The sequence below is a fragment of the Pipra filicauda genome, unplaced genomic scaffold (genome assembly GCF_003945595.2).
Source record: "Pipra filicauda isolate LSUMZ 115617 unplaced genomic scaffold, ASM394559v2 scaffold183_size1465899_pilon, whole genome shotgun sequence".
Lineage (NCBI taxonomy): Eukaryota > Metazoa > Chordata > Aves > Passeriformes > Pipridae > Pipra > Pipra filicauda.
In genome coordinates, this window is record NW_024104291.1 from 978 (window position 1) to 142,372 (window position 141,395).

The following is a 141,395-nucleotide window of genomic DNA, read 5'->3' on the forward strand; positions in this document are numbered from 1 at the left end:
CCAAAGGACTGACTCTCCAGCTCAGTGTTTGCACAGCCAGACACAGAAATGATTGTTTCTAAAGGGAAAAAAGGCACTTAGAAGCTCTTGGAACGGCCTTACTTGGTCCTCTGTATTGACACCAGAGACGGGAGCAGTGACCTGTGTTCAGCTTGATGCAGATTATTTTATCAGGGTAATGATAGTAGAATAGCACTCTCCAGTCCCATCAGTTACAGAAGAAAACACTGAAAGGAATGGCAGACCATAGTCTGCCTGGGCTTTCATTTCCCCTGGCTCTAGGAAAAAGGTCATTCTCCCAGCCCAGGTACTCCCCAGTTCCTTAATCTGTTGCACTGCCCTTGTCCTAAGCCCCTTCTCCTGGTATGAGGACAGCCACCATACCATGCCCATTATCCATTCCAGCCCCATATTTCCCCCACCTCTTCCTTCTTCTACAGGAGGACAGAAAGGAAGGGTACATGGTTACCTGCAGTTCCAGGACTGACTCTCCCTTGGCAATTCATTCTCTCCACCACTGTATCACTCTTCTCCAAGAATCCACGTTACCAATGTGGCCAGAAACACAGCCTTCCTACTACATAGGGCAGCTCCCACACTGGTGAGGAGCCTTCACAGCCTCTAATCTGGTGTGCAGGAAAAAGCCATATCCTGGGTGTTCCCCATTGTACATGGAGATTGGGGAATTTTCATCATTTCCCTGCAAGGACATTTCACAAGATGCTCCTTGCAACACAGACACTCACAGAGGTAAAAGAAAACAGATGAAGAGTACCATCATTTTAGCTCAAACAATCTCCTTTTGCACATACTCGAGTTTCACAGGACATAGCACCGGCCTTCTCTCTTTGGTACTTGCTCTTTCCTGGTGAGGGAGTATGTGTGTGAAAATGGCAACTCTGCTGGTATTTGCCACTAAAGGGCTAAAGCCACTCACAACATCCTGCAAAAGGGAGTCCGAAAATGGGAAGAAAGCATATCTGTGACTCATCCTCAGCAGTGCCCATACGAAGCCCGAGCCCAGTAACCCAGAGCACAACAAAGAAGTTGCCAACATTATTTTTAACTAACTGCTCAAGAAAAGAGAATGGAGCTTTGAAATGAGAGGCTGCATATGACCTGTCATTGTGGAGCTGGAGGTTAGAAAGGATCACTAGACAATGCCAGAATCCCCGTGCTTCTGAGAAAGAGGAGAATCAGTCTGAAAACAAAGTTTAGAAGAAAGAAAAACATTTTTAACACAGAGGAGACAGAGAAATGGGAAGGAAGTGGTGGTTTGACTTGGTCATGACTACAAAATGCACAACCATACAGGGTGGTTCTAGCACTGCTCAAGGTGACTTGAATGAAAGTCCTGCATGACAGTGTCCCCAAAGATAACCTGGAGGATAAAGAATCACTACTGGATCTCATTGTACCCTGAACGGACTGAGATGGGTACCCAGCCTTTGCTCTTCCTTGTTCCATCATCTGTTTTCTCCCTGTGAAGGGGCATGCATGGGTGCAGTGAGGAAGGAATGGGGTAGCTAATAACAATAACAGAGGGATATCAGCTGAAGCATCAAAAGATTAGGGCACAGAACAGGTTACAAGTGAGGACAAACCTAAACTGTATGTAGAAGATATCCTCTGAACATGCTTTTTGTGCACACTAGGCTTCAGGCAGGGGCAGACCCTAAATTTCTGAACACATTTACATAACCAATGTCCAAAAGCTCTAACCCCTCTAGAAAAACACATTTGCACAACTGTTTTTGCAACCTCCAGTCTCCCACCACCACTACAGGAAGCACAGCTGCACATCCCCTTTTCTGGAAGCAGGGTTCCCCTAGTCTCACACACTTCCCTTTTGGAGATGCAGGGTTTGTGTGTATGCACACCACTTCCTAGAGCCCGTTGACCCACAGGCCGGTGGGACAGCACAGGGTCACGTACGCACACTGCAGTTGTGAGTCTGTACCTGCTGCAGCCCTGACTGCCACGAGTGCAGGATGCCCACGGCATCCACAGTGAGGGTGCTCTGTTACAGACAGATACTGCAAAGTTATAGAACAGCCTGGTGTCGACTGCCACTTCCTTCCCATTTCTCTGTCTCCTCTGTGTTAAAAATGTTTTTGTTTCTTCTAAACTTTGTTTTCAGACTGATTCTTCTCTTTCTCAGCAGCCTTTTGCTAATTCCCCAATTACTGTTAACCTGGTGGTCCTGTTCTACTTTAATTGCAGTGGTTTTGGGGCAAGTGCCCCTTCAATTAGTTTCAAGTATTCAATTCACACAGCTGTTTGCACTTACATACCTATTTTATGACCTGCTGCTATGCAGGCCATTTGACCAACATGAAGGTCTGTTCAAACACCCTCACAAGAATTCACTTGGGTGTGTGCAAAAGCTCTAAAGCAGAGGGACAGCAAAGGACTTTTTTTCAGCATCACAAACCAAACTGCTCTTCCCAGGAAATCAAACAGCTGTTCTCAGAGCATTCAGGTGACTAACTTGGAAATGAAGACTCTCAAAATGGTGATAGTAACCAAACTGTGCACTGGCCTGCAAAGAAATTCCTCAGTAGTCCTGGTGCCAGGTAGCTGGGACCAGGGATGGGAGAGATTACCTCCTCAGTGGAAGGCTCTGGAACCAGTGCAACATTTCCAAACTGCCAGCAATTTATTTCTCTTTCCTGTTCCATAAACACGAGCAGCATGCTTGGGGAGAACATGAACCAGTGACCTCAATCTTCCCGTACATCTTTCCTCAGTTGTCTAAGGAAAGATTCTCTGTGGTTTTCTATCTGTTCCGGTCAGGAAGAACTTCATGAGAGACCCTTGATATTTTCACTTCACAAGTCTATATGTCAGATCAGTGTGCTGGAACAACAGGGTGGCACCTGGCAGGACTGAATTGCCAGGAAGCCGTGAACCTGAAGCACTGAAGGCAGTGCTATTTGATCATAAGGAATGCCCTCCTAAAAGAGGCCCTGGAGAACTCTGAATCTACTTTCACTGACTCTGGAAGTATAGACAAAAGTCAACAAGCATGGCATGGATATATACACGGTCAGTGGGACATGACCTATGGAAAATGTTGCAGTCACTCAAGCTTCTAGGAAAAGACATAGAATGACACCTCCCTTGGAAATAGTCAGGATCTGAGAACTGGGAGCCACAAGCAGGAAGATAAAACTTCATTGGCTTTTTTGCCAAACTATACCACACAGTAAATCAGTTGGAACTCCTACTCAGGAGGCAGAAACAGAGCCAATTACCTGCTGGGAGCACTGAAGGTGCCTGGGTTTAGAAGCAACCAGTCACCTGAAGCAGGATGGAGAATACTTCAGAGGGTTCCAAGGACCAACAAACGGCAAGTATGCTCATGTTCAGAAATGAACTTGCTGAATCTATTTCTCTCTTTCTCAGGGGTTGATGGCAATTTTTCCATCCACTTGAATTCCCTAGGAAGTCCTGCTTTCCAGTTTTCTTGAATTCAGAATGATTTGAAGGGAAAGACTTTGCACTAGTCAAACAAAGGCAAGTAGCCCAGAAGGAAATACTAAAAAGAGAAAGGCAGAAAACCCAGAAGAAGTGCTACCACGGTGTGACAATACCGGAAGAGAGAAATAATCCCACAGGAAGAGGGATTCCAATGTGTCTGGTTGCTTTGCACTCACACAGAATGAAAACCAGCTCCACAGCCCTGAGCCCCAGCAGTGTGTATGTGAGGGCAGCTCACAGAGGCAGCTGTCAGGCTTAGCAGCTTGTGCTGCAGTTTCTGAGCTCTGTTTTCAGCTGTAAAGTACAAACAATGCAGGAGGATTCTGGAGCGTCCTTACCATAACTTCCTGACCCAGGTTATGGAGGATCCAATGACAAGGAGATGTGCTCTGCTGGATCTCATGCTTATCAATGAGGAAGAGCTGTTTGGGATGTAAAGGTTGGGGGCAAGCTTGTCTGTGGTGACTATGAGATGTCGGAATTCAAGATCCTATGAGGAGGTAGGAGGGTAAAATCCAGAATCACAACCAGAGTCTTCAGGAGAGCAAACACTGGACGATTTGAGGATTTGTTTATTAGACTCCCATGGGAAGATTCCCACTTACCTGATTTACTTCTGTATTGATCCCCACCATGTGTGAACCTGTGTCCTTGCTTTCATTCCAGGGCATCTGTTCAGCCAATATGTGGTAGCAACATTTTTGAAAGCATCCTTGGCCCACTGTGCAGCATATCCAGCCTTGCACTGGTAGCGATAGCATGACACAGAGTGACTGTGTCCAAGACAGAGTGGGAATATGGTCTGCTCTGTGGAGTTATCAAAGGCATGGGGATTGTTCTCTCCTGTTGGAAAGGTAAATGAAGCATCTTCTGGTTAGATCTTCATATGAGAAATGGCTCAGCATGTTAGAACTGTTCAGACCAGAGAAGAGAAGGTTGGTACTCACCCACTGCCTGACAGTATTGCTTCCACTCAAAATTCCCACTCAGCAGACTGAAGATGCAGGCTCCAGCATTCACACCCATTACAAAAATCCTCTGTGTTCTTGTCAGGTGACTCCTGGTCATCCAGTTTTACTCGGAATGAGGTTTCCCCCATCAGACGGTAGGTGCTGTAGATCTAGGAATTTGGAGACAATTCCCGTGGAATTTTGTTCCAGTTCTGTTGTACTTCTGCCTTCTGGTGGATGACAATATAACCTTCATCATTCACATTAGTCAGTTCCCCAGGCCTCCAGGACTGGAAACTAGAGAAATGAACTAAAACCAGAGAAGAGAAAATCCTTGGGAGGCAGATGCATGCCTTGGAGACACCATGGAGAAGAAAGCCAACATGGAAATAAACTTGGGGAGAAGTGACTAAAATGCTGCTTTGTGAGAATTAGCTTGGTCTCATAGAACTCCCTAAACAGAAGAGGAAAGTCCTTGTCCAGCAGCGGGTTTCCAGGGCAGGTATATTAACTCCTGGGCTACATGTATGACTTAGGGCTAAAGAGGTAACTTGTGCTGTCTTGCTCAAAGCCAGAGCACTGGGCTTGGGCAGAGCTAGAGGGGAATGGGAGGAGTCTGAGACAAAGTAAGAAAAACGGTGTAAAGAAGTATGTTCAGTAAGACCTGTGTGGAAAGATGAAGTTTCACTGGGAAAAAGCCAGTGGGAGAGAAGCATCTCAGCCCCAAAGAGGCTCTGAAGAGCACCGTGGCCATGTTCCCACCACAGGACACCAAAGAACATTAACTCCAAAGGCAGCAGGGAAGGATTTTGTTCTCCACAAGATACACGTCTGCACGGTGAAGCTGGAGAGCACCAGGACATCAGGAAGGGAAAGGGAGGCTCTCTGCAGAACTGTACTTCACCAGGTCCCTGATACCACCACAAGTCTCTGCTGACCACTGCTTTCTCACAGCTGTCTGTGACACTTCTTCACATCCGCTTGTATTACTGACTGTATCCCGTGGAATGAAGTCAAATCCTGCATGTATCAACCCTATAGAGTGGAAATACCCCTGTCAATCATTGGGAGTGGCTAGATTTAAAAAAGAATTCCAGTCTCTTCCCCGCTTCTCAGAAAAACAACATCATCAGGCATTTATGTACCCCAGGAAACACATCAATGAAAATGGAGCAGGAGCCCAGGTGTCCAAGCCAGCTCCCAGGCAGACCACGGAGTCTGAGAGGCACCTTCTAGGAAGTCCAAAAATCTTGGCCAGCTACCACAGCAATCTTTTTCTCCTCGTGCCTGTCATGAGACCAAGTACAGGAAAGACCAGGAGGTGCAGGAGCCAGCTATGGATAGACTGAATGACTAAGCCTTACTGCAGGAGAGGTCCATATTGTATACATGTAAACATACATTCTTCCTGCTGGCAGGCTTTTGTCCTGCTGGCAGCCAGGGAGGGGAACAGGATCAGGCTGCTCTTTGAGTTGGTATCAGTGCTTTCTGCCTACGTTGACCTGTGTGATTGCTTATATGTGTACATCCTTTTTCTCCCATATGTATCTCTCTGTGTACACATTGTAGAGACACGCTCAGTCTCACTACTGTCTGGAGGTGCAGATGTAGAGCTACCGCACACTGCTGTTCACAGAACTACTATTGATTGGCTTGGGAAGCCAAATCTCCTGGTCACCTTGTCTCCAGTGTGAGTTCTCTCTCTTTGGGACACAGAGAGAGCATTCACTGTCATAGTAAGGACAGAGTCACACAACCAGGTTGCACATCCAGTTGCACTCTATGTGAGGACCTTGCACTATTTGGTCAGGAAAACTTGGGCCGATGATGTTTCTGGGGGCAGACAAAAGTGAGGACACAGGAAAGGGGTGGAGAAAAAGTGAGATCCATGGTGGCATATGGTCTGCAGTGGGACATGAAGGCAATTCAATAGGCAATGAACCTTTGGAAGGGACTTCATGTGCAGCAGCAGCCCTGTCCTGCCCCTTGCAGCCTCTTCTGCAGCATGACCTGGCCTGGTCCTCTTACAGGGACCACGGAGGATTTGGCCTTGCAGGAATGCTGCTGCATCAGGTGAGCCTGGGATCAGCTCTGACTTAGGAAGAGGACTGCTTCCTCCACGTGGCACTCAAGGCCCAGAGTGGATTGCTTCTCCCATCGGAGCAAGTCCAGAGGGAGAGCCATGGAGATGAAGGCAAAGGGAACGGAGACAGAGGGCTGGAGCACCTCTCCTCTAAAGACAGGCTGCAGCATTTGTACAGCCTGGGGAAGAGAAGATTCCAAGGTGACCTTAGAGCAACCTTTCAGTACCTAAAGGAGGCTTACAGGAAGGCTGGAGAGGGACCTATCACAAGGCCATGTAGTGATGGCACAAGGGTTCATGGCTGTAAACTGAACGAGGGTAGGTTAGATTAGATTTCAGGAAGAAATCCTCTACTGTGACATTGGTGAAGCACTGGCCCAGGTTTCCCAGAGGAGCTGTGGATGTCCAATCCCTGCAAGTGTTCAAAGCCAGGCTGGATGCGGCTTTGAGCAACCTGCTCTAGTGGAAGGTGTCCCTGCTCAAGACCCAGGGCTGGTAACCCAATGATCTTTAAGGGTCCCTTCCAACACAAACCATTCCATGATTCAAGGATTATACCCCGGCAGATTAGAGATGGAAAGAGAGAAAGACAGATCTACACACACTGCACAGAGATTTTTTATTGGTCTAATACTGTATTTTCTCTTGTATAAATTTCAGAACTTGTTCAACAAAACCAGTGCAACTGGAGGACATTCTGCATGTGACTCAACAGAAAGCAGAGACTTCTGCTCAAGGAGAGAAAGAAAATGCAGCTCAGGACATCTGTCTTCCATTCCTGTGTCTTCTTCCTGGAGAACTCCATGTCTTTTCTGCCAGTGGCCTCTGAATCCACTCAGAGAGAAGAGGACACAAGAACACAGGACCTGCTTTGATGACCCTCAGCCTTCAAGTGTTCCCTCAGCCCCTCGATGCACTGGGGATGCTGGACAAAGGGTCGTATCACTTCCACTTCCATTATCCCACGTGGCACAGTGAAGATGCAGGCTTCAGGGCTCCCCACCCCTCCAGCACAGCCCTCTGCCGGTCTCAGCTCACTGCTCATCTCCCACTTTTACTAAGGATGGGGGTATTTCCATCACACAGTTACGGCAGCAGCTTCACAAATCCGATAAAACATCTGACATTGGATATTATTCCAGTTGTTGGGTATTTCTGAATCCCTATGCATTACAACACACTTCTCATACTTGTGATCACTTGGTTCATTTCTTCGCCAGAACCTGAGACAGAGACAGGCATGTTACTCCCCAGCTTTCATTGTAAAGCACTGCTGGAAAAGGCCACAGAGGGATGCAAGACTTGAAGGGGAGAGAGAAAAATTCCCAATGCTGATTCATGGACAGAAGATGTACCCTTCCTCCCTCTCTGATATCCCACTGGCACAAGTGTCATGTGGAAACCTGCCTTCTTTCTACAGCCTTCCAACACAGAAGGGCCCTGCTCCTTCCTTCTGGGGGGAACTGATCACCACCACTCACCCCATGAACTTCACACCCAGCAGAGACACGTGTCTGCCTTCAGGGCAAGTTTGTGATACCTCCCTCTCACACACCAATAGACACCCTCACATCTTCCCTACTTTCTTGCACTACCAGGTGCCACACCAATCCCCTCCATCCAGGGATACTCACGCTGCTGTTACATTATAGGGAGTCTTGTCCACCCACTGCCATTGATCCACAATCTCTGCTCTCAGACCGATGTAGAAATTCTCTGCTTTTAGAACTGGTTTTATCTGTTTAGAGAGGAAAACCTGGAAATGAGGGAGAGTGCAATGCCTGTGAGATGCAGGATTGATCAGAGGGAGGCATCAGGAGTCCATGTAGAGTAGGGATGGTGGCAAACAGAACCCATTGCAGGACAAGGAGGGGCTCTGAGTCCCCTCCAGGGCCCAGAATTGTGTCTGTAGCTGCTCTCCCCTCCCTCAGCCCTGTGCATGTACCTGCTCTTCCTCACTGTTGATCACCACCAGGTGGGAGCCCATCCCAGTGCAGTTCTGCTCACTCTCAGCCCAGGACATCATATCAAGGGACAGAAAATAGCAGCTGTTTTGAAACCTTCTCCAGCCCTTCGGGCAGCACATCCAGCCTCGGCCTGTGTGGGGAGAGAACACAGAATGAATGCAATGAATGCTAGCAACAAGAGAGAGATGGTGATTGCAAAGATCCAAGTTCTCCAGGGACGGTGCTCATGTTCTCCTTAGTCACTTTTCCTGACAGAAAGTGCTTGAAAAACAAGCAGAGTACAGATACTTTTCCCCCACTGCTTTGAGGATGACCAGTGAGGTTTGTGTACGCAACATCCTGGTAATCTCCTTGCAGGTCTTCACAAGATTATTTTGGTGGTCTGGTTTGACTTCTCCTTGTCAAGTCAGTCTCCTTTAGGCCTTTAGCCCCAGGAAACAGGGGATATTGCTTCTTTCCTTGACTGGAGCTGCCCTTTTATTATTGCTCCACTGTTAACCTCCCCTGTGCTACTCTGTGCTGTCCCCTTTGTCTGGTCGGAGTTCACATCCACGATGCCCTCCAAGACATCATTAACATGGCCCTCTCCTCCCCTTAAGCTCTTAGCTGGAAACCCTTTTTCTGCCTGCTTCCCTCCTCTGCAGTCTGCCTCTCTCCTCCTGATGCCACTTGCTGTCAGAGCAGACCTCAGCATTCATTGTCCCCATCCCAAAGACCTCCTGTACCCCTGCCAGCCCTACTGACCTTTGTTTTCTGACACCGCTGAGTCGCACTCCCACGCCGTGAATTTCTCCTGCAGGGCTGTGGGCTGGTCACTGCTGTGGGAGAAGGGAGCCACTGGAAAGGGAGAGGAAAGGTGGCAGGATTACTCCTTCCTCCTGACTCCTCACACAGCATCTCTGGGCTTCACTCCTGTTCCACCATTTCCCCACCAAGCATTGTCCCAGCCGTCACCTCTCCTGGCCCAAACAGGTGGCATGGCTGCCTTCCCAGCCACAAAGAGACAATCTTGCATCTCAGACAGCAGAAGGAACACTGGAAGGACACACCCTGAGGATGTGCCAGACAGGGCAGCATTGATTGCACCCAACCACAGCCACTCTACCATGAACATACCTACAGCCAAGCTGCCAGTCTAAACCTCTGTACAATCAGTGAATAAAAAGCCGCTTTTCAGTGTCACAGTTTATCACTCCCTAAACTAGATATCAGCAGTAATTTGGAAGAGCACATCAGATGGGTCTGTTTCTTCAGCAACGGACAGTGCAGGTGAAGGTAATCACATACAGCTGGAGCTGCTGAAATCAGGGTGGAGGGTAAACTTCTAGGATTTCATAGCCCCCAGTGTCTGGGGAATAATACAGTGCTGGTGAATGGTCACATCCACAACCCGAAGGACTTCTTCAGTACCTACCTCTTCGCGTCCCCTCATGAAGATGTTGAAGACCTCAGTGAGGTCTCCCCTCAGTCTCCTCCAGGATGAACAGACCAAGTGAACTCAGCCACTCCTCTTAGTGGAGTTTCCCCACCAGACCCTTCACCATCCTCATGGCCCTCCTTTGGATGCTGTCTAATAGCTGAATGTCTCTTTTATATTGTGGTGCCCAAAAGTGCACAAAGGACTCAAGGTGAGGCCTCATAGTGGCCTCAGTGCCTGATGAGGAATGAATTCCTGTAATGGAAGAAGGCTCAGAGAAGATGGGCAAGGGCAATGAGTGACTGACCACCTCTGATGCAAATAAAGGTGACCTTATCACTACACAAAGGGGGATGAGAAGATAGGTGGCCTTTGTTTTAGTGCAGCTGAGCGAATTTGCCAGCTGTGTAACTGTGCATCCCTCTAGAGATGAAGAAAAAGGCATTGTCTTCCTAAGTTAGCCAGACCAGCACGGGATGCGTGAATATGTGTATATGAATGTGAATTATATCTATGAATATGTGAATATCAGTGAATTACAAAACAGTATAAAAAATCAAATGACTAACAGAAACCTCCCAGAGGAAAGCACTGGGCTTGAGCTGGCTTTAACTCACATATTTTGTCTCGGTCACTGGCGACACTGGATGTCTTGGTGTTGAGCATATTGTAGAACTGTGTTCGGTTTTGGGCCCCTCAGAACAGGAAAGACATTGAGGTGCTGGAGTGTGTCCAGGGAAGGACACTGGAGCTTTTCTGGAGCACAAGTCCTGTGAGGAGCGGCTGTGGGAGCCAGAGGCTCATGGATACCCATGGGAACATGGGTGATTGACCATGATGTTTGTGTGAACAGGCAGGGAGCCAGCACAGGGAATGGAGCTGGATTGATCCAGGATGAAGCACTTTCAGCTAGATTAATGAACCAGACTAACAGTTGAGGGGTTGTGTGAGGAGAAGAGTAGAAAGGTTGGTCAAATGCAGGTATGGAACAACCCACCCTCTTCCACTGGCCCAGAACATGTTTTCATGGCATCCTAAATAAAATTGTGCAATACAGCATCTTCTTCCCTCAAATCCACATCTTCCTTCCTTAAAACAATTCAGTTCTAACTGACAATGACATTCCCAACCTCAAAGGCTGAGTTACACTAGAGTAAATGTTGGTGAAGTACTTTGTGCTTCTTAGGAGAGTCTCAACATCACTCACTATTGTCTGCAGAAATCTTGGGAATGCAGTGCCACTCTGTAGAGTTCTGGAGTAGATTCTTGTATTGGCCGTAGCCTCCATGAAGTAATACAACTGGGAAGAGAGGAACGAGAATGAAAAGTGCTACTGTCATCCTTTCCTCCTCATTCATAGGCAACCTGTCCCATCCTCCACCTTCTGGCTTAGAGCTCCCACAGAGACTCTGTTACATGACCAAGCTCTGAAATCTGTATTGAACAAAGAGGTGAAAAACAGCAGGCCATTTCTCCCACTACCAGTCAGCCCCTCCCTCAGATGAGCTTGTCTCACCTCCGCTGGCTGAGAGACTCATTTTCACAACTGACAAAACCAGCTTAGACATTCTTTGAGAATGGGGCCAGGAAAGGGAAAAGTAAGTTGTGGGATAGGCTTAATAAAGGTGGAAAGGGCTGTTTTGGTAAATGGCACTTGTCTGTTGGCAGAGAGATAGAGATATTGTTTTCCATTTGACAAAGGCCATGAAATGATCCCTTCATGCCAGGGGAAGTAAGAGACCCTGAAACCCACCAAGACAGATGGTCACAAAGGCAGTTTTGATGACAAGGACAGAAATAAGGAAAACCCAGGGGTTCAGCCAGGAGCAGCTTCTCTCTTCTGCTGAGGCTGAAAAACACAAAGCAAGAGTAAGAATCCCCCTGCCCAGAATCAGGGGCAGCATAACCCAGGTGGCTCTGTAACCCAGCACTCTGCTGGTACCCTTGTCCCCACCTGTGGGGAGCCTCACAGGTGCTGTAAGCAGGTCCTGCTGCCTGTCAGTAGCCGTGGGTCAGAGCCACAGAGCAGAGTAACACAGGGGCTGCCCTGAAGCTGCTTTCTTGTTTTGCTGTTTGTCACAAGACCTGCCTGTATTCTGCCCAAATTTCACTCCTTCTTTATGCTGTCAGACATCCTTTCTCCTCAACACATCTTCCTTGTTACCCTCATTACCCCTGTCTTTCACTAAAAGCTCTTTCTGTGTTTCTCTCCTCTTCATCTCACTTTCAACCTTCTTTTCCTCTGCTGCTTTTATTTTGGCTCTATACCACAAGCCCCTTTATGCAATACCATATATTCACCCAAAGGACTGACTCTCCAGCTCAGTGTTTGCACAGCCAGACACACAGAAATGATTGTTTCTAAAGGGAAAAAAGGCACTCAGAAACTCTTGGAACGGCCTTACTTGGTCCTCTGTATTGACACCAGAGACAGGAGCAGTGACCTGTGCTCAGCTTGATGCAGATTATTTTATCAGGGTAATGATAGTAGGATAGCACTCTTCAGTCCCATCAGTTACACAAAAAAACACTGAAAGGAATGGCAGACCATAGTCTACCTGGGCTTTCATTCCCCCTGGCTCTAGGATAAAGGTCATTCTCCCAGCCCAGGTACTCCCCAGTTCCCTCATCTGTTGCACTGCCCTTGTCCTAAGCTCCTTCTCCTGGTATGAGGACAGCCACCATACCATGCCCATTATCCATCCCAGCCCCATATTTCCCCCACCTCTTCCTTCTTCTACAAGAGGACAGAAAGGAAGGGTACGTGGTTACCTGCAGTTCCAGGACTGACTCTCCCTTGGCAATTCATTCTCTCCACCAGTGTGAAAACAGAGTTCACTCTTCTCCAAGGGTCCACAGTGCCCATGTGACCACAAACACAGCCTTCCTACTACCTAGGGCAACGCCCACACTGGTGAGGAACCTTCACAGCCTCTAATCCAGTGTGTAAAAACCGCATATCCTGGGTGTTCCCAACTGCACATGGAGATTGCGGCACTTTCATCATTTCCCTGCAAGGACACATCAGAAGATGTTCATAGCATCCACAGTGAGGGTGCTCTGTTACAGACAGATACTGCAAAGTTATAGAACAGCCTGGTGTTGACTGCCACTTCCTTCCCATTTCTCTGTTTTCTCTCTGTTAAAAATGTTCTACATTCTTCCAAATTTTGTTTTCAGACTGATTCTTCTCTTTCTCAGAAGCCTTTTGCTAATTCTGCAATTACTGTTAACCTGGTGGTCCTCTTCTTCTTTAACAGCAGTTCTGCTTCAACAGAAGAGAGATGGCCTTTATTTCAGTTCCTTAGAACTGTCACACAGCCAGGAGTTGCATATGCAGTTGCATTCCATGTGCACAGATGGCACTATTTGGTTGAAAGCTTGGGCAGATGATGTTTCTGGGGAAAGAAAAAAGAGAACAGAGGGGCCAGGATGGGGGAAGGGATGGAGAAGTGAGATCCATGGTGGCATATGGTCTGCAGCAGGACATGAAGGCAATTCAATAAGCAATGAACCTCTGGAAGGGACTTCATGTGCAGCAGCATCCCTGTCCTGCCCCTTGCAGCCTCTTCTGCAGCATGACCTGGCCTGGTCCTCTTACAGGGACCACGGAGGATTTGGCCTTGCAGGAATGCTGCTGCATCAGGTGAGCCTGGGATCAGCTCTGACTTAGGAAGAGGACTGCTTCCTCCACGTGGCACTCAAGGCCCAGAGTGGATTGCTTCTCCCATCGGAGCAAGTCCAGAGGGAGAGCCATGGAGATGAAGGCAAAGGGAACGGAGACAGAGGGCTGGAGCACCTCTCCTCTAAAGACAGGCTGCAGCATTTGTACAGCCTGGGGAAGAGAAGATTCCAAGGTGACCTTAGAGCAACCTTTCAGTACCTAAAGGAGGCTTACAGGAAGGCTGGAGAGGGATCTATCACAAGGCCATGTAGTGATGGCACAAGCGTTCATGGCTGTAAACTGAACGAGGGTAGGTTAGATTAGATTTCAGGAAGAAATCCTCTACTGTGACATTGGTGAAGCACTGGCCCAGGTTTCCCAGAGGAGCTGTGGATGCCCAATCCCTGCAAGTGTTCAAAGCCAGGCTGGATGTGGCTTTGAGCAACCTGCTCTAGTGGAAGGTGTCCCTGCTCAAGACCCAGGGCTGGTAACCCAATGATCTTTAAGGGTCCCTTCCAACACAAACCATTCCATGATTCAAGGATTATACCCCGGCAGATTAGAGATGGAAAGAGAGAAAGACAGATCTACACACACTGCACAGAGATTTTTTATTGGTCTAATACTGTATTTTCTCTTGTATAAATTTCAGAACTTGTTCAACAAAACCAGTGCAACTGGAGGACATTCTGCATGTGACTCAACAGAAAGCAGAGACTTCTGCTCAAGGAGAGAAAGAAAATGCAGCTCAGGACATCTGTCTTCCATTCCTGTGTCTTCTTCCTGGAGAACTCCATGTCTTTTCTGCCAGTGGCCTCTGAATCCACTCAGAGAGAAGAGGACACAAGAACACAGGACCTGCTTTGATGACCCTCAGCCTTCAAGTGTTCCCTCAGCCCCTCGATGCACTGGGGATGCTGGACAAAGGGTCGTATCACTTCCACTTCCATTATCCCACGTGGCACAGTGAAGATGCAGGCTTCAGGGCTCCCCACCCCTCCAGCACAGCCCTCTGCCGGTCTCAGCTCACTGCTCATCTCCCACTTTTACTAAGGATGGGGGTATTTCCATCACACAGTTACGGCAGCAGCTTCACAAATTCGATAAAACTTCTGACATCCGACATTATTCCAGTTGTTGGGTATTTCTGAATCCCTATGCATTACAACACACTTCTCATAATCACCTTCGCTTGGTTCATTTCTTCGCCAGAACCTGAGACAGAGACAGGCATGTTACTCCCCAGCTTTCATTGTAAAGCACTGCTGGAAAAGGCCACAGAGGGATGCAAGACTTGAAGAGGAGAGAGAAAAATTCCCAATGCTGATTCATGGACAGAAGATGTACCCTTCCTCCCTCTCTGATATCCCACTGGCACAAGTGTCATGTGGAAACCTGCCTTCTTTCTACAGCCTTCCAACACAGAAGGGCCCTGCTCCTTCCTTCTGGGGGGAACTGATCACCACCACTCACCCCATGAACTTCACACCCAGCAGTGACGTGTCTGCCTTCAGGGCAAGTTTGTGATACCTCCCTCTCACACACCAATAGACACCCTCACATCTCCCCTACTTTCTTTCACTACCAGGAGCCACACCAATCCCCTCCATCCAGGGATACTCACGCTGCTGTTACATTATAGGGAGTCTTGTCCACCCACTGCCACTGATCCACAATCTCTGCTCTCAGACCGATGTAGAAATTCTCTGCTTTTAGAACTGGTTTTATCTGTTTAGAGAGGAAAACCTGGAAATGAGGGAGAGTGCAATGCCTGTGAGATGCAGGATTGATCAGAGGGAGGCATCAGGAGTCCATGTGGAGTAGGGATGGTGGCAAACAGAACCCAGTGCAGGACAAGGAGGGGCTCTGAGTCCCCTCCAGGGCCCAGCATTGTGTCTGTGGCTGCTCTCCCCTCCCTCAGCCCTGTGCATGTACCTGCTCTTCCTCACTGTTGATCACCACCAGGTGGGAGCCCATCCCAGTGCAGTTCTGCTCACTCTCAGCCCAGGACATCTTATCAAGGGACAGAAAATAGCAGCTGTTTTGAAACCTTCTCCAGCCCTTCGGGCAGCACATCCAGCCTCGGCCTGTGCGGGGAGAGAACACAGAATGAATGCAATGAATGCTAGCAACAAGAGAGATGGTGATTGCAAAGATCCAAGTTCTCCAGGGACAGTGCTCATGTTCTCCTTAGTCACTTTTCCTGGCAGAAAGTGCTTGAAAAACAAGCAGAGTACAGATACTTTTCCCCCACTGCTTTGAGGATGACCAGTGAGGTTTGTGTACACAAAATCCTGGTAATCTCCTTGCAGGTCTTCACAAGATTATTTTGGTGGTCTGGTTTGACTTCTCCTTGTCAAGTCAGTCTCCTTTAGGCCTTTAGCCCCAGGAAACAGGGGATATTGCTTCTTTCCTTGACTGGAGCTGCCCTTTTATTACTGCTCCATTGTTAACCTCCCCTGTGCCACTCTGTCTGGTCCCTTTGTCTGTCCCCTTTGTCTGGTCGGAGTTCACATCCACGATGCCCTCCAGGACATCATTAACATGGCCCTCTCCTCCTGTAACAGTTTGTTTGGATACATGTCCGGAATAAAAACAAGTGCCAGAAACATTCAAACACACAAAATACCTTTTATTACAGTGAGAATAATAATGATGATAATAAACTTAGCAAAAAGAATTAAAAACTAAAAAGGATACAAAATAACTACCTTATTGCGTGGCCTTAAAAAAAAAAATATATGAACAGCATTTATAACACGATATTAACTAGTATAAAAGGGAGTATAAAAGGGAGTTTAAAGGGATATCAAAAAAGGATCTTAACATGATATTATGGATAGCTATTAACACGATATTGGTTAGTAAAAGGGAAATTAAAGGGAAATACTATGAACAACTTATTTATGTAACAATATTCAGTAATAAAAGGGGAATTAAAGGAACACTAAAAGGATATTAAAAAGTTTGCTTTCTCGGTTGCTTCCTGTCAATAAACTGTGCTTACCCACACAGACAGGCCAGGGCTGTCAGGATCTGCAGCAGCAGCTGGTCGGTGCCCGTGCTTAGCGGGCGTCCCCGCAGAGCAACACAGTCTCGGTGGTAGGATGAGTATCGCTTGAGCTCAGCAGTCCCGACAGCCCATTTTTATCCGTTCCACACTACACTACGTAGGGCCAATATGCAGTATAAGGTGATGCCTGAATGGCAGCCAAACCCCGCCTAATCATTACCTAATGGCAACAGTCTGCGCATGCCCTACTTGTGGGGCAAGAGGCGAGCGACCCCTGCCCACATAATCTTCCTCCCATCATCATCTTTTTCACCCCTATGTATGACCTCTACCACTGTGTTTCAAGAGTAGATGTATCTATCTTGCAATATGAAGCAAAACCAAGGAAGAACTCAGCTCTGTTAATGGGGGATATCAGGCTAACTTGCTAAAAAGCACAGTGGACCTTACAATTAGCTTGTGCCATGAAGTTACATTGTACCATACTCTAGCTGGTTTCACATCCTAATATGATTCCTTTCTCACTGTAATGGAGCCTCTATGCTCCATTGATCATCTAATTCAAAAGTACCCCCCTTACACCTCCCCCTAAGCTCTTAGCAGGAAACCCTTTTTCTGCCTGCTTCCCTCCTCTGCAGTCTGCCTCTCTCCTCCTGATGCCACTTGCTGTCAGAGCAGACCTCAGCATTCATTGTCCCCATCCCAAAGACCTCCTGTACCCCTGCCAGCCCTACTGACCTTTGTTTTCTGACACCGCTGAGTCGCACTCCCACGCCGTGAATTTCTCCTGCAGGGCTGTGGGCTGGTCACTGCTGTGGGAGAAGGGAGCCACTGGAAAGGGAGAGGAAAGGTGGCAGGATTACTCCTTCCTCCTGACTCCTCACACAGCATCTCTGGGCTTCACTCCTGTTCCACCATTTCCCCACCAAGCATTGTCCCAGCCGTCACCTCTCCTGGCCCAAACAGGTGGCATGGCTGCCTTCCCAGCCACAAAGAGACAATCTTGCATCTCAGACAGCAGAAGGAACACTGGAAGGACACACCCTGAGGATGTGCCAGACAGGGCAGCATTGATTGCACCCAACCACAGCCACTCTACCATGAACATACCTACAGCCAAGCTGCCAGTCTAAACCTCTGTACAATCAGTGAATAAAAAGCCGCTTTTCAGTGTCACAGTTTATCACTCCCTAAACTAGATATCAACAGTAATTTGGAGGAGTAGCACATCAGATGGGTCTGTTTCTTCAGCAACGGACAGTGCAGGTGAAGGTAATCACGTACAGCTGGAGCTGCTGAAATCAGGGTGGAGGGTAAACTTCTAGGATTTCATAGCCCCCAGTGTCTGGGGAATAATACAGTGCTGGTGAATGGTCACATCCACAACCCGAAGGACTTCTTCAGTACCTACCTCTTCGCTTCCCCTCATGAAGATGTTGAAGACCTCAGTGAGGTCTCCCCTCAGTCTCCTCCAGGATGAACAGACCAAGTGAACTCAGCCACTCCTCTTAGTGGAGTTTCCCCACCAGACCCTTCACCATCCTCATGGCCCTCCTTTGGATGCTGTCTAATAGCTGAATGTCTCTTTTATATTGTGGTGCCCAAAAGTGCACAAAGGACTCAAGGTGAGGCCTCATAGTGGCCTCAGTGCCTGATGAGGAATGAATTCCTGTAATGGAAGAAGGCTCAGAGAAGATGGGCAAGGGCAATGAGTGACTGACCACCTCTGATGCAAATAAAGGTGACCTTATCACTACACAAAGGGGGATGAGAAGACAGATGGCCTTTGTTTTAGTTCAGCTGAGCAAACTGACTAAGTGTGCATCCCTCTAAAGATCACAAAGAGAGTGGTGTCTTCCTAAGTTAGCCAGACCAGCATGGGATGAGTGTACATGTGGCTTAGTCCAAAAGAGAGTAAAAAAATGAATGACTAACAAAGACTTACCTGAGGAAAGCACTGGGCCTGAGCTGACCCCTCACTTTTTTTTTTCTTGGTCATCGGGGACGCTGGATGTCTTGATGCGGAATATATTGCAGAACTGTGTTCAGTTTTGGGCCTCTAACTACAAGAAAGAGGTGCTGGAGCTTGTCCAGAAAAGGGTAACAAAGCTGGGAAAGGGTCTGGAGCACAAGTCTTATGAGGATTGGCTGAGGGAGCTGGGGTTGTTTAGCCTGGAGAGAGAGGAGGAGGCTCAGGGGGGACTGTATTGCTCTTCACAACTACCCAAAGGGAGGCTGTAGCCAGGTTACAGTCAGCCTCTTCTCACAGGTGACAACTAACAGGACAAGAGGAAGTGGCCTCAAGTTGTACCAGGGGAGGTTTAGTTTGGATATGAGCAAAAACCTCCTCACGGAAAGGTGGGTCAAGGATTGGAACAGGCTGCCCAGGGAAGTGGTGGAATCCCCATTCCTGGAAGTGTCCAAAAAACATCTAGGTCTGGCACTTGGGGACATGGTTTAGTCTTGAGCTTGGCAGTGTTTGGTTAACGGTTTGACTGCATGACCTTAGCGGTCTTTTCCAACGTTAATGATTTTACTATTCTATGTTTGTATGACCACTAATGAAAATCATGTTTGTATTGTGATTCTTCTGTGCATTGCAATTGCCACTCTCTGCTATGTGAAATTTGTACTGGTGTTTTCATTTTAATACATTTGCTGTATCACTCTGCTAAACCAAAATCCTATGTAGCATCAATTAACTTGGATAAGTAAATTTGCCACTAAAAATTAAACCTTCCATGTGTATGAGAAAGTATCAGGCTCTAACATCCCACCTTTTAAAACTCCCCAACCTTTTAGCCTAGTACTGTGAAAAGTTATACATTTGGGAACAAAGCAGTACAGACTCCTGGGACTCAGGAACTAATGACAGCAAAAGGAAGGGCAGTGATTTATCATAATATATGCCTCTATCAGAATCCATCACAGTTATTGACAATTTGTGGAAACATGCCATGAATTGTCTTTCATAGAAAATAAGAATGAAACAGTAATCACAATCTCCACAAACTGCATGTGCAAGAATAACTTTTAATTATTTAATCTGCAATTAACCCTAAAAAGGTGTGAGAGTTAGCACTGTGCAGCTCATCCTAGAGATGCCAGGACTATGAGAAGCCATGTTTTCCGTTAGGACACAAAGTGTGTCCATGCACCTTAGAGAGCCTAAGTGCAGATTCAGCTGCCTGTGTAGGCCCTTGTGCTTCCATCTCCACTTTTTCCCCTCTGCTAAATGTAATTTAGTTCCTTTTTGTGTAGTATGAAGGTAGAGAGTTGTTCCTAAGTTCCAAAGAGGCCATTCAAGATGGGAATGTGCAATCTGGGCACACTGAAAAAACCCAGGTAAACAGTGGAAGATTTGGGGGATGTATGCAGACATATACAAGGTCAGGTCAGGAAAACCTGAGACCTTTACACAAAGCCCAAACAACCATGCAGTTTTGAAAATGGCCATACTTCAAGCAGGGCAATAGACTAGAGACCTCCAGAAGCCCTTTCCTGCCTAACTCTTTTCATAATTCTCAGGAAGAGGGTGGGTATAACAGAACCATCTGGCATAATGGTGGGGTAGTCCTGCCTCCCACACGCCAGTTGGCCAGAACCTCTGGTTTGGCTGGCCTACAAGAGAGAAGTTTGTGTCATGTTGCAACTGTGCCCTTAAATCCCCAATGCTTAATTAGTCAGGGAAGATTTTGCTCCTAAACATAACCATTCAAATGTTCAGCGTTTGGATGTTCTGAACCCAAATGCTAGTGCTTGCATCCTTTTCTCATGACAAAATTGTTCTTGAGTAAAAGCCCCCTCTGGTTGGAAGGTATTCCCCTCTGGGTACTGATTTCTCTTCCTTTCTCCCAGCACTTCTCCCAGACCTCTCTTCTGTAACCAGCCTGCACATACTCACCAAGGAGAACAACAACAAGGGCAATGCATGTCAAGAGGAGCAACAGTGAGATCAGCCATGGGAGCCATGGTGGGTATTTCTGGGGGTGGTGCTCACACTTCTTCGTCTCAGGAGGTGCTAAAAGTGAAGGAACACACCAAACAAAACACCACAGTCAACTATGCTTTGGTCAGTCCCCAGTCCAGATATCAAGGATGTACTACTCAAGAAAGAGCTCCTCAAAAATAAAAAGCAATTTAATTTCTGATGTGGAAGTTACATGGCTGCGGAGAAGAGCAGACTGGGACAAAGCAGGGGACCTCTGTGGTTTCTGGAGAAGGTCAAGTTCAGTGACAGTATTCCCAGTCCCAGCCCAACTGGTGAGCTAACAATGCTAACTGCTGTTATTAGGAGGTGAGGCCTTCATGTGGCCTCAAAACCTAAAGTGAAACAGTGTCTTTCTAGAATGAGCCCAAAGCTGCCAAATACAACATTGCTCTATCCATAATACTTGAGACATTCATATGAAGATTTCATGTTGACTTCTTCCCAGAAAACCTTCTATGCCTGATTCAGTTCCTTCTTAGCATTTTGGACTTCCTGTGCAGAAGGTTGATATAAGATGAATGAGTACAGGAGACAAAAAATGTACAACACTATGATGGCTCATAATCACTGGGAGATTAAAAGCTATATTCTTCCCTTCCATCTCTGCTTTCTGAGCCAGGGTTCAGAGATTTGCTCTAATAGGTTCCACTAGGATGGATACCTCGGGAGAACAAAGGGCTGTGTCCAGCAGCCTAAGTAAAGTATCACACTCAGATTAAGACTTGACAGGACTTAACTTTTGTCTAGGGAGATTTTGCCAGTACTGAGGAGGTTTGGAAGTAGACAGAGGAGCAGGTCACAGGGAAGGAGAAGCCATCACTTGTTAGGAGATTGTTCTAGTTTGTGGCAGGTACACAAGCCAGAGCAAATAGAAAGGTAAAGAGACTGCAGCACTCACTGCAGGACAGGAGTAAATAAGTTTTTGGAGAGACTGATATTAATGATAAGATTTAGAGAGACCTCATTTGTTGCTCAGCATGAAACTCCCAAGTCTCTCAGCAGCCATGTGTGCCTGCCAGCCATGTCTAGTAAGCAAGACTTCCAGAAACCTGCTCTTTGTGAAAGCCTTCTGACTACTTCCCAAAGGTTACAGAAGGGCAAAAGGCATAATGTTGTGTTATTTGTAAAGAAAACATTCATAGACAGACAAGATTCAGATTTCCTTGGTGAAATAACGTTTTTCTAGCCAAAGCTTTTGTCTGTAGTGAAAACAAGGAACCAGCTCATGATCTGGAGTCCAGCCAACTACTTCAGACCTAACCAGTCCAAATAACTTTTTTGATGTGCAGCACATCCAGAGTATGACTGTTCAACCTGTGCCCAGTCAGACCTGAGCATCCCACACTCACACCCAAGGGGCACAGGGAGCACTGTATGCCATCCCCCTCAGCAGCAGTAGTGCTGAGTGCAGTAATCTTGTGCACACTCAGTGGGTTGAGCTCCCTGCAAAATGCTTTCCACAGTTGGTCTGCTTGCTTGTAAAATTTCCAGCGTGACCCCAACACAACAGACCTGATGAGGATATGCTGGTTATTCAGCATGTAAATCCAACATCTCCTAGGCACAGGCAGCAAGTGTGGGGCAGCACAGATGCCTGTGTTTTTATCTGGGAAATCCTGGTTGGAAATGAGGAATTTCCTGCTAGAGTTCATGTATTGTTTGATTAGCCTTCTCCTCTCTAACTTCTTGACTGCCAGTTTTGGTATCCCTAGAACCCAACTGAAGAGGCTACAGAATGGGAAAAAGCAGGTGTACTTGGCCATTACCAACACGGGGTCTGCATGGCCAGAGCAATCATTCAGAAGAACAACAGAGCAGCAAGACTGTCTCAACCTTTCACTAATAATCATAACGCCCATCCTATGTGCATAGTGTGAGGCTGTGAGAGGCTGCAATGGTACTACCAGACACTCCTCTGCATTCCAAGTATAAACAACAGGCAGTGTGAGATCACTTCAACAGGCACACCCAAAATCAGACCCTAAGCACACACCCAAACCTATAGCATAAGCTTGGCATCCACAGCTCAAGCAGACATGGCTGGATCAGATGTCTTTGGAACATCATTTGGAACACGGTAGGGAACTTCCACCACCCCCACCTCACCACAATGGAAATGCTAGCTGTATCCAGAACAAGCTAATCTTGGTGCATTGAAAACAGTGAGCTTTCAAGACAGTCATTTATTTCCATGACTCATGCCTCAGAGCAGGCAAGGAATAACCTGATGCTGATGCCTGCTCTGTTTGGGATTGTAAAACCGAGTTAAAGCTGTTAATAGGCAAGTTAATATCCTTAGCAGCAGAAATTAATTTATGCACACATACTTTCACTCCCCTGAAACCTGTTGTATAGGGTTCTCTATGTCAGGGCAGAAGCAATGAGCCATACATAAAGCCTCTCTATGTGTTCCTGCTTGTGGCATAATGACTACAGAATACAAACTGATCAGAATATGCCTTACATTTGCATAAAGTCTGGTAAAAAAAAAAATTACCACTGTAATTTTTAACAGCAATAAAAATTTGTTTGTTTGGTGCATTAATTATTTTTCAGGAGTAGCAGAGTTGGATCTTCCTCCAGATCTTAAATAATTCTCCTTCTGTGTATTTTAGGGTGTTTTGTTCAAGTTTTGGGTCTCTTTTCTTCAATGACCGTATCTCAATCAACCATGGAAAATGGGGTTATAAGTTCCTGCAGCCAGTACCACTTCTCATGAAGCTGCAGAGTACAACTGACTGCTCTGCTATAGGGAGACTCCTGTCCTTTCCATAAGCAGGAATCTGTGGTCTCACTCTCTTAGAAGCAGGAGCAGTAGCAGCAAGGGCTTGGGCTTATTTGCTGCTTTGGGAGCCCCTTCACCTTTGTGACAGATCAGATTGTTTGTAATAAATTGTTGGTACTCAATACTGTCCAAAAACGACTCATTCAAGACTACATACCATGTAAGGATGCAGCCAGCATGGAAGCAGGGCTAAGCACTACTCCTGTACAGTGCCTATGCTGCACCTTATACCTATTGCCACTGTCGGTGTTGCAACCAGGGGACTGAGGGAGCCCAAATACATTCCTTAATGAATGTTCTCTTGAAACCTACTGTCTGTGCTCCCAGTAGTCATTCTTGATCATGTTGCAACTCCAACTCACCTTTACTCTTGCAGACATTCCTCCAGACTCTTACTTCAAAACTCCTCCAGTCTCCTGCTCATTTAGTGGTAGACAGCTCCTTTTTCTCACCAATCCACCAAGACCAGGTAGGAAAAGACTCTGTTCCCTGTTCTTCAGCCCCCCTTCATGCCAGCTCCATTTCCCCTGAGTAACCCATCCATTCCTTACCTTCAACCACTGCAGCCAGCGATGCATTCTTGAACTTCACCTCAGCATAGGTGACTTCTGATGCCATTTAATCACAGTGTGACCGCTGACCCTGTCCTTAGTTTTGCCACATAAAATGTGGTCCTTTTAGGTCCTTGTTTCCAGGGGGTGACACCAATAGGTTACTGAGGCTTTCCCATCAGCTCATTCACCCTCTGCCCATAAAAGAAGGCTGTGTTAAACACCGGAAACACTGGCAATAACCTCAGAATTCCTGGGAGCTCAGAAGTGCTCCATATGGGTCTTCAGTTTCTTAGCCCAGAAAATCAGCCCTGGCACTATGAAAACTTCTGAGACATAAAAAAAAAAAGAGAACCTAACAACTGAAAAGGAAGTTGCATCCTTCCTTCCCCTTAACCAATTCCCAGCTGATAGCCTTGCTTTTAAAGATATTTTACGGTTTTCTTTTTGTCTTTTTACCTTTCTTATTTAACTTTCTCCTATTCTCATATTTTCATGCCTTCCTTTGTCTGTATTCTACTATTGTCCCTAGGTTTGCAGCTATCACAGCTCCAAGCCCAGTTTAACCTGCAGTCCAATATAAAATGCATCCTGCCCTCACTAGTCCCTTGTGATTAAGCTGCATTTTCTACATCAAATGTTGTAGTTATGTGTCATTCTCGGAAGTCAGTCCCAGTTGGGAGCTAGCACTTATAACAAATCTCAAATAAGGAAATGTTCCTGTAGAAGTGAGACTAGGGATCTGCAGCCTTAGGCAAAGGAATAAAAATAATCAGAACTATGATATATCCAAGGAGAAACAAAAGGATGAGGTCAAGGTCAAGGAGGAGAGCAAGCAAAGTGGATTTAAAAAAAAAAACCTGTTGATGGTTTGAGAGGTTATTGGGAAGACCACACACAGTGACCTTTCTATCACAACCTGATTCACAGCCTGTGGAAGTTCAGAGCAGTGCTTGCTTCAGGCTCCATTTCAGAGGCTTTTGAAAAAGGGATGGTTTATATTTTTTTGCTCCAACACTGTAATTTATCTCCCTTATCTGCTTTCTGGTAAAGCAGATATTACCTTGGACATTACCTTGGATATTACCTTGGACAAAATGTCAGTCTGATCTTTAGCCTGACTTCAAGCTGGGGCAGATCTTGAAAGGAGACAATTAAGGGAAATGGCTGCTGAGATACATGCTAGATCAGAAAGACTGAGAAGAAATGCCAGTAAGTCAGGCAGGGTGAGAAGGGTTCAGTCAGCAGATAGGACTCAGGAATCACAGAATGGTTTGGGTCAGAATGGACCTTCACAGACTGTCTTGTCCAGCCCACTGCCATGGGCGAGGACATCTTTCACAACATCAGGCTGCTCAAAAACCCTTCCAATCTGGTCTGAAACATTTTCAATTAAGGGGAATCAGCAACTTCTCTGGGCAAACTGTGCCAGTGTTTCAACATCCTCATTGTAAAGATTTTGTTCCTTATATCTAATCCAGATCTGGCTTCTTCCACTTTAAAACCATTACCCCTTGTCCTATCACTACAGGTGCTGGTAGAAAGTCTCTCTCCATCCTTCTTTTAAGCCCCATCTAAGTATCGAAAAGCCACAACAAGGTCTCCAAAACAACCAGAAGGGAGAAGGAGAAAGCTTTGCTTGGTTAGTTTAGCTAGCTGGAATTTCCTTAAGGCAGAGCAGACTGAGATGCTCACAGGACATCCAGGGAGCTAGCACAGAGGGCACACAGGGCAGAGCTGGAGGTGAGATAGGGCAGTACCAGGAAGAACATGCATCAGACACCAGAGGACCATAATGTGGTAGAAGGTAAAGGGCACGTGAACACAGATTACAGAGAACTACCCCTAAACAGAGTGGGGCATATGTAGCTGGATTTCTTTACCAAGGAGCCTCCTCATGTCTTGTGTGCTCTAAACTGGCTTTATTTCTCCATTTTGTATTGTTTGCAAAGAGCGTGACTTTTATACAAGAATCAGAACATTTGCAGAACAGAAGCCTGGCCCCTTGAGAATATGCATGCTGCCTGCTTTTCTTTCCAACATCCTTCCAGCACTATGCTTTGTCTTCAGGCTTGGCCCTCTCACTGGAATTAAGTCTCCCCTGAGTGTCTGCTGAAATCTAGTAAGCCCTCAAATTTCATGTTGAGATTTCAGAGCAATCCTCTGCATGCTTCCCCCTGTCACCACCCAACCAAGCTCAACAGACCCAGTCTCGTGAGGAAAAGGCTTACTTCCTGTCAGGGTTTCAAGATTTCCACTGTGGAGAAACAGGAAATACAATCAGCAGACAAAGAAGGAAGTCACAGAGGTTTTTCCATTGAATCACATCTCCAAACAGAGCTGAGGCATTTCAAATGCGAATTCAGGCTGTAGCTGCTCTTTTTATTAGATTACACTAGACTGCACTCAAACATCAGTAGACAGCTCAATTCTTCTTTCTCAGCCATCAGAGTTGTTGTTGCTTGCTATCGAAATTCAACCTTGAATCATACTTCCATAGGATGGAATGCTGAGCTGCGCAACAACAGTGAGGCGATATTCCTGAGGGTAACATTTGTCCTTTGCATTTCATACGCACTGATGGCATGTAACTGGGTGGAAGACAGGAACAATTGGGCCCTGCAGTTAGTTGTGGTGCTAAAAAAAAAAACCAAAGAAAAATAACATCTTGCTTTATAAAAAACCCCAAACTCACGCTTTGTTTCCTTGCATTCCCACTGCTGCTCCTCAGTTCCTCTCTTTCCCCACTTCTGTGTTCTGCTCATCCCCTTGTCCTCCAACAATACCTGTGTTTCCCCACAGACATCTTTCAGCTGAACCCTACTCTGCAGTGCCACATACCTCCCACACTCCCAATTCCCACTTGCCTCACGACCCAGCTCCTTTCTAGGACTCATGTGTTTGCTCACCTCAACAGCCCTGTACTTCCATCTTACTTGTGCTCCCGTTGCTGGTTGCTCCGCAAAACTCCATGGGCACCATTTGGCTGCCTGACCCAAACAGAAAGCACCAGAGGAAAGCTCTTTCTCCCCTACCTGTCAATAAGGTTTGAATAATGTAGTATCAGCAAGCCCTTCACCTCACAGACAGTGTCACCCAATCGAGCAAGCAGGTCCACATCACAACAGAGGAGACAGCGCCATTGCACAGGCCTTACTTCTTTTGAAAATCCATCTGAACCAGAGAGCAGAGCAGCCAGGGGAAGAGTAAAAAAAAGACAGTGGAGCATGGAAAATGGGGAAAAGTTAATAAGGGAGGTGAGATACCTAATCAAAGGGATTCAGGCAGTGAAAGCTCCTTGAGAGCTCCTGAGGTATTTGGCTCGTTAGAGAGGATCTACCAACATTGTGTACCCTGCTGCAAGGAACTGGTTAAGGCAGGGAGGGGCAGTATGCTGCAGTTCTTACTGCAGGAGCTGAGTTCCCCCAGCTCCAGGGGACAGTGTGGGAGCACTGCAGCCCCCTGGGAACTGGGAGAAAGGCATTCCATGGCTGATAACACTGGCCAGAGCTGCAAGGATAAGAGACCTCTTGTGGAAGGCAGTCACAGAAGGTGAACCAGGGTTCCATACAAATTGCCAGGAGACCTAGGAAGAAATGGGCTATATGGAGCTATAAAAGCTCAGAGAAAAGGACATTCGAGCCAGCATCCAGGGGAGAAGAGAAAACAGGGAAGTACTGAACGGACAGTGAGAAAGGGAGGTGAGAGCAATGAGTGGGATGGGTTAAACAGAAGGCAGCACTGCGAAGCCACACTAGTTTCTGGCAGGTGGCAGCACTTCACCACAGGCAGGCCTGAGTCAGCAGCAACACACGGTGTCCTGAGCAAAACCACCTAGAGTAACACTAGTACACAGACAGAGATCAGCACCTCACCAAAATATATGGTTACAGTACCATGCAGAACACGGTGACAGGAAAGTAGAAGAGATGAGAAAGAAATTTTTCCCCCCAGAAAGGGTTTGTGCACTTTTCCCCTGCACACATTTCTACCAAGTTTTAGTGAGACTTGAGGTTTTCAAGCAGAAAAGCCCTGTCCCAAAGTTATGTGAGCTGAGGGAGTTCAAACTCAGTCAGACTCCGGAAGGGGAAGTCGAGTGCCCAGCTGTAATGACAGGCTATCAAAATCCCCCAGGTGCAAAGGAAAGAATAAGAGAAGTAAGAACACTATCCAGGGAATCTTCAAGGAGACAAGAAGCCCCAACCTGCCTCTTTACATAAAGCATTAACATAGGATTGTTTCTTCAGAAGAGAAGAGATATGTTTCATTTATTTCCCCTAATTAACAAATTACCCAGTCAAAGCTGACCGAGGACACATTCAGATGCATTTATCTCACAGCTTTGGTTTATGCCATTACTGCGAACATCGCACCTTTGCCCCCTTCCTCTTTTGGACCGGAGTCACAAGTCTCAAGGCCAGAAATAGTTGGAAATCAGGTCCAGATACTGCAGTTGCTTGCCACAGTGGCATATCTGACTTCAAACCTGGGCCAGATCCAAGTCCTGATCAGACCCCAGTGGCCTGTTTCAGAGGCAGGGCTGTGAAGTTTATCATCTTAGACAAACTGCATATGGGATTCGCATGAAAAAGTTGTGGCCACATAACACCTCCAATTCTTCATGTTTTATTTTCAGTTCTGTCTAAGGATCACACAGATCATCAACAGCCTTGAATTCAGTTTGGCTACTCTCTGCCCAGTGAGGTGAATGCACCTGATCTTCTTCTTTTGAAGGGGGAATGGGGGGAGTGGAAAGAAAAGCATAAAAATGGAAAACAACCACAGTCACCAAGTAACTATGAGGGTTATCAGGTAAGGTCACACAGATCCATGACGTAATCTTAGGGCCACTCTTATTTGATCTCAAGCTGTTTCCCTCCACATCCTCTCTACATAGTAAAATCTTCTCATAGGGAGGTTTTGGGGACAGCCCTACTGGTTAGGCTGTCCCAGCAGGTGGGTCTGGAATAGCAACACAAACTTCCCTGGTCCTGCAGAGCTCCCTCACCCCACTCATATCCTCAAGGGCAGATGTATCAGTGAGATTGTAAATGGCCTGTGCTGACCCTTACCCTTCACTCCGTAGCCAAGGCAGCCCTGCATGCCGTTTGCAGCCTCCGAGCCCACCTCGTGCTGGCCAGCAGCAGGGCAGGGGGACACCATCTGCCCCTAGAGGAGTGCAGACCTCCCATGTCTGCACTGTCCTGTCCAGTCAGGACATGACAAGGCAAAGGCCATTTGGAAACAGTGACAGAAAGCTGAATGAAACCCAGGGAGAATAGTCAACTCAGTCAGACACTCCTTGGCACCTCGTCACTGAAACATGCTAGGAAAGTTTTAATGCCAGGCAGGGAGTGCTTAAGCTTTGGGGTTCAACTGTATGCAAGAGCCTCCTCACGACACAGATGTCGACACAGTTGGATGAGGAAGGGCAATTTTTTTTGAAGAGCACACTCTCCAGGTGCCTGTGTCACCGACTTTTACCACGGCAGGACACTGAAGTCAGCACAGTAAAGTGAAGGGCAGGCAAATGGCACTTCAGGGTACCATGCTCCAGCATGGAGCCAGCATTGACTCAAAGGGCGAAGGGCCCCTGCTGCTGACTCCCTGCAGGTCCCGAAGCTGCCAGCTGGGATGACACAGAGAGCAAAGTGCTCCTTGATGACTCACACTGGCCTGCAGTACCATGGCCTGAGTCTCTTAGACCCTGCTTCCAGTTCACAGATATTCATGTATTTAGCATTTTAAGACTGGACCAGACAGGCTCAGCACACCATCCTGGTCCTCACCCAGCCTCTGCCCTTCCTGAGGTGAAGGATAGTTGTCAGACCTCAGCATTCCCCACCACTGACCACCCTCCCATGTCAGATGTCTCACCACACTGCTGGCCCACCATGGGCCCCACCCCACCACAGCCCAACACTAAAGCTGTGCTAGGAAATACTTCAAACCGGAGGTATCCTGTTAAAACCTTGCTCAAAGCAGGACTACTTCTGGAGCTAGACCAGGCTACACAGGGCAGGTTATCTGCTTACAGTAACCCTGCCCCTGTATGGAATGTATTGTTTAAGGGCTTTTTTGTTACCAAAAAATATGCAGTGGTCATTTCCAAGCACAGCACATACCCATGGTATTGACTTCAGCTTTAGGTATTGGTGACAGCAGCCCCTAACTCTGGGCCAGACATACAGCCTATCCTGCCATATCTACAGCCCCTCAGCACATATTACCCAAAAAAATGCTCTCCTACTCCTTACCACTTGGCACTGCTGCTCACTGGACTACAGTTCCTTGTCCCTGCTAGCTTACCAAAGTGCTGGTTTGCATAGCATTACTGACATAGCATCTCCACACATCTTTGAACAGTTTGCTTAACACCGTAAACATGCACTTACAGACAAATGTTTAGACATCACTTTAAAAAAGACTAGGAGGGGTGCTGCTCCTTTGGGCCAAACTTCAAATACAACAGAAATACATACCTGTAAATACACTGGACCCACAAGAGGAGATATGTGCCTGCCCTGGCACAGCTTGATTCCAAGCCCCACACAAGGCTCTCTGTGCAGCAGGGAAACACAGAGGGCATTAGGATTGCAGAACATGGGTACGTTTGAAAGCACCAGTTCCATTACTGCCAAATTATCAAAGTACAAATCGCCAGCTGCAGTTTCTTTTCAGAGAGCACCTCACCAGTGCTAGCCAGGTCTCAGGTGATGTCTGCCTGCATCCCACCTGCCACTCCCCCGATTCCTGGAGGCCCAGCCAGCCCCTGAAGATGGTGGCTGAGCCCAGGAATTGCAGGAAAGCCCGCAACAAAGGGTTTCGGCAGCAGATGGCAGCACTGTCATAGGTGAGACTGAACTTCCAATGCCCGATCGCGGATGAGGCTTGCAGACCAGGCTAGGAGGGCAGGGGAGCACCACACATCCCTAAAACACAAGGCTCAGCACAAAGGCGGCAAGTTACAGGTGGCTTCCTCCTTTACGGAATGTCTCTTCAGACTGCTTCAAGGACTAAAAAGTCAGTCTACTAAGCAAGCCAGATGCTTCTGTCCCAGGGCTGGGGAGTCGCTGTTCTACAATGCCTAGGAAAGAAAAGGGAAAGCAGGCTATTGCAAGTTACCTGGCTGGCCTGCCCCAAACACAAGTGATGGAATAAGATCCCAAAAGTGACAGCTGGAAAACATGGCTCTGCTCAGGAGCCACTATAACGACCAGCTATTGCTGACTGATGGATTTTTCCCATGCTCAGCTTCAAGGAATGTCTGTCAGAGTCCAAACTCTGGATGGGGCAAAATTAAGCTACCAAACTAGAAGGGCACTGCATCCTGCAATGTGCTTTTCCTTTTCCTGTGAGCATGGACAGAGATATTAACTTGGAAGAAAGAGACCAACCAATAACCACCTCTAGAGTGAGTCTATTGTTCATGGAATGCAATGAGCACTCAACAGATTGCCTAGACCTTGAGGCATTATGTGTGTTAACTACTTAGGCCCCAGGGCTCCGTTTCTGTGCGTTACCAGCCCAGCTGTTCTCCCTCCTAGAACTTCATAGATTTATGCTGATTTAACAGCTTGAGTTCAGATTCAGATCCTGTTTCCTCGTTACCAATGCTCAGGAAGACTTTGGGGTTTTTGGTTTCCTGTTTGGTTTTTATTTGGAAGAACAAGTCTTCCTCTCCATTTCTTCAGGAGTCCACACACAGCATCAAGGCTTTGTGAAGTCTAGAGTCTGAAATTCACATGGCTGTGGTAGGAACAGTTGCTGCATGACTGTGAGACATAAGTCATAGAATGTAGAACATAATTAATGGGAGAAAGGGGTGGGAAACACTCACATCCCACCTCAACTACAACTTTCACAAAAGAAACAACCAAAAACCAGATGAAACTGGGATCTTCCCTATGACATTTCTTTCCTGACTCTATTTGCTACAGTCTGCCTCTCAATTGGCACAAACTTTTCTGCCCCTTTGACTAGTCCCTCTCAGACTGATGGCAGGTCTTCCCAAAAGCCTAAGGAAATCAGTCGATCTACTATGTAAAACATAAATGTTCAGGGGATACTGCTCAGTTTGATCTGCTGATACATATTAAGGGCCTGACCTTGATCCTTTACCTAGAGAAGACTATTGTCTGCAGTATCAGAAACTGTAGTTCTCAAGCAGCCTGCTTATTGGCTTCTGCTACATTAGAAGAAACCACTGGTAATGGGAAGTACAGAAAGACGGAAGAATTCAGCCGGTCCAGCCACAGGCCAGGCCAAGTAATTTCACCAGTAACTTACCAGGGAGGAAAGATATGGGGACTGGGAAGATTTCCAGAGGGGACTAAACTCTCCTCAATGAACTGTTTCCCAATCCTCTATGCTTCTTTATGCATAAACAGGAGTATATTCCTGCACTTCCCTTAGGTGCACCTCACCTGAAAATCCTCCTGCTCTGGAGAAATACCCTTTTAAGCTTTTTAATCCTTTTTGCTGCAAGTACCTACTGAAAAGTCAGAGAAACTTCACCATAGCTTGTGGGCATGATGCTTCACCTTCCACCTGCCAGGACGCATACAACATCGCACCAAAACAGGGTCACAGCTCTGCTCCTAGATCTGAAAAAAATGTAGATTTTTTTTCAGCCACCACAGATGCTAGAATATTTGACAATTCAAACAACCAACTTCAAAGGTTAAGACCTCTCATCTTTACCCAGGCCATAAGACTTCTGTTGTACTTTCAACACAGCCATATGCACAGTTTTGCTGTCTGGTAGAGGAACACTGAGAAAGCATGGCTGCACAAGATAACAGCTGTAAGCAGGCTTGATAGAACATCAGGGCCCTGAGCATATTCCCCACCTTCTGGCAGATTGGCTGCCTGGACTCAGGTCCAGCTTAAGTAATAGAGGTGTCTGGCTTTGAGAAACCTTAGCAAAGTTGGCCTGCAGGCTTATCACAGCTAAGGGTCTCATGCTTGATCCCTGCCTGAGCTAGAGCAGCCATGCCCACATCTGGCCACACACCCTGCTGATCTAAACCCTCACCCTGACGGGCTCTGATCTTTGTGCTCAAGTACTGCAGGACTGCTCCTTTGTTGGTGAGCCCACTGCCCCTGCCTGCCCTGCTGTGACTCAGCTTCCAGTTTGCTCTCTCTTTCCAAGCAGCCTGCCCTTGCTGCTCCTGACAAAGCTCACCTTGCTCACCTCTGCAGTCAGCAGAGACTGCTTCCCATCTACCAGCATGGCAAGAATAATTTCTCAAAGTATCTGCAGGCTGTAAAAGCCTCTAATGTCTGAAATGCTAAATGTCAAGGCAACTAAGTTTTCTCACTTGTAGTTTTATCCACGCTCTTATCAAGCATCATATGCACCTACAGTCAGGCCTGTTTCTATGTTGTTGATTTGTGTTTGGTGTCGTGTGGTGTTTTACCCCATTTGGAACAGCCATGTCATTTCTGTGTCCTTCTTCCACACTCCTCCCTCTTTGTCCAGACAGAATGTCCTGAACCCATTCATTCCTGAGGTTGCTCTTGTCCAGTCTGCAGGTCATAACACATATTCAGATGGGTAAGTAGGCTACAAGGATCTTGCTGGAGACATGAAGACTTTCAATCTAGAGGCTTCCAAAGCAACAACAATTTGACAACTCAGAAGATTCATGACACTCTTTTCCCCAATATTACTTGTTTAATTACCATTTGCACCAGTACATCTTATGCTTTATATACATATATCTTTAATTTTTGCTTCTTCAGCTTTTCAATACATAATATATTATCTCCAGAATACTAACTAAGACAATACAGAAGAGGCTCCTAGTTAGTTGTTAATTGGTGCCATGAACTTCCTTGGTTGGGGAATTGATACATAGTTGAAATGACAGGACCTCACTAGGATTTGAGCAAACAAAAGACAACAAAACAAAAAGCCAACCAGCAGAGTCCATGACTTCACTGGCAGACTATAGCCATCCACAAGTTCAGGAGGCAGGAAGTTGAAGTGCAGTGAGACTGCAGGAGTGACTATGAAGGCAAGGGGAAACACCAAGAGAGCAAGAGAATCAGGATTAAACGACTACTTAAAATACATCCAACAGCAGTCTGGTCCCCACTTCCACACGTGGAACTGCAGCAGCTTTAGAGCTATTCCAATAATGTTGCTTCCCAGAGGGATGGTCTAAGTGAAACTTTGTCTCCAAAATGCCCTCAGTGTAATAAGAAGACAAAAATGACAAGAGACCCTTCGGCCAGTACAAGGTGCATACATCTAACTACTCTTTTAAAAGCCTCACCAGAAAATTTTTGCCCAAAGGCAAAAGTTTACTTGCGGAGGTGTGCTAGAGACACAAAAGTGTTGCTGTGTTGAGTGTTCAAAACAGGAAGAAGCCTTCCAATGAAGCACCAAAACCCTAGTGTTCCAGTAACTGGGTACAGCTCTCCAAGAGTCACTGAGATCACCTTCCCAGCTAGTGTTTTGGTTTATAAGCCAGCATGAAGGGTAGCCAGCATTGTGAGGTTTTCAGCCTGCCCTGCGAGCTTTGCCCAGAGTAATCACAGACTTACACCCCAGATCACATTCATACACTGAAGATGAAATAGCATCCACATCAAGGGGCCTCAGGGAGCTCTCCCAAAGAGAAAAGCAGAGAGTAAGGGCCCTTTATCTTCTTTCTAACCCCCTAAACCACACAGAAAATAGAGGGGGTTTGGAGCACATTAAAAATTTAAGAAAAAAAATCCAAGTTCCAATAACCAGCTCACATCTCTACAAAGTTAGCCCCAGAAGAAAAGCTATAAGAAGGAATACAAGCGGGAGAATTTTGCTGCCAGTTCTCAAGATTGGGCCTACTATACATTTCTTATCCAAATGGCAAGCGTGAGCTGAAAAGAGGAAGAAGACTGTCCTTCACCAGAAAATAATCCACTGTCCCACCATAATTCCTACTGTGGCATGGATATGCAATACTTGTAACACAGTGCCAAGTCATATACAAGGCCAGGGCTCAGGACAGTGATGCAGGAACATGAAATGCTAAATGGTGGGAATTATCTGGTTGTCATCTAGTGCAAGTAACTACCAAATTATAACAACCAGCCTTTTTTTTTTTTTTTTAAAGCTATTTCCAGTTAAAACAGCTCAGTGACAGTGAGGCCTTTGCACGGGGAGAAAGGAGTTAAAATGAGCTAAGTTGCTCCAGCGAACCTGCAAGCCAAATAAGGAGCCTGGAGACGGTGCCCACCAAGGAGCTACAGCGCAGTGGCAGCAGGTCTGCTCAAGGACTTGGGTGACTCCTCCCACAAGAGCACAAGATCAAGCACTACCAAGAACTGCACCAAAGACAGCAAGTAGTAGTGTGTGCAGGGGGAGGTTCACTCCTCACCGCAGATGTAATTAATCCAACAGGGTTTCGTGTTGAGACAAGAACTACCTCCTTACATGTTCCATTTACCAGTTGCAGCCAAATGCAGCTGTCCTCAGCACTGCAAGCTGCAAAGACTGGAGTCACTATTGAAAACAGCCACAAAAAGCAACAGCCTAACCAGAGAAAATTTAGAGGACAAGGAACTCGGGGGCACCTATCAGCCTACTCCTGTACCCACCTTCTTTAGGATTCTTGCTTTCCCTGTATGGAAAGACAGGGAAAAAGAGCTAGGATGTACCATTTAATGGCCAAGTAGGTGGAAGAGATAAGGCTACCTCTCTCCTCCTTGCCCATCTTGGGAGGAGTCCGTATGTTCTCTTTTGGTTCAGTGGGATCAAAAATAGTAAGTTTTTACTGAAGTGAAGGTCTGGTTTAAAAATGAAAGATTGTCCAAATTTGTTTTTGATTGAAGACTAGAGAGGTTTGTGCCCCCTCTGATCCCATTTGGTGCCTCTAGTGCCTCTTGGTCATCAGTTTGCCCCATTCCACTGCTTTGATCATTCAGAACTGGACCCAGTTGGACTGCTGAGGAGCCTGATTGGGAACAGCGCTGCAATAAAGAAAGGAGAGTCAAATGGGCAGATCTAATAAGACTTCTTAACTTATGGTTCTTCCAGTGCCCATTAGGACACTACCCTTCTTGTGTTCCCTTCATCAGTTTACCTGGATGCAGTGCTGAAGTCTCCCCAGAGGTCTGTGGTAGCTGGTACTGGTGCCTTGGATGCAGATGCAGGAGCATCTAAGTCTAAGAGAATATCTATGGGAGGAGAGAAGGAAAAAAAAATATCAAGCTAATCAAGAAGAAAACCCCACAGGCATTTAAAGTGTCACCTTTAACAAAGTCCTGGATGCAGGGGCAGAAATCTTAAAGGACTCCAGCTGTCCTTCCAGAAGAAGGAAGTTACTTTTCAAGGGTTTTGTTGTAACAGCATCACCTTTTACTGAGCGTGCAGAGAGCCTCCAGCTCACACTGCAAGGGTTCATCAAACTTTTCGGTCTCCACTTACCACACCAACTGGCAGATTTGTGACTTATTACCTCTCCCAGTAGACATAAGGCTCAGCAATCATAACAGTTGCCAAACAGACATCACCTTAACACTAAAAACCATGCTCTGGAACAACACAAGCCCTATTCAGAAGCTTGTGGTTTCTTCTCACTCAAACCTGTGTACAGCACTGCTAAAGTCTCTGCCTTCATGAGGCATCAGCTCTCCAGACACCTCTGCATGGTCACATTTTTAGTACAGCCTCCAGAAGACTGCAGCGACCTCTCCGTTACAGAATCAGAGGATGGCTTAGGTTGGAAGGGACCTTCAAAGCTCATCCAGTTCAACTGCCGTGCCATGAGCCAGTGACACCTTTCACTAAATCAGGTTGCTCAAAGCCCTCCCCGATCTGGCCTTTGAAATCTTCCAATGAAGGGCTACCCACAGCTTTTCTGGGCAACCTGTTACAGGGTCTCACTATCCTCACTGTAAAGAATTTATTTCTGATATCCAATCTAAATCTACCCTCCTTCAGTTTAAGCTTTTACCTCTTGTCCTGTCACTACAGGCCCTGGTAAAAAGTCTCCATCTTTCTTACAAGATTCCTTTATATATTGAAAGGCCACAATGAGGTCTCCCTAGAGTCTTGTCCTCTCCAAGCTGAACAACTCCAACCCTCTCAGCCTTTCTTCACAGGAAAGGTGTTCCAGCCTTCTGACCATTTCCACGACCATCCTCAGGACCCAGGTTAACAGGCCCATGTCTTTCTTGCACTGGGGCACCAGAGCTGCCGAAGAGAGCAGGGACACACCATGTCTCACAGGGCGCTGCTGGCAAGAGGCTGAACATGGGTTTGCTGCAGCAGATCTCAGCTCTCTCTAAGCACCTACCGATGCCTGATCATTTGCTCTGTGCTAATGTTTACCTGCACCGCTCACATTACTGGATTTCTGCACAGGGGGTGGTGTGACGTGGTTGGCAATGGCTGTGGAAGAAGGAGGAGGAATAGGAGGGACTGCAATTTTGCCTCCTGGTGGGGGTGGCAGCAGGCTTAGGCCACCTGATCCAGATGCACGGGGCTTGGCTGCTCCTCCTTTCTTTGTTGTCATGTTCTGTATAACAAAAAAAGGACATGTAAAGAACAGTCTCCACTGGCACATCCAGAGAAAGAAGCAGAGTAAACTGGTCTGCTTACCCCAATGTTTAGTTTGATAGTCTGCCCTTCCTTAAATCCTAAATCTAATTTGGGACGTGTGTCAGCTTCCTGGGACTCCTTGGAGATCTCAGTCTCCTGCTTCACCCACCTAAAAAGAAGAGAGGAAGACATGAAACCCTGTGGCAAAAGGGAGCAGGGTTTCAGAAAAATGTGTGGTTTCTCTCCCCATCCCACTAAACTACCGTGCCTTGTCAAACCTGCTGCCTCCCTACTCCCACTGTAGTACAGCAAAAAGTTGTGACCACCACAAACCCAAAAAACTATGTAACACTGCACCTGGAGCATCACAGGACCTAAGCTTAAGACTTACAGATCTGACCCTGCTGGCAGCACACTCAAGTGTCCCTTGCTAGAGCAGGGCTTCAGGACCATCCCAGGGAAGCCTGCACTGAATGACCATGCACCACCACCCGCCACGTTCTACAGGCCAGAGGAAAAACAGCATTCCAGAAAAGCACAACTCACTTGAAGTGATCCTGCAAAGAGACGTTGAAGTCAAAGGCATCACCACGATCCGTGAAGCCAATGCCTATAAAAGCACTTCGTCCTAGCAAGGAGATAGGAGGAGTCATTGGAGGTGCCCTGCAAATGGGCCCTTGTATTCAATCACTCCAAAATCCTTCTGCTTCTCCTAAATCACTCTGTGCTACCTCCCTCCAACACAGCTGCAGCTGGACACCAGCTGCTCACTGTTCCTAGCCTTCAGGATACACCCTTCTTCCCATGGGGCACACTCAGAAACCAAACATTCCTTCCCAGCCCCTGGGCTCTGTACAATGTAGAGAACCTCCTCTGTTTATCTCAGCTTCTGACTCCTCCAGGCACACTCCCCGGCCTTGCCAGCACTCCCAAAAGAGTTCCAATCCACCTGGCAAACACCCAGCTCCACCAGGCTAAGTCTCCTCCACCCCTAGCACTTGGCACATACATTGTCCCTCAACTTACCAGTCCCATCCTGAATTCGAATGACGAAGTAGCGGCTGGAATCTGCCACAGTCTCTACTGCAATGCCAGGGTACTGATCTATGGGAGCCTGGGCAAAGAGTTCTCCTGCAGACAAAGAATCAAGTGTTAAGGAGAGCAACCTCTTGCTAAATGTGGCCAGGGCTGCCACACAGCTCTGAGCAGGCTCACAAGCAGCAATCACGGTTGCAGTCTTGCCAAGGCATAGCCTTTGCCTTACCTGAAACCTTATCCTCCAGTTTTATGTAAGCAGTTTTGCCTTTGGAGGTGACACGAAGCCGTCCTGTCCAGTCTGGATGGTCCAGCTTCCAGTCAGATGCCCTGAAAGGACAAACAGCTGATCACTGACCATACAGCAACCCTTCTACTTCCGCCCAACCATCTCAGAAGAAGTCTCTGCTCCCAAACTCTCAACACCTGAAACTGCCTCACTCCACTTCCCTCCCCAAACAACACATTGGGTCTCAGTTCCTCTCTGTTGCTGCCAATCAACACATGACTCTGACTGGCCTCTCTGGGTAAAGGGAAATAGACACAGTCCAAAGAATATCAACTCTCTACATTTATAGGCCTACAGAAGAGGGGAGACGGAAGCCCAGAAACTCTCTTGAACAGGAAATCCACAAGTGACTAATAAGTGACTTGTGAGCATCAGGAAGAGCCCAAAAATTAATTATTAGCATGCTGAAAAGCCACACCGTTATTCTACCCTACTGTTGCAAACTAATACGAAGTACTTCTGAACCTGTAGGTACCTGGCTTACACCAGATAAAACATCATACGTTCTGACTAGCCCATCAAACTCTCAACCACAGTCTTGTGAAGGAAAAAAAAAAAGGAAAGAGAGAAAAAAACCTGCCGAGTGAATCATAGAATATTCTGAGTTGGAAGGGACCCACAAGGATCATAGAGTTCAACTCTCAGGACATCCCCAAGAATCACACCATGTGCCTGAAAGCATTGTCCAAACAATAACTGAACTCTGGCAGACTTGGTGCTGTAAAACCTACAGGATTTTACAACTGTAAACAAACATCCGTGGCCTGCTACAACATCCACAGCACCAACAGTCTGTCAAGTTCAGGGAGTACACAAATCCCCTTCTCCAGCAGGCCTGCCGTCACAGCTTTTAAAACCGCACGCCACTGCTTTCGGCTAATCAGAGACGGCATTTCTACCTGCTGGTCCTGCAGCCTCTTCTTAAAAATCACGCAGAACTCCTCCCGCCTTCCTCCCCGCTGCTGCCAGAGCGAACAGGCCAAAGCCAACGCGCCGTTACAGCACATCAGTCATATCCCCGCTGACCGAGCAAACCCGGAGCGACGGTCCGCTCTGCCTGGAACAGCAAGGTGCTCAGGCGCCCTCACCTCCTGCACCTGATTGACAGAGCAGCCCCTGCTCCTCCACAGCACGGAGCGCACGCGTCTGCTTTCAGGCGCAGACCACCTCCAAGAGGCAATCCGAGGCGGCGGGTCCCCCCGAGCTGCGGCCGGCGGGGGCTCAGGGAACGGGCCAGACCTGCTCGCGGCCGCGGGACACGGCTCCCCAGGGCCTCGCTCGGGGCCCTGGCTGCCCTGCGGCCAGGGGCTGGGCCGGGCCGCGCCGCGCCGAGCCGAGCCGGGGCGATCTCGGCTCGCTGCCTCACCTGTATCCGCGGTTGGAGGTGCGAGGCGGGATGCGGTAAACGTTGACATCGGGCTTCACGCAGAGAACGGACTCGTACTCCAACTCGGCCGCCGCCATCTCGGCCACGAACCCCGGCGAGAAGCAAGCCGCGGTAGCCTAATGACCAGCTGTACTGCCCACCGCCATCTTTGATGAGGGCAGACACCGCCTGGGGGCGCGGGGGCGGCAGGGCGGGACGCGAATAACGTCAGAGAAGCGGAGGGAGCCATCTTGGATCCTGGCATCGGGGCCCAGGGGCGGGAGGGCGCCATCTTGGAGCCGCCTCTGACACAGCAGCGGGGCCTGGCGCCATCTTGGAACCTGGCAGGTCCCGCGCCGGGGCTGGCGCGGCCATGTTTGCTTGGGGCGCCGTCCCCAGGGATGGCCGGGGGAGCGGGATTGTCTGGGGCGCTACACGGACATCGACCTGCTTGTGTGGGTTCCCCGGGGGCTGCTCCCCTGCAGCCGTGGGCCAGACTTGGGGCTCTGAGTGAACATGGACTTTCTGTGGTGCTGGGATCGGGTGGCTTTTTGGTAAAACGGGAAACCAAGAGAAAACGTGGCGCAAAACACTACAGGTTTTGCTGCTGGAATTGATGAAAATGCCACACAGGAGTGTGGCTTCCCCAAAAATGTGGCGAAAATAAGAGTGTAGATACTATTTTATTTATCGATTTAGTTAAGACTAGCAGTGATGCTGACATCTCAAGGGTCAGAAAAATTAACAATTTGCCCAGGAATTTCCAGGAAACGAGGAGGGGATTGTGAAGCGGAGTACTGCCAAATTGTCACAAAAATACGGAATATGTAAAAATTCTCTTAAGAAAGGATGTTCTTTGATGTTTGATCTTTGTATACGTTCAAGCCTAATCAACAAGAAGAGGGATTTAATCCGTGAAACCCAGAGCAGCTAACAAGCAACCTCTAAGTGATGTCCAGGTGCTAGAAAGACAAATAACTTGTGACTAGAAGTACCTTGTTAGGGCTCGACATGTTTCAATAACCTCAGACCTCAGGGGAAGTTAACAAAGCTTGGGGGAGAAGGATGTACCAATGACAGTGGACACAACGCAGAATTTATGGGCCACAAGGACATTTGGCAACACTCCCAAGATAAGGAAGAAACTAATAAAGACAACTCGGCGACTGTGCTGAATCAGCATGCGCAGGAGCCAGTAGGAATACATGGCACCCACACTCAATGCAGATACATGTGTAAGAGGCAGCTCAGCCTCCCTCCTTGCGCTGTGCCAGTGTTAAACTGCTTGTCAGACTGCAGAATTGAGGTGAAGACATCAATGAGAGGTAAACCTTGCAGAAGAACTTAAAGAAAGCCTGTAAAACAGCACAGAATTACACTTCCCTAGTATAGTAGCTTAGCAATCTGTGGTGTAAGGGCTTTGAGGGCCAGGGGTTTAGTGCATTTCTTATAAATATTTTTATAGTCTTCTATGGACTCATCTAATTTTTTTAAAACTTATTTATACTTCTAATTACCCGTATCATCCCTGGAGTTATGAATCTGATTGTGTAATATGAAAAAATGTAAATTTTTGTTTTCAAATAAGAATTCATGTCTCTCATACTGTCACCTGTCTCTTTTCCTAGGTGAACCATTCTCATGTATTTAGCTTGTCCACCAAAAGAAGCCATTCCCAGCAATGGCTGTCTAGTCATAATTTTCTTCATTTTTGATTCTATAATTCTTTTTAAGATCGGGGACTACTACAGCATTCATTGTTCAAGAAGCAATTACATTTACCTTTTGGACTGAGTTGTGTGTTGATAGGATTTTTCAGAGAACATCCTGCAGTGACTGCTAAGTTTTTTCTTTGAGTTCTAATAACTCATCTGGAGTACATCCCTCTGTGTGTATAGTTACAGTTGCTTTTCCAAGTTCAGTGATTCACAATTAGCAATACTAAATTTTACCTACCTCTTTACTGTGCTGTCATTCAGTGTGCTACAGTCCTCCTATGGTCCCTCTAGGATGAGAGAGTGGCAAAGGGCCAGCTGTTGTAAGACATGTGAGAAAAAATTCGCAAGCAGCACCAGGACTCCAGGAATACACCTCACATTCATTTCCATTGAGACTTAACCAGCAGAGAACATAACATTCTTTTGCCTGGTTCAAACAGGCATCTCCGGACCAAGAAATTATAAAGCCCTGCTGATAAAAGCTAAAGGTTTTAATTTTTTTTACCTTTTTTTTTTTTCTTTTTTTAAGAATTCAGCAGTGAGGTTGAAATCTTGAAGTAGAACATATTTAAAATCAGACTATGAAAGCAATGAAGAATCCATATTTTTCCCCCACAGAAATTTTCAATGAACAAAAAACAAGGAACAGCAGAAATCTTGGATGGAACTCCACAATGTGCAATCATGTGAGGTGTGCAAGTAGGGTAAAATGCACTGTTCATGCCAGTCTGCAGGTAGCCTCATAATAAACCATGCAAAAGAATCATTTGGGCTTTTGCTTTGCCTATTTAAGAAAAAATAAGGCATTGCCCAGGAACCTACTTCATTGTACTCAACATTTGGAATTTTCCTGTTCTGCGCAGAAGGTACAGGGGAAACCAGTCTCACAAAATTACTCTTTAGATAACTTAAGAATTATGAGCATTTTTACAAAACAGACCATATACTATTTCAAATGATGTTTCTTTCACTGAAAAAACTGACCCAAACACTCATCCAGTACTGAGACCCTGTTATTGTGAAGGGCTATTTTTTGATTATGTAGGTTTTATATTGGTACCAGTTTTGCCAGGCTTTGTTCCCTAGTTGGTGTCCAAAGCTTGTGCTTACCTGAGCTTACTCAACACTGTAAAGAAATGCCCTGGAGTCATACAGTGAATTTTTTAAAGAGGGAAATATGGGGAGTACCAGGGCAACCCCGTGGGTACTTCATGTTACTGGAGAGTCCCTAAATGCACAGTTGTGAGGAGGAAAGCAAGTACTTAGCAAGGCCTGGCCACCAGATGACTGCAGTGTGCCTTCTAGAGATACAGGTGACGGAACTTTGCTCTGTCGTGGTTTCTTTTCCAGACCAAAACCAAAATACTGAGGCTGATTCTTGAATGTCTGGGCTTTGTCATTTCTGCTAGCAGTCTTGATTTGCCAAATTGTGAGGGGCAATCTCTTGACCTAGAGATCTTTTGTTCTTATCGTCTTGCCACATTTTGTGCAATCAGCATTTCAGTTAACCACTTCTAACTTTCTGTCAGTCAAGTTCCTTCTTTAAAAATAGAGTTTAAATACCCTGAAATGTAAAAGTCAGATTAAAATCCCTTTGACATGACTAGTCATGGTTTGCTGAATACAATGTTCTAAGATGTCTCAAGATGGGACAGAAGCTGATCTGGATTGATAAGAATCCTAGAAAAATGGGATTAACTAGGTGAATGTGCTGATCTGATAAAACATGGAAGTGGCTACAAGACAACAGGTCAGACATTTGACAGTAACATGGCAGAGTTTGGAATTATGAATTATATCAAATGTCAGTACTATGCCAACAGGCAAGATGTCATTCAGTTGTCTTATGGAAACTCTAATAAAGTATAGGTCTGTGCACGTTATTCCTTTGCTTTCTATTACTGTTTTATTTAGGCTACTATTTTATTTTGACAGTATCAGGATAACTTCTTTTGGTTTGACTGTTTATTTAAAGAGCAGATGATATCTAAAACTTCAAATATGAATCATTCTAAGCCTTTCCATCAGGGCGAAAGAACACACTTGGCACACACATACAGGAAACAACAAGCGGTTCCTAAAATGTCATGTGAGTTTCTTTTTTCAGTAACTCCAGGGACAGGACTGATGGTACTTGCTCCCTGACACACTGAAATAACTTCACTCAGGTAAGTATCATAAGCTGCTTTCCTCTTCTACTTGCAATTTATTATTATTCACTCCTGAAAACCTCTCTCTCTCCTCCAGTTCCCTCTTCCATTTTTGAACAACATTTCAGCCCTTTTAGCACTCTTGAAAACACGGAGTGGGCAGTATCTTTGTATTGATACATCTCTCCATTTACTTTGGAATAGGACTTGCATTACTGTCTTTACAGCATTCCTTGATTCCCTATCCCCTTCGCACCATTTTCTGTAACTCTATGAGGAGGCAACAAGATTCAGCTGTTGCAGCACTGTTCTCCAGCTGTCCCTGTAAAAGTCATTTCTGCATGTATCAGCAAGACCACAGGAAATGGAACAAACTTTCTAGAATTTTAAGTTAAGACTCCAGCTTTAAGTTAAGTCTTCCAGAGACTTCTTTCATAGCTTTTCTTGCAGGTCACCCTCATCTAAAACTTCTTAGCAGTTATTACCAAAAACTGGTAAATTACAATCTAATTTTCTTCCTGGTGAAGCAGTTCTAACACTTATGCATCGCTCCACATTTAGACTATATGTTATGCAAGAAAGAGATGGATGATTTGAATTATTTTTTTTTAATAATATTGATATTTAGTCCTGCACAAAACAGTCCCTGACTGTCATTTAAGTACTGGCATAAGAGAGGTAAAAAGAGGGTCAGTTATGTTATTCATGTCTTCTCAGTTGCTTCTGCAGGCTGTATTCAGCTCTTAACTATGCAGCTTCCTTGCATTTTAGTACCATTTTAGGGACCTTTCAGCAACACAACTTTCATTGATTCAGCAAGGATTTAGTTAACAGGCATTTTATAGACAAATCTATTAATACCTAAAGGATGAAGATCGGGCACTTTTTCTCAGTTCTATCTTGGCTTTGCTAGTTTTCCTTTCCTTTCTAAATTCACTAATATCTAAGTCCAAGAATAATTGAGCAATTAACATTGTTCCTCTACTATTCTCATAGTTTTAACATGTCACTTAAGTATGTGGTAGCTCAGCTTCATTGTCTTGCAATAAGGCACCTCATATCTAAAATGGCTCAAGAACCTTACTGCTATTACTCTTTATTTTCATTTTTATTTCTACAAATAAATCTCTGTTCTTCTTAAGCCATTCATTTCTTGCCTTTCATAGAACCTTAACCATTAATTTCTTGCCTTTCTCCTCATCAAGACTAGCTTTCCAAGGAACCAGCAGACAGGTTAGAATACAAGCAAGGGAGAAGGAAGTGGTTACTGAGACTTCCCTAAAATACTCCTTAGCCCTAAAATACCCCTTAGCAACAGAGTTGCTGTCTTCTGTGTTCTATTTATGATGTCCAGAAAGCGGAGCAGGGTTATTTCATAAAGACAAGCACCGCTTTCTTAGCCTAGATGTATTTCACTGGTTATGCCTGAGGAAGTCACTCGTTTTAAAGGGAACAGGACTTAAAAACCCGGATTTCCCTTTCTGAGAAGTGTAATCAAAGCAGGAAGGCAATAGGAAACACCTGGGGACAGCATGGCCATATGAACAGAGTGCACCACTTTGGAGACTAAAAAGAGCCAGATATCAAAGGGGGTGACAGAGATAAGAGAATGTAAATGCATACAGCTGTTTGAATAGTGGGGCTTATGTAGCTTAGCCACTACGAGAATGATGAAGGTGTACAATGGTCACATTAGTAAGCCTTTAGCACAAACTTTTATAGACCAATGCCTTTGTATCCTCACAGCTCTGTACTGTAACCTGACTCAGGATGCTTCATGAAAGATTAAGAGAAGAATTTGGGGAGGAGAATGTGAATTGCTACTAATTTGCTCTCTGTTTTATAGCTGCAGAATGCCTCAGCTCCTGGGCAATAGCAGTTCAGAGGAACAGGCTGCTGTATATTATGCATCGGTATCAATTGTCTCCATTGCTATCTTCATCATCGTTTTCATCACAGGTATCCCAGGCAATGGATTGGTAATCTGGGTAGCTGGTCTGAAAATGAAAAGGTCTGTGAACACTGTGTGGTTCCTAAACCTTGCTGTGGCTGATATCATGTGCTGCTTGTCCTTGCCATTTTTCATTGTTCACCTGGCCCTCCATGAACACTGGCCGTATGGTTGGTTCCTCTGCAAAGTCATTCCATCAGTCATAATCTTCACCATGTTTGCTAGTGTCTTCCTACTCGTGGCCATCAGCATCGACCGGTGCCTCCTTGTCATGAAACCAGTCTGGTGTCAAAACCATCGAACAGTGAAATTTATATTGCTAATATGCAGTGGCATTTGGATCCTGGCCTTCATTTTCTGCTGTCCTGTCTTCTACTACCGTAAGACAAGCACTTACGATGGCAAAACTGAGTGTGGGTACAGTTTTGGAGACGATCAGGTGCTAGATTATATAAATGAGTCTGTAAATGAGTCATGGGAAGAATACTCACCTCTAGCCTACAATGGTAACGACTTGTTGGGAAATACCTATGAAGATGATTATTCTGTACCCCTTGCCTTAGTGGTAATAAACATCACTAGGGCTGTCTTTGGCTTTGTGCTCCCCTTTGGCATAATGGCAGTTTGCTACGTCCTTATCGTTTTCAGAACTCGCGCAAATCAGTTTAGCAAACCGCACAACAGGATGCTGCGAACAATTGTGCTCGTGGTAGCTGCGTTCTTCACCTGCTGGGCTCCATACCATGTAGTTGGGATTCTCTCCCTTGTACCTAGTCTTAGAACAGGACTGACGGAATCACTGATCCTGTGGGATCACCTTTCTACAGCACTTGCCTATGCCAACAGCTGCATCAACCCCCTGCTCTATGTTTTTGTGGGACGGGACTTCAGGGCAAAGGTACGTCAATCAGTGCAAGGAATCTTGGAAGGTGCCTTTAGTGATGAACTCACATGTTCAACCCTTCACAGAAGCCAGACTTCAGCAGAGAAGAATATTAGCAGCACAGTGTAATGCAGGACTTCCTCTCACCATTGCAGAAAGACCAAGCTATGGCCCTGCACATCAATCACTGTTTAACAGCTGTTTTTGCTCTAACACATTTCATTAGCCTGCAACTCCACACCCGTACACTGTAAAGGACACTGTATGGTTCAGATCATGACAAGTAACCCCTTTACATCCTACTCTAGAGATGGGAAGTTGGAAGTACCAGGAGTGAGGGAAGACTGGTGAAGCAGAAGAGAGAGAATTTTAACCCCTAAAAAAGAAAGCAGGGCTGCAGAATGTGGTGGGATCATGTAGCTGAACCTCTGAATTGAGATGTTATTTTATTTCCACATGTCTATGTTCTACATCTCCTGTCTCTGATAAACTGCAGATAAAACTCACTTTGATGTCTCTCCTCAAAATGTGATCACATCTTTCCTCTCCTTTGTCTCTACTTGGGGCCTGAGGTGTGTGGGGGAGTATCTGAAGATTCCCCCAGAGGGTAATGTTGCATTCCTTTACAGCCCTGTGTTAGAGCAGCATTTGCCCCAGGCAGCTGCATTGAACTGACTGGGAAATACATCTCTGTAACTCATCCAATGCACATGCAGTACCTATGTTCATTAACATGTGCACGCTCACTGCCTCCGCAACACTCTCTCCACCACCAGAGTCCCAAATATTCCTTTTAGGAAGTAGTTTGAGATTATCCAAATGTACCTCCTGCATTTCAAGATGGCACATGTGCAGAATTTAAATAGCTGTAGTCATGGATGATCCAGATCAGATGACTGCTAGACTATCAGCCATTTGGCAAAACTCTGGAATTGAGAAGTGATAACCTCAAGAAGATGGGGAATGAGCACATTGGGGCTCAGTCACATCAGGCTCTCTTTACAAGGGAGATGTGCTTCTTGTGTCCTTCTGGCAGAGGAAGATAAAAATTTCATCCAGTCAGGCTATTTGGGGTGTTCCAGAGCTTGAACGTTCCCTGCTCCTGAAAAATGGTAACACATTTACTAGGTACTCTATGGAAGCAGTTTAAAAATCTGCTTTTTGTGTTACTCCTTCCTTAAAAGAGAAAGGTCAACACATGGTATGACAGCCACCAAACACTGGTAGAGTTTTCACTCTGCCTTTCTGGTGAGCACGAGTTGAAAGACTCACAGATCTCAGTGCCTCAAAAACAGTTATCTGGGAGATCTTCCAACTCTTTCTCTCAACATCGTAAAAAAGTCTCTGTCTAAAGTACATATAGGTTCATTTAGCCATGTCAACACCGAAATTCCAAGGTAAGTAGGTGGGACTTGAGCCAACCTGATGAGCGCCGCTGGGAAAAAAATCAATACTGGCACCAAAAGAGTTAAACCATAAACATTCACTTTTTCTTTTTATTAAGAAAGCATGCACAAAAATAAACTCGTGAAACCACGCCCCTCTCTCCCTGACCACTGACACGAAGCACAGGGGGGGCCACACCGGGCTGGAAGGGCCTGCAGGACCTTCCTCCAGGCCAGGCTGGCCCCCCTCCCCTCCCTGCAGGCCAGTGCTTGCCCACCCCACCGATGTCTTCCACGCACTAACAACGCACATTTATTTCAGGGGCAGAGGAACGAGGCTAATTTGCACACTGACCGGCATGTATTTACATATGCAAATGAGGCACAACTTAATATGCAAATATGCAAATGAGGAGCACTTGGATACGCAGAAGGAGCCATCTTGGTTTGTTTTTCTTCCGGTGGTGTTTTCAGACTTCCATAGGGCCGGCTCTCAGTAATGTCCTTTGCAAAGCATTAACTGGCACCTGCTATGAGTTATCTCTGGTGCCACTTCCCACAGAAACCTATCACACATGCTTCCAAGATGTATTATTCCCATCCTGAATCAGCAGAGATAACAGCTGACTCCATGATGAAGCTGTCTGGGATTCCTCATTTCTCTTGGAAATACTCAATGACGAACTCCCCCCCAAACACACACTTAAAACAAAACAAAAAAAAGAAACCAAAAAAAAAAAAAAAAAAAAACAAAAAAAGAAAAAAGAAAAAAAAAAGTGTTGTTCCCCCCTCCTGATACAATAAGACTCTGTCCACTTCCCTGACAAAGATCCAATTTCCGATTGGTTTATCCCTACAGCAATTTGAAAAAGCAATGGCAGTTCCCCACCTTCCTGCAGTCATAGTAGAGGTTATTACTTTACTGCCCTGCCCCATGTCAAGTGGCCATGATGGTCTATCTCCATGTTTGTTCCCTTCACTGATAAACAGGGAATTAGGGATGGGGGGAGGCTTTACAAAATATTAAGAGAAAGCAAGAGGTTTGACAGAACAGAGCCATACCAGAAAAAAAGGGGAACACAGGACATAGCTTTGGGGAGGAGGCATCTCAACACTCACTCCTGCTCCTGCACCTTTTCCACCTTCCTGATTTGCAAGTGCTGACAAAACTCATCCTTAAGGATTTACACCAGATGCTGTCATCTCTCCAGCCGAACTGAAAGGGGTCTGACCCACCCACCTCCCTTTTATACTACACTCTTCAGCTGTTCGGTTTAAAAGCCTGCCCTGCTTCATCCTCTCTCTTCTAATGCCCGTCTTACAAAAACTGCTCGTGAGGGCCTCCCGGTACCTGACCAGAGGGTCCAGCCCTTGACCAGCAGTCCCTCAAGTTCCCCCCCAGTCTGTGCAGCAGCTTCATCTGCCCACCACGAGCCCGTTCACCAAGTGGGAACCCCTGACAGAGGACATGCACGTACGCAACAAGGCTCCTGCTGCTGGCACTCAAAACACAGGCAAAGACAGTCTCCAAAGAAATCTGAGGGGCAGAGGGCCAAATAACAATTGGACAAATACTGATGGGAGAAAATTTCCAAATTTGCATATGCAAGTAAGAGCCTCACTACATGTTTTGAAGAAGAGCTTGAAGGGATAGGGGGTGAAATTAAAAGCTCTGGGGAACAGAATTTTCTGAATCACATGTGAGACCCCTGACTGCTTCTTTTATCTGATGGGTATTTAAGCTTCACCTGGAGACTGCAAAAAGCAGTGTAGGAAATGGTCAGGATTCCCTTCAAAATCTCTCTGTCTTCACAGATGGCACCACATTGTGAAACCCAACTTCACTGCTGAAATACCATCTCTGCCCCGTTCTCCTTTCTCCAAACTCAGGTCTGCCCTCCCAGCTCAGCTTAGCTCTCCCTGCCTCAGGGATTACCTTCTCTTTGTACTTGGGAACACCACTTCTTTTCTTGCTGTTCCTGCTGGTGTGACAAAGTTCACAGAGCTAAGATCACCCCTCCAGTGCCCCTTCAGCCCCCTGACCTTTACAACATTTACGAAACAACATAACTACAGGCTCCCAGGGTCCACTAGGCTCTCTCACTCCAGTAGCCAATACAACAGATTCACCGGCCACCTTGAAGGGAAAGAGGGATTGTTAAACGCAAAATGACGGAGGCAGAGAAAGATGCACTCGAGGATTCAGCCTTCCAAGGTCTTTTCATGGCACCAAGGACCCATCTTTCTGCCCTCCATAGGGCACTACACAACATGAAAGCTGATCCGATGCGTCCGAGGCCACCAGAGGAGGGGGAGGGCTGTGCTCAATTATTGGTAATAATAATAATAACAATAATAATAATAAACAAAAGAAGAAAAGAAGATAAAACAGGACGCAAGGAAGGATTATCTTCGGCAGCATCTTGCGGTGGCTTCTCTGGCGGAGATAGAGAATATATATCTATATACAGGCAAGGCAGGGAGGCTGGGGAGGGCGGTGCTGACACCATTGACCCCATGTCTCCCTCCCCTCCCACGTCCCTCACAAAGGACGGCCTATCAAGTCTGTAACTCGCTAGGTGATCAAGTCCCAGTCGAAATCATCGGGGATTTCCTCATTGGCGCCTGGAGGAGGTCCTGGAGGCCGGGGGACCAGATGATGAGCTGAGGCAAAAACAAGAAAAAAAAAAAGGAAAGAGAACAGTTAGAATAAAGAACTACATGCTTTTTCACAGGGGGCTCTTGGGCAAAAGAAACCCAAAGTGGTTTGGGCCTTCTCCCTTCCCATAGTCTAACAAACAAGGACACTACTGGCATCAATTTCTCTGTCACACAGCACCTACCAATGTCTGTAGGTGGTCTACTGTGAAATTCTCCACAGCATCTTCTACAGAAGTTAAGTTTCAGCCTCCTTTACTTTTCTCACAGTTGACTGCTGACAGAGCACAAAGGACTTCATCAACAGAAGCTTCTCATATAAAGTTGCCTTCAAGCAACCAACTGAGGGTGAGGCTGAACTGGGAGACTGTCTATGTGAAGTGAAAGATATCAGGCCACTGACACCTTAAACCTTTCCAAAGCTATGGCAGAACCCTAAACAGAGGGGTTTTTTCAGTCCAGCCTCCCTCTCTACCTGCAGTGCTCCATTTGATTACTAAATGCTTTGGGAGAAACACACAAAGGGGTTGGAAACCAATTCTTTAATGCTCATTGCTATAATATGCCTTAATGTCACTCCTTACCTGGGCGATTATATCCTGGAGAGTCCTGGGTGGAAATCTGGTACATAGGAGATGGCCCGGAGAAGAGATGGGGAGGCTGGGGCTGACCATAGGAGTTCACTGTGAAAGGAAATGAGGTAAAAAACAAAACAAAACAAAACAAAAACAACTGTTAAGGTTCTGGTCAACAGTCTTGACCCTGACTGGGTGGCAGCTCAGCCACAGAGCAACTCACTCAGACCCACGGGATACTGAGGAGATGTTCAGCTGTTGGGTCCTAACTGCAAGCTATAGCTTGGTCTGGGATCTTGTTCTTGGAACCAGCAGGAGTTTCTCTATTATTGTAAAAGAAGAAAATTTTCATCCAGAAACACCACAAGCTGGCTCAATATTATCCACTTAGTTCAGTACTAGATGACACACACCATCACAGTTCTATCAAGACCACAGTATCTCCTGTGCTCTCCTCAGAGTGCATCCTCCTACTCCTTGTTCAGTCAGTATTTCTCCAACACGGGTGCAAGCACTTTCTCCTTTACAGCTCATGCCATCTGGAATAGCAATCTCTCTACTGGCCATTTCTTTCTGATGGTTACTTAAAAAAATACCACTCCCTTCTCCTTTTTATGGGTTTACCTTTTAAATATATTTCTGCCTGGATAGGTTGCCTGTCAACGGTATGCATCAAATAATAGCAGTCAGTCCAGGCCACAGGCATAGGACAACCCAATTCCTTAAAGCCAGAGAAAGCTGAGTTGCTATGAACACCTCTGACAGCCTAGCTCTGAGTTGCTCAGTGCTATATTGCCTGGCAAGACTGTAAGTAATTTAGGATATTCACAGAATTGGGCCTTCATTTACATATCATTTTAGTCTCTGCCTAATTACCTTGGTTCATGGATTGCTCCTGTTTGCCACTGTTCAGGGCACAAGAATCAGAGATTCGAGGGGGCTGCTGTGGGCCAACCAGATGAGGGAGCTGACCAGTCTGGGTAAGGAAGTGATTAAGGGAGTCACAGAGGTTGGCAATATGATGTTGATCCAGCGTCCAGTTCTTCCGCTCAGCCTGGCGCAGACTCTCCATCAGCTCTGTGGGGGATAGGGGACAATGTCAAAGACAGCAGTCACGCTGTCATCTTCCCTGCAAAGTGTTTCTGTCTTCTGTCCCTAAATCCTACCTCCTCCTCACAAACCCAACTTCAGTGCTTCAAATCTGTCACCGAACACCTGGAGAGCTCCATATCTAAGGATACTGTCTCACTGACTCAGGTGAGGGAGGGGAGAGTTGGAGGGAAAAATCTCAGCTTTCTGACATACTTTTATGAATTAATTCCCCTTGCCCCAAATTCCTGCAGTATTCATTCAAATGCTTCAGGATCTTAAACAGAACCCATGAAGTAGGACACCTCATTTTAGAAATAAGGTGAGTCTGAGAAACCAATGGACTTGACACAGATACATTGAAAAAAGATCTTGACACAGCACTCACATGTTCTAGACTACAGCCCTAATCACTGAGTCACTAACTCTAGTCACTAGGCCAACACTGACCTGAGAATTGGGAGTGCTCAATGCTAGACCAGTTCAGCCGGTTTACCATCTTGAAGCTTTCCTTCAGGGAATCAATGTTGGAGCACCAATCAGGGGGAAACGCTGGAATGAAACAGGGACAACATTAATCCAATGCAGATTGCCCTTTCCCTCCACCCTTTAATAGGAAAAGATTGGTCCCTCTTCACCAAAGAGCCTGATGCCACAGTAGCTAGAAATCCTTTCTCCGATGGAAGACTAGGGATGGTGCCTCCTTTCCCACTGAGGCCCTGACTTTATCTTGCATCTCTAAACAGAATCCCAAATCCAGGGTGGATCTAGCCTCCTTTCCCCTTCAGTAGGGAGGTAATTTCCCTCTCAGATTTCAACCTTAACTGGCTTTCACCCATTTTCTACACACAATCTAGGCACTACCTAGGGAAAGCTCACTTCTGGAATTTCTGTCTGGGGGCTCCTCACTGCTCCCATTTTCCCTGCTGTGTTTTCCATTGCCCCTGACTCACCAAAGCCAGCACTGTTGATTGAAGCCTGTGACTGCTGCTGCTGCTGGTGCTGGTGTGGCTGCTGCTGTGGGTGGGAGTGCGGGTGATGTTGTTGATGCTGGTGGTAGCCTCCATGCTGCATTGGGGGCGGGTGCATGGACATCACTGGTGGAGGGCCATAACCCTCACCACCCTGCTGCTTTCCGCCTTGGGATGGGCAACCCTCTGGGGTTGGAGTGTGGAGTGGGGGAGCAGCACCCACTGAGGAGGGGCCTTGCTGCTGCTGCTGCTGGTACATGTAATAATTGTGGTTGGAGGGCTGCATGTCACCAAGGAGTGAAGAGAAACCTGCCAAGTAAACGAAAGAGGAGGGAGCTTTAAGAGCAGCCTGAATCAGACCTCTGCTTACATTATCCAACTTCACACTGCTCATCCCGCTATTTATGACGCTTTTGGAGTTCCCTCTACTGGCTGCCAACAACCACGACCTGTGCAATTACGCACTTGCTGCACTCCAGACTCTGTTCAAAACAAAAGGCTCTACAACAAAGACCCAGCAGGATTTTAGTACAGAGTTAGGTAATTAAATTCCTCCCTGGATTTTTCCTACATTTGCCAAAGTAACTCATGCTCTCCTGAAATGTCATGCACATGTTGTTTTCCCATAAATGACCACTAAGCAAACTTAAACAACAAAACATTTAGAAAACAGATAACTTGATACATCTGACTTGCTGTTTCCCAGGGCTCCATTCAGGCCCCTTCTACAAGCAGCTTGGCCAGGAATCTTCCCAATTTTTCTCACACACATAAAAGGCTCTGCTTTTGTACACAGATCACATTGTACACATCAGGGCTCCTTCATGACTTTCATTCCTCCTGACTCATTGGGTGTGTAATTTCTATCTTCCTGCATTTCAGGCATCCCCTGATGCAGGAGCATCAGTTGTTCTCCACTATTCCCCAATACCAGGAGCTCAGCATATCTCTTATGTCTGCTTCCCTGGTTCATTCTCCCCACACATTGTGGAACCTCTGTGAAAAAAAATCACAGGGACAACCTGAGCTACTCACTTTGAGTACCCTTACCTGACCATCTGCAACCAAGCCTCAGGTTTTCACTACATTCAAGATCAAACCTTGATTCAAGATCAGAGCTTCCTACTACTGCAATGTGGCAAAAGGATGAATACTGCCATCCTGACTCCAAAGTTGCCTACAAAATTTCCTCAAAAACTGCATGTTTTCCTAGAGTGCCTTACAGCCTAAGACTTGGAGAGGGGAAAAAACAGACTACTGCTAAGTTTGCAAAAACAGAGGAACACACCAACTCAAATTCTTCTCTACATTTTTGTAGCTTGCTCATCCTGCAACACCTCACACATTCCTACTAGGAATCTCAAGTGCCAGCAGAATGGAAGCAGTAGAAGTATATAAATTTTTATTTCACGTAAGATACAAGCTCAGGAGGCTCCTCCTAGAGTGGCAAACTTTGCCTGCACGGTGTGATGGCTAGCAGCACAGGTGAAAGGCTCATGTAATAACATATTCCTTTTTATTCCAGATTAGTATTTAGAAGTATTTAAAGGCGGGAAGAACTGTAGGCTTTTCTGAAGTGTTTTCCGTGGACATCTCATCCCTGCAGCGATTCTGCCCTCTGGTGGCTGCTTCCTCAATCCCAGAAATGCAAGCTATGAATAGAGTTGGGGGCTCTCTCTTCCGTGCTCTCAAACTAAGAAGCACAGTTCTCCACGGCATTGTACAAACCTAGTTTTAACAGATCTGAGCAATGAAGACTTTCCACTCTCCTGGAGAAACTCCACATGCAACAATCTCCTCCCTCTTATGGTTTCTAGCCTGACAGACTGTGAATATTTCTCCGACGTGCTTTTCTTCAGGACTTAATTTCTTTCAGTTTCTGCCATTTCAGTACTTGCATTTGTATCAACAGAAGGTATTTTTAAATCACGATCCTCTTTATTCTAAGAGAACTAGGGGGAGCAATAGATAAAGGACGTGCAAATTTCTTATCTGCTCCTGGCAGAAGTAATTACAGCATGCCAAAGAAGGAACGTCTGTTTGCACAGGCTCCAAAGTGAGGAAAGATCTGAGAGACGCCAAATGGACAAGACTGTGTGGGCAGATACCTGCCCACCCCACATGACGCATGCAGTTACTCACCGTGCTGAGAGGAAGATGATTTCTCCAGCATGGATTTGTAGAGATTTCGGAAGGACCAGCTAAGATCCTGGAAGTTGATCTCAGAGTAGGAGAACTTGAAGTCATGGTTGGCACTGTACAGTGGGGGTGGCACATCAGCCCCTTCACGGCCCTGCCCCCCGGCTACTGTAGAGGCAACATCCACAGGCCCTGCACCCTGCTAAGGGAGCAAGAAATAAGGCCTTTAGCTTGTACTAGTTTTTGTAACTTGAGACAGAGATCCAGAGACTAGATACACATAGAACATGCACTGATGTCCCATATCACTTAGCTCATCCCCCAGCAAATCTTCCCTAATGCCATTTTCCTTGCAGAATACCAACCACTTCCCTCCCTCTGCAGCCCAGTGGCTCCAGCATTTTCTTCAGCTATCTAATATCATTATGCCTTTATCCTTATCCCCATCCAGCCCTTTGCTAAAATTCACTTCCTCCTTATTTTCTATCTCTGCAATTTCAGCTCTTTCCCTTCTTTTTATTTTTGCCTCCATATCACAATTTTCACAATTCCCTCTCCTCACCACTTTTCCATTCATGCATCCTCCCCCGTGCTGTTCCTCCCACTTTATCTTTTCCCCTGCTGCTCACCTGACTGTAGTTGGCAATGGGGGTGGTGCTCTGGATCGACATCTGAGGGGTGGCCTCAGGTGGTAAAGAGGCTTCTGTGCTGACTGGAACAGCCCCTCGGGGGCTTTTACTTGCCTCTTGTTCCGGGGAGTCTTGCGGTATCTGTGGATGGGGAAGAAAGAGAAAAGGAAAGGATCAGAAATCAAAAACAGATGGAGAAGTGAAACTGCAGATGGGAAGCCAGCTCCCCCGCTGTAGAAGTCCATGGCTTAAAAAAGAGGAGGACTGGGCCTTAGTCACTGAGAAGTCAGGATAAGGGACTTTACACGAGATTAATTTTGCTACTGAATAGCAGCACCAACAGCCAATCAGCAGGACAAACACACTAGTTCATTCTTTCCTAGCCTTTGTCTCCCCATCTGTACACCCTGCCCCCAAAACACTACCATGGTCTGGTGCTGGAAGGACTCCTTGAAACCAGAAGGGAATTCCCACCCCGCTCCATGCTGTCTGGAAAGGAAAACACTCACGTCATCATCTGGAGGATGCCGCCTCTTGCGAGATATATCTGGACATGTATCTATTGTCCAATAAGAGCCCTGGAAGAAGATCCATTGGTGAATGCATGATTAAATCACAGAGCTTCCTGAAGCAGGGGACTACTGACTCACAGAATGTAGCACCAACTAAACATTAAGACCACATGGACCACCCTCTAAAACATCAGACAGAGACTTGGGTGTTGTACAGAGATTCCTCTCTTGCACTGAGTTGCACAGAACAATGAGATACAATGCTACTGGTGGAAGGCAGAATACTCCACTTTTCCATCACTCTGTGACAGGACACCAAAAGGATGGTTTGATCCAAGCTAGGTGAACTCTTTGGGCCTGCACACTCCCTTCAGTAGCTTCCTCCCAACTTGAATTTGTTATTGACTGGTGAGATCCAACTCAATATTCTGATTTGGCAGACAGCTAGAAGGATCGTTCTTTTTCCATGGTTCTGAAATTCCAGTTTGAGTGCTCTGCCCATTTGGGGGGTTCCCATGCAAGACAGATACTGACATACTAGAATGCACCCACAAAAGGGTCACCACAACGATTAGGAACTAAAACATATAATGTACAAGCAGTTCACAGAAGAGATCTGTTTAGCTGGGACAAGAGAAAGCTAAGGGGATCTAACCACTGTCTTCAACTGTGTAGGGAAATAAAATATGACAGAATCAAATTCTTCTTAAAAATGTACAGCACAAGAATAAGAGGCAACAAATACAACTTACAGCAAGGGAAAGTACAGTCAGATATGAAGAAAAAATTCTTCACAATGTTGGTGGTACAGCACTGGAACAAGTGGCCAGTTTTGCTATATCTATCCTTGGAGATACTCAAAATCCAACAAAACCCTCAAGAACCTAATCTAATTGTTCCTGCCTGGGAGTGGGGGTGGGGGTGCATGTTGACCTCCAGAGGTCCCTTTCAACACAAAATAGTCTATAATAATGTGTGTTCTTTTCTGAATAAGTATAAAGAGAATTCCAGAGTGTAATTTAGCTCATTTTAACCTCTAATTGAAATCTGAATAATCTGAATAAGTATAAAGCACAGAACATGTTTTCATTATAAACCCAGCCCAATGTGCCAATGGACACCTGCAAACATATACCCTTAAGTCAGTTAGGATTTCCTGGAGTAAGGCATATAATCAATTATATTTTTGAGCAGTGATCTTCAAAGATCTACTACTTCAATTTATAAACACCAATTGAGACCACGTAGTCCTTTAAATATAACCTGAAATAAAAGGCCTAAGCAAGTGGTCCTTTCTGATAACTTCAGGATGAGGGGGAAGAGACAATCTTTCTGTCTAGATACATAACTTCTTGCCCCCACCATCTCCTTCAGCTTGTTTAATTGTGAGTTTTTTTAAACAATAATATCTGCCAAGTTTTGGTTTTGCTAGCAATCCCCTTTACAATCTATATGTACTATCAGAGCTTTATTAGCCTTTACTTGGCCAACAAATTCCTAAATTCTTGAGTTTTACTTGTAAATGATTTCTACAGATTTAAACGATGTGATGATGATATTTTTTTCCCAGCACTAAATATTTTGCAGTCTAGGTTCTGCTCTCACTTTCATAGATCTTGCCTCCAGGAAATTCATGATTGTCACATCATAATCCTGCTGTTCACCAATAGTCACTATGATCTTTCATAACAGAACAGGTTGTACTAGACCCACATTTTACAGAGAGATCAAGAAGAAAAAGAAACAAAACTAGTAAGGTAGATTCAACCCCATTTTTGACTTCTTACAGTATCTTTAAAGTCAACTGAAGATCACAGATAGGAAAAATAATTACTAAAACCACCAGGGCCCCTTTAGAGGTTCCCTTTAAGTAAATGTGTCTGTAGCCAAAGGACTGCAGTAAATCTTACTACTGCTTCCATTTTTGCCTACACTTTAGGTTTCAAATTCCAACCATGAGTTAGAAAGGGCAACCCCAGGTTATCCCCTGCAGTTTTAAATTGCTTGTCCAGGAGCATGCTGATTTCTTACCTTCCCTGGATCATCTCTCGGTCGAGGCACCTTTCGAAAACATTTATTCAGAGAGAGGTTATGACGAATAGAGTTCTGATGAGAGAGTAGGAGATATGGGTAAGTGCTACAACAAAAACATACAGTCTTCTGAGTATGCCCTGGAACAGGTAGAGAAAATAGAATGGTGCATACTCAAAAGCCAAAGCTCACTACATATACCTGGAATGGAGCAGAACAGAAGCTGTGGAAAGAGAGATGGATTAGATGATAATATGGGGCTGAACCACCCCTACATCTACAGAAGGTGCAGTGAAAATAGAAAAATGATGCAGAGCTTGGTAGGAACGTGGGTTTTGTGGGGTTTTTTTGTTTTGTTTTTCTTCATAGTTGTTAGTGGAATTCCTTTGCACACTCCTTCTTAAGGAAGCACCACATACAACAAAATTCTCAGAGAAAATGGGACTCCTATCTCTGCATTTTCTCCAGTCGCTCAACTTAGTTTTACAGCTGTCTTGTTTTTCTCAGTGGGGGTATTTTGCACAGAATTAAGAAAATAAGTCTTGTAATTAGGCAAAAAGAGTATTTTAGTGCAAGCCCTCACCTTCCAACCAATACCAGCATTTTTGTAGTAGGGAAAGTTGTCACAGATCCAACGGTAGATCTCACTAAGCGTCATCTTCTTGGCAGGCGATGAGTTGATAGCATATGTGATCAAAGTGGCATAGCTGTAACGTGGCTTCCCATCTTGGTGCACTGCAGCCTCATCCTTACTCAGTGTGGCATTAGGATCTGTTGGTGAGCCTGGTGGACACTTTCGGGCAGACCCTGGAGGTCCTGCTTGTGAGGAACCCCCTAATTTTTCAATAGTAGCCCTTAAAGTAAGCTGTGGGAGCCAGTCTATGGAAGTGAGGCTGCTTTCCAGGTCAGAGGCCATGGTGCTGGAAGCAGGAGTATCTGTGAGGAGAAAGGAGCAGAAAGGAAACTCCTGAGACACAAACAAGGTGAACTCTTGAGAACAAAACCACTCATTTGCATTCCTCCTCTGCTTCTCCCCCTATCACAAATACCTGTGTGAAGACCATCCTAGTTCATATCCCTTATTCACAGCCAGACAGAAGCACCCAAAAGGGCCTATGACTGTGTCTCTGGGAGGACCATCCTTACTGACAGAAGCTGGGACAGTGCTGATGGTAGCATTATTAGGGCAGTCTTACCCAGAGCACTGCCCCCAGGTAAAGAACCAAGATCTGTTCAAAGGAAGTAGAGTCCTTTCAGCAGCTGTATCACATTCACTCCCTTACCACCCAATCCATATAACCTTGATACCCTTCACCAAGATTACCTCTAATCCAGTAGGTTTACTGTGTCAGGTAAGAGGAAAATCATAGCTAAAAGGGAATACTCATTCACGCCATATACAAACAACAGTTTAATTACATAATCTTCAAAGTCAAGACTATCTTAGTTCAGGGGCAAATTAATTTCTCTCTAAGGCCTAGCCTCTTTTTTTGCATTAGGTGACATTATAATGAATCCTATTCCTTAGAGCTAGGATTACATATCTCATTTTAAAACACCAAGATCATGCATAATACTATATATAGATAATTACATCTACCATGTCGAGTTGGAACAGACTATATTAAGCTCTTAATAGTTAAAGCTTTGCCTACCATAACCAATTTTTCCTAAATATATATACATAATTTTACTGAATTAAATCTTGCTTAATTCACAACATAGCAGGCAAGTATTTTCTCCAGTTCTAAGACACAGGAAGAACTTACTCATCCGAAGTCACACAAGTTTGCCACGGGGTAGGAAGAGACTCCGGATCTTTTCTCATAAATATTACATACTTCCCCTCATAAAAACAAAACACACCTGGATTGCAGTAGTATCCAGGGATCTCTACTTAGCATTTATTTCATATTAAGAAAATAGTTAGCAGCACGAGCTTGTAGGAACTTGTGCACTTAGCACACAAACTTTTATGTCGTCTTTTGTTGTAGACAAGGCAGCAGAAAGTTCATCATTCCTACTCACAACTGGCTGTATCACTATACTAGGAGCGATCCCTTGAAGTCTGGAATGAGGTAGGTAAGTTTCCATGGCCACAACCTGCAGTGCTTTGTGCTTATTCTTTGCATAAAGAGAAGAATCATGTCTTGAAGGGATGCAAGTTCTGCATCGTTTATTTCTGAGGTTTAGATGGTACTATCTTTGAGCATGCTAGTGCATAGAAAAGGGAAACACAAACACGTGCACATACTTATGTAGACATTTGTGACAAATTAAACACATGCATACATGTAAGAGAACAGACTGACACGAACACACTTCGCTTAGGAAAGATTCGTCAGCAGACACCTCCCACCGAGTGCATCACTCAGATGAGTGGATCAGATGAGACAGGGAGACACCCATCTGCATGAATACCAATTAGATACTCATTCTAAAAATAGGTATTTGACAATAACAGTGTGGATGCACAGATCCAGAGACAGATGCACCCAGCATTTCGACACAGAAGCTACCGGTTCTTCTCCCACAGCCATATGCATTATACCTTTCACTTCTGCACTGAAGTGTTCTCACAGCACCAAAGCACTTAAGTCCATATTCCAATGCATTCGTAAGCACTAAGCCTTTCATTTCCATGCATGTGCTCACCACACCTCTTAGGGCTCAAACACCCACACAATTCCCCAACAAAATCCATCCCTCAACCCCCACAGACCGTGGCTCCAAAGCCCTGGCCTCAAAAAACACCTCCTAATTGAACAGCTAACATTGTCACTCACAGCACTCACTGACTGAAAAGTACAATTGCAGCTCTACAGTATCTATGGCGAGTGGAAACATTTTTCTCTCTGTAGAGGAAAGGAAAAGCCCAACTGCAACTAATTTACCCATGTATTTATTTGCCACACTATCACGCGTGATAGGGACAACCACTTGCTAAACAGCTAACTAGAGAGCTGCAAAAGGCCTTACATTATCCACCCTCCTCAAGATGTAGATTACTGAATAACATTTTGATTGATTTGATCTAGTATCAAACATTTGAAATTTACAGACACACACAAAAAAGAAGAAAAAAAAAAAAAAACCCAAACCAGCAGGACTATTCCTTCCTGAATAATACAAGGGAAAAGAAACGATATATTTTTATCCAGTAGGGATGGACAGACCACCATGTACGCAAAACACAGCAGAGTAAGTTCACAGGTACAGCCCTCACTAAAAGCAGTATTCCACTTGGGAAAAACCAAACACGAACTAAATATACGTTGAATGCTTAATTTTGTAAGTGTGCCTCATAAAATTTTTAATTTCCATGGTGCAACTGGACAACAGATTACTGCTTCTTGTTAAATCATTACGAAATATCAGTTGTGTTAACAACTCCAAAGTAAAATAAATACAAACTTTTCAGTTCCATTCCTCCCCTACCCCTTTTTTTTAAGGCAAGCATAGAAATCAAGAAAATTAGGTTATAAAAGCCTATGGCAGAATAAGACACCAATCTGAAACACCAGAAATTCAAGAGGCAGAAGAGAACCCTGCAGTTTTCACAGAGCTTCGGATTTGCCCAGGTTATGTCAGTAGAGCATCTGGGATGATTTGCTATGCAGTAAAATGTAAGGCTGATATGCAATACGCCCATCATCAAACACACAAGCTTTCATGCATTTGTGTAAAATATACTTGTCAGGGAGACAGCAAGGTTAGAATTGGGTCAGATTACACCCACACTAAGAATTTTAATACTTCCATTCCTTGGTTTATAAAAATCTTTGACAACAAAACAAAATCCCAAAATCTTAAATAAAAAATTCTGTCTATACAAATGCACTAGTCACCCAGTATTGAAACAACCACTTTTCAGTAAAACACATCAGCTCTTTAAGGACATATACACTAGACAGTAATTTAGGACAGAAAGTGAAGACTCAGATGCAACAGCAATTCCATGGGAAATTTCAAAGCAGTGGAATAAGAGGGTTTTTTCCAAGTTTGAACTTGATCGTGTTACTGGATTTAAAAGCCTGTGTGCTGGCAATACTGGATCTGCAATAATCAGGCATAGTCAAACCTAAGGTAAGGTGGCAATTCCAGAACACTTTCAGGGCAAAAATAACGCTGTGTAATTGGTTACTAAATTATTTAAAAGAATACTTGCTATGCAGTTAATATTATTGTTAATTTGTGTTGTATATCTCATTCACCTTATCCAAGTGGTTGGTGCACCAGCTTGACACTACTTAAGGGTATAATAAAACAAGACTACAGCCAAACCAGAGAGGCTGATGATTCTTCCAACTTTCCCTTCCCAGCTTATTGCCTGGCAAATCTTCTTTTGAACTCTTCTCTTATGATCCCATTCAAACAAAGAAAAAAATAGTAGTAACTAATAAACACATTGAATTGAAATCAAGGATATTTTAAAATATCCTACCACATTAGCAAGCCAGAATTAACTTTGAAGAAGTAAAAAGAAAGATGAAGACCAGAATTCTCCCACTTTACAAGGTAAATTCTATCTGTTTATGTATTTGGCTGACTTTAAAAAGCAAGGGTAAGGTAGCCAAGTCATAATCACCATCAACAGCTGGAAACTGTCTGCAGTCTTCACTTCCCAAGCACTAACTAGTTACAGCACAACCTCAAGTCAGACAGGTCAGAGAGATGCAAAAATGCCAGCCAAGCACTGATCCCAAACTACAGACAAAAATCTGTTAAACAGACAAGAATCTGTCCGGTTCATAAGAAAAATGGTTTAAAAAAAAATCCTTGCATTGAATACTTCTTAATAACCACTAATTCGCTTGGGACTAGTAATACTTCACTACAGCTTTCCAGGAAAACTACTGCCTTACTCTGAATACTTGTAACTAGCAGCAAATCAAAGATCATGCAAGCCAGCCTTCTGTCTGTTGGATGGTAAGGACTATCCCTACTGCCACAGGGAAGAAATCTGTACTTTGCCTGCCCTGCTACTTTGCAAATGCTTGCTCCAACCCAATCAGATGTTATCCAAGATCACTGCTACTTATATATCAGGACTGAAAAATGTACGAAATGTGGGGAACAACACTCTGAGGGTCACACTGAACGCAGTTAATAAACATTTACAGCCTGAAACATTCTCCAAGGCTGAACTCAAAAGCTGGCCAGTCAGAATCAGTTACGACTGAAGCAGGGAGCCATACAATGAATGAAACCATGCTGTGCTCTGCCTACAGAAGATGCATATTCTAGAATAAATCTCTACATTTCTGTGTTTACTTTCACTGTTGCTTTATTTGCTGCTACTCTGATCCAGTGAAACACTATGGCAAAACATTCAAAGAAGACTCAACGTAGATTTCTCAACATAAACTTTGAGAGAGAAGAAATGCACAACAAACTACCAAGCAATGACTGACAATGACCCATAAATATATGACCACTTCTATTTAGGTGCCTGAAACACAGATCCAGTGATCTAACTAACAATATCCCTCTAATATACTCAGTGATGCACCTATTTTCTAAGGTATTTAGCAAACAGAAAAGCTCAAACCCAAGCTGACAAAAAAAAGACTGCAACCTTTCTGAAACAGAAAGGTGAGCACCATGTCAACTAAAGGAAACTGCATCAAAGTGTAAGAAGAAAAAGTAAAACATAAGAATACCACATGCATGAAGAAACAGACAGCCTCTACTTTGATGACAAAAAGGCAATTTTGACATACTTGTGTAAATTACACATGCAAAAACACTGTGTTCTTATCCAATAAGAAAGGGGGAAATAATCAATTTTGCTAATTCTGGCAGGAGAAATTTGCCATTTTAAGACATGTGTCTTCCCTCAAAAATAAGAAGGTGTGAACTAAGACAGCAGGAACAAAACACTTAAAAATCTGATCTTCTCTAAGCAAATGTTCTCACAGAGATACTTGTTTCATGTAAGCAATTGGAAAAAAGGAACCTGATTATCTGCACAGTCTGAAATTTCTACCCATCATTTTGGTAACTAATTGTGAGAAGTCTTCAGAAGATGTTTATGTTTATGGAATCAAATGAAGAAGGAAGAGAGAGAGGCTGCTGGGTATTGTTTATAAAATAAAACTTAACCTGGAAGGAGCGGCAGGTGTCACATTAGTGACAAGAGAAAAGCATTGCAGTTTGAAAGTACACTTCTGCCTGCAGTGTCACATGAAAGAAGGAAAAACAGGCCCTGGGGCAAGGAGGTAAGAGAAATTGTCATACCCTAGAGCCACGCTTCCCTACTTTGCGACCAGTAGAACAAGCCAGAAAACATTTTCCCAGTTAACTATAGGCTTGCAGGTGTGGTGACAGGGGGCACACAGTTCTCACTAGCCATGAGCCACAAAGGGAAAAATAATCCAAGAGGAGGAAGTTCCTGTCACCGAAGAGCACACGGCGTGGTACTGCCTGTATGAGCAGGAACTGTCACAACCTGCAACTTGCCCCTGTCACAGTGGTCTGGCTCTGTACCCCCTCCTCAGAACCACTCAGTGTGCAAGACAGAATGGCTTTCAAAGTTCAGTGCTATTTTGTGTAAAAGAACACAGGTGATTCCGTGATTATGGCATCCTGAATGGAAATTTGCTAAAAGTTACAGTACACACTAAGATGTACTAAAAATCAGAGTTAGAGGAAGATGAAAACTTTTAGACAACACATAGCTTAATATATAAAAATCACTGGACTAATTGTTCTGTCATAATTAAATTGTTATACAGATACTATTTGCCTTTAACAAATAGAAATCTCAGTAACATAAGGTTCATATTAAATCTCAAGGAAAAATAAAAAGAAAACAAATTTATTTTCATAATATTTACTGATTACATAAATACCATGATAGCACATTTTAATACAGGACCTTTCGATTCCATCCATTTTGTGAACGGTGCACAAGCAGGATATAATTTTGTACTCTGAATTGAGTAAATGAACAGCACTGACTGCACAGACATTTTTGGTACTAATGGAGCATGAAGTCTTGTGGGGACTATAAAGTCACCAAAACCCTCATGTTGGAAGTGTGTCAGGATTCAATTCCAAAGGCAATTATGTCCTAGCTTTGTATGGAACTGACAAATGGTCTCGTTTACAAAACATGACCTGCTTATTTAAACTTATCAACAGATGGCATTACAGCCAAAGTCTGAAATATGCTCATGTCAAGGGAGACAGGATCTTTACGGGCATAGCAGGCTAGGATGGAGCACAGCTAATGACTTGCCAGATTTTAATAAGATCAACTAATCAAATATTTTTGTTGTCTGCTATATAAACATGCAGGAAAAAAATGCACTGAGAAATACTACACGGACACTGCAGACACCCCTTAGACAGTCTGAAAATACGTGTTCAAAGTTAGGACTAGTTTGTTTATTTATGGTGCTGCATAAGGGAAAGTGGGGAATATGTAACACCTGTCAAAAGAAACAGCAAATTACATTGAGAATAGTGGTATGCCTAAAATACTTTTGAGCTGGAAGTTATTTCCTTTGTAATAAGACTACTAGAAAAGATTTATTCTAATAATAAGCCAAATGTCCTATGACAACCCTTCCAATAACAGATTTTAAGTAAAAAGTAAACCAAGCACTTTGAAGAAGCTCAATGAAAATACATCACCACAGCAGAAATGGCTCTACAGCATCTCTCCACCCTCAGAATCACTACACAATATTTTACCATTGGAAGTAGGAGCTGTAATTCGAAACATATGCCAAGGCAGGAGAGAAATCTTTGACATTTGCTTTAAGAATATTAACAGAACAATTACTCTTACACTGACAAAGGTATCGGGTACTGGTTTTGAAATAATTCAAATTTATGAGCACATATCTGGAATGAAATTTTCCCTTGGAAACCAGGAAGTCTGTGGTAGAGAAACAGTATCTAAGAGCAGGTATTTCCCCCAGCCTTTCGGGAGCACACAAGTTGAAGAGAAAGATTTCAATTCTATCTGCTTATCAGAATCACATCCAGTCATAAACCTTCAGTACAAGATATGCAAACACTGATACAATATCCAGATTGTCTCTGAAATTGGAGACAACATCAGAAGTAGATCAGCATTCAGAATATCTTGCTCAGAAGATCTGCACAGCATTGCAAAGATACATTCTTTTAACTTGGGTTTCTGTGTGTAACATGCTTATAAAAAGAAAACTGTATTCTTACATTAAAAAACGGGTCTCAGTGAAAAATTACTGTTAACCTTGCAGTTTAATGACAGTAATAGTGAAAAGCTTCTATATAAGAGAAAGGAATGGCAGCCAGGTATAGGGAAAACGACAAACTGACTGCAAGTGGTCAGAACTTGTTCACGAAAGGCTGAACCACTGAAAATAGATTAGTCAATACGAACTCTGCAATAGTTGCTAAAACAAGCCACAACCCACTTGTGGAAATGGGTATCAAGCACTAGCAAGAACTATGTACTGAATTCATAGGAAATCAGGAAATTGCTATCCAGCACAGATTAGTTGTATACCACGTGCCCAAAATGTACATACAGCACACGCTCCCAGAGTTGAGGTTACCAAACCACTGCAGAAAAGCCTGCTAAAGAGGAGTTTGAGAGCAAAGCACAGCTGAAATTGAAGTTGGAGAATGATCAGAAGAATCAAGTAATACTGTGTGAAGCTCATAAATCAGCTCTCAACCACTGCTTTAACATAATTCCTTTTTACTATTCTGTTAGCTGTTATTCTCAACTAAACTGGCTGAACTGTCTTCCAGCAAACAAAACACCTGACAATCCCTCGCCAGGCTCACAACTTGTAAAGATTTGTACCAAGCTTGAAGGTCAAGAGGATTCAGAACCACACTGCCACATAACACACCCTCATTAATGGTTTCTCCTTGCTTCAAATGCTTGTGTTGCTACTTGGTTTTATGCATCCTACTCATAAAATGCTCCGTTTTGTGTATCATCCTGAAACTAAATCTTCTGTTCATCTCCTTACAGACACTGAAAGAAGTCCCTTTCTTCCACACTGTTTGCCACAGTTGTCACCTTGCAGCTGCAAGTAAATATTATTCTGCTCTAACCCTGACCGTCCCACTCTTTGAGATGTTGTGTCTTTGCTTATGACAATCTTTATTTACTTCACGAAAGAAGTCAGGGAGAGGGGGGTACATGCAGTAAGACAACTACCTCTGACTATCAGTTAGACATCTTGAATAATTTTCAAATGTGCTAGTAACAGTTATTTGTATATTTGAAAACAGTTAATTGCAAACACACAATTAACAGTTGGACGTGATGATCTCAGAGGTCCTTTCCAACCTTAATGATTCTACAGTTCTACGAAATAAGTAGTTTCCAGTGTGTCTGGCCTCTACCGGCTGGCAATATTCCTCTGTGCATCAAGATATGAGTCAGCTGAGGAAGAAAATGAAGAGATGCTCATGCAAAAAATGGAAAAGCACAATGTCGTGCTTGTGTTGCTGGCAGAGCAAAGGACAATGCAGTAAGAGACGGCAACAGATAGAGGAGAAACATAAATGTGAAGCCCCTTAGAGTAAGTACAAGAAGCTGGAACCTTATGTGGTGGATGGTAGCCAAAGCACAGGCTTGTCAAGGAGGAGATGGCAACGTGTTGAGAAAACATGCCAGGAGGACAGCTTCAGAAATTGTGTTTTTAAAAAGACAAGAAGGTAACACAGTTGTCAGAGGCCAGCAGGAACAGGGAGCAGTAACAGAGATGGTAAATGAAGGAGCAAGGGTTACCCAAAGAGACTGAGAAAGCAGCAGCAAAAGATTCATGCCATGAACTGGAAGATGAGTCTCCATCCTATATGTTCAGAGCAAGGACATGTTATAGGCCCAGCTGTGGTGGTTTGCAACAGAGGAAAGCAGGAAACAAAGGGAAATCTCAAAGGAGTTGTCTAGAATTCCGTACTGGCCACAGCAATTGCAGCAATTAATTTTAAAGAATATGTTAAGGTAGTATGCAAAGTTGCATAATTTAATATCCCTGGAATGAAGGAGGTAAAGAAAAGCAAAGAGAGGACACCAGAAGTGGGTCATTGTGTCTAACTTGTGGGGAAAAAAAAAAAGGAAGAAGGTAAATAGCTTACTGCAGAAGCTACTGAATGAATGACTAGAACAGTAGGAGGGAAACCAGGAAAATACTGACACAAAAGTCAAGGGAGGACAAGATTTCAAGACTGGGCATGATCAAGTGTCAAAAACAGCAGTGAAGCCAAGAAGGATGAAGATGGAATAGAGACCCTGAGACCTGGCCAAGAAAAGGTCATTAGAGATCTCAGGAGAAGCTTCAGGGGAGTGAGAATATCTGTAGTGAAATCAACTCACTAAACAGTTCTAGACTGCAGATATGGTACAGGATCTTTTAATTTTGAAGTCACTGGTCCTCCCAGGAAACAATAATTAATCAGGGCATTGTGCTTTCGCTGTTTCTTAATGTCACAAAAAACAGCATATAGAGTTTTTGAGTTCAATATCACATTGTAATTAAGGCAATCAAAAGCAAGAAGAACAGCCACCATTAAAAAGTGGTTTTCATCCTTATACTTTGGAACCCTTACAATAACCTATTCCAGGATAAATGGGAAGCCATGCATGGAGAAGCGTGCAGCCCAAGGTCAGCCAGCAAAGGAGTAGCAGAACCATGCAGATAACATGGGTCTCCCAAATCCCAGACCATTTCTCTACATTCAAAGCTTGTCTGCTTTGTTCAGATAAAGGGAATTTCAGACGTAACTATTTTAGTAGCTTGCTTACTTTTCTGTGCAAGTTCCTGATGAGGAGGGAGAATTTGTCTTGGTTTTATTTAACCACAGTTTTCTAGGGGGAAACTGAGAATTCAGAAACTTTGCTCCTTTAATTTGTGACCACAAAGAGTTCAGATTCCTTCCCAATTATTCAGATTTGAACTTTTAACAGTAATTACATATTTCTGCTATAATCAGCCACAGTCTTTATACAGCAGAGAGCATAAACAAAATTTGAATTGCTAATTGTAAAAAACAAAAAAGCAAATATTTTTTCCTCGAGGTATAAAAGCTCTCACTCATCATCTCACCCTGTCCCTCATTACTCGGTCTCTCTTATACATAAAAAAGGCCAAAAAAAGAACATACATTCCCTTAGTTCCTGACTTCACATCAAATAAACTGACCAGCTCAGAAAGATAAGGAATGAGGTACTGGGCCTTGAACAAACTGTTCACCTCAGTTCTGAAGACCAAGATCCTCAAGTGCTAGAGGGAACCAGAAAATGTAATGCAAGGGGTTTTCATTCTAATCAACCAAAATCTAGCAATTCCTGAGGAACAAAGGGGGCCAGAGGAAAAGGAAGGGTAAGAGAATGTGGAGACAAAGTGACACTTCACAGACAAGCAGAACTGGATATTTTCACTGATTAAAAAAAAAGTTTCTTGAGATAACCTCAGACAAAAAATCAGGCATATAATCTAATGAAAGCCAAACTAGGAACAGGTCAAAATACAGGTAAGACCAGAACCTGCGAGACATAGTAAGAAAGGATTCCTGCCAGTGAAGAATCCTAGAGAGGAGACGAGGGATGCTTACTTGACGAAAAGCAGCATTTTAGGCTTGTAGGACCAGAGGACAGAATGCCAAAGGGACTGCAAGGGAAACGAGATGCAAAGAGCAGGGACAGCTGAGAGGAGGAGTGGGGTGTAGGAGGAAATGCAAGTCAAGAAGTAGGCAGGGTGGAAACATGCTGGGCCTTAAAGATGCAGGAGAGGAACTCGAGTGTCATGCGATGCTACAGAACCCAGGAGTTCAGGAAAGGGTTCACAAAGGTCAGGCACTAGCAATATCTGTGCTGTCTGCCTCCAAGACAATTCTAAGGTCCTTAATAGGATGGGGTAAAAGATTGGGCAGGTCAAAACTAGAAGGATAAAACAACAGTCTAGTCCAAATCTTGGCAAAGCACCACGGGATACAACATTAAATTGGTCCTAAACTTGGTTGTGAGATCTCTGAATTTTGAAACATTCCCAGTATTATGCATTTTCATTTCAAACTTAAAATGAAAATTCACAATTAATTAATTGTGAAAGCATATTGCAGCATGGTTGCTTTCTCTCAGTAATACATAGACGGACTTAAAAGTGAAAAACATAACATGAGTACAGGAAGAAACATATTATAGATTTTTAGGTTCATCTTATATCCCGTAGAAGGAAGAAGGAAACAAAACCAGCAGAACAGATAGCAAGTACCAATACTGCCTCCTACCAAGATGATAAGCATTTGGAGGTGGAACACATCAACTGGATATTCTTGCTAAAATAAAATGTACAACTGCCAGCAATACAGTGAGTTAAAGGCTTTTCTTCAGGCTTCAGAGTTAACACAACTGGAGAGTCAAAACACGTTAGAGATACCATATTAGGCTGTCCATTAATCTATGGACTACTCATCTTTTCTAAATTGTCTTCCAGGCTGCAAATGCTAGAAACAATGTTTTTTTGAAGTTTCAATTCTGAAGCATCAATCAGAAACATATTCTGCAAATGGAGTACTACATAACATAGAGGGTTCTGTGTGAAAGTCACTGGTTACAGTTCTACCCAAGGTTGGGAGAAGCAAATGGAAAAATTAGTCCAAAAGCATTTTTCATCATCTGGTTGCTAACGACCAAGATCTAATTCCTCTCTGACAGCTGTGTAAAATGAGATAATCAGCCCAGTCCTGCTCTTGAGGGACAGCTGTCCATATCACAGTTGCCATTAACCGTACCTCCTTTCTGACACTTGAAGTAAAAGGCCAAAGATCCTAACTGGGATGCAGACAGAATCTCCCACTACATGAAGGTCAGTTGAAGTTTAGGGGAGGAGGTAGTAAGCTGTAACCTGTGCCTCTGTGGTAAGAATAAACTTCTCTGAAGACACCAGCTGTATTTTCAGGGGGGGGGACCAACCCAAAACAACAAAAAACCAAACCAGAAGTAAAATAGTCACAACCCTGTCTTGGACTGGGAAATTACATCCAAACTCCTCAAACTGTTTATTGTATTTCATTCTTTCATTCCAACTTTTCAGACTCCTTATTCTATCTTAGAAACTTGCCTACAAAAGCAGATTTCAAGATAAAACCCAAGAACTTATAGAACACATACTTAAACACTATTATAACCTCCTGATCATAACATAATCCTTTTCCCATAACTCTCTATACCATCTCATTTCATTTTACTCAAGGACTTGACCTGAGAAATGCCACACACTCAGTTCTTAGACGGGAGTTGAGTGCCCATAGGACAGGATCAGACTGCTTCAATCTAAAAAGTCAAGTTTTGTAAGCATGAATGTCCAGATTTAAATTTACAAACCCATACACACATAGCTAAGTGTCTCTTTACTCAAATGTTGAAGACTTCATTCCTTCTGTTGAAGCCAACTCTATGTTCCTGGGGATTTACAAGAATTAGGCTATTTACTTAGGTACGTTAATGTGGTTTTTAAAATCTAATTTTAGGTATTCAGATTTAATATTCTTAATGTAAACTCTTATAGACATAGCACTTTCATTTAAATGTGTCTATAAAGTACCTTGCACTTTCATGAAGACAAATAATACTCTTCCTTTTTCTTTTACGAATACTTTTGTATAAAATAAATGGTGCAGAACAGCTGCAGTATTCCATCTCAGAGGAAGCTGCATTTTCACCTGTGACAAACACTTGATGTGAACACATGATCACACTGAAGAGCTATGCTCTCTAAAAATTATTCCCTTTTCCCTTAAATTTATGAGTACGTCCTAGCTTTTGCATAGCTGCGTTTTAGACTACAAGATCTTCAGAGCAGAGATTGTCTTAATTTTGTGTCCAAGTCACTACTTCATGCTCTGTCAGCAATTAACAAATATATAACAATTAGTCTACAGCACACCACTTTCAGCCTTGTATGTCTGTCATGAATATTTAATACTCAGGCAGCAAGTACAAAAATCTTAATCTTTATCATTAATAGAAGGAAAAAAAATGTTTCATATGCAGAAAGATAATTATTGTGGAAGAGCAGAATTTTATTAAGACTGGCATATATATTCCGTAAAGTGCTCTGCAATCCATCAGAGCCAAAAGCACTTGAAAAATGTCAAGTCATTACTGTGAGGAAGGGGGCAGCATGAGGTAAATTAACCTCAGGAGCATGAAAAGTCAGTTACCCCCTTGAATGTACAAAGGCCAAAATGCCTCAGTTATCTCTTTCCTCGTGCTAGATAACACAGCTGTACTCAAAACAGGCTGATTGCATAACTACAGGGCAACAGGTAGGAGGGCATCTAACAGTACCCCCAGAACATATGTATGCTAGGTGGTTCAGCCTTCCCTTAGAAAGAGGCGCCTTCTGAAGCTATGGATAACTGACAGAATCCTCTGCCAAAATGGGGAATCACTCTGGCATCTTTTGTCTGATCTGGCTAGCACATTACACCAAGGAGTTCCTTCTTTAGGGACTCCCTGTTTAACCATTGCTCTCCCAAAAGGCTTCTAAAAGGGTTCCTGCCCTGGCCCTTTTGATCTTGGATTTCCTCGCTGATATCTCACTGGAGAACAGAAACAAGAATACTTCAGGTGAGATATCCTTAGGCATGATTCTTCTACTACTGGAATCTGCTTTGGCTTCATTTGAGATGAAATCTCCCTCAGACTTGATTTCTCAGGAAATCACTACAGTGGTGTCAGAATACTCATTTGTGACTGGGAATTAACTGCCTCATTTACAAAAAGCAACAGCTCAGCTCACATAGCACCAGCATTAGGATTCATGTTCCTAGCCTCTGAACACAGCATAAAGCACAAACGAAGACTGGTGGCAACCGCATGGCTTCTCTCGGCTTTCAGAGCAGGTCCACCAGCACTGTCACGGTTTTCATTCCCAGGCCCCTGCGCACCATAGAACCCACTCTCAAGGGCACTCTTTCCAGAATTCATCCCACAGTCCCTCAGGTACATTAGGACACACGTCTCAGAGCACTTGCATGGGGATCTGTACCTCTGGATCCCAAGCACAGTGAGGTATGCATCGCACAATGATTTTATTCTCAGTTACAAGCACAGTAGAACCCACACGGAGAACTCCACCCCATGAGTGCATCCTTGGACACTGGCACTAGAAATCACTGCTCCTGTCTCCTCAAAGCTTTTTTTGGCCAGTATTACCCTTCTCAATGACCCCTAAATGACAGAAACTAATTCACACCGATGATGAAACAGGCTGAGCCCAGGATGAATAAACCAGGAAAAAAAAGTAGAAGGGAAAGGGCAGAGAGGTTTCTTACAATTAAATAGGGATAAGGTCTCCCATAAGCTAAATAGTGAGGGAAAGAATCAGGTCAATTCCATACAGCATATAAGGGAGCTAAATGAGGGAAACAGAGAAAGACACACAGAGAAAGAAGCCTGGGGAAAGGTTCAGAAAGAGAAGGAGAGAAAAGATTAAAAGGAAAGCAGATACAGTGAGAGAAAAGACATGGAAAACAAGGACAGAAGGTGAGAGAGAAGGACAGCTAGGAATAAAGAAGTGATATAATGTGGTCACTCACTCTGTCTGGAAGATTTTCTGGAGGGAGGCGGATTATCTTCAGTGCTGGTTGCTGGGGTGCTGCCCTTCACACTCCTTCTCTGAGACCCATACTCAGAGTGTTGCTGTCAGCTATTCCAAGAGCTTCTTCAAGAAATATTTTGAGGGTGAAAGGATTGTGGATGAAATCAGGATCTTGAGTATTAAAACAATCTGCTTGGGATAGTCAGTTCCCTAAAACAGCTGGTTTTATCCTGGGATGGAGATCCTCTCTTCCTTTTGGCAGCTAAGTACCAAAGGGGTGTTCCCCCGGGAGACAGCCTTTTTACTGACAGTCAGATTATTTCAGAAATCAATTTCCCCAATTTCCCTACCTGGAAATCTCTCTTTTCTTTTGTCTAGGTACACCTTGTCCTTAAAGGTGGGCAAATATCTTTCTCTGAAAAAATTCTTGCTATCTCTGTGGATATTATCGGCGAAATTTGTCTTTTCCTTTCCCTGTAACTAGGAGGTGTGTCTTCTCTCCTTGCACAGGGTATTTGAAGAAAACCCTCTTAGAATTAAGGGATGAGGGATATTCCTTGGGATGAAGGAGGATGGGATCAGTATTGGAAATTACCTTTATCTCCAGTTACCAGCAACTGGAAAAGGAAAGAAAAGCTAAATCTGCCTCTGCTTTCTCTCCCTTGTTTCGCTTTGCCGCCTGCTGAGTAGATGTAAATAATTAAAATTACTAGGTAAGTATCTGGAGCTCCTGCTTATTTCTGTCTTGGGGACTGCCTCTCTTGGGCATACAGGATTCCTTCTGTGAAGACTCCCCTGTTACTATCTGGTCTGGGGAAGGGCTGTCCGCTCTGCCTGAGGGAGGAATTTCCTCAGTAGCAGGGGGGAGTAGGTGCTAAGGGTTATTCTCACAATCCTTAGAAACTGGGATCTGAGGACACCTCTCCCTTCGTATCGAGGGAGCTCCAGAAGACTGTCCCACAGCGAGGAAGAGCAGACCTCCTTCTAGACAGTTGCCTAGGCTGTGTGCCGGGGGCCTCTGCGCAGCCTTGGCTCGTTAGTGGGGAAGGGGGCGAGTGTTAAGCTCCTCACCAGCTGCGGGGAAGGGGCCTGGCAGGGGGGGCCGCCGGGGTGTCCCCGCACCGGGAGCGGGGCTGCCCGGCGGGGTTGCGGGCGGGGCGGGGGGCGGCGGGCAGGGTCTCTCCCCCACCCCGGCAGGCTACGGGGGTGTCCCCCCACCGCGGCCGCTGTCCCTGACTTCCCCCCAGGCCCCAGCTCCTCCTGCCCGGGCTCGGCTACCACGGGAGGCCGCGGCGGCTCACGGGCCTGCGCGGGGCTGCGCGGCGCCTTCGCCGCCTTCCGCCGGGCCGCGGCTTCGTCCGCGAGGCGCTCCCCGGGCTCCGGTGCGGGGGCCCGGCCCGGGCGGCGCTGAGTCTCTCCAGGCCCCGCCGCTCCCGCGGTTGCTGCTCCGGGCTGCGGCTCCACTGCAGGCCCCGGCTCCTCCCCAGCCGCCGCTCCGCCTCCCCCGGCTCCCCCTGGCCGCGGCCGCCCCCGCCTCCCCGGGTTAAGGAGGCGCCGGGCCGGGGGAGGTGCGGTTGCCTACCTGCTCTGCCGGCCGGAGGGGGGGAGCCGGCTGCCCGCGGGGACCGGCCAGGGCCCCGACCATCCCCGGCACCGGGGCTCGAGTCACCCTGGCGGTGGCCGCGGGGCCCTCGCCCCCGAGGGCGCTGCCAGCAGCCGCCTCTTGCCGCCCCTCAGCTGGCGGGATCACCCCGGCGACAGCCGGTCATCGCCCCCCGCCCGGGGGCTCCTCCACCCTCCCGGCTCCCAGACGGCTGCCCGGGCCCTGGGTCGGGGTCTCCGTCGTGGGTGACCCGCGCTGCTCCCACCGCCCACGCAGTGCTTGTGCCCAGCTCCAGTCCGGGATGCTCGGGGTCAACTTCCACCGCAAAACAACTCTTCTCTCCGTCTCTGGTAATCTTCCCTCACGCCTCGTGTTTGTCAATAACCTATTGCAGGGACATCACCAGATCGCCACAACCCTATTAAAAGTCTCATCGCTATCTCTCCTATTTGTTACAACCAGCTAGAACCATATAGGAAACCCCATTAATTCACCTCATTAATGTATATAAATATCTAAAGCGGAGGTGCCAAGAAGATAGAGCCAGGCGTTTCTCGGTGATACCAACCACTAGAACAAACAGGCAATGGGCAGAAAATGGTGCATGGGAAGTTCCACCTGAATATGAGGAAGAACTTCTTTGCTGTGCAGGTGACTACACACTGGAACAGATTGCCCAGAGAGGTAGAATCTGCCTCACTGGAAATGAATAAGAACTGACTGGACACAGTCCTGTGCCACGTGCTCTAGGATGACCTGCTTGAATAGTGACATTGGACCAGATGACTGACTGTGGTCCTTTCCAACCCTACCTATTTTGTGATTCTGCAAATTACATACAGCATTGTCCCACTTTAACCCAGTTGCCTGAAAACTGGGAGTCTCATATTGGGGTGTCTCAGGGCTGCAGACCAAGGCCATTATTTTATAGCATTATAGCATTTATAGCATTAAAGAGGACTGTGCAGCGAAGCACACTAAGTAGACCAAATACTCCAAAATGTGGATGTAGGAAGGAGCAGGTGCTGCCTGGCGTCCCCCTGCACCTGATGCCAGTGTCATAGGCAGGTCGCTTTGACATGTCAATCTGAAATGCACGACCGTGAAACAGCCTCCCTCAGGGTCCCTACCCCAGTTCTCTGAAAGACACCTTGCATTTGATAATCTTTTCTTTTTGTAGATAGTTTTGCATCTGCATCCTAAATGGTAGCACTTCTGTAAGGTTTGGAGCAGAGGACAGCACACATGCTGGGAGGAAATGGCATTTTCTGAGTAATTTTTTTTCCTTCTGGAAATTGTTCTGATGGTAGAAGGTGTGTTGTAATATTTGCTGCTTCTGCAGGGCTTAGTTTACCATTGCACCTGCAATGACTCCTTGCATTCCTTCAACCTGTCAAAACCTGTGCCAAAGTTCAATGCCTTCTCATTTCAGGAAGTCAGTCACCATCCTCTCAAGATGCTATATGTCCTCCTTTTTCCACACCAAACCATTCTTCTGCTCCAATGCCAGCAGCTCTAGTCATAGCTCTTCTCCCTATGCTACTTACGTGTTCTTCCCTCTTTCAAGGAGGGTTCCCTGCCCCTTTTCCCATATTCATATTATCTCATTACAGACCCCGTTATGGTGTTCCTGATCATTACCAAGGGCCAACAACCACCTCTTTCCCTCCCACCACTACAGCAGAACTCTGTCCTTTCTCCTAGCCTTACTTCAGTCCTGGGTGAACATCATAGCTTCAGTTCCCTTGTTCTTCTGCCCCTCCTTGGACTTCTGTTTAGGCTATGTGGTCTTTGGGTCTCTGCTATTTCCATACGAAGTCACCCAGTCCCCCTCTAGCTGGGATTTGTGTCCATACAGTGCTCGGGCTCCTCTTTGCCGGGAGACAAGGCAGGAGCACCACTGTGCTGGGAGGCACTGATGGGTGGTATCTCTGAGTTGTTTGATCTGTAGCCAGCTGCAGAGGTGTTAAAAAGCTGCGGTTGGACTCGACGTGTGCCAGGCATCCAGTGTGTCTTCCCTACTTATTTTTCATTTTGATTTCAGGATCCTCTCTCCCAAATGAATACCTGAAATACTGCCTGCTTTTTATAGACAATAAAAATACATGATGTAACTTAACTTGTTCCGCCACTTGAAAGAATGTAAATATAAAAATTTGCATCCAACATAAAAAGTGCCCTAGGGAGGCAGGGCAAAGGATAGTGTGGCAGAGACACACAGAGGTGAATGGATCATGATCCATCATAATATTTAGCATTCAGAGAACAAAGACACATCCCAAAGACTTTCCAAGCTAAGTAGAAGATAGAGCAGATGGAGACATGGGGGAAAAAAGTAAACTAGTCACCATGTAACTTATTTTTACATTACATTCCGTGTATTTTATGCTTCTTCCAATTTTTTCAAGATGCCACTGGTTTTGTGCATGACTGAATTGTTAATATTTGTCTAAGGAGAGCTGTAAATTTTGACAGATGGGTAGCGGGCAGTTGGGGCTTCTGGCATCCAGGAAGGTGTAGGAGGTGGCTTTGTTTTTTGGCAGTTAGGACATTGAAACTCTCAGTATTTGGGAAGGAATTTTCTTCCACATCCTGACTGGAGGACTGTTCCTTCCATTTGCAACTAGTAGTAAACAGGCATCTCAGCAATGCCGTGTAACATGCAGGTACCCTAAGGTGTCTTTCTCCCTGCCTAGGGTTTGGCATTTGGCTTGTGGCTTTTTTTCAAAACCTCTTTTTATCTAGGAAATCCTTTATTTTATGTACTTGTGTGTAAGTATGAGAATGGCTGAGGGAGCTGGGGGTGTTGAGGAGGCTGAGAGGTGACCTTATTGTCTGCAACTACCTGAAAGGAGGCTGTAGCCAGGTGGGGGTCAGCCTCTCCTCCCAGCTAGTGACAGGATGAGAGGACATAGTCTCAAGCTGCTCCAGGGGAGGTTCAGGTTGGACATTAGGAAGAATTTCTTCACTGAAAGGTTGATTACACATTGGAACGGGCTGCCCAAGGAGATGGTGGAGTCACTGTCCGTGGAAGTGTTTAAGACTGCATGGCATTTAGTGTCATGGTCTAGTTGACATGGTGGTGCAGAGTCACAGGTTGGACAAGATGATCTCAGTGGCCTTTTCCAACCTAATTGATTCTGTGACTCTGTAAACGTATATGTAAAAATTTACTTTAGTTACGTTACGAGCTCTGAATGACTCCTCAGAGTACTCTATGGAAGCGACATACCTACCTGGGTAAGGATGCATCTTACACAATCAAGAAGCCAAAACTGGTGGTTTAAAACTCGGCACTTTAAACACGTTTAGGATCCAAACTACAAGAAAGCCCGTGATACCTGGTATCCCCACCAGTGCCTGGTATACCCACCAGTGGGTAACCCCACTGGACTTTCCGGGAGCTCAGGAGTCTCAAAGGTCGGAAAAGCGTCAAGGGACGTGTTTGCTGGCCCAGATCGGGACATGCGGGAGTGCAGACACTTCGTCTCCAGCCACCGCTCCCCGTCTCAGCAACAGGAATCCCTCATGTGACAAGCGCTTATGTCCCGATACCAACCTCCACCCGGCTCCCCAACCCCGATGGCGAAGCGAGAATTCTCCCGCAGACGCCCCCGCACGCCGCCCTCACACAGGCAGCCCCCGCTGCCGCCACCGCGCGTCTCCGGGGACACGCCCACCGGTCCTGCTCCCGCCGGACTCTGGGGCCACCTTAAGAGTGCGCGGAGCCCCCGGGCCGGGCGGCTCCTCCCCGCCCCGTGTCGCATCCAGACAGGGAACGTGTGGCGGGCGGCGAGGCTGCCCCGGCGCGGGAGCGGTGGGAGCCCCCCCAGGGCGGCAGCGAGGCGGGGGCGGCTCCCCCGGCGAGGAGCGCGGGCGGCGGCGGGGCCGGGGCGGGGGCGCGCGCGCCCGGCCGGGCCCACCCTCCCGGCTCCCAGACCGCGAGAGCCGCATCGCGCGGCGCGCATTGGCGGGCGGCGGGGGCGGGGCCGTCGGCCTGATTGGCTCCCGCATCCATCCGTCAAGGAGGAGATGGAGACGGAGGGACAACCCGCATTTCCGATTGGCCGCGGGGCCCACGGGAGGCGGGGCGAGGCGGGCAGGGCGGAGCCGCCCCGTCAGTCACAGAAGTCACCGAGGGCCGCGCGGGCGGGCGGATCCGGGGCCCGCTGGTCGCGGCGCGCGCGCGGGGGTCACTTCCTGCCTGGGGCCCGGCGGCTTCCGGGTGAGTGACCCCTCAGCCCCCGGCGGTGCCGCCCCCGCCTCCCTCCGTGCAGCGCATGCGCGGCGGGGGCGGTGCCGTGAGCGTACCCCGAGCTCTCCCGCGGCGCGCGCTGTGCGTGACGTCACGTGGCGGGCGGGGCCGGCGCGGGGCCGCCCCGCCCCCGGGACATGGGGCGCGCGGGGAGCGGCGCCCGCGAAATGGCAGCGGAGGCTCCATGTTGTGTGCGAGGGCGGCGGCGGCCGCGCTGCCGGGCTCTGCATGGGCTCTGCATGGGCTCTGCATGGGCTCTGCATGGGCTCTGCATGGGCTTTGGGGTCGGCTCAGACCAAACAGCGCAATCACAGAATGTGCTGAGTTGAAAAGGACCCATCAGGATCATCGAGGCCAGTTCCTGGCCCTGCACAGGACTCCCCAGGAGTCACACCATGTGCCTCAGCGTATCGTCCAAATGCTTCTTGAATAGGCAGGCTTGATGCTGTGACCACTTCCCTGGGGAGCCTGTTCCAGTGCCCAACCACCCTCTGGGTGAAGAACTTTTTCCTGATATCCAACTTAAACCTCCCCTGGCTCAGCTTCTCGCCGTGTTCTCGAGTTCCTGAGAGTGAAGAGATCAGTGCCTGCCCCTCCTCTTCCCCTCAGGAGGATGTTGAAAACCTCAGTGAGGTCTCCTCTCAGTCTTCTCCAGGCTGAACAGACCAAGTGCCCTCAGCCACTCCTCATACTGCTTCCCCTCAAGGCCCTTCACCATCTTCATTGCTCTCCTTTGGATGCTGTCCAGTAGCTTAATATCTTCCTTATATTACAGTGCTCAAAACTGCACACAATATTCAGGGTGAGGCCGCACCAGTGCGGAACAGAGCGGGACAATCCCCTCCCGTGACCAGCTGGTGATGCTTTGCCTGATGCCCCCCGGAACAGTGTTGGCCCTCCTGGCTGCCAGGGCACTGCTGACTCATATTCAACTTGCCATCAACCAGGACCCCCAAATCCCTTTCCACTGCTCTCCAGCCTCTTGTTCCTTAGTCTATACACATATCCAGGGTTGCCCTGTCTCAGGTGCAGAATCTGGCATTTGCCCTTTTTAAACTTCATGAGGTTGGTGGTTGCCTGTCTCTAGTTTGTCGAGGTCTCTCTGCAGTGCAGTGCTTGGATGGATTGGTGATGGTGGTGGTATATGGAGGAGAACAGTGTCCCTGCTGCTGTCACTGGTGTGCTTGTGCTGCTGTAGGTGCAGGTAAAATCAGAGAATCATAGAATCAATTAGGTTGGAAAAGGCCTCTGAAATCACTGAGTCCAACCTTTGCCCAATCAGCACCATGTGAACTAGACCATGGCAATAAGTGCCATGTCCAGTTTTTCCTTAAGCACCTCCTGGGATGGTGACTCCACCACTTCCTTGGGCAGTCCATTCCAATGTCTAATCACCCTTTCTGTGAAGAAATTCCTTCTAATGTTCAATCTAAACCTCCCCTGATGCAGTTTAAGACATTGTCCTCTGGTCCTGGAGGCCTTTGAATTTAATTTAGTCACTCGCTCTGCAGGTATGACTGAATTCTCAGGGTGAAGTGTATCCTCTTCTCACTTGCACTGCACTCAGGCTCTCAGGAATGGAGCGTGTTCTATATCTTACAGCTATTGCCTTCCTGAGGAGTGTGACACTGTAACCCTTCCAGATTGCATTAAAAAAATCAAATCAGCTGTGCTCCAGAGTTTTAGTCACTGGTGAAGATAATGGAATATTTTGGGTAGTCAGAAGCCTCTCTGTCTCTCATTACCCATAGAAGTGATTTCTACATGGACTGTCCTGTCTCTGCCATTATCCCACCTCTGCTTTCAAGTAGGAGCTGCTACAGTGTGAACTCTTCCCTGAAATCCTCAGAAGTCCAAGACAGGGACATTGGGTGTGCTTCCAATACAGAGAGGCTTTGTCAAAAGAAGGAAAGTCCCAGCATTCATTTCTGACTGATGGTTTGGTCTTTGTTTTCTCCAAGCCTGACTCTGTGCAGGCTCCATGCCATCACACATGGCTGTAATAGTCATTTTTCAGGCTACAGCTGCACTTTAATGTGCTTTGAAGCAGGTAGTTCTGTGAATTACAGAACTAACAAAGCCCGGTTCCTTACCAGTTTTGGTCTTGTAATTGGATTCTTTGATGACTGACAAGGCACAAGTTCTAACTGAAGCTTTTCCCCTAATTGGTGCGTTTGTTATGTCTCTTTTCATTCTGGTTCTCTTAAGCCTTTTAAATCTCTAGTTTGCACCATGACCTTTCCCTCTGCAAGGACAAAAATAAAGTCTGTCTTCTGTATTTGGTCCCTTATTTCCATGAACCCTACATGAGTTCTTGTTTTTTAAGATCTCTGCAAGGGACCTTCATTCTTGTCATAGCTTTATAGCAGAGGTTTAAACCTGGCTCACCCGCTTTTCCCTTGATCCTATAGACAGGCATAGTGGCTGTAGATAAGTACAGGGACAGAGTAGGGCTCATTCCCAAGGATCATGAGCAGAAGGAGACTGCTCCCTCTGTGTCCTGAGGTCAAATGCCCTATTTGAAAGCAAGACATGCCATCATATCTTAGGTAAATGCTCTTGTTATCCAGCATTTTTTATCCAGGTAATTGGAGGCAGTTGCTTTTCTAAGGCTTTTTTTTCTCCTTGAACATTTTCCTCCTTGTGGGAATGATTGATTAAATACTCACAGAGACAAAAATCGGTGGATTATAAACCCCAGCCTTCAGGACATGGGAGATACCAGGGAGATACAAAAGGACAAATACTTACAGCAAAATGCTCAACTGCATGTTCAGATTGTGGTATCTCTGACAGAAAGCACTGCGGGGAGGCAGGAGTTGGGATCCAGGTCTCCTACAAACTGGGGAAAATATTTTAACCATGATGTGCTTGGTCTGCCCAGCCCTTCGTATGAGTTCCCTGTGGTCAAGCTGTGCTCTGAATGGGCCTCTGGGAACGATGTCTTGTGTAAAGATTGGTAAGGGAAGTTTGTACGTAGGAGTCTTGATCTGGAACTCCCATTCAAGCTGAAAAACTTGGAGGTGAAGTCAGAACTGTCAGCATCAGCAAGTGCCTACATGATTCTAAGTAATACTTAAATGCAGACTCCTGCATGATTTCTGTGCTTGCAAGGCTAGAGAGTAGAGGACCCCTGGGGATGAGATTCCTGGCTGTCATGATCTGGCAGACCAGGATGTTGTGGTCTTCAGAACTGTTTTCAGTGGCCTAGGGTCTGTTGTCCTCTATTCTAGCAGACTTGGATGAGACAAAGGCACTTTGCTGGGAAGAGAAGAAGGCATCAGTGAATGAATTGAATTTGTTCTGTGTACATTTTTAATTCATGCTGGTTTTCTGTCAGTGTAAAACATCTACAGAGTTTTCCATGAGAAAATTATTTCTGTGATAATTGCACTTTCCCAACTCAGAAGGTTTATGTAGTGTTACTATGTTAAAGATTATGAAGTACTCACAAGTGAGACATATCAGTAGTTGTACAGACAGACAAATTGATAATGACGATCAGATTCTAGGGCCCAAAAGCTCAAAAAGATACTGTTACACATTATACTGCCATAGGCTCAATGAATACAAAGTACAGCAAAGTTGTAAAGTGATTTTCCTCTAAAAAGCCTACATGAAAAGGTACCTTCTTAGTCAGCAATTCAGATGCTTAGGTGTGTTCTGACTAATCTTCTGACTTGATAGGCTGAAATAATTTGTATTATTTTTCCTGCTTGTTAGCCCTGCAGAATTAAAATAGCCCTGAGAGAGGAAGCTGGATACTGCTCCTTCCTGTTGAATTGACAAAATTGTATTCTAAGTTTCGGATACTTAGAGTGAACAAACCAAAAGATCAATTGGTAGCTGTCCTTAAAGGAAAACCCTGTTTGGGTCTTCATATTGAGCAATGGTGCCAGGGAAGGAAAGCTGTGGACACATTCCCAGGGCTGGCAGCTAGGAAATCTCTGTCTGTAAGTGTGGACAGAAATTGCTTGAAACAGTAAACGAAGAACAACCCGAAGTCACTTTTCAAAGAGCCACTACACTTCACAGGCACTGAAGCACAGTAAGTCTGATTAACAGCCTGTCTGCCACTTCAAAAGCAGATGGTGTGAAAATGCAGACAGGATATGAAGTTTGATCGCAATAACTCAAACTAATGAGGGGTTCATGCCATTGCATTCTGACTGAGAAGCAGACATCAGACTTAATAGTAAAAGATTAAAATCCTTAGAAGTGCCGGTGGATACCTATGATATCAGCAATAATAATAGTCTCGGATGACAAGCGTTCCCGTGGATCAAAAGGAAAATAGGATACCTGTGTGACTTAACTTATAATTTTGGAGTCATGCAAGAGGTTTTTCAAAATTTACAGTAGGGAGAAGCTTGAATTTGCAGCATTTAATAATTAGGAGGGAAGATACAACAGGGAGTTGCAGAGCAAACAATGAAATGAATGAAAAGGATAAATGAGAATCTTACAGGGTGTGAGAGCCAGGAAGCCTGTGAAATAATTAATGCATGTGATGGATCAAGGGAGGTTAAAGAGAATATCGAAAAAAATTTTGCTTTTTCTTATACACCTTCAGTTTTGAGACTTTTATATTCCTGTCCTGCATGCATTCTGTTTATTACAGTGAAGCAGCTTTTGAAGATTGAGGTCTCCTAAGGAGGAATGTTGGACCAAACTAATTATTTTAAACATAATATGGTATAGCTCCAAGAATTCCAGAGAACTTCAAGTGAGGAGTACTTGGGCATCTTGGCTCCTTGGGTGAGTAAAAATATTTGGTCTCTCATAGAAATCTGCTATGGAACCAGAGCATCAGAGGGCACAATACAGACAGTACCCACAATTTAAGAAGAGGTGCTGGGGATGAAGCAGGGAAGTAGAATAGAGAAGCTTTTATCTGTTTCTTGAAAGCTGGTTGGAATGGTAATTAAAAATATGTCAAAACACCTGGAAGATTATGATAACCAAGATTAATTCTTTAAGCAGAGAATATCTCATAAATCCTCTTCTCAGTTTTCTGGATGTGCCAATAAAGAAGTTAATAAAAGAGAAACATTTAATCTGATATATTTAGATTTTTAAAAGGCCTTTGAGACTGCTCCACAAAAGCTGAATCTTGATAGGGAAAAGGGATTACTAATGAAGGTCACTCCGGGGCCTTATCTTGTTTCATATTTGAATTCCTGGCCTTGGCATAAATAAAAAGAGCATTTGGATGAAATTTGCTGATGACACAAGGACAGAATGATCAGGATGTTATAAACGAATACTGAAGGATGGATGAAATGAAATCTTGGATGAGATTCAGGTATGCAAAATTTACTACCATGAATATAGGGACTAATAACTTTTTTTTTCCTGGGAATTCACCAACTGGAAATGAGAGAGAAGGAGCAAAAGGATCTTTGAATATTAGCTGCTCACACACCATAAACTGCTAAAAGGCAAATGGGATCCAGGAAATTATCAAGAAAATTTTCTATTAAAAATATCTCATATAGAATATTGTGAATAATTCTGATAATTCATTCTCAATAAAGATTCATTCAAATGGAAACAGATGTAAGAATGGCTTAGAGGATTTTCTGGAGAACGGAGATCCTATCACCAAAACTTTGGTTTAAAAAACTTGTGTAGTAAAATGGAGACTAGGAAGGATCTGATGGCTGGCCAGATACACACTTGATGGTCATTAACAGGTAGGGAAAGGAGCTGTTAATTGGAAGGATGCTACTAATTTAAGAACAAATATGTATAGAGTGGCCAAAGTTAGGGTGAACAGTAGGAAAAGAAAATGCAGAATTAATTAGGGACTTTCCAAAATGTCCTTCCCCCGGTTTTGCAAACAAAAAAAAATGTTAAAAATTTTTAAGCATTACAGTGTAAAATGAAAAGAATTGTCTTTGAACAAGAACTGTCTCATAAGCAGCAAACAGAGGGTGGAGCTGAACAATTTGCATAATGGCAAAAGGTTAAAAGCAGAATGTCTTAAGGATTATCCTGTGTCCTGTGTTGTGTTTCTTTATTGTTCACCTGGGAAGAGGAGGGAAAAGTGAACAATGAATCAACATCAGAGTAGCCACGTTAGAGAGGTCTCTGGGAGACTTCAGTCAGACCTGAACAGGGAAGGCGACTGGGCAGCACAACAGTAATTGAAATGCAGTGTCAACATTGCAATTGCAAGGCTTGATGTTATTCTTCTGTGGTTTAAATTATAATAATCATAGGCATGAGATTTCAGCACCAGTGGGGACAATCTTGTCTGAATGCTCTGGAGAGGACACAGAACTCTGCCCTCAAAGAGGAGACTTCAGGAAATGGTGACTTGAGTGAGTAAGGCATGTAAAAACTCCAAGACATTAGAAAAACAGAGGTTGCAATTTTGAAAAGGAGAGATATAAAAGTGGACAGACAGTTTATAAAATAGTTGCTAGAGTAGGAAAAGTAGACTTAAGAGCTTCTGTTCTGCCTGTATCATAATATGAGAACAACGGGACCATTCAATGAAACTGGGGAGTGAAAATGGGGAAACTCTTTTCCGTATCATGAGATTACACTGGAGAATTCATTGCTGAAGGAAGTGGTTCAGCCAAATACTTCACTAGTTTTCAGAAAGAACTGAAAATTTATGTAGCTCTCATGACTGTCTAGTGCTGTCATCAATGTCAATACACTTGAGACAGGGGTATTTGTTAGGGTTACATACCCACAAACTGTTCAGAGTTTCTGAGGGGGAACATCCTGGCTGAGGATGCTGAATTAGCTGTTAGTGGACTGATGCCCAGGAGAGACGATAGCAAAGAATGTCCCAAAGGTGTGTGAGTCAGACCAAAACATAACTGAATTTAAAATTAAGATGCTGAGCTTGAAAAGGGGGCTGGCTAAGGTTTCCTTTCAGAGACAGGCATCTGCTGTCCTACTCTTTCACTCAGCCTGAGGCAGTAGAGTGGAAACAGGAAAAGGAAGCAGCTATTTAACTTTAAATTAATTCAGTTTCTTTTCTGAACTATTAAAACTTTCTGATCAGTCCGCATTTGAAAGCACGACATACTCCTTCAAGTGGCGTTACCATTGGCCAGACATGGTCCTAATTAGTTGCAGGATTTTTTCACAATATTGCTAATTATGTTCCAAAGTTGTTGGTTTATAGGAAGAGTCAGGATCAGATGCCCTTCTGTCCAAGGAACGAGGAATGGGGACAGCTATGTTCCTGTGCATAATCAGAAGATTTTTGACTCAAACATTTGACTCAAAGATGTGAGAAAACACAGGATGAACAGAAAGGGGAAAAATTATTTATAAAGGCTTGTGTAAGGTTTTCATTGAATGGCTGCTGTCCAGAAAATACTGTCCTTTGCTTAAGGACTCTGTGTCAGGGAAAGTGATTACTTTATAACTTGGTAGCAAATTGGTAGTAAACATTTGCAGAGTCCCTGAACACCAGTAGGCCTGGTTCAATCTGTGAGCCTGGAAATCTTTACGTGAATCATTCTTAGTCCTTCTTAAGAATCAGTATGAGGCAGCAGTTTTGCTCTGGGTTGCTTAAAATGACATTGCTGAGGTTATGACATGCAGCTGGGGATGATGCAAAATATTCAGAACTAAGTTAGTCTGCAGCCTCTGGAAAAATCACTGTTAGCAAAATGAGTAGCCATATACTCAAAATGACCAGTTGTGGCCTGGGAAACTGGTTTACCATTTGTATCCTATTGGATTAAGAACTTCTATGCTTCCCCAACTCCAGCTTTGTAGTGATTTTTAACACATGCAAGCCAGTAGCTCAGGGATGCAATGAAAGAGGTACTTGTATTTCCCAGTATTTCCTCTTCAGTTCTTGATAGGTAGCACAAGATTTAAGAAAGCTCTCCTTTCCAGCTCAGAAGCATTGTGGAGATCTGTAGATGAAGCTCTGGGAACAAGGAACACTATGTTAAGTATTCAGAGTAAACTGGCTTTGCTTCAAATCAGCATTGGCTTTGGTTCTTTCAAGGAGTCTTCACGTCTGGGATCAAATCAATGGGAGTTGTGGGGAAGAGCACAACTCTGTGGTAGAGCAGTGCACTTGACTTGGTGACAACAGTGTTTCCAGTAACTTGGATCCTCAAAACTAGCAACAAGCTCTAGTTTTCTGAAGGCAATGCAACTTAAAAAAAAAAAAAAGAAATCAATAAACTTGACTCTGTCATCATAGTGAATCAAACATTACTTGTAGAGACATGCTAGTGAAAGATGACTTTGAGCCTAAACTGCATTAGTCCCTTGCCCCAAATTATTTTGGTACCATGCAGAAAGCCTAAAGTAATTGGGAAATATGAAAAGTGAACAAAGTGTTGATAAATTAGTTCTGTGCCCATTCGGAGAGAAAGGCTCACTCTGGTAGTAAATTAAACAAGACTCTTCTCTGGCTCTGAGGCTAATGAGCATGGAGTGGCCACAGTGCTAAACTCTCTTACCCTCCATAACAGTCTGGCTGCAAGCAGACTACCTTCTGGAACATTCCTTGCTGTGTGCTGATTTCTAAACTGTGAGGAACTGTTAAGAAGATTGCTAGTGGGCTGCTAATTAAACTTTAAACATCAAATGTGCAGGGGAACACTCCCAGTCACCATGTCATTTACTAGTGTGGTTGTGTAACCAAATAATCTCTGTCACAAAGTAATGTGGAGTGAATGAAGATCTGCTCCTGGGCTAAATTGTAGAAGACCATTAACATTCTTAACAAAATCCTGTGTCTATGAAGTTTCTAGAGACTATGAAGTTTCTCCTGTGTCTTTCAGACCCATGTGATCCACTGCCATCATAGTGTGGTGGGACGAGGTTACCTCATTTTGGAGCAGAATGATGGGCTGACAGGTTGGTGGGGTGTCTTGGGCTGTCTACATTTGTGATGTGTATGGAATCAAGTGTTTAACTCAAAATGGCCCTCAAATGATCCCTCCCCTGCCTTACAGCAGCATTGTGGCAAACCACTGTCTTGTGTCTGTCTCTGCTCTCAGTTGCGAAGGCACTGAATATGGGGCTGAAACGTGAAGCTGCAGAGAACTGGGTGTGCAAATCACTGCCATTTATGAGCCCCTCAAACATTCAGCCTCCCTGTCTTGACAGTGGATGTCAGAACTGATGTAGAGAATAAAAAATGAATTAACTAAAGTGAAGGAAGGATTTTTAAAGCTGCACCAGGACTTTTCCAATCAGCCCGTGTTGGAAGTAGAGATGCTGCATTATAGAGTTCTTTCCTGGGACCTGAGGGTCACGGTACTGCCAAATATCCACACAAAGTCCCTCTCCCTTTGGTTTAATGTTGTAAGTGCAGCTCTGCTGACTGCTGTCTCCCGGGGTCTATATAAAGGGTTAAAAGTAATTCCTCACTTTCTGCAGTGGAGGGCTTGTTTGTCATCCACCTCTGGCAAGCAAAGTAAGAGCACACACAGGAGAATTGGTCAAAAATAACCTGTGACATAGGTGAACAGCACCAAAACAACATTGATGGTCTTCTTTAGTTTTGTGTGGCAAGGGAAGGTTCAGCTCCGAGATGGGGCTAGTGAAGGCACTGGTGCACTTCCACAGATTGCGTCAGATGGGGCAGATGCTGCTGCTGGAGAACCAACATCCACACAGAGCTGAAGTATGGCTGGCTGCTCCTGGGATTTTATCAGCTAAGTTATGGGAGTGACAAGATGTCATGAGTCATCTCTGCCTCTGGGAAAAACAGAGTGGGAAATTCTCCATGGGCTCTCTGCCTGACTGGTAAAGGCAGTTTGTTGGAGTTTAGGCAAGATGGTTGTGAAGGAAATTGGGTGGTTCCAGCAGGCAGATGTGGCTAGGCTGGAGCAGGGAACAGGGACAAGAGCAAGGTTGGCATGGGGGGACACACAAAGGCAGGCTAAGAGTAGGGGGAAGCAAAAACCAAAGGAAGATTACAATCAAATGCCATTAGGGTGCCCTGCTTCTGCATTGTCCGTGGATTTGGTGCCCTCCTTAAACAGGAAGGGAATTATTCTCTACCAGGGAGTAATGAGTCAACAAGAGGGTGAATTTGTGGCTACCTGCAGAAATGCTGATGCTACAGTTTAAGCCAGGCTCCAGCAGAAGCTGCAATAGTACCCACAAAAGGAACATGTCGGGGCAAACCATCTGACGTGAAAACTTTCATGAGTCCTCTGCTCCTAAGCCAGCAATGGGATGGAGCCCTGGGCTAGATAGAGAGGGAGTCTGAGGCTGGATGGTGGTTCATATGTTCCTCCACAAGCAGGGGTGCAATCTTTTAAGGAGATTTCTGCAACAGGCAGATGGGGTTGGTTATTGTACATTCATTAGCTGACTGACTGTGGATGACTCATTCAACAACTCTCAGACCTAGACTGAAGATTTTTAATTTAGATGAGCTAAAGTGTAGGTTTAAGAGGTTATGAGAGAGTCTTGACTACAGCATGTGGAATAGTCAAGAAAATTGCCAGTGTTGAATTGAAAACTGCAGAGAGTGCTTGCAATGACAGGTATAACTTTGAATCTAGATATAAAATAAAATAAAACCTAATAGCATTAACATTCTCCCCTGTTCCAAGATCACCTCCTCCAGCTTCTGATGGATAACCACCTTGTCAAATAGACCATGGCACTAAGTGCCACGTCCAGTCATTTCCTGAACACTTCCAGGGATGGTGCCTCAACCACCTCCCTGGGCAGCCCGTTCTAGTGGAGGAGAACAAGCCCCTCTCAGAGAATGGTGAGGATGTGGATCTTGGCAATTTGTTTATATTTCCAGGTGCTCTTCAGTTACCACCAGATGGCAACAGAAATCCGTTTCAGCGCAGCAGGATTCGGCAGAAACTGCTCAATTCCAGCTGCTTTCCAAAAAAAAAAAAAAAAAAAAAAAAAGAAGCTAACGTGATTTTATCGTCACTAGTCATCTATGCGTTGGCTTTCGGTGAAGTTGGGTCCTTGAGGACAGCAAAGGAGTGGTGACTGGCGAGCTGAGCCTTCACTGGCTGGTGGTGGGCTGGTGCTCTGGGCCCCTCAGACAGCTGTGGGCAGCTCTTGCTGGTGGTTCAGAGGAGCGAGGATGTGCCAGCCCACACTGCCTCTGCTGGCTATGCAGATGTGATCTCGATGACCCAGAAACAAAAATAGCTAGGGGTGAATTCAGGGCAGGCATTGAGGGAGATGATCAGGCTTTGTGAGGACCCCTAGAAGCACTGTGGTGCGGAGCAGTGCAGTCCAGTTTGGGGGGTGATGGCAGACAAAGGGGGGAGCAGGGCTGCTCAGGCACCCAGAGGTGGCAGACTGATGGCAGTCACTGCCGTGGGATTTATCCTCACATCAAAATTCGTTTTCTCTGGCAGCCTCGGTCATCATTTTGACCTCAGATGACTTGAGCATGGTTGCCATGGGAACTGGATTGCTCTTCCCTCCAATCCCCTCCACTTATTGTGTCTGACAAGCAGCTAGCTGTTCGTCAGACATTTCAATAAATCACCCATCCCCTCTGTGGCCTCTGCCGCCAGTCGGCAGGTGGTCCTGCCTGTCCCTGCCCTCCTGTTTTGCAACAGGTAAGGGAAGCGCTGCCGGACCTTAGCTACTCTTAAGCACAAGCACACTGCTTAGCAAACCCTGCCTGAGATGAGCGGGAGAGCCGGTTTCCTGGGGCAACGGGCACATTTTTTTACACCATAAATAACTGTCAGGATACATCAATGCACACCTCACAGGCTGCCCTGGCTGGGCGCCAGGGCTCGATTCAGAAGCGAACAGCGTCAGACAGCTAAGTGACTGCAGAAAACTGCTGGAATCCCTAAAAATGGCCCTCTCTTGTCCAGGATTGGCAGGGCTGAGCTTGCGAAAGAGGGTTTCCCCTTAACGCACACAGCTAATGTAGCTAATAGAGCTAATTTAGCTAATTCGGAGACGGGCTGGCTCATCTGTCAAATCCTGGCAGCGTTACAGCCATTCAGAGAAAGCGAAGAGAAAGGGAGGAAGGAAGAAGGAGACGGAAGGAGAGGAGACTGGTGAGGGAAACGGGGAAAGAGGAAAAGGGAGTGGGTGGAAGAAGTGGGGCGAGGAGAGGCAGCAGCGTGGAATGACTGGGAGGGCAGCTGGGAAGCTGTGTTATGGGCACCAGATAGGAGGGTGGGGCACAGCCGGAGTTAGGAGGTTGGGAAATGAACTCATGTTGAAATGAATGCTTATCAAGGTTTAAGTACCCCAGAAAACCCATCTGAAACTTGTAGCTAAAAACAAGATAAAGGAAATTTTAAGTTGTAAAAGGATCTAGAGCTGGGAACCTTAGAAAACATGAGACTTGGCTGTAAGCCTGCAGTCTTACCATATGGGAAGGAAATCCAAAAACTCTCTGCAATACACATACAGCAGACATGACATACATTGCAGATCCCCTGCAACAAAACAGCAAGAGTTCTGCAGTTGCCAAATAGTGCCTTCTATATTGCATTATCAACAAAAAGACTCTAGGAAATTTTACAGATCTGTGAACATCTGGGGAGCAGGCCAAGAAGCTCCCACTGCCTGACAAACCAAGACCATACATCAGTGTTTCTCTAAGTACAAAAGGATATGGCAAAACAAATAACTCTTTCCCATACTATTTAGCATTATCCAGAATACATTATGGATACATGTGCCTACGTTTAAATGATCTGGCCTTTTTGGTCTTCCTGTTTATCATTTTCTTGTAGCTTCTGCAGTAAGGAAAGCAAATCCAGGCCACTGGAGGAAACGGCTAGGAGCCATAAGGAGATAAGAGTGTTGCAGTATATTAGCGTGCATTTCAAGACAAAAAAGACCCACTAATTGACCTTAAAGTTGTTTGAGTAACACAAAATAGATACCTGGAATTGAGCTAAAGTTCCCCCAATAATTCAGCCATCCTCAGCTTCAAAGAAGAACTTTGTGGTTCAGCTAACAGAGGTAGTTCGGGCTCACCCGGGTCCCGTTGTCTCTGGGGGCAAAGAGGGGGCAATCCGGAGCCCCCCCCCGTCCCAGTACACCGCGCCCTGCCCGGGGCCCCGTGCACCGGCCAGCAGAGGGGAGTGTTGGAGTGAGCTGGATCCCGTTGCGCAGTCTGATTTTTGCTACTGCCTTCCCGTTCCTGGGTACCAAAGGCACGAGTGGGAAGGTGGAATCAGGCCTCCTCCTTGATCTTGGTATTAGCTGTTACTCAGCCCTATCTGTAACCTTTTGCCTTCATGCTTTCACTGCAGCCTTATTTTCTAGTCTCTCTTTGCCTCCCCGTGTGATTAGCGACAGTCTTCCTGAATCATGGCCTCACCTTATCCATATCTAAGACGTAAAAGAAGTTCTTTGTTCTTCTCAAAAAAAAAAAAGTCTTTGAGGCAGGAGCGATAAACTTGGAATGAGAAGCAAGCACATATTAACATAAACACATGCAAAGGGGAAGCAGCTTGCGTCCTGTTTAGGGTGATGATCAAGTTGTGAAAAGGAGCCTTTTTTGGTGAGAAAGGGAGGAAAAAGCGATGTTTCAAAAGATAATGACCAGAACAAAAATGAGGAGAGACTCTTGGAAAGATGTCAGAAACTGATAAAAACTAATAAATATGCAAAGAAACACTGATTTCTTGCCTCAATTAGGATTTAAGGTACACTTCTTAGATTCTAACGTGATCCAGTTAGTCTAACATGACTTAAAGCCGGTCTGCTGTGTCCATATTAGACTGGTTAAATGACTGCATTATCCTTTGTGGCTAATATCAAACCTTAAACTCTGTCTAGATTAATCCTGAGAAAGAGAGGAGGTGGTAGGTATTCTAAAAAATTAGGCTGGTGAGGAGAATGATGATGGAGAAGAGATGATGGAGAAGATAGCTGTTGCAAAGGCAAGGGGGATGTGTAATGTGCGCAGGAGATGGACAGTGCTGGGTACAGAGCACAGTACAGAAGTTTGGGGTGAAAGGGGACAGGAGAACAAGTACATGGCAGATGCGTGAGGTAAGAAGAATAGGCTGAGGGATCCAGTTGCACATTCCCATCAGGTTACCCATCTTGGAGCAAGCTTTGGCTGCAAAGATGCTAAGGTGGAAGAGAACAGAAGAAGTGCCAGGAACTTCAGTTGCTGTGGAGGTGGGGAACAGGGGATAATGGGATTACAAAATTAGAAGGCTTCAAGTCTATTTCCAGGTCTGGCATGACTGATCCTTGTCATATGGCAAGAGCATTAAATAACTCTGACCTTTGTTGGGAATATTTGTTGCCGTTATTGTGGAAGTTTCTCTCTGCAGTCCCTAACATGGTGTCCTGGGCAAAGGACTTAATGACAAATCAAGGCTGACTTTGTGTGGAGCAATATTAATATGCCCAAGACGATCCTCTTGTTCTAAGGCCTTGCTGCTACAAAGGCTCATGTTGACATTGAATCTAGCTGTACCTATTTATGAGGGGAAGTAAACTGGCATTCATCTCGGTGGGATAATTATTCTGCTATGGATATCCTTACATCTGTTTCTATGCAAAATAAAAACTACCTCAATCAGTAACAAGTACCCTGCTTCCAAAGCCATTTTTATCTGGAGACAACTTTGAAACAACTTGCACATCAAAACCTGATCGTATAACTATAAAAATAACCATTCATTGTGAAACAGGCTGATAAGAGATTTTTATAACAGATCTGAGACAACATGACTCACATGAAAGACTACAAGGGGAATTTGTTTACCCTTCTCAAGAGCTCCCCATTTGTGACCTGCACTTTAACAAATTCAGAGAAAAAGTCTAAAATGATTCTATGCACAACACAAGAATCACAAACATTTTTTGTGCTCATTTGTCCCATGGCGGGGTCAAAGGAAGCATTGTCAGAAGTCATTATGTTTTAGCATGCTCACAGAAAACAACATTCCTTGTCTGAAAGAAGGAAAACACTCAGCCTTTAACAAAATCCATGAGCCACAGTAACTCCAAAATAGTCATAATTGTTGCATATGTAGAGGCAGAGTCCTTATCCCAGGTGGAGCAAGCCAGGACACCTGATTGGTTCAGCTATGAATGAAAGACAACTTGAAAGCTTTAAAGGGAAGGAAGTGCCCTGTAGCACTGCCAGGTTTTCCTAGAAACGGATGAGAGATTATGAGGTCAGAGAGATTTCCCCGTGCCCTGTGGCAATCCCAGAGGCAGCAGGGAACTGCTGCAGCCTACTTATTTTTAAAGATCCAGCCTGACTGGGTCCAACCACAGGGTCTGTGTTTTTGTCCCTCCAGCTCCTCTGGGGAGCAGGGAAAGCACAGCAAATCAAGGGACCTTGTAGAGCCTGCACACCATGGATCTGTCCAGGATTGCTGGTCTTGGCTTAGTGCTGACATGCTGGCTCTGTCACTGTGCCACTGAGATCCCCTCAGCGACACCTCTGCACCAGCCTCTTGGACAGGAGTGGGGTAGAGGGAGAGCACAGGTGAGGAGAAAGGACATAAGGGACAAGTGAAAGGGCAAAGGAGAGGAGGTCCTGAAGGTCTGATCTTGGATTGGATCTGAGACCCAGCAGTGCTGGAGTCTGTTTTACTGTCTCCAGTGTAGCCAGATCCCAGTTCCCTTGGCCTTCTGTTCACCAGGATGAGCAGTCCTGTTTGATTGGTGCTCGTGGCTGGGCAGAAAACAGAAGCTTTCTTAGGGGACAGGTATAAAGAGATCAGCCCCTTCGTTCTTCACAATGGGACAAGATGGCACAGTTAAGGTGCTGGTCCAGATGTAGCTCCTTCTTTTGCTGTGCTGCCTTTCACCTTTTCCTCAGTGAAAGCGGGTGAGACTGGCAGGCTATGTGGGGGTTGGAGATCAAGCCAGGTCAGCTGAGACTGGAAGCCTGGCGGGGAGAGCAGTATCACAATCTCCAGAGCAGAGCAGGAGCTATTGCCCTCAGGAAAGTACTTAGAAAGTGGGAGGGTAATTCCATATCGTGGAATTAGGAAGGCAGTGGAAGAAAATGTCAGGGCAGGTGGTGAGGGCAAAGATTTGCAATGGTAACAGAGCTCCTCCTCGAGGATTACCTGAGTGCGTAACAGAGGGATGCTGCAGGTAGAGGGGGCCCCAAGAGAAAGAGGCTTGTGGGAGAGCTGTTGCAAGGTAGGAATGACAGAAGTGGTATCTGGGGTGAGCAGATGCAGGCTTGTCTGTGTTGGATTGCTGTGTTTAGTTTCCATGCAATTTTTCAGGTTGTGATAACTGGCATTTGCAGGATTTGTGCACTGGGTGGGATAAGTTACATATATTCTTTTCTCTTTGAAAGGGAGTTAAATTCATTGTCACTTAAACTGCTGTGAGTCTGTCTTAATTTCACATTGGTGGAGGCTGGCAGATTCCCACTGGTGAGTCACAAAGTGGGATAGCTCTGGTGGAGCTTCAAAGCTGCAGGCAAGGTGGGGATACAGGGAACGGAGAGTGAGGGGAATACAGTACTTGAATGCCTTTGATTGCTGCCAGATGTGCCAGCACCTTTCCATCTGGGGAAGAGCCAGAGTGAAGTTAGAGCTATTATAAGATCTTCCCCATGTGGATAAAATCCAGATCTGCTCCATGTGTCCTACTCCCACTGCTTAACATGCCCACAAGATGTGGGCATCTTGTGTACATGTGCACTTGCTCCTAATCTGATTGTGCCTCCCTGCTTGAAGGATGACAGAAAGGTGAAGCACAGGGAATAGCTTATCTGCCTTTCAAATGGAAATCAGCCTCAAATGGAAATTTGGAAGAGAAATGTCCCCCATCAGAGATTCTGCCTGTGAAGTTAACCCCATTGAGTTATGTCCAGACACCTTCACTGGTTTGGACAGAGTTGAAACATGACTGCCCACCAGCTGAGCCTATGACAGGGGAGGAAAAGCAGAATGAAACTAGAAAGGTTGGTACCTGCTGGGGAAAGTGGGTACAGTTTATTGCCTGGGAACCATGTGTGTTTGTCATCCACGACTCTGGATCTCTATAGCCTTTTTTGTACTAGAAAACGGAGGACTCGAAATGACCTTCCTGCTGTCTTCTGGGCACCCTGATGGACGGAAGGGGCTGGGCAGGTTCAACATCCACCTACTGCCTGGCAGGAGGAGACAGTTGATCTTCACAGAGCGTACTGAACTCGTATAAACCTGCTTCGCCACCGCAGTTTACATCAGGTCCAGATATTAGGTGATTAGGGAGCCAAAATTAGAGACAGAAAGGGTTGTACAGTATTCAAGCATGTCATGTAGTTTCTCTGTGACTGGCAGGTCTTTTACTGCACTTCAAGCCACTGAGGTTTGTTTTAGCCTTTTGAATGTCCTGGTCAGAAGAACTGGCCGTAGGCCTGCAAGAGTAAGTTATGTTTTTGGTGTTTTTTCTTCAGTGTTATCTTGGTCCTCTCTTTGTTTTTGAAAGGAGACAATCTGTCTGTTTAGGAACAATGTCATGGTACTGAGCAGCCCTTCTTCCTCTCAGTGAAAAGTAATGTGCTTAGGTTCACATAGACAGTCACAATAATACTTCCATGCTCTGTACAGCAATTTCCCAAGGGCTGTACCTCAGCTTCTTTTGGTGTATAACACCAGCCAGTGAGTGGTTTAGTTTTCTTCCTAGTTTAGGAAGGGTGTCCTACTGGAAAATCAGTTTCCTAGTGATCTAAGCACAAAAATTTAGGGGACTCTAAAGGTCATTTTCTTGTTTCTGGTCTGGGCTAAATGGACAGAGTCTGACATATGTATTTTCCCCTGATAGCATCAGCTGTGCGCATTCCCAGCAGGCAAGTGAGGGTTTATGATCTATAACTACACTTTCTTGCTTCCCAGAAAATTGTTTGTTGGTGCCGGAGGCTTCAAGTAAGTAAGGGAGCATGAAATCTAGAACGAAAACAACACTATACATACAGGACTTATAGTGGCTCTGTTTAGCAGACCTAGCAGCTGCCTGTGTCATAGTCTGCTTTTAGTCCAGAGGAAGGCTGTGGATTGCCTAGCTGGTGAAGCACTGGTCTGTGTCTCTGGATATTGGGGTTTGATTTATGGCTCCATCACAGATCCTCTCTTGGGCCAAGCCATGTAATTACTATGTGTCAGGTTTTCATATCAGCTAAACAGAGTTAATACTAGTTCTTTTCCCTTATGTATGTAGGCCTCAAGATAGATCTTGAGGATATAGCTCTCTCTTATTCTTGATATACATACACTGCTTTCTACAGTGTCATCCTGATTTAAATTGGACCCTTTAGAAGGATTAATTAATTAATCCTCTTAATAATGCATCTCTAGCTGGCTGCAGGCTCTGAAGATCATGTCATCAGTAGTTTCATTTGTTGGTTTCTGCAATATTCTGAGCTCTGTGGGGTAAACTCTGGAAGAATTAGGGGAGTGGCTGCCATGGGAAAATAATTCCAAGTCTTACACTGAGCCTGGCACAGAATGGGATGGGATTCAGGGAGGCTTGTTTCTGCTGTGTGAACATCAGATAATGGCAACAGTGGTCAGACATTTATTTTACTACTACATTTCACTCCATAGTTTAAGGTGTTCCCAGAAATCTTGCATCAGTGCTTGATTAGGAATCAGTTGCAGATAAATATGTTATTCATAGAGGTTTGAGCTTCACTGCATTTTTAGGTCAGTTCAGGATTTAGGGTCTCATGTGACAAGCACATTGTCTTCTCTGTCTCTGATCCAGTGACTCTTCTGAAAGGCTGAAGAATGTGTTATCTGATAAGTCTTTGGACCTGTTAAAGGTGGTTTGGCTAAGGGTCCCAAATTCTCAGGGAAACCTGAACTCTTGGCATAGAGTAGCTGAATGATTGTGGTGCTCTGCACCTTTGTGACATAAGAGCTGCGCAGAGCCTGAACTTAACATCAGGCATAGTGCAGGAGATATTTCTTGATCAAAAGAAACTTTGAAGACCTGACAGTTACTGACTTGCTGAAGTAGTGGACTTTCAACCAAGAAAATCCTTCTGCAGGTTGTGGAGGAATGCTGCAAGTATTCTGTCCCTGTCACTCAGTGTTGCACTAATTGCTTCACTTGACACAAAAATGCTGTAAGAACATCCTTCCCTTATGCTGTCATGCAACTTTCTGACAATCAGAAGAATATCATCCAGTAGAAAGAGATATGTTTCTATATCAGCCATCTTTTTTATGTTTCTCCTTTTCTTATTTTTTATTACATTCCTGTACTTACTTTCAATTTTTTTTTTTTTTGCTTAGCTATTCCTTTCTTACATTGTCTTAACCTGCATCTTGTTTTTCCTCCCCTTTTTTCTGTCCACTTTCTGTAAGACAGATATTTCCTTCCCTCAGATTTTTGCTTCAGTTCTTATTAATCCCTTTTTCTATTTCTGTGTCTCAGTCAGTATGCTACCATAAGAAGACCTAGAAGAACAGATGAGACTTAAAGTTGGAGAGAAGTGACATTTTGTATTATTTTGTAGTGCCAGGACACTGACTAGAGTTAAGAATGCCATGGTCTAAGCAGGCTGTACTCCACCACCACCTATGCATGCAGTGTCTTCCCTCAAGACATGTTTCCAGGCCCACTGCAATGTTTTTTTGTAGTTTGCCCAACCCTTCGTTCAGTTGCTTTTTCTCTAGACAGGTAGTGCAGTGCTTGTTATTTAAGGCAGACTTCAATACAGTGGCTTATGAATCTGAAGGGGGATAGAGGCAGCATTTAGGCAACTACACCTAAAAAATATGTTCAAAAAACTCCACACTCAGTGAGTGTCATATACTGGAGGCAAATTTTTATTATTATTTTATTTCTGAGGATACTCTTTGCATCCCTACTGGAACAGACATGACATGAAATGCAGTGGTGTTTAGTGTGCTTTTGTAAAATAGCCTCCATAGGAAGCCGTTCTCACTACTGGAGGCAACTGGAGTGGTGAAGACCCTAAGAAGTTAATGATTGCAATTCTGGGTCAGGTAGTGGGACACATCCCTATACAAAGAATAATGAAGGATGCACTGGGTATGAGGCATGAGGAAGCCTGATTCCTACCTTACCTGGCATAGGTACAGAAAACAGGTGATCTTGGCTTCTAGTCTTTTTTCACCATGAGCATGTTTGAATTTATTAGGCAGAGCATGTGTATATTTTAAGGACTATCACAGGTGGTTATGAGATCTAATCAGGCGTTCAGAGCAACGTGGTAAATGGGTTTGTCCTTCCGTAGCAACTTGTGGATCCATGAACACCATGTCTAGGAATGTAGAACATGGGTCCCTTGATGGAGAAGCAGAACAATGGTCTCTTGTTCTGGGGTATTGCACTAATCATAAAGCTATTCTTGTCAATGGAGAGAAAGAACAGATTCTTTAGTAGCTTCTTTTTTAGAAGAGTGGGATGAGTGTAGATTCAGAAAAACAGAGGTTGCAGGCTCCCCTCTGGAGGGAGGCAGCTCCCAGCAGTGCTGAGTACAGCAGTGTAACCTGGACAGTGCTGGGATTTACTGATTTCCTCTGTGTCAGTTTGTATTAGGGCTCCCCAGTGTGCTTTTTCGATCCATTGTAGTAATATTCATTTCTTCTTATGGGCTCCTAGTTCCCATTTAAGGGACAAAGTCCCAACGCTGTAGTGCTCAGCATTGTGGCATCTCAAACTGGGATGTACTTTTTGTCTCTCTCCTTTAGTGGGGTCCTGTGAAAAATCAAGGCTATGAGATGTCCAGATCCTACAGTGCTGCAGAAGTGGTGTGTATGTGTGCCTTGTGGATGGGGCAGGGTGTGCAATTAGTGACTTATTTTGAAGCACTTGACATATTGTTCTGTGATCCGCTGAAGACTGAGAACCTGGCAAGATACTGCCCTATCTCATGTCAGGTTCCGACTGGCTGTACCAGAAGCAGGAACAACACAGCAATCCTTCAGTTGGGGGACTTTGGCTAAAAGGCATAGTCTGTGACATCACGCATAAATTCCAGTACTCATTCTCACTCAGCCAAGTCCCCTTTGTTTTTGGCATATTTTATTTCTACACCCTAAATTGTCCTACTGTGTTTCTGAGTGGAGGGAATGTTGATGTCTCTACAGGAGATGTCTGCTTCTTGCTCTTCTGAAAAATATACTTCTGTTTGGTCTGTTTCTTCACACTCTCCATTGCCAGGGATATTCAGTTTTCACACTCTCCATTGCCAGGGAGACTGAGTTTTCCAGGGTGGATGTCTGTCAGACTGACTGCAGTGAGGTATTCACTTCTTTAGAAATTCAGCTGCTTGGTGATCTGAGATATGCACATATACGTATGTATGTGTGAATAGGTGGGTCAGAAGTGAGATTTACTAGGAGGGACTCCATGATATACTGTGGGAAGGCCTCAAGGAGCCTCACTGCAGCCCAGAGGAACACATGAGCAGCGTGCGGGACCAAGGGGCCTCTGCAAAGCATCTGAGCACAAGGAAAATTACACTTAATATGCTCCAGCTGCATAAAAAAGCACAGTCACTCACCCTATCAATCCCCTTCAATCCTCATGTGTTTGAGGTTTCCCCATGTGGTACTGGCTGTGTCTGCCAAAAAGCCTGCTTTACCTGGCCTGCCTCCCTCCCTCCCACCTGGCACTGGCACAGCCGATAGCAGGACTGCTGCACTCCCCTAAGTGCTGAGGGCATGAGGATGCAGCCCAGCTCCCTCAGGCCACCTGCTGTCTTCCAAAAAGGCTGATGGCACTAATCAAGGACAGAGAAGGGCAGCTCCCCCCCCCCCCCAAGTTCTTTTAACCCTGTGGTGACCGCGGCATCCTTTCCTAAGGGACTTTGTGATGGAAATGAGGGATCACAACTGCAGAAGGTGGAGGTGTTATAGGGAGGCACAGACAATGAAAAATGATGGGGGAAGGAGTGATGAGGGGGAGCGAGGATGGGGGAAGGAGGAGCACTGATGTGTAGCAGGGCAAAGAGGAAATACGTGTTGAGGGGGAAGTGTATAGAAAGATGTACATTGTTTGGAAACAGATACAGCAATAGGGAAAAGGACAGGTGGAGAAACCACACAGAGATGGAAGCAGACTTGAAGAAAAAGAAAGAAGGGAAAAAGAAGAGAGATAGCCTGAAAAGGAATAGGCAGGAATGCGGGAGGTGCCAAGAGCTGGCTAAAGTAGAGTTATGTGACATTCTGAAACCAAGGCACTTGGCCAGTGGGTACAAACGTGATGTCTGGGCCTGCCTGGAGCAGAGTTTTGTAGAAAGGGAACTACTGGTGTTTAAAATTGGTGCTTACTGGGGAGAAGACCACTGGCTGAAGAGGCAAAGTTTAAAGGCTGAATGGATGCCTCAGTTATTCCCTCTAGGTGGTTTCCCCTCTGTATGTCCCTTCTCTATGTCCCCTTATTAGCATTCTTGTAGCTCTGTCAATAGCCGGGGTTATTGGACTGGCCAGCATGTAGTCCCTGCCCTATGGCTCCTTGTTATCCTAGACCTGCCATCTCTTTCTTTAGTTTAATTTCTGAGCTGGGGAATGGCCAGCTCTACTTATCTGTGTCATCAACAGAGGAATCTACACTCTTCCTAGTGTCTGCATCTAGTCTCTGCTTTCCCAGGTGCATTTCCCCATACTCACATTGTTTGTAGAGCGATAATGCACTTGGCAGGAGAGCTAATTCAAAAGTATAATGTCTTTCAAAGTGCACCCTGTTCCCACCTGGTCAATTAAACTGGAACAAATCTGTGCAGAAGCACTGACCTGAGGCCAAGCACTTTGCCTCCTGGAAAGATGTGTGGTGACTTCCCCTGTGAACACTACCTCAGCCCTACCTGGAGCTGTGGGATGGGCACCTCATCCCCACTGTCTGTCTCCCCACTACCTGTCTGCTCAGGCAGATTGCAGCAGGGTCAGAGCCAACTGTTATGATGTTTTCCATGCAATACGTACCTGCACAGTCTGCCCCAACTCCCTGAAGGAATGACTGCAAGAGTGAAGCCCCTATTGGAACAAGTGGTGTAGATGCTTTCTCATGGATGCTGTTGCTACCATAAGACCAAAAGCCATGGAGCAGTGCCGAGCCTGTTTCCTACAGCTGTCCAGTAATGTATGTTGTCTCTGGGGAACTCGAATCTGAAGCTCCTCAGTACTGGAGATGTTTTAACCATCTCTGCCTCAAAGCTTTGTCTTGGTCCCTGACTTCTCAGTAGGTGGCCTGTTCCTTGCTGAGAAACAGGGCTACAGTGAAAGCTGTTTCAGAGCAAACATAGTATTTTGGGATGAGGACTTGCTGGAATAACATGGGTTGGAAGGATGAAGCCTGTGACCTCTCCAGTTTCCAGAGCTTTCTCTGGAGAGGCCTGGGCCACAGCAGCCATGGCTCCTGTGTGATTCCCACAGCAACCCCCGCTGGGAGTTGCCACTGGGGAATATGAAGGAGCTCTCCATACATTTCCCTGTAAAGCAAAGGGTAGCTGAGCAGAGCAGCAGTCGTGGCCTACCCTGTTGCAAACGGTGTTGCAACATATTGAAAGTATTGCCTTTCACATCTGATTGGAAAAGTACAGATTTCTTTTGAGGATTTGGTCAATAGCATTAACTTTCTTAATGCTTTCAGCAAAATCTTATCTTTACTGTTCAAGCTCTCCCTTTTTCCGGGTTTGAGACCTTATCGCTGTAGAGAGTGATATTTTTTGCACAACCAAATACAAAGAAAAAGCCCTCCTTCATTACCTACAGAAGTTTCTGTGTAGGTTTTTGTTTTGCTTTTATTTTTGCAAATGTGAAAGTTAATGTTTGGGTTTGAACAAACTGTGCCCAGTAGAAATAAACAATAAAAATAAAAATACAGGCTTTCAAATAGGGAACAGCTGAATACCAGTACACAGAAATGTATATATATAAACAAATATAGTAGACACATGAATGCAAGCAAGTAGAGATATGCAAACGCAAACAAAAATACAGCTATATATTATGTATACACTCATGATCATGTGTGTACATTTGTATGTACAAAGTAGCATGTTTGCAAATATCTTTTTATATTTAAATGTATGTTCAGAAATAAAAGCATGCACAGAAATATATATATATGGACATAAAGTAATATAGATGTACACATTTTAATATTATGAATTTATGCACTGGTAATCTCAGAAATCCTAATGTTTGTACAGGTATGTAACAACACACATTATGTATCTGTTTCTGTATCAGAACATAAAGTTACTCAGGTGTGAACATTTTATATGGAAATGCAACCATAATGCAGCAGGCTCCAGAGAATCCTCCACCTGCCCACAGAAACACACCTGAGAAGCTGTGTGCACAGCATCCTCACACAGCTAGGCTGGCTGAATATAACCACTGGTTTTCAAAGAGATGAGGAGGGCCACGGGCAAGCAGATACATGCATGTGTAGGAGTGGAAGTGAGCTGTGAAAGGGTGCAGGAATGATCCTGGGGGAGGACAGAGGGTGTGTGGAGCACCCAGAGGGGAGCAACGCAAGATCCAGAAGGGTTTGCACGAGCAGAGCAGCATCACTGGAGAGTGAGAAAGGAGGATGGGGAAGAGACAGAGAGCATGAATTGGGAAACACCTAGTCTTCCCCTGAAAAGGGGGAAGTATAAAATGAGGGGGCAGCTTATGGGTGATACCCACCCTGGCTTGCTGACACCCCATTTCTGAGGGGGAGTGGGGTAGAGATGATGGGATGGGATGGGATGGGATGGGATGGGATGGGATGGGATGGGATGGGATGGGATGGGATGATGAGGCTGCATGCTGGGATCTCTCCTGCCCCCTTTCTTGTGGTTGACCCTGCCAGTGATGCAGAGCAGGACTGGCTGCAATGAGGCAGCTCTTCCTAAAGATGGGTTTAATCTCATCTTTCCTCATCTGCTCTGCCTGGGTCTCAGCACAGGAGTGATATGCGTGTTTTGGAGCACTCTTCACATCACCCCCTTTCTAGTCCTGCATGAGCTGCTCCTTGTGCCCCTGGCTACTGAGCAGCAAGTGTGGGATGCTGTACTTGGGGGAGAGGGGAGCACAGCCACGGGGCAGCTCAGAGCATCTCGCGCTGGGAGAGGAATGATAAACCCCAGTGTGATAAACTGGCTTAGCCATTGTTAGCCCACGAGGTAAAACAAGCCCGCATAGGGATAAGGGGAGGCTCAGGTCCTGCTGAGTGTTTCCAGCTCATCTGCAGCTAATTTTAGATTACAATAGTGAGGGGAGTGGAGAAGGGTCAGCCAGGGGCTTTGTTTTTTTTGCTGTGAATCCAGCTGCTGTAATCACATGTGGTAATGAGCCATTATCATAGTCTCTGAGCCCCTCCGCCCCAGGCTACAATCCTTCACTCTGTTGCTGGAAAATATAGTATGGTTCGGGTCAAGTACCTGGGAGAAGAACATGGTTCGATGAGAAATGCCTCCAGAAGTGGTGTTTGTGAATCTGCAGCTCTGCTTGTGCCCAGTGTGTCTGTGTGTTTATATATCTCAACTGTTGTGTCAATACATGTGTGTCTTAATGTGTGTATTTGCTGGGGAGTGTGTAGGTATAGTGGGTGGGTTCAGCTCTGCATACTGTATGTGTATGTGCTGGCCCTGCGTGTAGTTTTCTCTTACTAATGTAGGGGTGTGAGAAGTATGCCTAAATGGGGACATGAGATAAGGCAGCTTACACTGATGAAACACCTCCAGTCCGTGCCATGGGGTGCAGGCCCAGACTGGCTCCATGTGCCATCAGGCAGCATTCCCTAGCACCTATTCCCCTGGTGCTGGATTGACCAGGCTAGGCATAAAATGCTGCTGTGAGGAAGCCTATGCTGTCTGATTGGTATCTGTGTGACTGAAACACTGCAGCTGGTTAAGCAGCTAGAGAACATTGTCTAGCTGCATTCGTTAGACTTCCCATCATCCTTTCATCAGGCTGGCATGGTGCCCCGCACGTACCAAAGAGAGTTTCTTGTTATCTCTTCCAGAGAAAAATTGTTTCCCCACTCCTTAGAAAATAATATTTTACCATCCCAATATAGTAATTTCTTGACCATATTAGTTTTGTGAAGACTCATCAAAAACAACCCAGTCCTTATGCATGTACTGTTCAGCCCTTGGGAAAAGGAAGGGAGGAAAGGGGTCTTAGCTGACTGGCAACCCTACTTCCCTCTATCCCATCTATCCCTCTATCCCACTAGCTTCTGTTCCTCTCCAGGCCTTCTCTTGAGCCGACCCCCAGCCCAACCACTCTCCTGAACTAGGTGTATCTTCCTATTGCTATGCTCAGGACTTAGCTAGGAAATTCTCTTTGTAATTTTACTCCCTGGTACATTTTTTTTCTCTTATGCTGATGTGTTTTAATTGAACTTCATTAGCCAGGTTGTTTTCTTACATTGCCCTTCAAATTTAGTTTCTTGCTCAGGGTGGAGAAAAACACAGTGAGATGCAGTGGCTGATATATTAAAAAACCCCCTACCACAGATATTTTTGCCAAAGGCTCTCACTCCTGCTCTGCAGTCTCCTGCTAGCTCACTCTTGAGCTTCCATCATAGAATCATAGAATCAGCTGGGTTGGAAGGGACCTCTGAGATCATCAAGTCCAACCCTTGATCCACTACCCCGTGGTTACTAGACCATGGCACTAAGTACCACATCCAGTCTCATCTTAAAAACCTCCAACCCCCACCTGGCTACAACCTCCTTTCAGGTAGTTGTAGAGAGTGATGAGGTCTCCCCTGAGCCTCCTCTTCTCCGGGCTAAACAACCCCAGCTCCCTCAGCCTCTCCTCACAGGACTTGTGCTTGAGTCCCTTTCACCAGCCTTGTTGCTCTTCTCTGGACCTGCTCCAGCACCTCAATATCCTTCCTGAACTGAGGGGCCCAGAACTGGACACAGTACTCAAGGTGTGGCCTCACCAGCGCTGAGTACAGGAAGTGGGACTAGGAAATCTTAGATGGCTTTCTGGGGGTTGTCAAGTCTCTTGTGTAGCACCAAGATACATAGAGAGAGGAAACAGAATTTTCAATGATATGCTACTGTTCCTGGTTTACTCTCCAGCATGTAGGTTTCTGCAGAACTATTCATTCTTTTAATAAAAGTTACTTTCTCTTTGTGAATCGTTATTAAAGTATTAAATGTTGGTTTCCATAGTTTTTTTTTGCAATGGTTACTTCCCCTTTGCAAGCGATTGTTAAAGTATTAAAAACTTTTTACTTCAATGATTTGATTAACTGACTAGGTTTATTAGCAAAGTTTTCAGACATTAGCTTCAACCTACATTGCACCGTGGTAGAGGGCAGAAATTAAAGTTGACTTTGATTTAATGCTATGATCTCTGCAGTGCTATGTCTGCGCTCTCTTACTTGGGTAATTCTGTAGCTTCCTCCTGTACCTCTCTCTGTCTGTTCATATTTTCTGTCTAGTTCACAGGTTATACTTTTTCCTCTGGTATTTTGCCGCTGCCTTTCCTTCCTTTTCTCCTTTATTCCTCTGCCTCACCCTTTTAATCTGCTTTAGTGCTTTCTTTCTTTACCTCATTATGTCTTTTTGTTTTTGCCTTCTGTCTCTCCATTGGTTCCTTTCTCACTCAACCTCCTGTTGTGTACGGGCCAACCTACATCCCACCCATCTTGTTGTTTCTCTCTTTTATCTTTCCTCCTTCCCCCCCCTCCTTCTAACCTCCTCTCAACAATAAAAGTTACTCATGGCTTGAGGGGGAAGCATCTGGCCCATGCTGGCTCTCATTCTCTCTCTTTTGTTCTGAATGCTCTTTTGTTATAAATACAACAAACAGAAAAGCACAAAATCAGCTCTCAAGGCAAACACTGCATAATAATCCTCCTTGTCCCTGCTCCTCTTATCTCTGAAGAATTTGCTCTCCGGGCAAAATAAGAAGAAACATGAGAAAGGGTTTGCCAAATTTGGAGGCAAAAGAGAGAGACTAGAAAAAGCTTCATCATATGGGGCAGCAAGTTGGGCAGATTTGACAAAGCAGGTAGGGCAAAGTGAAATATAGCTTCCCAGGAGCTTGGACAGCACAGTGATGCCCCTGTGGGTGATCTATCCCTGTTGATCAGTCTCTGTTCCCATTAGGTTGTGGAGGCATGGTCAGGATCAAAAATGTTAGTTCGAGGTTTTTTTAGCACCCAATTTTTGGTGCCTTCTCATTTGTGCCTTGAGCCAAGGCCTTGTGTATATGAAACGTGTTTGCCAGAGAACTGTACCTGCTGGACCTCCACTGATGTTCTCAAAAAGCCACAGCAAGGTGATTCTGTGACTTGCCAGCTCCAGTCTCTGAAATAAATCAAAATAAGAACAGGCTTGCCCATTGTTGGGGCTCTTGCTTAATGTTAGATAGGGATTCTCTGACTAAACCAGCTTTCCTCAGAAAATGTAAGCTCCCTGGAAATGAAATGTTAGTTGGCATGCACTAGTTTAGACATGCAAGTGTTCTCAAAGCTAAAAAGAAAAAAGCTTGTTAAGCAGAAGGCAAGCCTTTCCCAATCCCCATAGCTCTGTGGTTAGGATACTGGTGGTTAATGTGGGGTAGACAGCATCAAGTTCTACCTGGGACCGGTTCTGCCTTGCCCTTCCCTTAGCAATCTTACATCTGCCTGTCCACATGCAGTGGGCCTCCATCCTAGCCAGTTAATGCATTTTGCATAATATACGAGTATTATATTCAGAAAAATCTGGGTGATTAGTTTTACTTGTGCTGTATCAGATAGCCCTGCTAAGGAGCTGTTAAGGTACTTCCCCCAGAAGTGATCTGTGATGTGGGAGGTAGGTGTGTGTCCTAGGACAGAAACAAAACTGGTATTTAGGAGGAACAGCCTATGATGCAAACTTCAAATGTGAATATTTAAGCATCAGCAAATGGGGCAAAACTCACTGAAATGGGTGTTTTTCACACATTCCTTAGGAAAATTTGGGTTCCAGTGGTGCATTTTGAGCTTGTGTCTCTTTTTTACTACTGTTTACTTTGCCAGCACTGTAAAATAAAGAAGTACAACCCACTATGTTTTGCATTATGTGTTAGAGACTTAATTTTCAGCTGAACTCTTATTGCTTTTAAATTGGACTGGTATGTATTTAATCTAGTCAGGAAGTTTGGATTGCTTAGCACTAGCAACAGATTCATGTGGGCTAAGAATAAACAAGGAATGAGGACATTTCAGAAGAATGCAGTCCAAAAATTGCTTCTACAATTTGGATATGCTTAGAGCCTCCACAAATATGGCAACTATTTACACTAACTAGTAAATTAATATTTCCTGAGCTAATGCCAAAGTTTGAGACATCTGGGTGATCAGACTCAAGGTAGAGTTTGCTGTGTTTGCAAACAAATGGAAAATAAACTAGGAAAAGGAAAAACAAGTGTGAGCCAAAATTAGTCAAAGAGGGTTAGGGAATTAGGCTGGACACAGCTCCTTGCTCCCAGGTGCAACCAGTAGCAAGGCTGACCATGTATTCCCTGTAGGCACGTGCATAAAAACACATGTATGCATCACATGTACATGTATATACACGGCTGCCACACGGATCAACAGACACACTGTGCATTTACACAAACACAAGCAGCACCAATGGCCTCACGAAACAAGCAGGATGGAGGTCCAGTAGTGGGAAGTATACATATATATATATATATGTAAATATGCAAATATGGTAAAGTGGATCCTTCCAGGAGCTGGAGTCAGAGAGTCTGACCCCAGATACCAGTCTCCCTGACGCTAGCATGAGGCTGCAGCCCCACTCCTGTTGGTGATGCACACACACAGACACGCACTCAGGTGTCCTGGCCAGGACAATCCTGGTCCCTCTATAGCCAACCTGCCATGGCCTTGCCCTTAGAGACAAGCAGACACCAGTGGTTCTCACCTCTATAGACCCCCAGACCCCACAGTCTCTCCAGCAGCTGGCTGGGACTGTCCCGGTCCCTCCGATAGGCAGCTCCTCCCTTACAGGCAGCCCAGCTCCCAGGCCGCTTCACCTGGTTGCCAGCTATCTGGTTGGATCTTTATTTGTGCTCATACCCTCATCTGTACAGCCGTACTTGCTGCACCCTGGGCACATGGGCCACTGTGACCTGGCACTCAGACCTCCATACACACACCCCACCCCCAAATACAGCCCATACACACACCCCACCTCACCAAGGAAAAGAGTTAGAAATAGAAATTAACAGGATTGGGCAAACGGTGCTAATCAAGCGCAGGACAAGGCTGGACACTTGTGCTGGCCAGCTAAGAGTTGACATGCAACTGTCCCTTTTTTCCCTCGTCTCTCCTTTTCTCCTCTTTGTTTCCTCCCCTAAACATCCCATAGTAAGTCCTGTGCAATCCCAAAATTCTCTTCCCCTGCATCCTGTAAGGTGTCCGGTGCCCCTGCACGCAGCACCACCTCTTCCCCAGTCTAAAAGGTGCTCCAGCTTTGGCTTTGTGATGAGTTTCACACCTGAACAATAGGGCTGATGGCTCTCCTGGGACTGCACCTGGCCCAGGCAGGGTGTCCCTTCCTCTGAGTCCTTAATCCGGGTAGTCGCCTGGCATTGTGTCCCTGTTTTCCTCCGGGTGTGTGAAAATTGGGCCTTTGATGTGCTAATGGCTCTTCTGATGGGCCTGGGAGTAGCTGGGGCAGGGTCTTAGTTGGGTTCCTCTTCTGCTATTGTCTCTCCATCCTCTTTTGTGGGTGTGAAGAGGAGCTTTTGTCACATAGCCTAAGAAAAAGGACTGTGCAGGCATCCTGTACCCTTCTACACAGCTTTTTCTGCTGGAAATAATATTTTAACACCACACAAATACCCACGAGGTACTTACCACATAAATATCCCATGAGTATTTATCAACCTCACTCACCCTTATAAATGCCATAAAATAAAAGGGTATTTGTGAGGGTGAGTGGGGGAAAAGCTTTGTACCTGTTGATTTCCAGTTATGTGTGGCCAGGTGACCACGCCAAACAAACAGCAGAAGCGAATTTAAAATGTGATTGTTCCAGTTCCCCAGAATCTTATGACAAAAGCGGTGTCTGGTCTCAAGGTGTTTTTTCTAACAATGAAAAAACAGGCTGTCAGGTTTCTCCCCCTGTCCTTGCCCTCATCCCCAGCTCTCAGCTGTTGCCATTTGCTGAAGTCGAAGTCCTTGACAGGTTCTTAATTCAGTGAAGACTTCTATTGTTTGACAGCAGTTTTGCCTGCGATTCAAAGCACAGCTCTTCATTATTCTCCTAGAAGAGTTTGGTAATTGTTTGACCTGAAGGATGGACAGTAAATGACTATGGAGCACAGTAGCCTAGTTTGATTTAATCATAGGACAGTTTTGGTTACAAGTGACCTTAAAAATCATCTAGTTCCAATCTCCCTGCCATGGGCAGGGACACCTTCCACTACACCAGGTTGCTCAAAGCTCCATCCAACCTGGCCTTGAACACTTCCAGAGAAGGGGCATCCACAATTCTCTGTGCAATCTGTGCCAGTGCCTCACCACTCTCACAGTAAAGAATTTCTTCTTATTATCTATTCTAAACCTGCCCTCTGTCATTTTGAAGCCATTCCTTCTTGTCCTGTCACTACATGCCCTTGTAAGGAAGGGTGCAAGTCTTAGGCTAAATGTAGCTTTAGCTTTGCCCCCATAGATTCTAACATCGTAGGAAAAATTTGTTTTTAAAAATAAAAACATGCAACCAACAAAACAAACAAACAAAAAAATCCCCCAAACTCAGCTATCCAGAACTGTGCTTCATGCACAGCTTTGGGAGGAGGGATGAGCACCCACAGAGCACAGCGTTAGACTTCAGGTTTCTGCCCGTGCTGTTTGTGTGGCTGCCTCTCTGCACCGTCACTGCCGGCCTTGCTGCTTTGGCTTATAGACTGAATAATAAATATCTTTATTTTTAAATACAATAAATAATAAATAAAGATGTCGCTTTGTGTCACGCAGCTGCTTTCGGTGCAAACCAGCGGTATTGTACCAATTAGCCAACGTCTGCGCGTGACATCCAAGGTGTGGTGGGCCCTTGTCCCCGCCGCCCGTGCCTTCTCCCTGCGTCCCTGCGGAGCGGGGAGCAGAGCCGGGGCGCTCCATGGCCACCCCGCCGCCCGGCACGCCCCGCCCGGTGCCACCGCCCGCCCCGCTCCATGACCGCCCGGCCGCCCGGCACGCAAGTTCTCGTCAGAGAGTGGTGCGAGCTCGGAGGGGTGTTTCGTGATTTTTTTTTTTTTTTTTTTTCTCTCCTTGAAAACAGAAATGACAGGATGCCCGGCAGCCCCTCCCCGCCCCTCCTTCCCACCCTCCCGTGGCGAGCCCATAAATCCGTGCGGGGCGGGCGCGCACCAAGTCTCGGGCGTGGGCGGGTGCGGCGCCGCCTCCTCGCGGGTTCCGTTAGGTGGGGAAGGGTGGCCGTTCGCCCGCAGACGTTGTCCGGGAGCCGCCGACCATGGATGACAAAAAGGTGGGATGGGGAGCGCGGGTTCCTTCTCGTCCTCTTTCCCCTCGCCGCTCGGGTACCCGGGCGCTTCGGCGGAGGGCCGGGGAGCGGGGATGCTGTCGCGACCGGCGGGCGGCCGGGGTTGGTTGTCGGCTCGGTGGCCGCCGCCGCCGGGTGTCTGTTGGTCCCAGTGAAGATGGATGCGGCGGTGGTGCCGGCAGGACCGCTGCTTGGCCCCTTCGGAGGGTGGCTCGGAATAAACCCCCATCTGCGGGAGGGGAGACGGGGCGCGGGGGCGGGCACAGTTTGGAACGGGTTGTTGTAGGTCGCAAGATCGATTTGGTTTCATGCGCGTGGCCTGATGATGCACATGATGCTGTCCGGGTTTTAGGGTATTGATCACGAGGTTTGTTTTGCTGGCAGCGCCGCACTCGGTTTGTCTCAGGGTTTAGGATGCTAGAAGGGGGGTTGTTATTAAAGGCATTTTGTTTGGTGGTGGCATGATGTATAAAGGCATTTTTAAATTTCAGGAAGGCGGCGAAGTGTATCTTTCCCTTCTTTCTCCTATGGAGAACAGGGGACATTTGTCGATATCGTAGTTCATCTGCAGCTGAGAGTGAGGTGTGTAGCAGTGGCGTGAGCTCATGATGTGCGTGTTTGAATGTACCAAGAGAGACAGCAAATTCCCAGCGGAACCCGGAGCGGGATGCCGGGGGATTATAGTTAGACGGGAACAGCAGGATCGGGGAAGGACGAGGCCTTGCATCGCCATATTGATGGGAGATGGGGGCAGTGCGAGAGGATGAGGCAGAGAAAAGGGGAGAGCCCGGTCAAGGTCGCTTAGAGAGGCTGCTCCCGCTGGGCTCAACAAGTTGTACAGCTCTGGAGTTCCACTCGGTGACGGAGGGGAGCTGGTGAGGAGCATCTCCTGGATAACGAATGCTACTGATGCCTGTGGTCGGAGGGAGGGGGGGTGGTGTGAATTCCTTGCTGGTGTACAGACCTCAGCCTTGAGCCTTTAGATAGAGTGGGTGGAGCTGTGCTATTTCTGAGCTCCCTGTTTGCCTTTTGGGGAGTGAGGCAGTTGCAACAGTAACAAATGATCCATACACTAGATCACGGCCTGGCTCATTGGAGGGTATGGGTCATGCCACGTGATGGCTAGGTGGTAGGAGGCTGGGTAGGAGACAAATAGCAGGCAACAGCCAGGAGAAGGAAGTATGAAGGAGGGCAGAACAACTTATAGCTTATGTATGTGCCATGTAGGTGAGGGGTACCCACAAAGCAAGGTACCGGAAGCAAAAGGCCAGCTGTGGTCATCGCAAGCCATGACAAAGCAGAGTCCTGGGGGAAAGGTGCTCTCGAGTTGAAGATGTGGAGAGCTGGGTTTTTTTGTTCGCAGTTTAACTATACCTACTGACTAAAGATGACCTAGCCTGGGGTCTTAAAAGTGCTTAAATATTGTAATGCCTTTTTACAGTATCCTCCAGATGCTTTGAAAGAGCTGTGTCCTTGTGGTTCTGTGCCAAATTTTCTCGAGATAAAGATGAGGGGAGAAGTCACAGGGTGCCATGGAGAATGCCTAGACTGCCTAGGGTGTGTTCAGGTGTGAATGCTACCTCGGTGAACATCTGCACCTTGTCCCCTCTGTCTCCATTACTGACCTCGGCAGGAAGAGAACTCAAGCTTGAGACATTTACATGATGTAGGTGGAGGAAGCCATGCCCGAGAGTAATTTCCTCAGTTTCTGTTTACTGGGGCCGAACTGGTAGGCGTCTTAGGGTTGTGCAGGCCAGAAGGACATACATGCTTGGCTTGAAAGATTGCTGAAGGTGGTATGAGCACTGGAAGAAGGCTATTATCAAAAACTGGGCGGTTCTGTGAGCAGCTACTGGAGCTGGGCTAGAAAGTGAGCGACTGAAAGAGATGTGATAGTAGGCCCCACCAAGTACTTATCTCTACTCTGCCAGTAGAAGTACAATAATTGGAAAGTCTTGGAAAAGGGACTGTTAATATTTTTGGAAAAGCTTCCAATCCCTCCTGAGATGGAAACACGATCTTTCCAAATTGTGCCAACTCAAGCACTGTTGGCCTAAGCGCCAGCTCCTGAGTCACCTGCTCCCCCACACCTCCCTCACTCGGAGCTGGCTTAAATGCCACAAGCTTCAAAACCGAATAAAATGTCAGATGTTTTTCACTGACACGTTTCTCAGTATATGAGACTTCTGAGGGTTGGACCTTCCAGCTTTCTCCATGGCTCTGAGGGCTCAGCAGTTTTTGTTTTAATTTAACAGAGATTGACATATACTGAAATTCCAGGGAGTGTGCTTCATTTAAAATATCAACTATTGCCACAGCTTCAAGAAAAATAAACGGGAAGGTTGGCAGTAACTGTTGCCATCTCTGAGGGAGGCTGCTGTGCCAGGTGCCCTGGGGCAGGGTTGGGAAGCTCTAGCCTGGGAAAAACAAGCCTGTTGCTGAAGAGTGCGTGTTGTAACTATTACGAGTGACTGCCAGTGTAGCTCATGGGCAGATCTGAGACTCAGTTTATGGGAACTTGTCAGCTGGCACAGGAAAGTTAGACCCTTCTTTCATGACACGCCAGAGATCAGCAAAAGCTTCTGTAAAGCAGATCAACCCAAAATAACAGCTACTAATGCAGCCAGTGTATTCATTACTAATGAGCTGAGAATAGTTGTTAAAGGTCGGGAGATAATAAAGGGGAGGCCCTGACAAGGCCTCCCACTTGTAGTCACAGAACTTTTTCCTTCTGTACAGTTGCATTTCCCTTTCCAGGGAGGGAGATCTAGGGGATGCTACTGGTAGGTACCTACCTTTGCCGGATGAAAGGCCTTTCCTGGCCCTTGGTGCACTTGCATATGGCACCTATGAGGTGCAGCTGCTGTTCATGCTGAAGAGAAACTCAAGTTGGTTAGAAAGTCAAATTAACTAAATGTTTCCTCTCTCCACAGAAAGTCACAGCACCCCTTATCTATGCTGTTTGCATTGCTGCCATTGGCTCTCTTCAGTTTGGGTACAACACTGGTGTCATCAATGCACCTGAGAAGGTGAGAGCAAGAATGGGCTGGGGAGATGGTATGAGTGAGGGGCTGATGGGAAAACAGAGGTATACAAAGGAGAGGGACTGTCATCCAAGCTTATAATTTGGTTCTGGTTTGTGAAGTCAATAAGACATTTAAAGTCCCCTTTCAAATACAACAATGGACAAGAAGGGCAAACTTTTGGGGAGGAGAAAGAGCACACAGAGAGGTTAATTCTCCTAATTAGGAATGGGGGGCAGGGGGGCAGGAGGCTCCATTTACCATATGTAGTATGTGGAGGAATGCGAGCAACTTCAATTTTGAGTCAGAATAAACCAGCCATGGCAGAAGGAATGTAGCAAGCAGTGTGCAGAAAACAGTGGAGGGTTGGTAAGGATTATAGTTGCCCTAGTTTAGTTTATTTCAGGTTTCTTTATTTTACTTGTTTATTCATTCCTTGTGTTAAGTATAGATTCAGTGCTTGCAAAAGGGTTGTGACTTGGGCACTCTGACCGAATCATCTCATGACTGTAGCCTGAGAAAGGAGAGATGAAGAAAATGAGAGATGTGGTTTTCATGTAACTTTAAGATGGTTCCTCTCTCAAGAACTGAGTCACCAATACCACATCCACCCTGTCTCCGGGAAGAGATGTCACATCACCAACGGGATGGGGGATGGGGGTTGGTCCTCCCTAGCTAATGTCCTGCTGCCATCTGCTGGGGACAGACACTCTGTCCCCCCTAGCCCATGCAAAATTTCCCTCATTATCTGGGGGAATGCCTTTGAAATCAGCGTCATGGCCTTGTTGAGTTGTTTTACATAATGCTGCTTTTCAGCCTTACTTCAGTGAAGCCTTGTGTCTCTTTTAACAATGTCCATACCAGAAAGCCCCTCCCTGCTTCCAGTGTTTTGGTATTGCCAGAAATGTCCCCTTCCATTCTCTGTTCACGCTTTCTTGTTCCCTTTCACTCCCAACTGTCTCACACCTCCTCCCAAGAACCACCAGTGACTCACCTAATCTAAAATACTCAGAAGATAAGCCTGTTTTCCCTAATAAACACTGCTGTCTTGTGTGTACCCCACCTGCCCACCCTCACCCCCCAATTCAGTGAAGCAATCTCTCCCTCATGCTATTTCCTCTTTCTGCACCCTCATCTTCCCCTTGTATGACTTGTTACTGCCTGCTGATTTTTTTTTTTTTTGAGTGGGGGAGTCTATTGTTTTCATGGCAGCAAGAAAGACAGTAGTCTCCCCTCTCCCCAGTGCAAAATACCTCCTTCTGGATTGTAACTCTGTCTCCACCTGATCTCTTGCAGATTATCCGGACGTTCTTCAACAAAACCCTGTCAGATAGGAGTGGGAGGGCTGTCTCCCAAGAGCTCCTCACCTCCCTGTGGTCCCTTTCTGTGGCCATCTTCTCAGTAGGAGGTATGATCGGCTCCTTCTCAGTCAGCGTGTTTGTCAACAGATTTGGCAGGTAAGTTGGGATGAGGGATACAATCTGTTAGGGTATTTTTCCCTTCTGCAATGCAGTTTTGGGAGGAAGAGAGCAGAGGTGAGCGTAAGGGAGGAGGAGATGTCTGGGGATGAAGCGAGAATGTGGGCAGCAAAAAGAAAGGAAGGGTTTCAGGTCAAGGCAGGAGCTGAATGGGTATTATTCTGTTCCCACCACTGAGACAGGAGATCATGGTCAGGTTTATCCTCCTCCCAGTGATTTTCCTGTTGGCGGTTTAAGCTCAGTCTTAACATCTTTTCCTGGGCAGGAGGAACTCCATGCTACTGGTGAATGTCTTGGCCTTTGCTGGTGGCCTTCTCATGGCCTTCTCTAAGGCGGCAAAGGCAGTGGAGATGCTGATTATTGGCCGCTTCATTATTGGCGTCTTCTGTGGTCTCTGCACCGGCTTTGTGCCCATGTACATCAGTGAGGTCTCACCCACCAGTGTCCGTGGAGCTTTTGGCACCCTCAACCAGCTGGGCATTGTTGTGGGCATCCTGGTGGCTCAGGTAGGCTTGGCACAACCTGCTCATACCCGTGGGGGAGGGAAAGGAGGGCTGGGGGAGGGTGAGGAGGGTTGTACTTGCCATCAGGTGCAGTATATGGTCCTGTAATACTGGCGTGGGAGTGAGGAACTGAAGTGTTTAAATCACTCTGCTTTCTCTCTAATTCTTGGTGTAGATATTTGGCCTGGAGGGAATCATGGGGACTGAAGCACTTTGGCCACTGCTTCTGGGGTTCACAGTCCTCCCAGCAATCCTGCAGTGTGTGGGTCTTCTTTTCTGCCCTGAGAGCCCCCGTTTCCTATTGATCAACAAGATGGAAGAAGAGAAAGCACAAGCAGGTAAGAACTCATCTCGAAGGGGCAGGGCAGTGTTCTGGCTCCCAGCCTACACTGAGCTTGAGTGGGAGGCCAGGTCTGACTCTGGAGCCTGTGGTGGATTAGGGTGTGACTCCTGGAGGGCATCAGGCCTGGTGTACCCTCCCATCCTTTAGGTTGCACCAATGCCAGAAAGCATGAGAAACCTGGCATCCCAACAGAGGCTCCAGGTGGGATTAAGACTTGAGGAGTGGCACCTGGCCTGGTGGGAAGTAGCAGGATGAGCTGCTGCCACTCCTCCTGAAAGGCAGGAAATAGGATGACATTTAACAAGGAGCTTGGAGGTCTGAGATCAACTCTGGCAAGAGCATGAACAGAATTTGAGATCAAATATAAGCTTGGAGATCAATCAACATGACTAGGGCCTGTGCCTGATTTCCATGTTGATCACAACACCCGGACCTGGGTTGAAAAGATGAGCAAGGCTGCATGTAGAGGCTTGGTCTTTCCCGTGTAACAGGCCCAAACACCAGCTGGCAGGTGTTCCACTCTTCCTGCTGTGCCCTTCCTGAAATAGCAGGGCAGGATACAGACACGCACCCATGGCCGGTAGGTCTGAGTATTATGCCTGACATTTTTTGATTCCTCCCTCCAGTTCTCCAGAAGCTCCGTGGTACACAAGATGTGTCTCAAGACATCCAGGAGATGAAAGAAGAAAGTGCTAAAATGTCCCAAGAAAAAAAAGCCACTGTGCCAGAGCTCTTCCGTTCTCCAAACTATCGTCAAGCCATTATCATTGCCATCATGCTGCAGCTCTCCCAACAGCTCTCAGGCATCAATGCTGTGAGTTATCTTCCTGTCCCATCTGCTGGGCCTCCCTTATCTGTGGCTAAACTTGCACTTGCCACTGATGCAGAGAGAACTGTACCTCCAAAAACCTTTTTGTGCCTTAACTGGAGGTCACTGTTGTATGATATGGCAAAGATGGCTGAGATGGAAGGTGGATATTGTATTGGCTTTCACTTTTCCCACGCACACTATGGCAAGACACTGCAGCCTTGCACCAAGTGAATGAACCGTGACTGGAACTGTGGAGTGCTGCTTAGAAACTCCCTGTTGGGATGTGCAAGCCAATTAGGCAGAGAATGAGGGACATGCTCTCAAACATGGGATCATGACTGTGTCCAACTTTTGCTTCTCTTCCCAGGTATTCTATTATTCAACTGGGATTTTTGAAAGAGCTGGTATCAAACAGCCTGTGTATGCCACCATTGGAGCTGGCGTGGTGAACACGGTCTTCACTGTTGTGTCGGTGAGTGGAAGACCTGGGCCTCTTTAAGAGATGTGACTAAAGACAAGTAGCCAGTGGCTGTGGCAAAGCATTGAGCTAAACAATGACCTGTAGGAGCAAAGAAAAGAATTAATCGAAGGCATTTGTGGGAGGAGAGGTGGGCAGAAAGAGGTATTGTTTTCCTAGGTGAAAAGAAAGGTGAAAAAGGAGTGCATGGGGGAAAAGTGATGAGAGAAAGCAGCAGCAAGAACCAGAGTGGAAAAACTTGTGCTGAGGATGGAGTAGTCTGGTGACTTGAACTGAGATCACCACTGTCACTGAGGGCTATAGGCAGATGAGAAAAGAGGTGCAGGACACACTGAGCAAGGGAGCCTGTCATACTTTTGCTACCAAAGTAATGGATTTTTCTTCTAACCTTTTTCCAGCTCTTCCTGGTGGAGCGTGCAGGGCGCAGGACCCTCCATTTAGTTGGTTTGGCTGGCATGGCTGTGTGTGCTGCTGTTATGACTATTGCTTTAGCTCTGAAGGTGAGTAAACAGTGTTCTTATTCATGGTGACCCCAGCAGGGGACCTATAAGACTTTACATCTGCAGTGCTGTCCTGTAGGGCAGGTAGAGCTGGGGCTATACATGAACGTGCAGTAGGGAGCGTGATTTTCTAACTCTGGAAACTGCTACAGTGTTCACAGTGCAGCTGAGAAAGTTGTGACACTGGAGTTGGCATTGTGCTGTACCATGTTTGCCTCAAACTGCAGCTGATTGTATTTTGTTCCCTTGCAGGACATTTTGGAATGGATCAAATATATCAGCATTGTTGCCACTTTTGGCTTTGTGGCTCTTTTTGAGATTGGCCCTGGCCCTATCCCGTGGTTCATTGTGGCAGAACTCTTCAGCCAGGGCCCACGGCCTGCAGCCATGGCAGTGGCTGGGTGTTCCAATTGGACCTCCAATTTCTTGGTGGGAATGCTCTTCCCCTATGCAGAGGTAAGTCCTGGTTTATAAAGCACTGTGAGAGCACTGCAGCATTGGAATAGGTGTCCAGAAAGGCTGTAGAATCTCCATCCATGGAGACTTCCAGCGCATGACTGTATGACCTTTAATAACCTGACCTCTCCTGGAAGCTGTCACTGCTTTGAGCAGGAGGTCCCTGAGTCAGTCTTAGGATTGTTACTGAAGTGCCATTGCTCACCTTATATTCTGGTGTCTCAACTGCTTGAAGCTTGTAAATAGTTGAAAGAGCCATCTCTGTTAGCACATCAAGGCTTTCCCTTTAAAAACCTTAATTTTGGTCACCCCTAGGAACATTGAAGTCTTTCAGAAACCCACAGGAACCTGATTTAATTTTAAAAAACATCGATGAGAAGAAGGGCATTGTTGGAGAAACGTGTTGGAATTTTGACCTGTCAATGGCAAATGACCTTGCATTTAGATTTATTTTCAAATCAAAACCTCTTGCTTTTGTCCTCCTTGCAGAAACTGTGTGGCTCCTATGTCTTCCTCATCTTCCTCGTTTTCCTGGTCATCTTCTTTGTCTTCACATTCTTCAAAGTGCCGGAGACCAAGGGGAGGACTTTTGAAGACATCTCCAGGGGCTTTGAAGGACGAGCAGCATCCAACCCTACATCCCCTTTAGAGAAGAACCCCATGGTGGAGCTGAACAGCATACGACCTAACAAAGAAGTTGCCTAAGATTTGTGAAACACCCATTCTTCAACTCTCACATGCCTAAAGAGTCATTAAAGGAATGAGAAAAGAAAACCATGAGAACTGGGACATTTTTCCCCTCCTCAATTGCTGCTATTTTCTTCTTTTCACCCACATGCTTGCCCATTGTGCCAGGCTTACCAGCATTAATCGAATCTGATATGGGTAGTCTGCCATACTGGAAAGCACCTGGCACTTGCAAAAATAATCTCATCTTTCCTGTCAAACACCAGGAGAACAGAGAAGAGCTGGCAATGTTTTTTGCTTTCCTCACATCAAATTGCCATTTGGGGTTGACATACTTATGCACACAGTGACCATTATGTATTTGAATTACTATTTTTGTAGTGAGTTAAAGTGACCCGCTAAACAAGTCCCCAGCCCTTTGAGTCTATCTTGTGTGCGTGTGTACAGTGTTACACTGGAATTTAGCAAGCCTACCAAAAAGCCAGGTTGCTTTTTCCTATCCAGTGTGCACTTTTTTTAGCCTCAGGTAAAAGGGGACCAAGTCACATGCATATTTTTCCTGCTCTTTTATTTTTTTTTTTGTATAGACAAACTGAAAGCATACTTTTACTTCAGTTTATTTATTTGTATGTCACTTTGTAAATATTTATTTTTTTAATGGTGTACAAAAATGTACAGATAAAGAAATTGAGGAAGTTTAAGAGAAATAGCTATTCTAACAAAAGATGCTGTAGACTTGAGGCGCAATAAGGACTGTAAAGGAGGAATGTGGTACTAAAAAAGAGATCATTTTGGGTGGTATGTACAACAGAGCCAATTATGCACATTACCTTTAAGTTATTTGTGCCCTCTGGAAAGAAATTCAAGGAATTGTGTACTTGTGAGAAGAGGTATGTTTCTCCGCCAAAATCTCTGTTATTAGGGATTTTTTGGTGGCTATTTTAAATAACTGTTCCCAAGTGTTCATTAGGAAGTGATATTGGAGCTTACAATGAGTGTTGTTAGATTATATTTTCAGACATGGTTTTAAGCATTCTATGGATGATTGAGGGTGGTGATTGCTAACCAGAAAGTAACTTTTCCTGCCTTCTCTTGATTTTCTTTTTGGCTTTTCTGTTGTATTCTAAGAGGTCATAAAGTCTGAAAGTTGCAGATCGTTACTTAAAGGCGTGCGAGGACAAAAATTATTTTTCAAAGCTATATTTTTCTTAGCAGTTGTTCCTATAAATATTACAGAGGCATGTAGCATGACCCTTCTGGACACAGGCATGGTCAGTTATGGTACATGTAAGTTCATAAAAGTAGACATGCAGGACTAGAGAACAGAGGTACTGGAAGTTGCTAGTTTAGCAGTATGAAAGGTCTGTAGTGCTCAGTCCCCTGCTTGGTTGCAGGCCTAATGTTTTTGCCCCATGTATCCTCTCCGGAATATCTGCATGATGATGTGGTGCTCAGCAGCGTGCTGTGTAGGTGTGTACAGCTCTATAATAGTGCCTCTGTTAAAAGGGATGTGGCAGACAGTAATTGTACATCAGAAAACGTTGGTATCCCCACTTGTCATACTGCTGGGCAGCTGAGAGTGTGTGTGCATGCACTCTGGCTAGCACAGTTCAGTTCAGGTAGGCAAAAAGTAGCACGTAGGTTATATTTGCAGTCAAGGGGTGGGAGCTTTGCTTCAGTGACTGCACTGCTCTGTCAAGAGACTCCAGGCCTGTGCCTGTCCAGGCCTGCACAAGCTGTCTAAAGGTAGCACAGAGGTAGGTCCAATTTAAACTCCTGCTCTAAGATGAAGTCTGCATCTAGTCTGCAGTTTTGGACTTGATCAAACTCGGGTCTACCTGCTGGAATTCATTACTGGATTTGCTGGAAGAGAGGCAAACTCACGGAGTCCAAGTTGGGTAAAAGGAGGAAAGGCTCAGAAAGGTAGGAAGGACAGCAAGACTTTTGTAGCATAGATAGCCCAAGCTTTCTTACCAACATAGTGCTTCAGAACAGGTTAGAGAAGTTCCCATTGATGTATATTCTGGGGGGTCTGTCTGACGTTTTCAGTAACTAGTGATGATGTTTCTGTCTTCCCTAATATGATACAGTTGCAGAGATCAGTTAAATTTGCTGCTGTGAATTAATTTGAAATACCCCAGCTTTGCACAATGCAGTTGTATTACATCCAATTTTACCTAGCTTTTTATCAGGCTTACATGCCAGATATTTATTCTCAGAAGTGTTATATAAGACTTCTTTCCCAACTTTGACATTTTGACTCAGTTACACAGATTTCTTTGCCCTTCCTTTGACCCTCCATCACGTCCAGACATGATATTTCTATATGGAGTATCTGTATGTCAGGAAATTACCCCTATGGCTGTGCATAAGAGCATTCCATACTTTGCATCAGATGTGTGTTGGCTTGGACCGAAATGTGTAGGCCTTTCTCACATGGTATCTCTTCGTTATTTTCTTTTTCTGTAACAGCATTGTGAATATTTTGGATGGATTTTATATGCTTATTAATGTGGTTGTTTCCTGGTTTTGAAATAAAAAATATTAAATAAGTGTCTGATTTGGATTTTGCTTTTACCTTGTAGGTCTTCTGTTTCTTATTCCTTTATCACAGCCTGGGACTATACCCTGAAATGTCACCCTGCAACCTTTTTGGCTAGCTCAGCACTCTTTGCTGTTTTAGTCTAGTGGAAATGGTAATTCCTCTCAGCCTCCATGCAAATCACCTTTAATTCCCTTACTGTTACTCCTTAGGAGTTTTTAAACTAAAAAGGTGTGCATCTCTGCTTCCTGTTTACCCAAATCCTTTTGTTTGCCTACAAATACTTTCCCAGTGTTTCTCAGTAACAGGGAGAGGGATGTTGTTGGAGGTTATGAATCCAGTCCAGAGATAAAGTACCTGAGATTTCTGCCCCTGCGCTCTTCTTGCTGTGGTCCTCAACTTCTGTGCTAGGAGGGTGAAGAAGGGGCCCCTTTTCCTGTAGCTGATGCTTTGCTCCCTCTGTCTGGCAAGTGACCTTTATGTCCTCCTGACATCATGTCCATGTGCATTCAGTACTGAGTGTCTGAAAGGAGCAGTGTTGTGAAGAGAAAACCCCACTGCCCAACAGAGCAAGCCAGTTCCCAAAAGCTGATCCTACAGCTCAGGGACTGGGGTATTCCGTGGCCCACTATTGGGTCTGGACTGCTCTCACCCATAGCTCTCTTGCCTAGGGAGTACTGGGCATCCACCTATTCTCAGGTTCTCCTTTTCCTGCCCTACAGCTATCTAACAAGTCCAAAAAGTCAATGCTTGTGTTTTTGGCAGAAACTATAGGAACAGTTCATCAAAAAAATGTGGAAATAAAATATCCTTTAGAGGAGGAGGATGGACTGAAGTTAGAGGAAGGAAAAGATGACAGAACCCAGAGTACCCTAGAGCAGGATTCTGGCTAATATAGCTCCAGAGCCAGCAGGCTGCAATGAGGAAACAGTAGGGAATAATGTAAAGTCTGAAAAAGCTCAGCAGAGATCCAGTATAGACTTTCTGAAGCCTGACGTTACTGGCTGCTGCATGCTCCTGGCCTGTGTTTTGCTAAGTTTGGTATGCAACCAGCCTTGGAGCTGGGGAGTGCTCTGGGCTAATCTGTCTAGGATTGTTTTTCAATTCTAGCTGAGCTAAAAAAATAAAGCCCAGCCATCCAAACTCATAAGCATATCTAGCTCGAACTTAACTCTTAATATTTCGGTTTTCTTTGTCAAAATAGGAAGCAAAGAGCAAATTCACTTGGGGCCAAAGCACGTGATTCACTGAGCTCTAAATTAATGTTTTGTGTAGTTTTCGTGATAAATGAGGCTTTGTTTTAGATCTGGTTATTTTTGAAAATTGTAAGGAAGCTTCAAAAGGAAAACCTGTTTGCACTTAAATGGTTTGAATGTGTGAAAATGGGTTGTTTTCAGTTGAAACTGTTCATCACATCCAAGTGAGCATGTAGGCAGTTCTTGTGGCCTCCACAATCCCCCACAGAAATGAGTCACTGGAGAACCCTTCAAAGAGTGAAACTACTGCTGAGTTGACAAGAGAAGGCCCCCAAAGGTCACAAGTGACATCAGCCATGTCAAACGTTTCAGTGCTGTTTTACAGGCTAGAGCGTGATAGAGTGTCACAGCATCACTGACAATATTTGTCACTTTTTGCTTGTGCTATTTGTGATGAACATATTTGTGTACCAGGCAAAAATAGCAATTTATTTCTGTGAGAAGAAATGTGTGGGGAGAAAAAAAAAAAAGAACAAAACCCACATTTTATTGGAGGTAGATTTCACTGATGCATGCCCAGTGCACAAATCTTTATATTTGATTTTGTGCTCTAAAAAGAGCACATTTGAGTTCCAGACATTTCAGGAGCTGGGGCTGCTTCTCCCTTGGGAGCATATCTGGATGAGAGCCCAAGCAGAACTGCAGTCTTACCTCCAAGCAAAGCTGCTAAGCCTTTCTTTGAGGGCTACTCCAAGAAGGAACATTTGCTAGTGTGGTGGGGGACTGTGCCATCATAGGTTTCATTTGAGAGGAAGGAAGGTGTGGACACACTGCTAATGCCATTATGATGGGCTGTGATGGAGCAGCAGCAGGAGGTGACTCAGTACAATGTTTTCTCATGCTGTACACATCATGAGAAAGATCCTGACAGCAGGTAAATCAAACACACAGTTTGCTGTGCAGAAAACTTACATGTCCTTGGCTTTTTTTCAGGCTTTCTATAGACAGGACCGTGGACGCAGTTCTAATGTTTTCTGCACTTTTAGAAGGATTCTTTGAAGACATGAGAGATGCTTACTGGAAAACCTGGGGTACATGTCTGTGGTCTGTCACTTACGCTTTAGCCTGGCTCTGTCCTTACACTGTGAGTTACCAGACAAAAGGCAGTTATCTTCATAGCATGCTGCTGTGAAAGACATCACTCAGCCTGTCTTAGACGAGGAAAGAAAATCGTATTGTTTCCTAAAATATCTATCGCTAAGGCAATTTAATAGGTGTTACTTGAAAGTATGCCATTTCTAGTGGAGACAGACTGTGTAACTTCTAAAATAATTCACTTGCTGTGATAAATCTTGTTTCTATGCTATATCTCACTAAATTACAGTGTTTACAAGAATTGTCTCTTCCTTTTCCATAAGACACAGCTTTAGCATGCCTGATAGACACATGACCGACCTGCTAAGTCTGTTTTCTGCTTGTGTTGCACAACTGTTTTCTGTTTAGCAAATGGGCACATGGATTTATGTAAGGCAGTCACATTGGTGCACCAGTCACTGTGACATGCAATGTGGGACCATTGCAGATCATGTACTGAACCAGTAACTGGTCACCCATATAGTGATCAACCTGATCAAACAGCACCCGATCTTTCATCTCTGGTCTCTGTTTCATCCTGTTTTTTAGTCTTCTCCATCATGAACAAATTTGCCTTCCATCAACAAATGTGCATCTCCATCACAAACAAACTCAGATGTTTATTGCTTCCTTTATATTCCTGTCACCAACTGCTATTGTCTGCCATATTATCTTGGTTTTAACTTTTTACATTAAATTCTTTGGAGTCTGGACTAGCTTTATTGCCCCTTTGCTTTGCTTATTTCTTTCAGAGTGCTCTCTCTGGTATGGATCAAAGCTCACAATGACAGTCTTAACCTCATAAGTCTTCTTTGAGCCTAGGGTGTGATGCAAGTCTATGACCTAAAGAGTCCTCAAGGTTTAGGACAGAACAACCAGAATAATTTTCCACTGAGGAAGGCAAAAGGACCCAGAACCAGGAGAGGATGAAGGCTGGCATCAGTGGTGAAGGTGTGGAGGGACATGGACACAGCAGTGTAACAGCAGACATTGATATGTATGGAAGAGCCCATAGGTGTCTGAATATAGAAGAGAAACAGTGAAGACTATGAGGATGTAGTGAAGCAATCAGTAAAAAGAGAATGGTGGGTTGCTGATCTCTGAGGACAGAATCATAGAATGGTTTGGGTTGGAAGGGACCTTAAAGACCACCTAGATCCAACTCCCCTGCTATGGGCAGGGACAACTTCCACTAGACCAAGTTGCTCAGAGCCCCATCCAACTTGGCCTTAAACACTTCCAGTCGTGGGGCAGCCACAACTTCTCTGAACAACCTGTGCCAGTGCCTCACCACCGTCACAGTAAAGAATTTCTTCCATACATCTAACCTAAATTTCCCCTCTTTCAGTCTGAAGCAATTCTCCATTGTCCTATCGCTACAGTTCCAGATGAAAGGTCCCTCTCCATCCTCACTGTATCCCTTCAGATACTGGAAGGCTGCTATGAGGTCTCCACTCAACCTTCTCTTCTCTGAAGGAGGAATGTGATGCAAGCTAAAAAATCCCCAAGATCTGGAAGGAAGATGAGGCATTCATAAGTGTGAAAAGGTGGAACAGGGCTGAGAGAGAAAAATGTAAATTTTGACAGAAGCAGGTGAGAAACTGAGGAAAAGAAAGACTGAAAACAATGTGTGGTAGAAAGGCAACAGGCACAGCACCAAGGTATGGGCCCTTGAGATGCATGCAAAATAAAATGAAGCCCAGTAGTACTCCAGTAGCTTATGACTCATAGGCAAGGGGTCATCAGTTCTTCAGGGAAAGAGAAACAGAGGTGTCACCTCCACTGTGCATGTCCACGAGTATCTTTGCAGCTGAAACAAATAGCTGTGTCCGTCACAGTGTTCCTTGCAGTAGGACCTCACCTCTCGGTCCACAAAGACTGAGTTCTGTTTGCTTGAAAGACGGCACTAAAAATGCCTCTCAAGGGCCACAGGCAGGGAAAACTGATGGGCATGCAAGATACAGCTGGCTCAGCTGGACTAAACTTATCAGAGTGGCATATCAGAAGCAGCCTTACCATAAACACAAAGCAGAGGCACCTTCCTACCTGTGTTAGGTAATGTAAGACAAGGTTCTGACAAACAGAGCCAGACAAGGCCAATGTCAGCCAAGCCCAGTGTGGACAGACACCACCACTGCACTGAAACCTGCAGGGGCTTGTCCAGCTCAGGAAAACCACCAGTGCAGAAGTGTTGAGAGAAGTACTTTCCAGCTTCCTCATTTCATGCCAGAGACAAAACTTCAGGAGAGTGAGGGAGCAGCATCACACCGCCTTTATGCTCTGCCTTTTTTCTCGTTCTGATGCAAGAGTATCATTCACAGTGATCATACATCGCTGAGAGGTAATGGGGTGTGTTGTAATGCTCTGGTCGCACACACAAAACAAAAAATTAAAACCATCATATTGGTGTAAATCCGTGGTGTTTCCAAACACATCATTTAGAGCAATTTTTTTCTGTAAGCAAGTCTGATATCTTTTTCTAAATGTAATTGAAACCAAGCCAAATCAAAACATCCCCCCCCCCCCGAAAATACAAACAAAACAAAACAAAATCCCAAATAACAACCAAAACCTCCAAACAAAATAAGGAAAACAAAGGGGGGAAAAAGAGAAATAAAGACAAACATTTTTCCTTGTGAATGGAAAGTCCAGTTCCTGACTAGCTATGTGTGTGAGGACAGAGCAGCCAAAGCATGGACATCAGGGCTGGCTAGAAATTAAGCTTTAGCACAGATTTACTGCACAGTGTTGGCTCTTGAGAAGATAGGTTTAGCTTTTTTCCTTGACTGGGACTTAACTTTTTGTGAACTAAACTGAACTAAGAGAATACATTTTGTTCTGCTGAAGTCAGGGTCAGGAAAATTTAGCGACACTTTAGAAATACAGACTGAGAAAATCTAAAGCTCATAGGAAGCCTTAAAGGTGTGAATTCTGTTGAGAGGGTTGGTAGGAAGGGAAAGGTGGGACCCATGCCTGGAAATGCTGACAGCTCTTGGGAGCTAGAAGCAGCCACTGCAACTTGAACTGGGGCAGGAGAGCAGGCTGGACACACCTCAGTTCACTGGCAGCCTTCTCTGGACTGGAGGCCCAAAAGGACACAGCAATGGTCCCAAATGCACTCACTTGGCATCAGATATGCAGTCATAAGGTGTGTTTGCTTGTGCAGTGCCCCGACACAGAGACTGCAGAGGCATAGCCCAGCTCATCATTTCCTTATCTTCCCTGATGTGGAAGGGCAAGGTGATGAAAGAGGGGCACAAAGGAAAGGGGTTGTAATCTCCCTGGTACTAGTGCCAAGGACTGCAGGACATGCCAGGTGAATGGAAGATCTGGGAGCCAAAGGGGTTGTACTGTTCTGTCCCCATGCTCTCTGAACCGGGTGCTTCCAGGAAGGTTTTTGGAGCACAGCCATGAAAACCATGTTTGAAGTGGCTTCCCACCAACACTGCAAAACCCATTTGAGACTCATATTAATGAGTCCAGTCTTTCTTCTGAGATAAAAGAAGTATCTGATGTGTGGTTTGTGGGTGCGAACACTTTGGTTGCACAGATACAGTTTGCTTGCTCAAGGTAGGGCGTTAAAAAAGCAGTTGGGATAGGAGATGTTTCTGTGTTTAAACCAGACTTCCTATTGCTCCCATTTTTAAAAAGAATATAATCTGAAATGATGCTCCACTCTCTGCCCCCTTGATTCACATTGAAATCATGACAGATGGATACGAAACCCTCAGAAATGTTTTTATCTCTTTTCTTACAGAATTCCAGAGTCTGAGAAGTGATGATATCCTCTTGGAGGAGATAAATGAGACAACAGAAGAATCAATCAGACAGACACAAAGACCAGCTGCATGTAGCCCATTAGCGTCTTTCCCAACCTCAATGCCAACACTGTATTCTCAGAGCTCAATGCTGTAAGTATCTATGTTGTTATCACTAATGTCATGAGCAGAGAGGAAGCAGTGTCTCAGGGAGTGAGGCAGGACTGAACACAAGTGCTTAGCAGCTAGGTCTGTGCTTGTTGTGAAGAAAAGTGGTGTCCCTGGAATAGAAGCTTAAGAGGGACAGGTGGTGAGTTTTATGAGTGAATTGTGGGAAGCTCTCAACACCAGAGAAGACTTTCTCATGACTCTACTCTGTCTCCTTCTCTCTATTTGCCTATTAAAATCAATTATTCCTCCAAAATAATCCTGCTGCCTGGGGCTTTCTGTTCTGCCTCGATCACCCTAGAAGTGAGAGCCATAGGCTTCCTTCTCTCTATCTTTCCTGTCTGTACCTTTTATGTGAGCTCCTCATTCTCAGTGGACTGAGACAGAAATCTGAATGTGGGGCTTCTTTGCAGTAAGGAAACAACAATGCCTCGTTCTTTGAAGCACCCTGTCACATGGGGCAGAAAATGGACCAGTAGCTACTGTGGGGTCTCATCTCCAGCCATTCCAGATCCATATTAACCTGCAGATATTTGCATGCTGCGCTTTGTCATTCTACCTCACAGTGTCTGACCCACCTCTTCCAGTATCGCTCTAAGCCTGTTCCACACCCCAGTGCACAGAAAAATGCTAGTCAACCTGTATGGCCTGCTCTCTTAGTTTCTGCCTTCTGCACTGAAGCATCCTCTTGGCTGTCCCAGCATGGCCATCATTGTACCAGAACAGACTCGTGGGCCCAGCAGCTTCTGCTTAGATACATGCACTCTTGGACTTTTCTTAAGGAATAGCCCACGACCATTAAGCATGAACTGAAGATAGCATGAAGACTTTCTTCCTCACCCTGTCTCCCTAGTTAGGAATTCTCCATTGACATATCTTCCGGCTTCATGGAGATGCCAAATATTTCATGGGCAAATTACATGCTCAAGAAAAACAACATTTAGGGGATGTATATCAACAGAACATCAGAAGCATGTAGTGGCAATAGATGTGGGGTGCTTCTTCTGTTTCCAGATATTTCTCCTTAAAGGGTTAGGAGAAATCTGCTAATATTTGGTCAGTTGATTATGGCTTTGTGTAGTCCATCTAGCTTTACCTTTGCCTCCAGGTCAATGTTCAGTGCTACAGAATATTTTATTGAACAATCAGTTGGTATAGGTGCAACACTTACTCGTTCTGATGTATTTTACCTTGTGTGAGAGTGTGAAGAGGTTGCTCAAGGCACTCTCACATTGCCAAGACACCAACCTGCAGTTAGGAGGAGCTAATCTACTGATGATGTCATTCACACTCCCTGTGATATTTTACATCTTCCCAATTCCCAGTATGCTGAGTAGTGGTTTGCTGCCATACCTCCCCCTCCTTCCAAAGGAGTGTGCTGTGCCTACAGGGTAACTCTTGTCAAAGTATATTACATCAACCTCTCTCCCCTAATACAAACAGCCAGTGCTGTCATTTTAAAAGGCAGTCAGTTTGCCCTTGGTAAACCAGTATCAACCTTTCCCGAATACATTTTGTCCTTGGCACATTTGGCACTGGGTGCCAAGAGGACATAGCACTGAGGTAAGAATAGCTGGTCTGGGGCTCACCAAGTCATCTTGATTGCTTTCTGTACAGTTGAGGGCAATGTTAACCTTTTTCCAGTTGTCAGGGAAGACAGATGAAAGACTCTGATCTTATAATCACACCAGGCAGCTTTGAATATGTCCTAGCACCCTTGAAGTGTATTCTATGCAATCTCATGCACTGTAATAAATTCAGCCTCTCTAAGTAGTATCAAGTCTGCTGCTGCCCTACACGTGGCTATCCCTCAATTTTCCAAACCATTATGATATGTCTGGAAATCTGGGAGCAGGCTTTGCTTCTTACAGACTATTGCAAGAAAGGCTTTGAGTACTTCAGCCTCATCTAAGGCCGAGGTATCCATCACTAGTTTGTCCACCCATTCCTCAGCAGAAGACCTGGATTTTCCCTGGACTGGCTACTAGGATAGTTACAGAATCCCCTTCATCACCCACCCTATCCCATGCAACTTTTTGCTCCAGCTGGGCTCTGAGAGACCTTTCTGATTTTGTCCTTCAGTACCCAAGCAGTGCTTCCATCCTCTTTCTTCTTAGCCAATCTTTTTTTCTACCACATGTATATCTGCTTTTTGCACTTGAATTCATTGTGAAACTCCTTCCATAGCCAGGATAGGTTTCATACAAAACTACCAGACCCCCTGCACAACAAAATAGTTTAAAGATGCTGTCTTTCACTCAGGGCAAATAGTTGCTATTACTGTGTCACTGTCTTTTTACAACTCTCCAGTGCTGCAAATCAGTGGAAGAGTGACTGATGGCACAACTGGAACTGTGGATTTCTGGGACACAAACAGTTACCTACCTTTCTTCCCTGGTGTTGTTTGAATGTGAACAAAAAGGAGGCTGTCCACACAGAAGGACAACACATTCTCAAAGCCCAAAGCCCGGCAGCACTCTCCTCTGTCTCAGAGCAGCCAGCATGGAGCTGGTTGAATTGAAACTGAATATGATGTTTAGGGAACAGAGTAAGAGGAAACCAAGGAAGGATAGAGTGGAGTAAAGCACTGAGAGATTATGCAGCAGAGGGCCCAGCAGAGTGATTCCAGAATGGAGTCCTGGAGCTGGCAGGAAGCGGTGAACTAGCCAGAAGGATTATCTTATACCCAGAACATGTCACTTGCTGGCAATGTGTCTAGCAGCTAAAGCAAGAGACAGGAGAGAGCTGTGTGTAATAAGGAGAGGGAAGAAGTATGCAGTGACGAGTGGTCAGAACCACTTCCTCTCTGAAGGCAAAAGACCTTTTATAGGAGAATCCTTGAAAGTCAGGGTGGGTATGAGTGGAGCTGAACAAAGTGAGGTGGAGTGGCCACCAGGTAGTTTTAGCTAGCTATTAGGTGTCTTGGTGTGAGACTCCACTTTTTAGTGATGGGATCATGACTACATGGTGGATTGGGAGCAGACAGCTAGGAGGCAGAGGATGTAAATAAACTCTAACCTATATCCACCAAGAATGTGCAGCTCAGCACTTGCTGTCACCCAGCAGCCTTTGTCTTTTTGTCACCATGCTCCCTCCAAAGCAGTTCTTTCATGTCCATCCAACAGTGCTCTGTGTGTACAGAGATGGCTGCCAAGCACGCTGAGATGGTGGGAATGAAAAAAAATGCTAACAACTCTGGAGTAAGTGGTATACTGAGGGCTAATCTTGTTTCAGCAGCTAGAAACAGGACTTGGTGTACTCCAGGCCTCTTTATCCTGTGGATAAAGCAGAGCTTGAGAGCAATTGATGAGAAGAGTGGAAAAACATCAGTGAGCTTGCAAATATATTGGATATGCAGGCGCAGTGTTAAGCCTGCTGGTCAAAACAGACAGCAATGCTACAAGACACAGCACTTGTTTGGAGCATCTATGCACTTGTTCTGACAGGTCAGAGATGAGAGGTAGGAGAATACAGGAAAAAGGAGGAGGATGGCACAGATAAGGAGAGGAGGGGTGTCTGGGTATTTTGGGTGCAGCAAGAAGCTGTGCCAGTGTGCATTGTCTTCTCCAGGCTTTTGACCTGAGCAACCCTGTTGGAAGAAGGGACAATCAGGGTGAAAGTTTAGCAAACAGAACAAGGTAGATGACTTAGGTCTTATCATGGGGTGGTGCCTGTCATGCAGAGTTCGAACTGGAACTGCTGGCCTTGCCGTGTGGTTGCGCAAGAAGCTCGGCAGCTCCTGGCAGCAAAGCTGGCAGTGCCATCTCCTGGGCAGAGCAGGGGCTTTGAACAGAGAAGGTTGCATGTCATTCTCCTGCTGACCGGCTGAGTGATCTTGAGCAAAACGCTGCCCCTCCTCTCCTTGCACCTGGATATTTTCATGGGCAAAGTGATGGCCCAAGGGAAGTTGGTGAGTAAAATTCATGCTCATCGAAGTGAGATCTTGACACTGTCAAATAAAAGTGCAGAGCTATGCCTGGTTGCTGGTGGAGAGGAAGAAGGGCAAATGTTGCCTGAGTATTCCACATGTTTCTTAACGGAGTTTCTGTACCCAGGGCTGACATATTTCTTGTCTGTGGTTCTCTTAACTGGAATTTCTAAAGGACCCGTCCTGGTGCTATCTCCAGCTATAATATAGCAGATTTTCAGTCATGTAGTGGCATCCTTTTGCCAGAGAAATTTTACTGATTTGGTAAATTCAGCACTGTCAAGTTGTAACAGCCACCATCAATAAGGGAGCTGGGTGTGGTGGGAGATGGCAGATGGGCTTTGAAAGTGTTCACTAAGCACACCATAGCTATATTTTCAGTAGGTTATGAAAGCAACACCTTTAAGACTGTATCTTACCATCCATGTAAGCTGGATTGCAACTGCCCCACAGGATATGAGCAATCAATGTATTCAGAAAGTTACTCATATCCTGCAGACGAGAAATTAGAATGCACAATTGTCTGCAGAATGAGATTTTTCACATGAACCCAAAGAGAAACATGAGAAAAATGCACACTTCTTATGGAGCATCAACTGCTGGAATTTATTGTCAGCTGCCATCCAGAGCAACCTGCATAAAGGGCTTGGTGGAAACTGATAAAATGCACAGGACCTTTTAAGTGCCACAGGCAGAGAAAACTGATGGGCATGCAAGATACAGCTGGCTCAGCTGGACTAAACTTATCAGAGTGGCATATCAGAAGCAGCCTTACCATAAACACAAAGCAGAGGCACCTTCCTACCTGTGTTAGGTAATGTAAGACAAGGTTCTGACAAACAGAGCCGGACAAGGCCAATGTCAGCCAAGCCCAGTGTGGACAGACACCACCACTGCACTGAAACCTGCAGGGGCCTGTCCAGCTCAGGAAAACCACCAGTGCAGAAGTGTTGAGAGAAGTACTTTCCAGCTTCCTCATTTCATGCCAGAGACAAAACTTCAGGAGAGTGAGGGAGCAGCATCACACCGCCTTTATGCTCTGCCTTTTTTCTCGTTCTGATGCAAGAGTATCATTCACAGTGATCATACATCGCTGAGAGGTAATGGGGTGTGTTGTAATGCTCTGGTCGCACACACAAAACAAAAAACCATCATATTGGTGTAAATCTGTGGTGTTTCCAAACACATCATTTAGAGCAATTTTTTTCTGTAAGGAAGCCTTTTTCTAAATGTAATTTAAAAAAAAAAAAAAAAGAAAAATTAAAAGAAAAGAAGAGAGATTAACATTTTTCCTTGGGACTGGCTGCGTGTATGATGAGAGAGCAGCAAAAGCACAGACACCAGAGCTGGCTAGAAATGAAGCTTTAGCAAAGATTTAGTGCAGAGTGTTGGCTCATGAAAAGATAGTTTTATTTTTTTTCCTGGACTGTACCTAACTTTTCCTGAACTAAACAGAGCTGAGGGAGCATGTTTTGTGCTGCTGAAGGCAGACTCAGGACAAATTCGTGACACTTTAAAAATAGAGACCAAGGAAATATAAAGATCATGGGAAACGTTAAAGCACTGATGCACGCTGGATGCACAGATATTGGGTGTATTTGCTTGTGCAGTGCCCTGACACAAAAGAGACTGCAGAGGCATAACACAGATTGTGGTTCTTCATCTCCTTATCTTGCCTGACGTGGAAGGGAAAGACTGTGAAAGAGGGGCACAAAGGAAAGGGGTTGTACTGTCCTTGGTATGAGTGCCAAGGACTGCGGGATACTCCAGGTGATTGGAAGATCTGAGAGCCAAAGGGATTGTACTGCCCCTTCTCCCAGACTCTTTGAACCGGGTGCTTCCAGGAGGGTTTTGGAGCACAGCCATGATGACCACATATGTGATGTTTGAGCACTTTGGTTGCACACACACAGTATGCTTCATTCTTCCCAGCAGTGTAATGAAAAGGTACAAAGTGTCCACACACCCAACCGCATCTAAGAAAGCCTTCTGAGAGCCTAGATCACAGCTGACAGATCTGCATCCTCCTTTCTCCTGCAGGGAAAAGTAAGGCAAAAGCTGAATCACTATAATCATACAGCCACAGACACAAGCCCAGCTTTGCAACCCTCCCTGTGGATGTCTCTGTGGCAAAGGGGCCACAAAATTCCTGCTGAGCCTGTGGTTTGTCTCTGATATACATGGTGACTTGCAGGAAGAGCACAGTGCAGTGCAATGCTTTTCAATGCAAAGCTCTCTTCCAGCCGCAGCCAGAGACCTGAGATTGTGCATTTCCATGAGGAAGCCTCTATTATTAGAGTTGAGAAGACTGCATGCTCCTTGCTAACACTGTCTCAGGCTATTTGCCTACATCAGTAGCCCAGCTACCACAAAAAAGGGCCAAAACAGAACAGCAAGTGTGGTGGTGGCTCTCCTTCTATTCAGTAGAGAAAGGTCTTTTTTCCAACCCCACAAGCACCACCTGTCTCTATAAGCTGAACATGATGCATGCTCCTTAGCCCTTCCTTCCCTTTCCACGATCTCTCAGGGCCTTGGAAGTAGCTAAAATTCTGCTTAACTCTTCTCCTTCCAGCTCTCAATGGCTCTTCTTGCTTCTCACAGGCTCTCTGATATATCTGTCTCTGAATCTACTTGTGCATGCCCAGAACTAGGGAACAATACACTTTTGGGGTGATCACTGCCCACTTTCACCAGGTTGACATCTCTCAGTCTTAGGAAGGTTAGAGATGGGTAAAGTGAACGTATGAGTGGAGATGGACTTGCATTACCTGGCCATCTCTGGGTTCTCCCTCGTACCTCAACACTTTCCTTGTGCCTCTGAACTTGCTTGGTCCTTCCTTCTACTATATGGCATTTTCCCACTGCTTCCTGATACCTCCATTTCTACTGTAGCTCTTTCTGCTTCATGTCATATGTTGCAGAGTCTGCCTCTATACAGAGCTGAGGGTGACCTGGCGTTACACTCCTTCATAATTTTGGGATGTTCTCTGCATTTTCCCTGATGTTTCATCCCATTCCTCCTGCTCTTCCCTACTTCTCTGCTTCCCTATCCTTAAAGAGCCATTTTTTAAGCCCTGCTTCATGCTGTTGTTCCCCTGCCTCAGGTTTTCTTCAAGATGTATAGCCCTAAGGACAATGCTTTGGGAGATGGTGTGGAGGTTTCAGGCACATTATCCTGGGCAGTGACTAAACCTGCGTTAATCCCATCCCAAACTCTGCAGGACACAGGGGACCTGCTGATCTTAAATCCAAGCCAAAGCCTAGTCTCATATGGCCCAGTGGATGCTCCCACTGCCATCATTCATACTTCAAGTCCTGCCCAGTGCTAAGTCACCTTATGGTGGCCTCTGCTATGTTGGAGAGCGAAATGCCTGGCGGGGATGCTGGCAGGGCTGCCATTGGAAGCAGAGGTTTGTGCTGTGCTGACCACGCAACTCATTGAGTGTTTGTGCCACCCAGCTCGTTCTGCAGCTTCTTAGGCACTGCCCCAGTAAAGCCCCCAAGCCTGGGGTTAGAAAAAACCCAAAGGGCTCTGCTTACTGTGGTAAGCCCAGGCAACCTTTGCTACACGCCTCTTTTGCAAGAGGTATTTCTTCACCAGGGTCCCAAAAGAATATCACAACCCTATAAAAAAAAAAACAACATCTTTCCTGAGACTTCCATAGGCTACCAGCCTCCCACTCCCTCTGTTGTCTTCCCAAGGAGTTAACATTGCATCCCCAAAACTGATTACCTTTGGGCCATGAATTGCTTCCTTGCTCCTGATATCTCTCTTTCCTGCTACAGCACAGTGCCCTGAGGGAAACACAGGCTACCAAATGCAGACCTACTGGAGGATGATGACTATGTGTTACCCTGTCTGTAGCATAGAAACATTCCTGGTTATGTGGCAACACACTAGCAGCATGTGTGTTTCCCACATGCCTCATTCTTGCAAATAATCCATATATATAAATATATGTGGTTGACATCCACTCTCACACCAACAATTCTCCTTGCAAAGCTTAGATTCATCTGCATTGTAATTATCAGTAAAAAATTTTTAGGGTAACTGATAACTCATAGAGGTAAATTTTGACGTGCCAAAGCACAGGTTACTCTGAAACATGAATGCCATGCCACCACACCACAAAACATGCATCCCTTTCCTCTCCCCCAAGCCCTCAAATGCCAAACCACAACTCAAATCAGACTACAGCTCAGCAGCAACTCTGGCGTTCACCTGAGCCAGAGCTACAGGCTTCGGAGATCAACTGATTTTCTGGCAGAGTTGATGGCCTTATCCCTGTTTGACTTGCAAAGCTAACACAGCTCATGGGGGAATGAGACCCATTAACAACATTGTTTATTAAGATCCAGCAAGGATGTGACTGATGTCCCAGTAAAGTTTGCTGAAGTATCACCTGACATAACCAACCCTGATGAAGCAGAAGACCAGATCTAGCTTGGCCCTCCAGCTCATTTCTGTTCCAGAGTGGTCTGGTACATGGGTGAGATGATTGTGAATAACTGGTGGAGCTGAAGTGACACACAACCTTATCTACTTTAATCAAAGCCCCATTTCACAGTTTGCCTGCCAGTTCAGCCCTTTCCACCTGTCCTCACCTGCTTTGTGGGAAGGGTAACTTGAGTGGAACTGGCAGTGGGAATGCCTTCAGACAAGGCAGATCTCCCCCTATACATAAACAGAGATTAGATCCTGCAATTCTGGTTTGATACTCGCTTAGCAGAGAGAAGCTGTGTTTTATAACACTTCTGTGCCTGTTGCTCTTGCCTGGGACTTCTCTTTGCTCCTCCTCCCTTTATTTTGCATTGCATACAAAAGACAATGTAACCCTCTTCATGTAATCTCACCGAAACAGTGCCTAATACTGCCCTTTAGCTCTAAGACAAAGGTTTTCTGCAATGACAATCTGGTGTTTCCACTGAACCAAGGAGTGGCCAGTGCTGCACAATAACAGGCCCTTCCCTGAGCCCATGTGCTGCCTCAATCTTGCCTATTCGTGAAAATAAGACTACAGGGATTTGCCTACTTTTTCTCTTATTTTTTTTTTACCGTGCTGCGCTTTGTAGACATCTCCCTTTGAATACTTACCTATGGGATTCTTTCTCCTCAGGTGCATGATCAGCTCCCATCTTTTCTTCTTCCTCCCTGCCCAAGCAAGATAGGTTCCTTTTACATTATTTCTTTGTTCGATCCAGGAATTGTTGAGGAAGAAGAGATCCACCCACCAAGCACACCTTGCACTGCCATCCTGTCACACAAGAAAAACAGCCTTTCGTCTTGCATGCAGGAAGCTCCAACAGAAACTCCGTGACATCCAGAACAAGTGGTGGACCAATCTAGCTGAAAAAACTCAACTATGCGCAGATACAGGTGATCACAAAGGATTCTATGAGGCCCTGAAAGCAGCATATGGGCCTACATACCAGGTCCAAAGCCCTCTACTCAGCGCTGATGGTCAAACGCTGACAGATAAAACCTCCATTCTGAATCGACGGTCTGAACACTTTCAGACCCTTTTCAGTACCAACCGTGTAGCCCGAGACTCAGCAATTCAGTCCATCACACAACCGGTGAAGTACGAATTGGATACTGCCACTTTAGGAGAAACCCTCAAGGCCATACAGCAGGTGAAAATCGGCAAGGCAGCTGGGGTTGATGGAATTCCACCCGAAGTCTGGAAACATGGGGGCCTTGCACTCCATGCCAAATTTCACGAGTTTGTTGTACGCTGTTGGGAACTAGGCAAACTCCCATCAGACCTTCGTGATGCAGTCATCATCACTTTGTATAAGAAAGGAATTAAATCTGATTGCTCAAATTACCATGGTATTACTCTGCTCTCCATTGCTGGCAAAATCCTGGCAAGAATACTCTTGAACAGACTAATACCCGCTATAGCAGAAGGAATTCTACCTGAAAGTCAGTGTGGTTTCAGAGCCAACAGGAGCACCACAGACATGGTGTTTGTTCTCAGACAACTACAAGAGATGTGTAGGGAACAGAACAAAAGTCTCTATGTAACCTTTGTCGACCTCACCAAGGCTTTCGATACTGTGAGCAGAAAAGGTCTGTGGCAGATTTTGGAACGTTTAGGTTGTCCCCCCAAGTTCCTTAAAATGATCATCTCACTCCATGAGGATCAGCACAGCCAAGTCAGATATGGCGACGCACTTTCTGAGCCCTTTCTAATAACTAATGGTGTGAAACAAGGCTGCGTTCTTGCTCCAACCCTTTTCACAGTCTTTTTCAGCAGGAAGCTCCAAAGGGCCACAGCAGACCTCGATGATCAGGACGGTATCTACATTCGATACCGTACTGATGGAAGCCTTTTCAACCTAAGGTAACTGAAGACTCACACCAAGACCTTAAACCATCTTGTCCAGGAGCTGCTTTATGCTGATGACGCCGCCCTTGTTGCCCACACAGAAGCAGCTCTGCAGCGTTTAACATCCTGCTTTGCAGACGCTGCTGAGCTCTTTGGGCTGGAAGTCAGCTTAAAGAAGACAGAAGTTCTCTATCAACCTGCACCTCAGGAAGTCTTCCATCATCCCCATATCACCATTGGCCAGTCAGAGCTCAAATCAGTCCAGCAGTTTAATTACCTAGGTAGCCTCATCTCCTCAAATGGTAAGATTGATGGGGAGATAGACAACAGGTTAGTGAAGATATATAGTGCTTTTGGAAAACTCCATAAAAGAGTATGGCATAATAAACACTTGAAGAAAAGTACAAAGATCAGTGTTTACAAAGCCATAGTGCTGTCTACTTTCTTATATGGTTCTGAATCATGGGTCGTCTACCGCCACCACCTGCATCTCCTAGAACGCTTCCATCAACGCTGTCTCTGCACAATCTTAAACATCCACTGGTCAGATTATGTGACTAATATGTCTGTTCTAGAACAAGCAGCAGTTACAAGTATTGAGGCCATGTTGATGAGAACACAGCTGCGATGGGCAGGGCACGTCTCAAGGATGAAGGACCACCACCTCCCTAAGATCTTGCTTTATGGTGAACTTGCCACCGGCTGCCACAAGAGAGGAGCCCCAAAGAGAAGATACAAGGACTCCCTGAAACAACATCTCAGCCTCGGCCATATTGATCACCATAACTGGTCTACTCTGGCCTCCAATTGGGAGGTCTGGAGACACACCATCTATAACGCTGCCGTTTCCTTTGAGAACACACGCAGGATCACTCTCGAGGAGAAAAGACAACGCAGAAAGAATCGTGTCTTGCAGAATTTACCACCTAAGGAGTCTTTCTGCTGTTCCTTTTGCAATCGGATATGTCTATCTCGTATTGGCCTCATAAGCCACCAGCATGCTTGTAACAAATGTGGATAGAGCCTTTCTAAATCTTCGTTCTGGAAGCCTAGCCATGAGATGAGATGAGATGAGATTTCTTTGTTCTCTGTGGTATTTGCAACACCCTCCCAGCCTTGTATCACCTGTGAATTCCATTGCTGCTGGTTGTTTTCCCTGCCTTTTCAGCACCTAGAATGACAAAGCCTTTTGTGCTGGTTTTGCTGCAATTGAACCTGATACTTGAAAGGAGGAGAAAAGGTTGGAATAAACTGCTCTGATGATTCATCCCTGGGGCTGAGAGATTTGCTCCTTTGATACCAGTCCCTTGATCAGAGCTCTGCTATGTTATCTCTGTCTGGGTAGACAGACACTTTGTGAAATGGGAAACACACAGCAGCATGAGGCTGGATGAGAATTTGTTATACTTGCCATAAGCCTGCCATATGTTGTAGCCATATAGCCAGAGAACTTGTTGTGGCC

General features: G+C 45.5%; 6 protein-coding genes and 1 long non-coding RNA gene across 9 annotated transcripts; 3 read left to right on the forward strand and 4 right to left on the reverse strand.

Moving 5' to 3' along the window:
* Positions 1 to 7,110: 7,110 nt before the first annotated feature.
* On the reverse strand, positions 7,111 to 12,880 carry LOC113989403 (C-type lectin domain family 4 member E-like). Its single transcript, XM_039380002.1, has 7 exons — positions 12,673 to 12,880; positions 11,654 to 11,749; positions 11,108 to 11,200; positions 9,228 to 9,320; positions 8,462 to 8,613; positions 8,151 to 8,272; positions 7,111 to 7,739 (listed from the first exon to the last, which is right to left on the reverse strand). The coding sequence occupies exons 1-7, from the start codon at positions 12,764 to 12,766 to the stop codon at positions 7,595 to 7,597; spliced, it is 795 nt and encodes a 264-aa protein (XP_039235936.1). The 5' UTR covers positions 12,767 to 12,880; the 3' UTR covers positions 7,111 to 7,594.
* LOC120323007 lies at positions 9,919 to 14,692 on the forward strand. The gene is made up of 2 exons (XR_005563050.1): positions 9,919 to 10,227; positions 14,217 to 14,692. It is a non-coding gene; the product is annotated as an uncharacterized LOC120323007 (long non-coding RNA).
* On the reverse strand, positions 14,151 to 33,451 carry LOC113989416 (C-type lectin domain family 4 member E-like). Of its 2 annotated transcripts, none has more exons than XM_027723942.2 (6): positions 23,905 to 33,451; positions 20,482 to 20,598; positions 17,316 to 17,408; positions 15,500 to 15,651; positions 15,189 to 15,292; positions 14,151 to 14,779 (listed from the first exon to the last, which is right to left on the reverse strand). In XM_027723942.2, exons 1-6 carry the CDS (start codon positions 23,969 to 23,971, stop codon positions 14,635 to 14,637), a joined length of 678 nt encoding a protein of 225 aa, XP_027579743.1. In that variant the 5' UTR covers positions 23,972 to 33,451; the 3' UTR covers positions 14,151 to 14,634. The 2 variants fall into 2 exon arrangements, with proteins under 2 accessions (XP_027579743.1, XP_027579742.1); XM_027723941.2 differs by having other exon boundaries at positions 15,189 to 15,310.
* Positions 33,452 to 33,563: 112 nt separating this feature from the next.
* On the reverse strand, positions 33,564 to 40,317 carry NECAP1 (NECAP endocytosis associated 1). Its single transcript, XM_027723939.2, has 8 exons — positions 40,132 to 40,317; positions 38,706 to 38,806; positions 38,468 to 38,572; positions 37,988 to 38,069; positions 37,502 to 37,610; positions 37,232 to 37,418; positions 35,982 to 36,075; positions 33,564 to 35,868 (listed from the first exon to the last, which is right to left on the reverse strand). Exons 1-8 carry the CDS (start codon positions 40,227 to 40,229, stop codon positions 35,820 to 35,822), a joined length of 825 nt encoding a protein of 274 aa, XP_027579740.1. The 5' UTR covers positions 40,230 to 40,317; the 3' UTR covers positions 33,564 to 35,819.
* C3AR1 (complement C3a receptor 1) lies at positions 39,905 to 47,348 on the forward strand. The gene is made up of 2 exons (XM_027723952.2): positions 39,905 to 41,456; positions 45,846 to 47,348. The coding sequence occupies exon 2, from the start codon at positions 45,853 to 45,855 to the stop codon at positions 46,960 to 46,962; it is 1,110 nt and encodes a 369-aa protein (XP_027579753.1). The 5' UTR covers positions 39,905 to 41,456; positions 45,846 to 45,852; the 3' UTR covers positions 46,963 to 47,348.
* A 953-nt stretch (positions 47,349 to 48,301) lies between these two features.
* FOXJ2 (forkhead box J2) lies at positions 48,302 to 76,146 on the reverse strand. Its single transcript, XM_027723944.2, has 12 exons — positions 75,971 to 76,146; positions 74,387 to 74,511; positions 59,406 to 59,758; positions 58,823 to 58,897; positions 56,789 to 56,857; positions 56,280 to 56,420; positions 55,654 to 55,852; positions 53,494 to 53,820; positions 52,991 to 53,092; positions 52,328 to 52,528; positions 51,461 to 51,559; positions 48,302 to 50,882 (listed from the first exon to the last, which is right to left on the reverse strand). The coding sequence occupies exons 3-12, from the start codon at positions 59,736 to 59,738 to the stop codon at positions 50,794 to 50,796; spliced, it is 1,635 nt and encodes a 544-aa protein (XP_027579745.1). The 5' UTR covers positions 59,739 to 59,758; positions 74,387 to 74,511; positions 75,971 to 76,146; the 3' UTR covers positions 48,302 to 50,793.
* Positions 76,147 to 112,201: 36,055 nt separating this feature from the next.
* Positions 112,202 to 120,968, forward strand: LOC113989420 (solute carrier family 2, facilitated glucose transporter member 3). Of its 2 annotated transcripts, none has more exons than XM_039380016.1 (10): positions 112,202 to 112,311; positions 115,530 to 115,625; positions 116,916 to 117,076; positions 117,363 to 117,603; positions 117,776 to 117,938; positions 118,570 to 118,757; positions 119,122 to 119,226; positions 119,631 to 119,732; positions 119,985 to 120,188; positions 120,678 to 120,968. In XM_039380016.1, exons 1-10 carry the CDS (start codon positions 112,213 to 112,215, stop codon positions 120,891 to 120,893), a joined length of 1,575 nt encoding a protein of 524 aa, XP_039235950.1. In that variant the 5' UTR covers positions 112,202 to 112,212; the 3' UTR covers positions 120,894 to 120,968. The 2 variants fall into 2 exon arrangements, with proteins under 2 accessions (XP_039235950.1, XP_027579755.1); XM_027723954.2 differs by lacking the exon at positions 112,202 to 112,311 and adding an exon at positions 112,479 to 112,581.
* The last annotated feature ends 20,427 nt before the right edge of the window (positions 120,969 to 141,395 follow it).

What these genes read in the sequence shown, in the direction of transcription:
- LOC113989403 (XM_039380002.1), bottom strand. Translation starts at nt 12,766, where the DNA reads ATGGGCACTGTGGACCCTTGGAGAAGAGTGAACTCTGTTTTCACACTG. An exon ending in AGTCAGTCCTGGAACTGCAG is followed by an intron (nt 11,750 to 12,672) that starts GTAACCACGTAC and finishes TGTGTTTTTCAG; the next exon opens with CCTCAGCAGAAGAGAGAAGC. An exon ending in AGCGGTGTCAGAAAACAAAG is followed by an intron (nt 8,614 to 9,227) that starts GTCAGTAGGGCT and finishes CTCCCCACACAG; the next exon opens with GCCGAGGCTGGATGTGCTGC.
- LOC113989416 (XM_027723941.2), bottom strand. Translation starts at nt 23,971, where the DNA reads ATGGCATCAGAAGTCACCTATGCTGAGGTGAAGTTCAAGAATGCATCG. An exon ending in GCTGGCTGCAGTGGTTGAAG is followed by an intron (nt 20,599 to 23,904) that starts GTAAGGAATGGA and finishes CTTCACTTTTAG; the next exon opens with CACCTCCTGAGACGAAGAAG. An exon ending in CCCTATAATGTAACAGCAGC is followed by an intron (nt 14,780 to 15,188) that starts GTGAGTATCCCT and finishes TCTCTGTCTCAG; the next exon opens with GTTCTGGCGAAGAAATGAAC.
- NECAP1 (XM_027723939.2), bottom strand. Translation starts at nt 40,229, where the DNA reads ATGGCGGCGGCCGAGTTGGAGTACGAGTCCGTTCTCTGCGTGAAGCCC. An exon ending in TCTTTGCAGGATCACTTCAA is followed by an intron (nt 37,611 to 37,987) that starts GTGAGTTGTGCT and finishes TCTTCTTTTTAG; the next exon opens with GTGGGTGAAGCAGGAGACTG. An exon ending in GACTTCAGCACTGCATCCAG is followed by an intron (nt 35,869 to 35,981) that starts GTAAACTGATGA and finishes TCTTTATTGCAG; the next exon opens with CGCTGTTCCCAATCAGGCTC.
- C3AR1 (XM_027723952.2), top strand. Translation starts at nt 45,853, where the DNA reads ATGCCTCAGCTCCTGGGCAATAGCAGTTCAGAGGAACAGGCTGCTGTA.
- FOXJ2 (XM_027723944.2), bottom strand. Translation starts at nt 59,738, where the DNA reads ATGGCCTCTGACCTGGAAAGCAGCCTCACTTCCATAGACTGGCTCCCA. An exon ending in CCATTGCCAACTACAGTCAG is followed by an intron (nt 55,853 to 56,279) that starts GTGAGCAGCAGG and finishes TTGCTCCCTTAG; the next exon opens with CAGGGTGCAGGGCCTGTGGA. An exon ending in AATCAACAGTGCTGGCTTTG is followed by an intron (nt 53,093 to 53,493) that starts GTGAGTCAGGGG and finishes GTTTCATTCCAG; the next exon opens with CGTTTCCCCCTGATTGGTGC.
- LOC113989420 (XM_039380016.1), top strand. Translation starts at nt 112,213, where the DNA reads ATGGCCACCCCGCCGCCCGGCACGCCCCGCCCGGTGCCACCGCCCGCC. An exon ending in TCATCAATGCACCTGAGAAG is followed by an intron (nt 115,626 to 116,915) that starts GTGAGAGCAAGA and finishes GATCTCTTGCAG; the next exon opens with ATTATCCGGACGTTCTTCAA. An exon ending in TGGGCATCCTGGTGGCTCAG is followed by an intron (nt 117,604 to 117,775) that starts GTAGGCTTGGCA and finishes TTCTTGGTGTAG; the next exon opens with ATATTTGGCCTGGAGGGAAT.